The sequence below is a fragment of the Brachyhypopomus gauderio genome, chromosome 12, assembly GCF_052324685.1.
Source record: "Brachyhypopomus gauderio isolate BG-103 chromosome 12, BGAUD_0.2, whole genome shotgun sequence".
Lineage (NCBI taxonomy): Eukaryota > Metazoa > Chordata > Actinopteri > Gymnotiformes > Hypopomidae > Brachyhypopomus > Brachyhypopomus gauderio.
Genome location: NC_135222.1, coordinates 9,897,376 through 10,014,297, shown reverse-complemented (window position 1 = coordinate 10,014,297; position 116,922 = coordinate 9,897,376). Strand labels below are relative to the sequence as shown.

General features: G+C 41.4%; 8 protein-coding genes and 1 long non-coding RNA gene across 14 annotated transcripts in view; 7 read left to right on the top strand and 2 right to left on the bottom strand.

The window, feature by feature from the left end:
- The first annotated feature begins 14,303 nt into the window (after positions 1–14,303).
- Positions 14,304–26,447, top strand: alpk3b (alpha-kinase 3b). 3 transcript variants are annotated; one of them, XM_077023056.1, is made up of 14 exons: positions 14,304–14,650; positions 15,688–15,809; positions 15,917–16,034; positions 16,130–17,426; positions 18,357–20,235; positions 20,400–20,544; positions 20,757–20,884; positions 20,973–21,011; positions 21,130–21,404; positions 21,546–21,634; positions 21,855–22,072; positions 22,150–22,198; positions 22,367–22,591; positions 24,215–26,447. In XM_077023056.1, exons 1-14 carry the CDS (start codon positions 14,523–14,525, stop codon positions 24,216–24,218), a joined length of 4,716 nt encoding a protein of 1,571 aa, XP_076879171.1. In that variant the 5' UTR covers positions 14,304–14,522; the 3' UTR covers positions 24,219–26,447. The 3 variants fall into 3 exon arrangements, with proteins under 3 accessions (XP_076879171.1, XP_076879170.1, XP_076879172.1); XM_077023055.1 differs by lacking the exon at positions 24,215–26,447 and having other exon boundaries at positions 22,367–23,194; XM_077023057.1 differs by lacking the exons at positions 22,150–22,198; positions 22,367–22,591; positions 24,215–26,447 and having other exon boundaries at positions 21,887–22,066.
- Positions 26,448–31,145: 4,698 nt separating this feature from the next.
- Positions 31,146–32,472, top strand: nmbb (neuromedin Bb). The gene is made up of 3 exons (XM_077024181.1): positions 31,146–31,371; positions 31,640–31,824; positions 32,189–32,472. Exons 1-3 carry the CDS (start codon positions 31,206–31,208, stop codon positions 32,243–32,245), a joined length of 408 nt encoding a protein of 135 aa, XP_076880296.1. The 5' UTR covers positions 31,146–31,205; the 3' UTR covers positions 32,246–32,472.
- A 1,729-nt stretch (positions 32,473–34,201) lies between these two features.
- Positions 34,202–38,722, top strand: tspan3b (tetraspanin 3b). Its single transcript, XM_077024102.1, has 7 exons — positions 34,202–34,375; positions 35,045–35,236; positions 35,652–35,726; positions 35,998–36,099; positions 36,996–37,148; positions 37,258–37,341; positions 37,463–38,722. Exons 1-7 carry the CDS (start codon positions 34,313–34,315, stop codon positions 37,553–37,555), a joined length of 762 nt encoding a protein of 253 aa, XP_076880217.1. The 5' UTR covers positions 34,202–34,312; the 3' UTR covers positions 37,556–38,722.
- A 4,456-nt stretch (positions 38,723–43,178) lies between these two features.
- Positions 43,179–55,309, bottom strand: pstpip1b (proline-serine-threonine phosphatase interacting protein 1b). Of its 2 annotated transcripts, XM_077023053.1 has the most exons (15): positions 55,064–55,309; positions 53,149–53,249; positions 52,185–52,259; positions 51,977–52,011; positions 51,471–51,577; positions 48,552–48,614; positions 47,719–47,826; positions 46,801–46,846; positions 45,879–45,958; positions 45,553–45,651; positions 45,320–45,416; positions 45,152–45,221; positions 44,750–44,814; positions 44,162–44,268; positions 43,179–43,939 (listed from the first exon to the last, which is right to left on the bottom strand). In XM_077023053.1, the coding sequence occupies exons 1-15, from the start codon at positions 55,094–55,096 to the stop codon at positions 43,808–43,810; spliced, it is 1,218 nt and encodes a 405-aa protein (XP_076879168.1). In that variant the 5' UTR covers positions 55,097–55,309; the 3' UTR covers positions 43,179–43,807. The 2 variants fall into 2 exon arrangements, with proteins under 2 accessions (XP_076879168.1, XP_076879169.1); XM_077023054.1 differs by lacking the exon at positions 44,162–44,268.
- A 17,062-nt stretch (positions 55,310–72,371) lies between these two features.
- Positions 72,372–75,334, top strand: LOC143528385 (serum amyloid A-5 protein-like). 2 transcript variants are annotated; one of them, XM_077024101.1, is made up of 3 exons: positions 72,372–72,523; positions 74,407–74,545; positions 74,990–75,334. In XM_077024101.1, the coding sequence occupies exons 1-3, from the start codon at positions 72,490–72,492 to the stop codon at positions 75,126–75,128; spliced, it is 312 nt and encodes a 103-aa protein (XP_076880216.1). In that variant the 5' UTR covers positions 72,372–72,489; the 3' UTR covers positions 75,129–75,334. The 2 variants fall into 2 exon arrangements, with proteins under 2 accessions (XP_076880216.1, XP_076880215.1); XM_077024100.1 differs by lacking the exon at positions 72,372–72,523 and adding an exon at positions 74,066–74,302.
- Positions 75,335–76,674: 1,340 nt separating this feature from the next.
- Positions 76,675–84,428, top strand: LOC143527767 (uncharacterized). The gene is made up of 3 exons (XR_013134258.1): positions 76,675–76,763; positions 76,869–77,004; positions 78,554–84,428. It is a non-coding gene; the product is annotated as an uncharacterized LOC143527767 (long non-coding RNA).
- A 3,634-nt stretch (positions 84,429–88,062) lies between these two features.
- On the top strand, positions 88,063–89,711 carry LOC143527766 (serum amyloid A protein-like). The gene is made up of 3 exons (XM_077023051.1): positions 88,063–88,491; positions 88,596–88,734; positions 89,028–89,711. The coding sequence occupies exons 1-3, from the start codon at positions 88,404–88,406 to the stop codon at positions 89,164–89,166; spliced, it is 366 nt and encodes a 121-aa protein (XP_076879166.1). The 5' UTR covers positions 88,063–88,403; the 3' UTR covers positions 89,167–89,711.
- Positions 89,712–91,070: 1,359 nt separating this feature from the next.
- fth1a (ferritin, heavy polypeptide 1a) lies at positions 91,071–93,941 on the bottom strand. Its single transcript, XM_077023050.1, has 5 exons — positions 93,671–93,941; positions 92,217–92,319; positions 91,972–92,118; positions 91,588–91,713; positions 91,071–91,486 (listed from the first exon to the last, which is right to left on the bottom strand). Exons 2-5 carry the CDS (start codon positions 92,316–92,318, stop codon positions 91,328–91,330), a joined length of 534 nt encoding a protein of 177 aa, XP_076879165.1. The 5' UTR covers position 92,319; positions 93,671–93,941; the 3' UTR covers positions 91,071–91,327.
- A 5,264-nt stretch (positions 93,942–99,205) lies between these two features.
- The window catches only part of sh3gl3a (SH3-domain GRB2-like 3a), a 30,248-nt gene continuing 12,531 nt past the window's right edge, over positions 99,206–116,922 (top strand). For both annotated transcript variants that reach the window (XM_077023048.1, XM_077023047.1), the window contains exon 1: positions 99,206–99,824. In XM_077023048.1, the coding sequence (XP_076879163.1) occupies positions 99,780–99,824 (45 nt within the window). In that variant the 5' untranslated portion in view covers positions 99,206–99,779. The remainder of the gene's footprint in view (positions 99,825–116,922) is intronic.

The following is a 116,922-nucleotide window of genomic DNA, read 5'->3' as shown; positions in this document are numbered from 1 at the left end:
CAATGTATTTCGTTAACCTCGTGTTAGCTTTCTATTTGCTCTGTCTTGTACTAAAACTCATCCTTCCACTTGTATCGTAACTCACCTTTATGTCTTCATTATCACATAACACTTCTGTCCAGTTCTCTGTCCATCTTGTCATCTGGTCTTCTGTCCTGTCAACATTCCAGAACAGTGCTTTGTCCTCTGATCATCCTCCAATCTGTTGCCCTCCCTGCCCCTGCCCCTGCCCTTGCCCCTGCCCCTGTCCCTTGCCCTTGCCCCTGCCCCTGTCCCTTGCCCTTGCCCCTGCCCCTGTCCCTTGCCCCTGTCCCTGCCCCTGCCCCTGCCCCTGCCCCTGCCCTTTCTCTGCACCTGCTTTTGCCCTCATCTCAGCTCCTGCTCATCCCCTTGCAGCTCCCGAGATATTTAGTACCTTCCATATATTCATATTATTTTTGTTTGTTTTCTGTCTTGTTCCTATGGCAACATTCCCGGTGTGGATTTGTTTTAGTCATTGTTTCTCCCCTCATTCTCAGACCATAGTGTCAGGTGGGCTCTGGGACTCCCAATATGTTATCCAGAATAGAGAGTTGGACAGATACTGCATATACTACAACAAGATTGTGATTTAATAGTAAAAAGAGTGCAGTTTACATACCATATACAAGTACTATAATAAGCAGCTGTAAAAGCGTATAATATTTACAAAAGTGTGCTGTACACATACGTAGAGTTCTTGAGCTGTAAACAATTTGTTATTTGTGTGCAATACTGTGGTATTACTGTGGTATACAAAATGCACTACCTTGCATTGTGAACAGCTACACTATAATATAGTGAACAAATACACTATAATACCAAAAGTATTATTATCTCGCTCCTGAATCTTCCAGTTTTCCACAAATATTACACAATTTCCTCGCTCCTAATATTCCACAGTCAACTGTCAACTGGATTATAAGGAAATGCAAGTGTTGGGAATGACAGCAACTCAGTGGTAGGACACGTAAACTGATGGAGCGAGGTCAGCGGATGCAGAGTCAACCACTACAGACATCCAAATTAGCTCAATAACAGTGCACAGAGAGCTTCATGGAATGGGTTTTCATGGTCGAGCAGCTGTATTCAAGCCATACATCACTAAGTGCAATGCAAAGCGTCGGATGCAGTGGTGTAAAGCACGCCACCACTGGACTCTAGAGCAGTGGAAGCACATTCTCTGGAGTGATGAGTTGCGCTTCTCCATCTGGAAATCTGATGGACGAGTCTGGGTTTGGGGGTTGCCAGAAAAACGGTACTTGACTGACTGTATTGTGCTAAGTGTAAAGTTTGGTGGAGGGGGGATTATGGTGTGGGGTTGTTTTTCAGGAGCTGGGCTTGGCCCTTTAGTTCCATTGAAAGGAACTCTGAATGCTTCAGCATACCAAGACATTTTGGACAATTCCATGCTCCCAATTTTGTGGGAACAGTTTGAAGCTGGCCCCCTTCCTCTTCCAACATGACAACAAGTAAGGTCCATAAAGACATGGAAGGCAGAGTCTGGGTGTGAATGAACTTGACTGTCCTGCATAGAGTCCGACGTCAACCCGATAGAACACCTTTGGTATGAATTAGAACGGAGACTGAGAGTCAGGCCTTCTCATTCAACATCAGTATAAGACCTCACAAATGCGGTTCTGGAAGAATTGTCAGAAATCCCCATGAACACACTCCTAAACCTCCTAAACAGTTGAAGCTGTTCTAGCTGCAAAGGGTGAACCAACGTCATATTGAACCCTATGGATTAGGAATGGGATGTCACTTAATATGTGAGTCAAGGAAGGTGAGCAAATACTATATTGCAAATATAGTAGGTGAGCAAATGCTATATTGTGTTATGAGTGTACAATATATAGTGCATTAACACTGGAGTGTAAAATATACTTGTTTAATACACAAGGTGCCTTCCTCAGCTACCTTAATAGGTAGCTGGAGCCTTAGGCCAGGAGCAGATGTCATCAGGTGGTGTCTAACCTTCTCTGGGTGTTTCAGCCCTAACCACAACACCCTCCAGTTGGTGGGCCTGCAGCGAGTGGCCAGCTCACTGCCCATCTACTCCTGGCTTCCAGCTTTCCTCCTCTCTCTTGCTCCAGATCCAGCATGAGGCACGTTCCGCCTCCTCCCCCATCCTGCGAGCTGCTTGCTTTTTGCTGTTCTCATCCATTCCCAAGGCAGAAAGAAAACTCCATGCAGACCTTGCTGGAAAGCCTCTGCACCCTATCTCCACAGGGAAGACCCATGCCTGCCAGCCTCTATCTCGGCAGTCTTGAGCCAGCTGTTGGTACTTTGCAGTCTTCCTTTCGTGGGCCTCCTCGCAGCCCTCCTCCCATGGTACTGTCAATTCAACCAGGATTATCTTCTGGTCCTTGGGTGACCACAGCACTATGTCAGGGCGGAGAGATGTTTGCACCACTTCCGGAAACTGCAGCCTCCTCCCATGATCCACCCTCATCTCCCAGGAACTTGCGGCGTGGAGAATGCTAGTTCTTTTCCTTTTGGTGGTTTGTACAGGTCTAGCTCCTTCCTTAACGAAGGTTATGGCTCTCTGAGGCGTTGAGTTGGCTGGTCTTTTCTTGACCCTCTCCCGCTCTATTGTGTCTGCCAATGAGAGGAGTACTTTGTCGTGGCGCCATCTATACCGCCCCTGGGTTAAAGATGTTTTGCACCCGGACAGTATATGGGCCAAGGTCCCCCTCTTGTCGCACAGCTTACAAAGTGGATCCTCTCTTAGACCCCACATGTGCAGATGTACTGGGGAGGGGAGGGTGTCATAAACAGACCGTAATAGGAACGAGATGCGATAAGGTTCCAGGTGCCACAGATCCCTCCATGTGACTTTGCACCTGGGCAAGTCCCATTTTTGTCCTGGCTCCCTGGGAACCTTGCTGCACTGCTCTGGCTACTCGCTTCTCCTCCTCTCTGCTCCTTACTTCTGCTTGCACCATGCCTCTCCTGGTTTCTGTGTTTGCACCTCCCCAGGTTTGGAACTGTGCAGAGCCAAGGCCTTGTCGGCGGATGCCCTGGTTGCTAACTATATCCTGCAGCTTCAAAGAGCTGACCGCCTGTTCCACAGCTGCGCTGGCAGCCCACTTGCGTCCAGACCTGGTTGTCATACCAGCATGTCTGATGAGGTCGTCATTGGAGTCCCTCAGACTTAGGACAACTCTGCATTTTGCCACCTTGTACTCCTCGACTACTGAAGACAGGGGGAGTTGCAGTTGACCTGACCTGATGTAGAGGCCCACAGATGAGAAGCTTGGTGGAATGCCCAGCCACCTCCGCAAATGCTTGTTGATTTTTCTCTCGATGGTCTCGATGGTAGTCATGGGGAACTCGTAGACTGTGAATAGCCAGAGGAGCCTGGGCAAGAGGCCGTGTTGATACAGCCATGTTTTAAACTTGCCCGGGAGTAAAGACTTATCGATCTTCTTCAGCCACTCCTCGGTCTGCTTCACTGCCTCAGCAACATTGGCACCATCCGTCAGTGATGCGTTAAACCTCTTTCCCAAGCATTTTACTGGGTTGCCCTCGATGGATGGAATGACCTCACCCTGGATTTGAAGATTGAACCTGCTGGAGACTGCCCTTCTTGATAATCATACTCCTGGACTTCCTGGCCTTGAACAGCATCCCTGCCCAGGACGCAACGCTGCCCAATGTATCCAGCACCCATCTTGCTTGGACATGCGTCACAGTGGTTACTGTGATATCATCCATAAACGCTCGCAGCACTGGCTGCATGATGCCAGTCTCCAATCTAGGGCCCTGGGTTATGCCCTCTGCGGCAGATAATAGAATGTTCATGCCCATGATGAACAGGATGGGGGAGATGGTGATAGAGATAGAGTGTATGCAGTTGCTATGAGATACAAATATCAGAAGTTCAAGATGGATCTGTGATCATGTAGGGCAGGGATGTCAAAGTCAAATACACCGAGGGCCAAAAAACCAAATTTGCTACAAGCCGAGGGCCGGACTGGTTCAATGTTTATTAAAACATATTGAAATGATTGCACATAGCCTATTGAACCAAGACCTAACACAGTGTATATTATTTAATGCTTAAATGAATAAAGCAATATTTTCTTATGGATCTGTCAGTAATTTCAAGTGAAAACATTTTTCAGATAAAAACAAATTTCCTTCAAAGAAAACATGTCCTGTACATTAAATGAATAAAGTAATAAAGGTTTGAAAAGTGCTGGAATTTAGGCTAAAGTACTTGAAAATGCTTGAAATTGTAACTACTTCGTTTCACAACCAATATCTGTCTGACTGAACAGTTCTCTTGTATTACCTTAACAAATACGAGCCTCTTGTAATTCCAGGATGAAACATGAGAGAACGTGAAGACGTCAAGATTGGGCGTTTTGAAAATAAACAACCATTAAATAATGTGAATAAAAAAGCGAATTTTTTCGAATCATTTCAACTATATGTATAAATATTTAACTTAATTAAGTTTAACTGGTGCGCGCAGTTACAAAATTCGAGAGGTGCACGACCTTGCGAATCTACAGCGCGCGACGCCCTCGCGCACGGGCGGAGTCACTGCGATTACGTCATTTTCGCCGCGCAGACCCTCGCTGCTTGTGCGCGCTGCAGTGACTGCGCGGGCTACCGTTGCATTGTGGGGAATGTAGTGTTTGTGCGTGCAAAACACCATCGGGCGGCTGTGGCCTGCGAGCCGGTTCTAATAGTAATTAAATATCATCCAGGGGGCCATAGATAATCAATTCATCACATGTGTCAAAGTCAAGGCCCGCGGGCCAGATCCGGCCCGCGGGCCTTGACTTTGACACATGTGATGTAGGGCAGTGGTTCCCAACCTTTTTTCCTTGGAGCCCCCCCTACTCAAGTCCAAAAAAAGCCAGGCCCCCCAGCCTAACCCCAGCCTATATAAACATGTCAAAAGAATAAAGGGATTAGAAATTAACATTTATTTATAACAATAAAGAATAAAGGGCAACAAGTGTACCATTTACAACAGGTGTACAATGAAAAAAAAAACATTTGAACTTCAAAACTGTCATTACAGGGTTGCCAACTCTCACGCATTGAGCATGAGACACACGCATTTGACCGTCTTCACACGCCATTCATCCGATTTCTCATGCTGAGAAAAATCTAGTTTATTTACCTCTGATCCACATCTATGATTCAATGAGTTACTAGTTCGCTCTGGCGCCAACCACTGGCGATCGATCGATCGCGATATAACACTTAATTCGTGTCCATTTTTGAACAATTTACGTTTGCTATCCCCCCGTCAACAACTTACGTTCGTTACGTACAAAATTTCCCCACTTCAAATCTGTTCATTTATAAACTAATGGGCACCTTGGGCTTGCATACCTTTGACCAGGGATGCGATGTTTGGTTTGATGGTTGTGACAGCCAGTCTAAAGTCCTGGTGAACATCGAGTATGTTTTTTACCAGAGCGCTGAAAGCTGACTCCGACAGGTACGTAGTGCTAAATGGGAGAATAACTTTTCCTATTGCGTGGGTCCAACACCCATCCTTCTTTGGATAAATACTCATCGATGTCAGCGAAGCGGCTTTGAATCTCGTCTCGCAGAAGGCTCATATGGCGCGTAAACTCGTTTACGATGTCGTTTTAATTTGCTCGGCTTCATGCTGTCATTAGCTAGCTTCTCACCACAAATGACACATTCTGGTTTAGTTTTGTCCTGTCCCTCCATAAGGCCATCAAGGTATTGCCTTGTTTTTTTTTATGAGGAGGAGGACTCATATACACATTTACGTTTCTCAGCCATATTTAGTGCTGCTGGCAGAAAGTGCGTGTCTGCGTGATGCGGTGCGGACCCCAGGTTGGGAACCAAGGATGTAGGGGATAGAAACACAGATGTGTATTATAATCTTCTGTGTTCCTGTGGTGTTGGTCCAGAGGTTCATGCATGGTCCGTGTGGTATATATCTGTACCAAATTTTCAAAGCAGTGATGGTTGAGTTCAGGGCAATTAGCTAAAAATCATTTAGGCTTTGCAATAGATTTCTTTGGCTGTTGTACAGGGCTGGCTGTCTTGAAAGATTTGGGGACAACAGCTTGCATCAAAGATGTATTGAAGATAGGCTATTGGTAAATTCATCTGCTAGCTGGGCCGCACATTCTTTAGTATTATTCCACACTGCCCTTGCTCATAGTTACGTGCATGGTGCGCACGTTGTGTTTTCTGTCTTCATCCATAGGTGGACTCGTTGTTGCTGCTGATCGCCCTCTGGCCGTGGACAATCACCTTTGGCGTGTTCCACCAATCTGGTGACGGGAAGGCTTCATCAGCTAACCAACGGGATGCTGTGGAGGGCGGGCGTTCTGGCTTAAATGATGGCTGCAAGGATGGAAGAGGGAGACACCTGAATGCTGTTTGACAGAGTTGTTGTGTAGCTAATGTTGTGTGGTTGATGTGTGGCAGAGTTGTGGCCGAGTTGTGTGTTATGCAGAAAACCAGTCTAGTTTTATGTGAATGTTTCATGTGGTATGTGTAGGTGGTTATCAGGTCTCCTGAATATCCCAGTGTGTATTGTGCTCACTGTTCATGTGTGAGGCTATGGTGGGGTAGGTTAACTCTTTTCTCTTGTTTGTAGTATTGTTTTGTTGTATAGGTGTTCGGAAAGAAGGCGGGTGTCACTTTTGTATGTTAGGTTAGGGGTTTGTTAGGTAGGGAAGAGTTTATATTTCTTTCATTGCTTTGATGCCGCCTGTGACCCACCATAGTCAGGTATGTGTATGTGGCATATGTACAGTAAATGGGCATTGCCATCTAGCCCGTTGTGAGACGTTACAACTTTTGTCTAGACTTTTGTCTATGTGCATCTGTTTTGTGTGTTGGCTCTCTGGACCAGTAAAGATCCTAGTCGCTATCTGCTTGACTCCGTGCCGTGTATCTTAGTCCACCCTACACCCAACAACAGTCCTGTGCATCTGTAGAGGGGGACGTAACACTCAGTCACTCATTCAATCACACTCAGATCACTCAAGCCCCATCTTAGAGTTCTCAAGCCAGTACTGCATCCAAAACATCCCAAATCCCAGACAAGTCAAGAACAATTTACTTTGCGAAGCATTTTGAGTGAAGACGTGAATTAAGAACTGACCATACTATGCCCTCATCACAGTTCCATCACCAGAACAAATGGTAAAAGCAAACAGACCTCATATATTTTAGTAAGGCAACAACCAAATAGATCTTTGCCACAAAAGGATAAGACTATTTGAAGGTGATAGCTTGCAGTCCAGGTGATAGCTTGCAGTCCAGATCATTCATCTGAGCTTTTGAACTTGTGGTCAAATAGAAAACCACCAGTAACAGGGACCATCTACAATTTCTGGAATGGTCCACCAGAGGGCAAGCTAGAGCCCTTGTTAGGAGCTGTCAACACAGCTCAAGATAGAGGTTACCAGAAGGTGAAGAGCTTGTTGCAGGAGCACTTTAGGAATGAATGCGATTATGTAGAAAAGACCCTTGCCTAAGAGAAAGATGGAAACATTTTGTATGTGTTCCACAAGGCATACATTAGGCCAGAGTCTGATTTGTCAATATTGTCACATTCATAGGAAGTTACATTTCAATTCTCACAAGTATTTGGGAACATTCAAGATTGTGAGAAAGAAAAAGGTAATATCTAATCAAAAAAAGACCATTATACCAGAGTATGTTTTGGCTGTCTAGTGAAGTGACACATGAGCAGTGACCGCAAACACATTTGATGTGTGAGATATGTAACGCGTCAGGCCGGGATGATAATCCGCAACTCTAAAACTGAGACCATGGTACTCAGTCGGACAAGGGTGAAGTGCCTTCTCCAGGTCTGGAGTAAGTCCTTGCCTTGAGTGGAGGAGTTCAAGTATCTCGGAATTAGTTTCCTCCGCAGGATGTCCTGGCTGTCCCTTAGAGATAGGGTGAGGTGGTCGATCATCCAGGAGAGATTATGAGTAGAGCCAAATGCTCCTCCCTGTAGAGAGGAGCCAGTTGAGGTGGTTCGGGCATCAGGTCCGGATGCCCCTTGGGCACCTCCCTAGTGAGGTGTTCCAGGCATGTCCAACTGGGAGGAGACCCCGGGGAAGACCCAGGACACACTGGAGAGATTATATCTCTCAGCTGTCCCTGGAATGCTTTGGTATCGCCCCAGAAGAGCTGGCTCTTTTGCATTGAATGATTGATGACCGAATTGAATATGCAAGACATGACTAACATCAAATTTCATGCTATGAGTCAAGAAAAATGTCTTGTCTTATCTTGTTTCAGGACTATAGATATCCAGTCTGAGCAGTAATGATTTTACTCTTTTACAGGGATGGAAATGCCAGTAACAGTAATGCCAGTAACAGCAAACATTTCAAGAAAGGAATAGTCTTATCTTAACAAAGTTGATATTCCAACCATTTATGTAGAAGTTGAATTATTAATAGGAACCAACTGAATACTGTGGTCACCACCAACAGAATCTACACTGTAAATCTAGAAGAAATGCTGCATGATCAATATATTTGTATTTCAGTGAGAGAAAGTCAGAGAACAAGGTTGAAATGTCAGAGAATGAAGGTTGGGGAAAACTGCCAATGACTCTGTCATGCTAAAAGGTGGATACTATGCCTTAAACCTGCCATTCAAGAAAGAGAATGTAACTGCCAAACAACAGGCCATTGGCTCCTTAAGCCTCAAAAGAACATTCCAAAACATAGAGAAGGAATACAGTTTGGAATACATGGAATGTGTGTGCTTCAGGAATGTTTCAGGAGCTATGTATACAAGGTGATGGTTGGTATAAAGTAATTCCTCCGATTATATCTGAAAAGTGGGCAGGAATGCTATCAGATCTTAAAACTGACTTTAAGGTTACATGCTGTATTAAACCACTTGCTTTGGAACCTTGGTACATGCTCAGCTGTACTGCTTATGGGCATGGATATGGCACTGAACAATATTTCCCAACATGATGGAGGCTAAAAATGTGGCACTGATGGTGGAAAAGGCAAGAATGTGACCTTTAAAGCAAATTACAATTCCCAGAATGGAGCTCAGTGCTGATGTGCTAACTGTAAAAAAATTATAAAATAGCTGAGCTGAAGTTAAAGCTGGAGAAATCAATTTTCTGGACTGATGGCTAAACATTATGGAACATTGCTAAAGAATGTCCACAATTCCACATTTGTAGTTCAGGACAAAGCCAGAAGAAAGTCCCACTAATGAAGAGTAGTGTTGCTTCTGAACTTCCGACTGTTGCTTCCTTCGGTGAAAAGAAGTAATTAAAACAGAATTTAGGCATACTGGTGTATATGTATGCACTTAAAGTTGGAAATATAGACAGTGGAGCTGTGGTAACTTTTTACAACAGTTGTGAGTAAAGTTATTTTAATATATGTGTGACACGGGGTACATGACACAAAGGTGGACAAGTGCAGATGGCAGTATAAGTTTTTATTATACAACTCAGTAAGGACTGACGATACCGGAATGGTGTGTAGAGGGTCTGCAAATCTTACTCATAACAGGCACCTTGCTCTCTAATCCCGAGCAGATCTACACGTAAGTACCTAAAGGGAAATCCAAAGAGAAGAGATGATAAACTAGCAAAGTCAAACCAGAAAGACATAAACGGGGAATATAATGCTCAGTATGGTTCATCACGAAAAGCTTAGGCAATGCTCCGCAACGTAGACGAAATGCAACAAAATCCCTAAATAGCTATCTAATGAGCTGCAGGTCGACTGGTACTCTGGGGAGTGAGAGCGGTGTCTGGATGGCTGGGCATGCTGGGTGTTGTAGTCTCCTGGGTTGTGAGGCGTGACAGTATGAGGGTTGAAGTGGAAGTGAAATTTGGAATGTACTGGCTGAAGTGGTTGTGATGGGTACAGGGCTTTTCATTTATTTACGTTTGCCACAACACATACCACATGCCACATCACTAGACAATGTGACAGTATAGATGATGCTGAACAGTCTTTTGTCAGAAACTAAAATTCTCAGAAGACCTGGCCAAGTTTTCAATATCTAGTAGTGTGAAAAGGGTAAGCACTATTTACAAATGAGATGTGTTTATGTATGAGGGAATTGCTTGGGTTGAAGGGTGACTGGAACAAATTGGTTACGCCTGACATAGTCACATATCTCGTCATTTTGCCCATTTATCTCCATTGCCTTTTCTACTTTATATTTATGACATCAGGTGTTAATCAACTTGATGAAGATTGCTTCCACACTGTTCTGTATGAAGATCAGTCAATTCTTAACAGTGGACTCATCATCACTGTGTTTGATGATGCATTTGACCTAGAGCCACTAACACCTAATCACGTTCTTCGGTCAAAGACAATTCTGATTCTTCCCCTTTGGAATCTTGCAAAGATCTGATTTTTGCCAGGTTTAGGTAGAAGCAAGCCCAACAGAACCTATTGTGGATAAGTTGGGTATGTGAGTGTCTGGCTACAAGGAATGACAATCCTTCCCCCTTCTGCATATCTCTCAAGTGCTTCACTGTCTCTATACCAAATTGGGTTACATAATGTGCAGAAGGCATCCACTTCCATGACTTGAGGCCTACACCAGGCAGGTTATTAATATCTTTTATTTTGCAGTTGGGTCTGTACTGAACTGTAGTTTTGAACATTTCCATAAGGGTCAACTAGTTGGCTTTCACAGAAACCTATTATCCATTAACCAGAAGAAAACACAAGAGTGCTCAGAGAACGACAGTAGTTCCCTCACTTGGCCGGAACTAAGAGGGTTCCCTCAAATAAAGATTAAATAAATTCATCAGTCCCTACCTAAATAATGACTTCTCTCACTACATTACAGACCCTAACCCTAGTGGTTTTCCACCAGAGACCTTATAGAAACAAACGTATGGGAATTATTCAGCCTTCTGTGTGGGCATGTGTGTGTAAAGTCATAATTATTTATATAGTGCTTTTTACAACACATTTTGTCACAAAGCAGTTTTACCAACACACAAGTCCAGATGTCTAATGAGCAAGCCAGTGGGGATTAGGAAGAAATCTTGGGAGGACCAAAACTCAATAGGGAACCCATCCTCCATTTAATTTCCATTTAACTTAATTTAATTTACACATAAAAAAATATTTTATATTTGCAATAAAACTGTCTTGCATTTTGTTGCATTTTTAGCACTGACCCTTGTTTCTGGCAGTTTATGCTCTAACCTAGTCCAAACAACTAAGGATACCTTTCTGAGTAGCCAACTAAAGCCCTTTTTTCAGTTCTCATTGTTTCTGAATTTTTTATATGTGGACAAACACAAGGCAGATAGATAAACAGGCAGATAAACACAAGCCACTGCCTAAATAGCCAAACAGAACTTTAATACTGCAGCTCATTTAACATCTAGCTACTGTTTATCCAAAAATGTGACATGTCCAGTCATTTTGTAATTCAGGCAAAACTGGATTTGTATTGTTTTAATTGTTTATTAAATGTACCAGCCTTTCCATACATACAGAACATATGCACGTGAAAAGGTGTCAAAATACTTTCTGGCTATCAAAGTTCTTTGATCTATCTTAAGTTGATCAGAATTCTTTGATCTTAAGTTGCACATTGCAGTTTTGTTACATGAACCCACTTTAAGGGATGTGTGTGTGTGTGTGTGTGTGTGTGTGTGTGTGTGTGTGTGTGTGTGTGTGTGTGTGTGTGTGTCCATGTCTAAATGCCCTCGTCTAATCCTCCCGTCTTCTGTTCTACCCCGAGCTTATAAGGGGTATGAGGTCATTGCCCAGGCAGGCGTATTTCATCAGAACACTCAGAGGCAAACATGAGACAGCTCTGTGCTGAATTAGAGTGACTCTTTGGCATGATATGCGGTCATCCTTGCCCAGGAAATTGCAATACCCAGAGAACAGGACTAGTATGTTCCATGCTCTTCATAACTTTATATGTGTTTATTACAAAATAATGTGATTTGAGTGCAAAATTTTGTTCTTTGTTATGATATAGAATGAAAAAGCCCTTTAATTTTTTTACTGCACTGTACTTATTATATATTCATATGTGGACCTTCTGGCAAAGGGTCATTATTCTAATGAAGTTTGAATTCAAAAGTAATAATAATACCTTTTTTGGATTTATTGATTTTTAAAATCAACTTTAAAATACATTTATTATATTAGTTCAACAGATATACTGTAGGTCATTCTAAAAATAGATCCTACTGACAGTAAATAAATGACCTCAAATATCTTTAGTACTGAAATTTTAGCTACTTTAGCCAAAACCAGATAATGTTTTTAATTAATGGATTTAAATTTTAATGAACAGATAAGTGGTTATGAATTGTGGTCGGTAGATCTTTGACTGATTGACAAGCAGGGTGTGAGAGGTTTGGTGGTTGAAACACGTTTTCACACCTGGAGAGCCCAGGTTCAGGATTGGGCATGGGTGTTGTCATAAGCTTGACAGTCACACTTATCAGAACTCTTAACAAAAATGGCCCATCCAAATAAAGTCTTACCAAGGTGATGTAATTGCTTGTATGCTTCACAGTGTATGCATGGTGTCTGTCTTCATTCTGCTCAATTTTTTATTGTAGTGGTTGACATTATTGACCCTAACATTAAATGAAGTGATGGGACTGGGACTGTTCTTGTGTCCCAGAAGCAGGTCATGCAGGTATGATACTGCCCTAAATATAGAAGCCAGTCTGATAATAAAAAAGACCTGTAGTGCAATCTGGCTCTGGGAACAGCAAATAATAAAAATGAAAATAATATATCTTGCATAATATATCTTACTTTTTATACTTTTTACTTTTTAGCTACATTTTGACTACAGTCTGGAAGACCTGGCCACGTTTTCAATATCTAGTAGTGTGAAAAGGGTAAGCACTATTTACAAATGAGATGTGTTTATGTATGAGGGAATTCCTTGGGTTGAAGGGTGACTGGAACAAATTGGTTACGCCTGACAAACTGGACTCTTAATCTTTCACATATGGTGCTGTAGTTGAATGAGGGATACTGATATTTCCAGACCGGAAGTGAAGCCTAGTTTTACAAATATGCCCACCAGCAATGAGCACCACCTGCTGTTGAAAATGTACAACATTGTTCAATTTGGTCCCTGCATGTGAGTCCACTTCCTCAAATGAGATTTCCATACAAAACTCTTATATTCAGACCAGTAATCTACACGATTAATGCTGAAAGCATATAAAAGGGTGGTGTGCCACCATCCTCTGTTTTATGACCACTGCCATTTTCCTAATATTATGCTACCACAGATATTAATCAGCATAATATCATTCTCCTTGCCGTGTTTTTAATAAAACATCCAACTAGATGATAGACAATTACATCTTAAAAAGACTTAATAAGACTATAAATTATGTAACAGAATTCAAGGGCTAGATTATTAGTTATTAGAATATGTCTTGCATTTAGATCACAGTTTTAGGTCATTTAGGCAAAGGTTTACTCTGACAACTCTGACAAACAAATGCATGATGTTACTATGTGTCAGCATAGCCTACACTCCTGTTTTATCTAAAAGTGATTAAGCAATAGAAATAGTTAAAAAAAATAGTTTAAAAGCAGATAAAACACAACATTTTGTGAATGAACATTCATAAATGAAACATGTTTACAGTTTAACTGAACAGATTGCAGTATTGTTATTCTAAGCACTTTTTTTTCTTTTTTCATTACTGTAGAAGATCAAAGATTGTCAGTGTCATGTCATTCTGTGTCACATTAGGTCATAGTGCATGTTGGTGGCACAGTGCTTTATACAGTACTTGGTCTATGTGCAGTAGTGCAATCTTTATACAATCAGTAATGCTATGTCTATTAAAATCATTTCAGTGTTGTCTCATTACTCTTGTGGTTCATGCAGCCAAACACTTGAAAAAACATCATGTGGTCAGGTGCCTTAATTTACAGGAGTGCCTTCACCCTGACACTTGTGGTCATATGAGGGAGGTTTCCATATTAAGCATTTAATGTGTTGGACAAAGTGCAATTAGTCTGAACTAAGGATTTAAAAACCTGATAAAACTGTCAGACTCTTTATATCTAGACGTAACTAATGTAGTGTTAGCAGTTCACCAAAAGGCAGTCCTGCTTTCTGCTTTTAATTGCTTAAGAAAATAATGCAGATAAACTTTAGATGAGAAGGATTCAGCCCATAAAAACGGTGTGCAGTTTCTAAAACCGTTATGGGAAATGCGATGTGCCCATGAGCTTATTTGTGGCTGTGCTATTATTAGTCTGTATGAACCACACGCTGCAGGCTGATTGGAAACAGCAGAGTATTTTGCCCTGCCACACTGGCCTGAACGCTCACCCAGCACAGAGGGGGAAGCCAGAGTTCCATTAGACACACTAGCCCTGCAGTAGCGCTAACACCCAGACCCAAACATGCTGGGATCACTGGGATTCTGCTGTCGGGTGAAGTGATGGAAGACTAAGGAAGCATCTGAGCAGTGGGACTGGTGTGAAGCACTTTTGTTTCAGCTGTTGCGTTTAAAGATGAACTCCCGAAGGCTGCTGAGTCGCTCCTTCTCAGAAGATGGAAGATCTGACAACCATAGGACCTCTGATAGGTCCCCAGGTGAAGGGAACGACAGCCTCAGGGACACTGTCCGACCAGAGAGCAGGTAGACCTGCTCTGGCAAACTATGTGATCTGAATACAGAGATGTTAAATATATATTTTCATGCCTGAATATGCTAATTACATTCCACTAGTTTGTTTATGTATTCATTGTCATGGTTTACTTGAAATTAAACATTTATTGTTTTTTCTGTTAGCTTTTTAAAAATATATATTTTGTACCCCAAAACATGATATGCCTTTGTTGTTGACAATTATGTAACCCTGTAATTATGCCATAAAAATGATGAACAATGCTTTTATTTCCAGGCCTATATAGAGATCATGTGACTAATCAAACAATGCTACTTCTACTACTACTCCACTTCCACTCTAATCTCCTACCAACTCTACAAGCATTGTCACATCAGACATAACCAGGCCAGATCCCATCAGAGATGGGCAGTGCCATTTCTGACATCACTACTCACGGCAGAATTGGTTCATGAATTCCCTTCATGACATCCCTTCATCAAAGACAAAAGAATGTTAGGGGATGAGATAAGTTTGGGATTCATGAAAGATTGAGGTTTTGAACCATTGCTGTTCTGAACTTGTGTGGCAGGCAGACATAGTCCTGAAGGTCTTCATCAATTAGTTTTCACATACAGACACTTCAAACTGCTTTATATAGTGCTGTTTCAAGTGCAAAATAGCACTAAATAATTCTGTTCCATGTTCCGTTCCAGGTGTATATTTGTTCAGCTCACATGCTGAGAGGCACATAATAATTTATGTAACGTTAAAGATTTCACTGCAGTTAATATTTCTGACATGGAGTGCTGTATTGCATTTGTCCACAATGCAAATGTTTTGATTATATTTGTTGCATTGAAAAAAGTATAATGTTTACATCCCATATTCCTAACCTACTCCCATCTATTCCTGTTAAACCTGTGTTAGCATAAATGAAGCATCAACTTAGGGTTGCGTGTGTGTTTGAATGTGCATATGTGTATGTGGCTATGGATGTATGTGTGATACCACAGTAGTAAATGTAGCTATACAAATAACTATTACATATCTGTATTTGTATCTTCAGGAACACTCTTTACAGTGTTTTGGCCCAGTTAACAGAGCTGACACAACCAATGTTTGAGACCACCTTAAAATCCAGAGCTGTGTCTGAAACCACCAATGTCAAGTTCAGCTGTGTGATCTCAGGTACTAACATCAACAAAATCTATGGATGTTAATGTGTGACTGAAAGTTTATGTTGTGTTCAGTTCCTACCTTCATAAGTTTTTTTGTGTTCACCTGCTCTTGTGTAGGGTATCCTGCTCCTGAGGTAACATGGTACAAAGATGATGTGCAACTAGACAAATATTGCAGCCTCCCTAAATATGAAATAATTAATGAAGACAAGACCCATTCACTTCGCATATACAAGTACGTTCTATTCTTACATTCTGTTTTATGTTTTGATTCTTAAGCATAAATGTAATGGTCTATATTAGTGATCAGTGATGGTCTTCTTGCCTTAGCTGTTCGTTGGAGGATGCTGCTATCTATCAGGTGTCAGCACGAAACAGTCAAGGAATTGTGTCTTGTTCAGGAGTACTGGAGGTTGGCACCATGAATGAGTACATGATTCACCAGAACTATTTTGCAAAACTCAAGCAGAAAGCAAAGAGTCTTCAACGCGGGCAAGAGGGCACCAGACGTCCTGACAAAGAAAACGTTCCAGAGGTCATGGAGACTGTGAAGGCTAGTAGCCCTGAGAGAGTGGTGAGGAAGCGCAGGTCACCCACAGATGCCAACGCCCCCCATCCTGCCTTCCCACCACAGCCAGAAGAGCTGCGAGATCATATGGAAACAAAAGAAACTACAAACGAGCTCCACACACCTCCGCAACCTTCAACAACTTCTGTTAGTGCAGTCACCCATGATGAAACATTCTCAAAAGGTGTAAAATGCAACAATGGGCAAGCAATTGTAGATCATAATATGATAAATGTGGCAAAATTAACTTCTAACAGAATGCCAGACAAGGAGCTTTTTGTCAACAACAAGAAGATCAAGATCTCAGCAGAGGGAGGAGAGAGGGGCAGCGAAGACAAACAGGTTGAAAGAGAGCTTGGAAGAAAGAAAGAGACTCAAAGAGGAAAAGACAGAAATCTTCCAAAGGCAACTATGTCACTGTTACCTTCTGAAGAGCAAATGGAGATTGATAGCAAAGTCAATCAGGCTAAAGCTATATCAGAGCTGAGGGGTACAATAAAAGAAGTCAAACCAGAACTAAGAAAATATGGATTTTCAGAGAAGAGGACAGAAATGGGCCCACCAAACAGAAGCAAGTCTACAACAAAGCCTCCTGCACCTCAGAAACAACCTATGGTGAAGATTTCCACAGTAACAAAAACCGAAACAACCACAAGGCCTATATGGCTTAAAAAACCTACCAGGGTAAAGAAGGAGAATACAGTTTCTGCTGTACCTTCTCATGCTCCTTCACACCTACCTGATGTTACACCACAAAGCAGGACAGTAAACCAGCCTCTGACAAACAAAGATCAGATAGATATAGAAGGAACGGGACCTTCTAGACCAGGTGATCCACTATCAAGTGAACCTGCAAGAGGTGACACAAGGCAGGCCAGCAGCAGAACACCCGTTGTTAGCAGGGAGTATATAGAAGCACCAGGGGGACTGAACTCTGGGCTTACTAAGGAACAGGCATTATTTGAGAATGTGATGATACAGCCTCAGACTGAAGGTAGGATTACCCTTGTCAAGGACACAAGTGGGAGGAATGTGTCTATACCATACACCACAAGCACGGTGAGTATTTCCATTCGGCCTTGCTGTGAGCTTATACCAGTCTGGCATTCCTGGTGTCAGTAAAATTCCATTTTCTAGGTATTAATAGTCATAAGCCTGTTATTGGATGTGATATATTTTTATCAGAAATAAACAGTGAATATAGCCATAACACATACAGTGTCCTTGAGAATGGCGTCACTCTGCCCTCAACATTGTGAAGAACCAGAGAATCATTATAACTGTTGTTATATGTGACAGCATGCTAAAGTTGTGCTGATGTTTAAGAAATGTCTTCACCAAAGCTGCAGTCCCATCTGAATTCCTTAAGCCTTTAAATATTCGCTCTGTATGGCCATGTTATGAGTTTTCCCAAGAGGAAAAATTATTAAGTGCAGACATGGAAAGTAATACACAAGCAGGTGGCTTTCCAAGCTAACAAAGTTAAATTTAATCTGTGATGTCACACATTTTGCAATATTTGATTTTAAATGTGTAACTATAGCGATAGAGAGGGATAGTGCTAAGGGTGGGCAATCTTGGTCCTGAGATGTGAAGTGACCATGAAAGATACAGAGTAAGTCCCAGTATTCTTAGGTATGTATCCATATGCTCAACATTTTAGAAAATCACTTGTTGAGCCTTCTTACCAAGTTTTAGATGAATATGATCTGAACTGTGAACTAAGTATACATCCAAAGACCAATTTCCTAACACTGCATGTGCAGTGTTAGTGACAGCCCCAAATAAAATGTGCTAGGGTTATGGTTAGAGCTATTTCAAGCCTTGATTAACTGGATCAGGGGTGTTAGTTTAGTGTTATAAATCAACTCTACAGAGTAGAGTACAAAATCACCAGACTCAGAGTAGTGTAAAAAACCCACTCACAGAGTGTTGAACTGTGTTCAAAGAATGATTGTTGACACATTTTTGGTGTCATAATGTTTTCAGGCTGCAACAGATCACATGCCTGTTCACATGGAAACAGCTCCTTGTGACAACTCCCCACCCTACCACAGGGAGACCAGCAGAGAGTTGAAACCTCAGCTATCTAATGAGGTCACAGACGATAATACTGGGAAACCTTCCGCCTATAAGCACATCAAAAACAATAAACACAGGCAGAACGTGGTGCAGCTGCCTATCGGATCTGAGAAGGGCAGCACACACCCAGGCACAGACCATCGTCAGAAAGTCCAGGAACTCTCCATGCAGGTTGATAAAATCCCCCCAGGACAGAGTTCACACACACAGCAAGGCCAAGCTATATCAGTTATGGATACTTCTGAACCTGACGCAAAAAAGAAGGATCAGAAACTTGGAAGCCGAAAGACTGAAGAACGAAACAAACAAATCCTAAACAAATCCACATTGCCAGCGGCAGACGCGTTAACAAAGTCTCAGCAGCATGAGGCTGATGTCTGTGTGACTCAAATTGCCAATAATGAAGCTATAATTGTTAATACAAGAAAGGAAACAGAAGATACATTTAAAATCAAAGAACACCTGGTACCAAATGTTTTTGATGCCTGTCAGGTCACTGTTGCAGAGTCACAACTGCATAATACCTCAAATGTGTTAAACCCAGGAACTCTGCAGTTACAAACCCCAGAATCATCTCCGCACTCCAGTCAGTCGGAACAGCCTACGGACATCCAAGAGTGCAAGAAAACATCAGCGCCCCCCATTCCTGCAGTAGACAAGAACGAAAGAGCAGCACCTGGCAACCGCTCTTGGGAATATGAGGAGAAGTTGTTAGTGGAAAATGACTTTGAAAAAACTGGCAACGAAGCTTGTTTCCCTCCCGTGTCCCCAGCACCTGCTGGCAAACCCCCCAAACCAGGAGCCTTGGCTTCCTCCAAACTCCTCTCCGCATGCTTAGAAACACTCATCCCTATGATTTATGTGACCGATATGGACAGTGCTCAGGAGAATGATAGTGCAGATGCAACAACACATACAAGTCCTGACTTTAAAAATAGAAATAAAAGTGCTGAATCTAGTGTTGCAAATGGCTCCTTCACTACCAACGAAGAAACCAACAGTATATTCAATCAAACAGGAGAAATTGGTAAACAGACAGATACAGTGATCACAGATAGCGCTCCTCTGACTGCAAAAACCCTGCCAGTCATGGTCAGTGCACCATTGAACTTAAACCTCTCTGAAGCTAATGGAGCCTATGAAGGGGACGAAAAAAGAACGAAAGACTCTTTTACCGCACCAAGTTCTCAAAGTGCCGACACAGCTGGTTCTGGGCCAGTAACAGATAACAATACACCAAGCTTTGCTGACGGCAGCACAACGACAAAACTAACAGGCACAGCTGAAACCACAAATATCACATCATTAGTGATGCAAAATTTTACTCGACTGAATTTGGGCAGTGAATGTCCCGCCAGTTCACAGGAATCAAACCATGTGACTCCACCTGCACCAGACGCTGCCTGTTTAACTCACTACCTAAAGGAAGCTGCCCTGGAACTGGAAGACGAGAGTGACACAGCACCAAAGTCAGGAGAACACGTGGGGACGGAGGAAACCGTGGCCGCCCCTCAGAAGAACACCTCCACTCAGGCTAAAGGAGGAGAAAGCAATGAGCAAGTGGCAGGAGATACAGAGGTAAAGAAGGAGGCACCGCAAAGGGGCACGCTTTCTCCACAGCAGGGCCTTAGCACTCTGCAAGCCCAATCACCAACAGAGAGGATTTCCTCTGAGCTTATCCATCAGGATCAGGAACCTGTAAAAGGCTCAGAGCAGAGGCCTGAGAACCTAAATGCAAGTGACTGGGCTGAATCAGCAGCAACAGACAAACAAAACCAGCTGAAAGGTAAAGTCACGCAAAGTCAAACAGTAAGTATTTTTAGCACAGCCGTTCAGGATGGACATTTGCGGGCCTGTGGTTCATTGGTTCTGCTTGTGTGACTGTAAGTGTGCGTCACGTCTAGACCGGCCTCTTGCATGAATTGCAACGTGTCTCTCACTTTCCTGCAGCTCCACAGGTAATCAGTAAGATCCGACAAGAGACGTGCGATGCCTCTAGAAACATGAAACTCTGGTGCCAGTTTTTCAATGTGCTGAGTGATTCCACTCTCACATGGTATAAGGATGATGTGGAAATTGCAGAAATGAAGAGAAGGTATGCCATGACATAAACATGGTGTTTGAGCGACCTCTTGTGGTATGAGAATATTAAAACACATAACGTGAAATATCTGTGATATGGTGTGCAGTGTAATAATTCCCAGGCAGATATTGTTACAGGAAGGAGCTAATATAGTGCAGGAGTACTAGTACTAGTATTGTGGGGTTATTATTGTTTTGTAACTTGGCCTATATTTTCTGTTTTAGTGCAGGTGATGAGAGTCAGGTGTCCTTGGCTGTTGTGCAGATGTCTGAAAGAGACTGTGGGCTTTATAGGTGTACCATCACTAATGAATATGGCACAGATTTCACAGATTACCTTCTCGCCACTGAGAGTAATTCACTGAACTTAATAGTTTTTTGTCTTTCACACTTCAGATTTGGATAGCTTTTCTTATTCTTCCTTTTCTGTTTCATCCTCAGGTATTTCTAGTCTGGTCCTGCGAAAAACTTCTGCTGAAGGTACAAGGATCAAAGAATCAAAGCACCTTAAGCGTTTTTCCTTCTTTTCTGAGTCAGTGCTCATCACGCAATACTCTCCTACCTGTCTCTGCCCCACCCCTGTGCCTGTCTTCCACAGTGGGGGAGGAGGTTGAGATGACTGCTCTGCTCTTTGGTAAAGGTCTGCCCGACACAGGTTACTGGAGCAATACGTTCTTCGGCCGCATATTGAGAGAGGAGACACAGCTTGGGATGGGTTGTGAACACAAAACCAGCCGGTCTAAGGTGATCTATGGGCTGGATCCAGTGTTCGATTCAGGAAGTTCATGTCTCATAAAGGTTCGGAGCCCTATAGCATACAGAGGACGAGAGGACATCAGTCTGGCAGAAAGAAATATCCAAATGACAAAGCAGGTGAGGTGGGCATGAGTATGTCAGCTGATCCCTTATATCTGATGGATGTTGATCATGTTATGAATGTTCAACATATGTTCCCATATGTTCCCATAGGAATGTTCCACATAAAATAATTGTGTCTGCCTTTCAATTTTACAGGCCTGTAAGATTCAAAACCTCTCAAGAGAGTACTGCAAGGTCTTTTCTGCCCAGACAAGACTTATAGAGAATTTTGGCCCTGAACTTGAGTGAGTAGATTTATATTTGTAAATTCTAACTATAAATCAGACTACATAAGAGGAAGCAAAACAGCATGCAAAATTGATATAAGATCTAGCTGTTCACTCTCAGCACAGATACAAAACATATCCATCTACTCTTAAGATGACAATAACCAATGACAATAGATATGGAACTATTAGCCTTAATATGTGTTTTTACATGTCTGTGTCTGTGTGAATTTGTCAGGGTTTTGCCTCTGTATTTTATTTACCGGCCAGCAAGCAGCGTCCCTTATGCCACAGCAGAGGTGGAGCTTAATGGTGTCTATCTTCGCTACTGTGGCCTGGATCAGGTGGGGTCACTGGTAATAAGGGAAAGGTCAGAGGTAGCACAGAAATGTTCCTGCTTCCAGCACTGGATTTATCAGCACTCCAATGGCAACCTGCTGATCACCAGGCTCGAGGGTAAAATGAAAGGATGTTTTTATTCTTTCATAAAATCCACTTTTCATAAAATAACTTTTTCATGTTTTTCATTAAAGGTATTGATACTATAATGACAAACATTGGAGTATCAGTAAAATGTGAAGGGTGAGCATGCTTTACAATACTTTACAATACTGTACAATACTTTTCAATACTTTAGTAAGCTTTATAATGCCTGAGTCCCACTATTCATAATCAAAATTAGGATTCACAATACTATGCATGCAAAGAGTCTACAAATCTGTAATCATGATTATTTATTTATTTTTGTAGGTATCAGGGCTTCCCCTGCAAGCCTAATTCTTTGGTTTTTGAAAGCTTCCAATCTCAACATCAGTGTAATTATTTCTGTGGCCTCCTGGGCCTCAGGCCTCTCAAAGTCACACAAAAACTCCGGGCCACGTTCCAATACAAGGGTTCCCACAGCCCCCAGGTTCCCCGCCGGACAGACAGTGCCCAGAGCCCCCAGACCCAGCGCAAGACCTTTCACACGCAAAGGTGACTCCCGACTCTCAGTTATTTACAATGAAAGTAAACCATTTCCAGTCCCATTCAGAATATATATTATCAGAATGCATAATGTAAGGTGCTTTGAAAAAAAAAAGATTCAACTCTCTTAGAAATCATCAGATTAAATAGAATTCCTGCGGAAGCTCTATATTTTACACAGATGAAATATAAAATGATAGATATCACCATCACAAGGACATACTTGGTTTAGATTTGGTCTCTATGTATAAAGCATTAATACTATCCAAGTATTATAATATAATATATAATAATAATAATATAATATAATATAATACTATACTCATTAGTGAACAGTGAGTGGTCAGTTATGAGGACATGGACCTATTATACTGACACTGCCTAGAAAACACAACACCTGAGCAGGAAGGGGAGTTGTGGGGGAATCCACAGAGAGGCCAGCAATCACTTTGAAGGAGTTGTTGTGGCTGGAATAAAGGTCAACAGTCACCAGTCAAAAGCTCTAAATTCAACTGAACTGTATGGAAGGGTGGCATTAAAGAAGAGACACCTTTTAGAAACAAAAAAAAAAACATGTTAGAAAATATCTAGAGTTTGCCAGAGAACACTAGAGTGACCGAGCTAAATAATCTGTGAGGTTTTATGATGAGATGGATGGATGGATGGATGGATGGATGGATGGATGGATGGATGGATGGATAGATGGATGGTTGGTGCTAAAACCTGAAGAATGGTAGAAGCTTCATTTTTCAGCAGTACAATGATCCATGCATAAGGCCAAAGAAAAAAACTGGGGGTTGAACAACAAAGGTAAATTCTCTACTGGTCAAGTCAAAGTCTACAAGTTGACTCTCAATCCAATTGTGTGGCACTCAATCTGTGGCACTATTTGAAAATTAAGTTCACAAGCATATTCCTAACACAATGAACAATGAATGTTTATATCTATGTTTATTTGCACTTCTAGGTATCAGTTTTAATTATTGTTGTTTAAGTATGTGCCTATGTTTATTTGCAATACTAGGTAATGACATTGATTCCTATAGTTTAGTAGTAGTCTAGGTCAAGGGTTTCTTGGGTTCTGACCTACGGTATTCTGATCTACAGTACTATCTAGGAGGCATTATGTGAACAGATGGAGAAGAACTTTGTAAGTCACTCTGGATGCGTCTCCTAAATGCCCAAAATGTAAATGTAAACAATCTGGAGCAAATCTTTGATGAAGAATTGGAGATAACCACTCCTAAACAGTATTCAAAGCTGGTAGAAACATACCCCAACACATCTAAAGTTGTTCAACAAAATATTTTGCTAAGTACTACTCTTAGGGAATTCAATCTTATAAGCAGCTTATTTTCAGTTTTTAATATTTTAAAAGATCCGCTGACAAATAATAATAATTTACTTCAAGAGCATGTTGGTTTGCAATAAAAATACTGGCTGTAACAATTTGTGTGTCATTTGTAATCCAGATGAATCTGATTAATCAGATGATTTTTAAAGGGGTTGATTACTTGCAAGGCACTGCAACTTATTTTACAATGATTGATTTGATAGGCTTTAATTCTGAATGTACTTTTTTTTAAACAATGTTGGTTCTTGATGGATTTTGTGCACTTTTCTTTCTCGAAGATAACAGTTCTGAGTCTGAGAAGGGAATCTAAGACTATCCCTCCAAGAAGGATATCTTCAGATCCTTAAGAGGTCTTGATCCTTGCTTATGGACAGCTGGCCATTTCTTTTTCAAAAGCTGGTGTTTAGTGGTCCATGAGTCATTTTTGTGTGTCTAGAGGAACCATCTCAAGATCCATAGAACAGGCACTAGAACAGAGAATAAGTTACAGTGCATCCTGTTATGTGGCCTTTTGTCCTTGCAAGTAAACTAATCCTGCAGCATGAATCTCTTGTACACTAATTACACTTAAAGCTTTATGTGGTCAAGACCCTTTATTTTAGTGATGAGAGTGTGATGAGAGTAATTAGTTCCAAAGTTTCATGCTTGCGAATACCAAGCACTTAAATTTCTAATTAACCTTCGTCCTTAAAGGGGAGGTTCACCCTTAAAGTGGTGATGCACTGTTCAGCCGTCCAGTGGTTACTGCATGGGAGAAATGGCAGGACAGGAACAAATGGCACTAACTGCCCATATGCTGTTTCATGACACAATTGAATGATGGTCTAACACCCCTCTTCACACTGATCCAGGATCAGGTATAAAACTATGGCTATCATAGCTATTAATGACTACCATGGGGTTTTAAAGGGAAATGAGGGTTTTAAAGTGGAATTTTGAAGATCCACAGAACTCAAATTTGGGTGGATCTGTGAGCTCATCAGAGTTGCACATATGTTTCCACAGCTTGCAGTTTCATGCAGTTGCTTTCATATATTGAGCTTGTTCATATCAACTTACAGCTGAGTGTAAAATTTCTACATATCAAAGCAAATGACTTATTAAAAGATAAAGTTTAGCCTCTTGACCCTGACTATCAGGGCCACACCTGAGTCTGTTTCCCCTTAGTAATGCTGCGACATTACTAAGCATCCCATGAGTAGTACAAATAAGTTGTATACAGAGGTGTCAATTCCATCAGAAAGTAAAAGTCCTCACCAGTATTTTGCTCAGGCTTCCTGGATTGTGTTGATTTCACTAATTTTACCTGGACTGCACCAATTAGAAAATCTAGCAAGCTTGAGCAAAATCCTGGTGAGGACTTTTACTTTCTGAACCTGGAATTGACACCTCTGGTCGTATACAGGAATAGTACACAAGAATGGTACACAAGAGTAGTACACAGGATTCAGAGCTGAGGAGTCCAAACCTTATCTGTTTTGAACATGTCTCAGTTATATGTCTTAAAAGAAGCAGGTCACAGAAAGCTGGAGGACTATACACACTAACCCTTCACCAAGAGCAAGGGATTGATTTGTGTATTAGCCAGGCTCAGCACCATTACTGTAAATAATAAAGCAGGTTGTGTTTAAAGCTGAAACGAAATAGTTGTGAATTATTGCATAGAAACGCTGGTGTTAATGTGACAAATTAACAACAGTCACCTTACATTGAAAGAGAGCAGATGCTGACAAATGATTTGCAATAGAATGGTCTTGAAGGTATCACGATGGAGGAACCCAACACAAGTCTCAAAAAGAATATAAAGAAGAATATGTGTTCCTTCAAATCTGTCATATGAAATGATGTTTCTGGATGCAGACAAGCTGACATGAATGGGGGATGTGTGGACCTGCGGTGTGTATTTTAGACTCTGATGCTTCTTCTTGTTGTGTAATTTAAAGACATGCACTATGAAACATCTTCTATGAATAAATTATGCTCATGTTAAGCACAAGTTAGTTTAATTCACGTACCCTAAATGTGAAGCATTTCATAAATACGTATGCAAAAACGGTACAAATAAAAACAGTACTAATAAAAAGTACAGATTGTATTAGTTTGAAAAAACAAAAAATGACTAATTCAATATGATGAATGGTCAATGGCAGATAGTGGCTTGTTCAGAGCTTTAAAGTGGTACTTCATATGTCTGTGAGCAATGATACATGTATATAGAGAACATTTTACAGATACTTTATAATAAAAAAAAACTAAACCAGCTGCTAATTCTTAGTCATGTTTGAAAAACATTTTTTCCCCATTCCAGATTCCTAATTCAAAACTTTATTGAAATGTGTTTTCCGGTGCTGTGCCACCACATCCCAGTTCCATTTACACTGTATCTAACACATTCAGCAAATGTTGTTTTTTGATTGAATGTTTCTCACAGAAAACCTGTACACTACAGTGTGGCTGTGTCATGCCTGAGCCAGTAAGAACGTGTTTGTGATTATTTTTCTTATTGAATCGACTATGGTCCAGGCTGATGGTGCTGACAGTAGTCTCTATGTTGCAACATTTGAATAAAATGCTCAGTACAACACATACATATATGTTGCAGTGAGAAAACAATGTATGACAATGAACTCACTAATTTCTATCTGAGTGAGTCCAGGAGTGTCAGTACGTTTGTCTTTGTTAGTGTAGACTGAGATTGGTCATCATGTCGTCAAAAACATCATGACTGGTCTGCTGTGGGCAAATTGCAGTGAATAGATTATATTGAAGAATATTTGGAGAACTAAAAAAAAATGAAATATTCCTGAACCCAGACAAGCCTTGCCTTGAATGTGCAGCGAACATCATACATTAACATACTTTCACATATCCAACAGAACTGCTTTAATAAAACCAAATTTTTTTTTTTTTGTAACATCAGTGAAATGAATTCATATGAATTCAAGTCTGAACTTTGCAAATGTCCCGCTCAAGAGCTCTTAATTAGCATTTCCATGTGAATTATTGCTAAATCACATCTTGATAAAGTAAATGAAGAGAATAATGAGAAGATTTAGCTGCTTAAGGCTGGTTAGTTAATAGGACACACATCTGAACAGAGAACTGAGAGAGAAGAACAGTGCGATTTGAAACATTAGTGCTTAAAACATTTGAGTCATCGGAACAGAACTGCAAGACACAATGTTTATAAAGAAGGAAAAAAAATCTACATTTCCAGTTCATTCAAATGTCAGCGATGCACAAATAACAAACAACCCCCCCAACAAAAAAGGATCAAAAAAATTAAGGAGGACTCAAGGATATACAGGTCAAACGTCACTGTTTGTATAGTGGTGATCATAATGACTCTAAGAATGTGATTTGGCCTTAAACATGCAGAATGCATGGGAGGCTGTGGATTCTCCCTAAATGCCACTGTACTGTTGGCATTTCAGCAACTTTTATCTCCTCGCCACAAAAAGTCAGAGGCAGCCAGTGTGTCTGTGGTGTCAATGCCGAACTGTCACCAGCACAATAATCTGGCAAGCAGACCACATGTATGCCACAGGAAGCAGTGACATTCTGATAGCAGTCTTGCAGCCTTCACAAGAGCAAAGGCTAAATAATGAGATAAAATACCTCTGGGCTAATTGTATTCTATTTGAAAGGCAAATGTTCTCTGTTTAACAATTGTTTAACACTTTAATGCTCTGGGTTTAACTATTTACTGTGTCTTGTTCTCTTCAGAACCAGGACTTGTAAGCCCTTCATGTATTTTTGCAGGAGAACAGTGAGCTTCATATTTGCTCCTGTGCCTCTTCTTTGTAATGTTTATCTGCATTTTAGCTGCTTTTAGCACCCGTTTTCTTAAGGGTGGAGCTTTGTGCAAATAAATTTTACAGCACTCTATGCAAAATGACCCCTTACCACTGCATTTGAACTACTGAAGTTCTGAAACATCAGTACTGAAATGCAATGAAAACATTTATTAAGCCATTACTAAACTCTCAGCGTCTGTCCACCAGCAGACCTTCCTAAGACTCAGTGAATGACACAACGAGGGCAAAAGATCTGATGATGTTTGTTTTCATGGTGAGTCACTATGGATCTAGTGCAGTGAATGTCTCTATTGATGTGACTGAAGCCATGAACCGATATCAGCAATGAGGTTCACTCCTTTTTCTCCAGAGGACCAGGTGCTAATCCAGTTGGTTGGCCTTCTTCACCAGCTAAATATCAAATGTGTTTATCTGTGATTCTGACAGACCTAAATTCCTCAATGGTACATATTTGCTAAAGAATTAAACTGTCCTTTGTCTCAGGTGAAATGAGAGATGTGAGGTTATGTCATTTCAGTACTCTAAACAAAATATGTTCAGTGTACTGACTGGTCTCTGCAATTTGACATTTCATGATGATAAATTTCTGTGTATAAATAGGGAGACGTTACCCATCGCATTATGCAGATGATTACCTCCTGATATTCCATAGGAATATCCAGGTGGGCTCTTTAATTGTGGTTTATTTAACTCAATATTATATTCTTATAAAAGCTTTTTTTCTGTCTTTTTAAGCATGTCATTGTAATGAAGGGACAGCTATCACTATTTTCTTCTGAGTGTTTTCCTTAAAGTTGCTGTCAGTTTAATTCCATGTGATTAAAGCTCTATTTATTATTAGTATAGTTATGCAATGGAATAAGCATTTATCAATGTTATATTCTCTCTCACAATGTAAACTCAGTGCAGCGTCACTGGTGAGTGACCACAGGCAAGATGAGGGTGGTTTAGTCATATGTTTGAGCCGCCTTATTCTGAACAAGAGCCTGTTCCACTGGAAAAGACACCACTGTAAAACCTGTAATTGACAAAAAGCATATCCAAATGTTATATGTTTTCACTCAGTTGTAAAGAAACTGAATTATATGCAGGAAAGTGGCCATTTCGTGTGAGAGGCTTCACAGTGTTTTTTAATAAAAAATAAAGCAAACTATAGGATATTGATGATTTAATGTGTATCTCCAAGCAGAATATTTAAATCCCCATGTGCATGATCCCCTGGGCTAATAGTCTGCCAGAATGCAGGCGGAAGGAGCACTACAGTGTCTCAGACTGGGCCTTTGGCAGACCCGGTATTACACTCATCAATGTTAGTCCCATCCAACTCATATTCAACAGAAAAAAATGTAAACCTCTTAACAGAAAAGACTATAATCACCTTTCTCTGCCAGTCTATTGAGCATTACTCTCAAACACTGAAGATAATAGTTAAAAGACGATCATTAAAATGAGCAGACGGTGTTTCAGGAAGCAGAAAATCTAATGAAGGAACAGTTGTCTTCTGCTGGACAGATTTTAAATGTAGCAGTAACTAGATCAAATCCAACCCTCATCCAACGCTCATCCCAGGCAGAACTCTCCAATCTCAAAGGGTCCCCAGTGAACCCTACAATGGTGTTTGTATACCTGCATGTCTCCTCACCACAGCGTTCTGTGTTAAGGTGCTCTTCCGTCTTGGGTATTCTGTGCTCTATACAACTTTGACATCGATCTTCGCTGTGTAACTGACCTACTTTTTAATGTCACTGTTCTTTAAAAGCATATATCAGTGTTTATTTTTGGGGGGGGGGGGGGATTCACACAAATGTCATTACTGTTATCAGAGCATGTTGAATAGCCTTGTTTTGTATGCTGTGACAGAAATCGCCATAAACGTTTGTGGCACTGATTAGTGCCTCTCAATTTCAGGTAAGTGCAAACAGGTGTGAAGGGAAACAGAGATGAGTGGGGCAGCAGACATGACTCATACAGCATTTTAGTTTAACATGTGCATGTTACTTCATAGTTTGTGTTAGTTTATCACCATCTCCAGGAAATTTGAAAGCCTGATTTATGATAAGAATGATTGTCAATAAGGCAATGTTTATTCACCATGGTGAGTCCAGGGGTAATGTAGCAATTTAGGATTTGTTTGGATTAGTCCTTTTGTCTAAAATCAAATGTTGCTGTTATCCTGATATCTAGACCACACATTCAGTCAGTGATGTTAGGTCTCAGATGACAATTAAAAAGCAAAACTACCAGATACTCAAGACACAAAAGGAGTTTTTATGTTAAGACTGGTTGTTATTCCAGTCTTAAGTAAGAGGTCATGTTGCATACAGACTAACACATTTTAAATTAATGACATGCTCTAGGTGTTATACACTGTGAGGCTGCATGGACAGATGCATTAAAATCCAAGTTTGTTCAAATTTAAGACATTTTTTGAAATCGACAGAAACATTTTTTTTATATTAACACTCTTACTCAACATTTCAAAGTTTACTGACCTTTTTTGGTGACGAGAAAGGGTTTGTGGGTTGAGAAAAGGTTGAAGCAGCATTTCTAACACAATGTTTGTGTGCTTTAGCAAATTCTTCAAACCAAATGAAATAACCATGCTCCTCCCACTCGCAAGCACATCATGTTTCCAAATCTGGTGCTAACAATCACGTCTGAGTGTCTGAGCACTAATTAGAGACGGTTTATCACATTTTCAGCTTGACTGACTGATGAATCATGGATGACCAGTGTTCTCACTCATTAGACACTGCTTAAATGTTGAAATGGCAGGGGTGACGGTCAGGACAGCGTGGGGTCTTCTAGTTCTTGGCCGATGTTAGCACTTAGTTCTTTTAAGGGTGTGAAAAGGTCTAGCTGTCTTCACCTTCACTAGGGTTATTCACAGAGGAGCAGAGAGACAGACCACAAGAAGAATGTACGAATACTCGCACTTGATTTAAATATTTTACTCCATTACAATTAATGGGGATCTGTTTTTTTTTTGGTTGTTTTCTATTTGTTTAAAGGTAATGAAACTTTCATAAATTTATTCATATTTGTGTAACAAGTTACACATGGTAAATTCTCGCATCATGTTTCGTCATTAGGCAGAACGTGGGAGATTGCGACGTGGGGTGCTGTCCATGGTTCTGATTTGTGTACGACCATGAAACCATCTGGCTGTTGTTTTACTGAAATCATCGTGGGGAGATGGGGTGGGGGCGGGGGTTGCCCGAGATGGGTCAATATGCGCGCGAAATGACTGACCATTCTGCGCAAGAATGGAACGCAGCCCAACCCACTGCCACTGGGATATAAAGAGGTTGCGCGTTTGAAACGTTAACATTTGAGAACCGATATCGTCCATATTCTATTGTACCTAAAGGAAATTATTATTATTATTATTATTATTATTATTATTATTATTATTATTATTATTATTATTTTGAATTTGAATAGTTTAGAAATGTCGAGTTTTACTTTACACAGCTTTACACAGTTTGGATTCTTCGCCTATCTTGTGTTTTTTTCCTATATTTCAATCACATCTTCAGTCAGCCTCGATTTGACTGAACTGAGGAACAAAGTAGCGAAGATCAAAGTCAATCCGAGGGGAAACCTATGGGCCACAGGTGAGCTTCGAATTCAACACAAAATGTGCGTCTCAAACTCTAATACCAATCCTGTTGTGACTCATGAAAATGCCATAGCCTGTTCTAATGGTAAAGATCACATTAGAATAGTAAAATTAGCATTACATATTTTTACATAGTTTATTTATGCACCGAACGGACAAAAGTTTCGAGAGTTCGCCGTCGACCCTGGTACAGGATATAGATTTTTCGGTGTACCCCGCGTGCACCTTCTGCACGCGCTACCGAAAAGTCTTCTGTCTTTCAGGTCACTTCATGGGGAAGAAGAGCGTGGTGGACAGCGCGTTCTCGCCCCCCCACGATGATAATATGAGTGCCTTCGAAGTCGCCCTGAATCCACAAAAGGTAGAACCTGATGATCTTTATCAAGAGGTCCTAAAAATAGCGCTACAGGCGCGTCTTGACTCAGAGGAAAGCCGCGCTAAAAATCCGGTAAGGACTAACAAATGCTTTTTACACAAATTATTATATTTACACATAACAACGTTCTTACATGCCTTGTATGTGTTTTCTAATTGTGAAATGTATAACCTTCTGATTGTTGCGAAAAATGTTTCCCTTGTGAATGTGTAAATAACATTAAGATTATCCCATGTGAATCTGTAATGTAAACAATAAAGTAAGGTTTCTTGAGAACAAGAAGACAAATTTTGAGAAGATGGTTCTTCCATGATTTACTGGCATATCTGCAGTCGTTTGCCTTTGACACTGGAATAGTAAATGTAGGCAATATATTTGCTGCACGACTTCCATTGCTTAAGTTCAAATTTGTTATTAACCGGAAATGATATTTTAGGAGACTACATTATTGATGAAGATTTTAGAGAGCTACATCCAAGGCGTCAGAAAGTGATGGTGATCACACTTGGGCCTCTCAGAGACAAACCACTCTCTCCTGACATCTTCAGATATCCTCAGTTACATGCACAGATGTCCCTTGATTGTAATTTGTTTGTTAAGTCCAATTAGAAGTCTTCAAATTATATGAACGAAATTGGTTGTTATTGTAAATTTGATTTTCTGATAATGTGCAGCATTTTATTGTTTCTATGTAGCAGTTTGTATTTAATAAACACAAATATTAGCAAAATGTAAATGTGTGTGTGCAAGGTTGTAAATGCTGAAGCTGATTAGACTTTCTAACTGATATATATATATATATATATATATATATATATATATATATATATATATATATATATATATGCATGCACAAAAAACCACCTCTCTGTCTCTCTCTCTCTCTCTCTCTCTCTCTCACACACACACACACACACACACACACACACACACACACACACACTTTCTCTCACACACAGACACTTTTTGTCTACTTATCACCAAAATGAAAAGATCATTGGGTTATACATCCCAACATTCCAACTGCAACTCTTGTGCATTCTCAGACCCATAATAATGTGTTTGTGTGTGGGCACTAACTAGACAGTTAGCCAGTGGTGTTTCAAGAGCTTTTTTTTCCACATAGCAGAACATGTTACATTATATATTAGTCCACAGCTTGTACACACAGCATGAAACAAAGATATAAAAAAACAACACCAATTATTAAGTAAACAACACAAGAGCCAGAGAGTAATCACACCACCAGAAAAGAAATATGTGGGTGAACTGTATGGTACACAATTCATTTCGTTATGTTTCAAGCATTAATACTCACTCACTGTTGTCTTTTTTAAGCCTCTTAACATTTTTTTGTCAGTCATGATAAAATCAGGTGGTATTATTAAAGACTATGATGCTGCCTCTCACTTTTGAATGAATGAATCACACCAGTATAAGAAATTTGGTAATGGAACGTATTACAATTTAACATAACAGACAGATTAACCTGCCTAATGCAATGTAAATTTAAACCTTTTACATTTAGTCTTGTTGTTGGCACTATCTGCTTTATAGATCAGATCTGTAAAGACTCACAAGCACAGATCTGGTAAAACAGCTCCTGCTAGGTGTATCGCTGCATGTGTTTTCCTTCCCTGGCCCAGTCACACTAGAACATTTATCCCCTCTGACAGCTATAACACTTCATCCCTCTGACATACAGCTGTGATACTTCACCTTGGAAGATTTACTGACCAGGGGTGGGTTTCCCGAAACGTACGAGGTTAAGAAGTAGCGCTACGAACGTTTCGGGAAACCCACCCCAGAAAGCATTTGGTGTCATAACATTTTCATATCATCTAAAATAATACATGTAAATTAGCCTAAATTAGGACTGTTATAATCCATAATATTGATTCTGAAGTTCTTGAACATTATGGTGATTTATAAAAGACAACTGCAGAAATCAGTCAATGCTAACATCAGGCATTACAGTAAAATGCATAGGCCTACAATTGTTTAGGAGTATAGTGATGTATAAGGTAAAAGAGGGGAAATGCCTGTCATTGTCATGCACGGATGTAAATATTCATTTTGGTCGTTCAGTGAGTAGCGTTGTTGTTGGTTTTGCAGCAGCTTCAAAATTAGAGCAAGTATATTGTTGCAGATGAGAAACTCCTGGAACAGAGTGTCCACATTAGCTGTTCTCCTGCTATACATGATTTAATTTTTTGCTATATGTTTTCCGTGATTTCAACGTAATCTCAATGATATTTAATAATAATATAAGGTGTGTGTGGCCATTAAAACTATTCGCTCCGTTCTTAAACGGAAGTCAGTAAATTCCAAATGTCCAAAGTTTTGTCTCCATCTATTGTCAGTAAAAAGAAAATGCACTTCACAAAAACTGAGGTCACCGAGTCACGTGACTGGCGCTGTCCAGTAGGAACCTCTGTTGATGATTTGAGCTGGGCCGTGAGAAAATAGATAGGACAATGGTATATTAGGTATGCTGCAGTGATATTTAAATATTTCTCAATTCCTTTTCTGAATAAAACACCCGGTTTCGGCAGTGACAATGGGCCAATGTGGAGTTATTTCTTCAAAAACGGTTTTGGTATTTCTCAATCTAATATTTTGGGTAAGTCAGTGTCGGTCTCGGAGAAACAGGGTGCCGTGCCTATTACTGCGACTCCTGGTGCACTGCAGCCAGTGGAGCCAGCTGTATGTTCGATTAAATAAATCCGTAACGGAGGTAAAAAATGATCTTAATCGCTCCTCCATGTGTTCATTTGTACTGTTAAATGCGGTATTGACAATTTGGAATATCCATCAAAACCAGAGATGCATATTTAGCCATCAGGTAGTAGGAGCCTGAGTGTTGGTATTTACTGCGGCACGCGTCTGGCAACGTTGATCTGATGCATGGAGGTCATTAGATATGTAGCTGTTTTGGCTATGCAGAGAGAGAGAGAGAGAGAGAGTGTGTGTGTGTGTGTGTGTGTGAGAGAGAGAGAGAGAGAGAGAGAGAGAGAGAGAGAGAGAGAGAGAGAGAGAGAGAGAGAGAGAGAGTGAGTCTTCGGTGTTAGGAGCTATTGTGTGGGGGACTGAGATAAATACCAGTACAGGGTTGTGATGCTGAGGTAAAGCAAAGCCTCTCATTCACCTGTTGCATTGAGTGTTATAAACTAGACGTGTGGTTAGGCTTTCTTAATATAGATGCAACACAACAGATACGGTAAACATTACTTCATAATCACACAAATTCATGCCACGTTTATGTTAACACTGTTTGTTACTGTCTCCCAAGGCTGCTGCGGGGATACTGTGCTACATTGGAGCATATGTTTTCATTACATATGATGACTATGATCATTTCTTTGAGGACATCTACACACTCGTCCCTGCAGTGGTCATCATCGGCGCTGGCACACTCCTCTTCCTCATTGGATTCGTTGGTTGCTGTGCAACTGTAAGAGAGAGCCGCTGTGGCCTGGCAACTGTAAGTTGAACACATGTCATTAAATACCACCCCACCCTCCCATGACACCAAAGATTAGAAAACTTTTGATAAACACAACAGAGGACACTAAAAAGTGTAAAGACCTTGTTACTAGATGCTAAGTACTGGGTACTGGTTATTGGGAGGCTGATGGGTTGTGCATGGCAACAGATGGGCTAAAATGTGCACTTGTAAGGTGAGGAAAGAATGCATGTGCAGTGTAGGTGTTTCTAGTGAAATGACAGAAACCTGAAAATAAATTATTATTATTATTATTAAAAGATTATTTGAGACTCACATAACTGAAAATGTTTCTTTTTAAGTAGAATTCAGAAGCTGAGGCTAACACATTACAGGACTTGAGGCATGACATCACTCTGACATCATCATCGTGCCGTGTTTGCTTGTGTTGCAGTTCTCAGCGGTGCTCCTGCTGGTGTTTGCTACAGAGGTGGTGGTGATGGTGCTGGGTTACCTGTACAGAGCCAAGGTCAGTTTCACCCACTTGGATCAGCCACTGTTTGGTTAAGGAAAATGAATTTTCATTGTCTCTATTTGCTCCAGTTTTAAAAATGACAGAGTACTGTATCACAGAACTAGTTACATTGATTAGTCAGAATGTTTGCAGTCTCAATTGCAGTGTTGATTCACAATTGTAAAACCCTTTTTAAATTCATGTGTGTGTCAGATGCAGTGTCTGATTACTTATGAAGCAGCTTTGTGTTGTAATTCTGAATTTTCTTTGATTTGTTCCTAACAAGGTGGAAGCTGAGGTTAATCATTCCATTCAGAAGGTGTATTATGAGTATAATGGAACAAACACAGATGCTCCAAGCAGAGCTATAGACTATGTGCAGAGACAGGTGAGACCATCTCTCTCTCTCTCTCTCTCTCTCTCTCTCTCTCTCTCTCTCCCTCCCTCTCTCCTTCCCTCCCTCACTTTATATATAGTGACTCTGTAATGGTATAGTCCTTTGGCATAACAGTAGGTGTTGTGCCAGGAATATCAGCATTGTTGGAGTTTTTGCACATTCCAGCGTTGCTGAGCTGAGAGCAACACAAAAATAATGGTCAAAAACCAACCACTAATGGAGAGCTAGAGGATAGATAACACCAGCCATGGCAACACATCTCTAAGTGGCAGGATGTTTGTGGACGGGGCAGTGCTCTGAGCTGAGCAGTGACCCAGGCACGTGTAGAGGTCGCCGGTGTGCACTGCCAGCCAGTGCTGGCCTGTCATCAGTGGTCAGAGTCAGCGATAGAGGTGGCTGTGACATTGGACACCATCACGTACAGTCTGGGCTTTCAATACAGGTGTAACTCCTAAAGCAGGTATCACCAAATGGCGGACCGCGGTCCGGATCCGGACCCGAACGCCGTCCTGTCCGGACCCAATCACATTCCTGATTAACTGGATACGGACCCAAATGCCAAAAAAAATTTAACGGGAGACTATATTTTAAACCGGAGAATTTATTTTCAGACGAGTGTTACGTTCACCACCCATTTGAGTGTTACGTTCGCCCCCCCCCCCCCCCCCCCCCCCCCCCCCTCAACAACTTTCGTTCGCCACCGCGGACCCGGACCTAATGTCTGAGCTATCTGCCAAATATGGACCGCGGAAAGATTTAATTGATTACCCCTGTCCTAAAGCAAAAAGGGACTGTTGGTTCCTACTAAAGGATCATGTGAGTGTGTGTTAATGCACATGGAGGTGTGAGTGCTTCCTCAATTCTGGCATATTTTGTTCTGCATTCAGCTGCACTGCTGTGGGATCCATAACTACTCCGACTGGATGAACACGCCTTGGTTTACTGAGTCCAGAAATAACTGCGTCCCAGTCAGCTGTTGCAAGCCTACCATCACTAACTGCACTGGGACACTGACACGGCCTGGGGACCTGTACCCAGAGGTACACAAATCTATAACTATAGGTAATCATTTGATGGACACCTTGGAGGCTTGCAGTTACAAGCCTCTTCATAAAGCCCTGGAGTGTAGAACACTGTTTGTCATTGCAGGGCTGTGAAGTTCTGGTGGTGAAAAAGCTGAAGGACATAATGCTATACGTCATTCTAGCTGCTTTAACCTTCGCTGCCATACAGGTGAAACCATTACATAATAATCTATTATACAGAGAGAAATGCATTTAATACGTGTTTCATATCTCATATAAGCCAGCTGAAGTGTGCCTGTCTTCCCTGTCTCCCTGACCTCGTGGAGTAGATGCTGGGGCTGCTGTGTGCCTGTGTAGTCCTGTGCCGTAGGGGTCACGACCCCACCTATGAGCTCCTGATCAACACTGGAATCGATGCTTGAATAGCTCCATGAGGATCATCCAGACCTTCCAGTCCAAACCTGTTAATGAGAAGTCTGCTCCATCTCTGGCATTGGTACAATTATTGGTCAAATTATGGTTGAAATATGTGGAAGGTCTGATGGTGAGCATGGTGGTTCACAAGGTGAAAGTAATATTTATTTAATCTAAATAATAAGCCTCATACCTGTGCTTCTTCACCTGGGCTTGAGGGTTATTTATTTTAAATGCATTGCTACTATTTATTTAATATGCTGGTTATTTGATCAGAATTTTACCTTGGGTCCATATGCAAAGTGTTACATGCCATTTGTCTTATTTGATGTACTATTGTTGCTTTCTTGTGTAAATAGTGAATTAATTCTAGTCTAGATGACAGCACAGTTTTTACGTTTTTTTTTTTATACTACCCTCATAATATTGATTAATTATTTGCAAATGTATAGGCTGACAGACAGGTATGATGATTGATGCACTAGGTTTGTTGTTTTGTTACTGTTTCTCCAGGGACAACTTTCACTGTCCAGTGTGTTCCCTGTTGTAAATAACCCATCTCTGATGTGCCAAATTCAGGGTAGCTAAGAGAGACCAGGAGACCTTACTTGAACTTGATTAATAGCTTGTTTTATGTATTTGATCATGTTTAATACTTGAGCATCGGTATTTTCTGTATAAAAAAAAAGAGGGGGGGGTGCAAACGAATGTTTATGAGTGAAAACTTTGTTTCTGCATTGTATATATAGTGAGTATGTGATACAACTTGTTTCAGTATTATACATATAGTGAATATGATACAACACAACTTTGTTTCAGTATTATACCCCTATTGTATTATTTTAGACTTACATTCATGATGAACTGCTATGACAGTACTTGAGAATTTGTTTGCTACAAAATGTGTGCTGAAAGATACCTGGTGGCTGTAAATGATTTCAGTGTCATTTTATCCAAAAGTTTAACATGTACAATATTAGAGTCAAGAATTTGATGTTTGCCTTCATCACAATTCAGTTTCAGCAATATAAAGTTTTGCAGACTACACTAAATAACATGGCTCTGAATGAAAGTGTTCTAGTTGTTTGCATACTTGTTTATTCAGGCTAGAAAATGTATAACATGCCTAATGTTCTTACTATATTAGTAAGATCTGAACGTGACAATTAGAAGCAAAAAAATTATAGTATAGACCAATTTTGTTCCAAGTGTGGTTTTTTAGATCCTAACCTCTTCTTAAAAGCTAATAACTATTCTTAAACTCTCAACATGAGGTGCTTTTTGTAACGATACAGAGTCGGAGAGACGCGTGCAGATCAAAGGGTCTTTAATCGGAACACAGAAATGTAGAGAAGGGCTGAAGACAGAGAACTCCGGGAGCAGGCAAGAGTAAATGGCAGGTGTAATCAGGTAACCAAATCCGTGGGAGCAGGCTAGGGACGAAAAACCAGGACAGAAGCAGAGGTTGGAACCAGAATTGTAGCCGTGGAAACGCTTGGTAAGCACACATAGTAATGAGGCAATACTTCGCAACAAACAGAAAGATAAATGGGCTTAAATAACAGACATGCAGGTGAAATCAATAATCCGGTGATGATGATCTTATTATGGCTTTTCTGGCTGGGGAGAGTGAGGAATTCTGGGTATTAGAGTCCGGTTGGTTGTGTGATGTGACACTTTTATCAGTGTAAGGCTTTAATCAAGTTTGATTTGGAAAAATTATGGTTTTAAAGGTATCTCATTGTGGGTTTTCTGCAGCCTGCAAAAAAGACCAATAGATGCACGCAAATATGCAGGCACATACACAGTGAATTATAAAACTACTCTTACCTTTATTTGTTATATTAACAGCATTATATAGGTGCTTTTTAATGAAAGGCCATAAATCATAAATTAACAGGCCACTGTTTGTTCTCCTTTGGAACCACCTGATTGTTTTCAGCAGAATATTCTGTGGTGTAACCAGTAGTAAGGGGTATAAAGGTGTGTGTGTGTGTGAGTGAGGGAGGGAGGAGTGTATGACACCATCATTAACACACCAAGAAAAAGTATGTCATTAATTGTAGAAGCATGGCTGTATCGTGTCTGCTTTATTGCAAAAGCATGTTGATCCCCTCAGGCCAGTAGGATATATTAGTACCCAGCTGGCCTCCCCAGTTGGGTATGAAGTGCAGCAGGAAATGTCAGGGCTGGATCCAGGGTCGGTCCCCCTGCTGCCAGCGGGAGAATCCCACGAACCAGCTCCCGACAACTCAGGTACAATCAGCAGTGAGGACCTGCAGCTGTCTCATTCCCCATAAGGTAGGCAGTTGCAATGTCTCACTGCTGAATTGTTTGTAGCTGTACGCTATGCTCACACAGTCTGTCCTTCTCCCTGCACTGTGTTGCGATTGTCTGGTGTCTCGTCACCATGTCCTCTCTTTGCTTATTTGAGTGTTTTCACTCCTGCTCTGCTCCCTGGCCTATCTCAAGTTTTGTTTCGCTGTGTTTTTCTCTGTTGGGTTGTTGGTTATTTTGGGAAGGGATTTTTTGTTACTTGCCGCTACTGTTGGAGAGCCAACTACTTCCCTGGGTGTCCTTTGTTAGTTTGTTTGAGTTTATTTATTTTCTCCCTTCTTGCGTTGAGTATTCCGCGTCTCTTGAGTTTACCCTAGTTTGTTCCCTGTGTGTTTATATGGTGGTGTTTTATTTTATACGCTTTTCCCACAATCGTTCTGCCGGAGGTTTCAGTTCTTGTTTTTTTGCATTAGACTGGCTCTTCGATTCACCTGTTGCATAAAGCCCATCGCGCTGGGGAGTACGGGTTAGCCCTGACAGTAAGTCTCCCCAAGAATAATTTCCTACACATGGCTAAACTGTCACATGGGAAGGATTATGTGTGTCCACGATATGTGCAATAACCAGCATGGCCAGAAGGTAACAAATGACACAGGGCAGTACCAACCAGACACTGTGTCGAGCCTGGGAGCCCCGAGTCAGGAGTTAGAGATGGAAGGAGATGGAGATCAAGACCCTTAAGGGCTCCAACGCTCCCAAGAAACACAGACTCTTGGTGGTTCTTGATTGAAGTGACCCCAGAGAATGTCTTCTCAGCCGTAATCCCGCCTAAAGTCATCAACAACAGAGGATTCCTACCAGTGGGTCACTCCCCCATCCCCGTTACTGCCAAACGGAAAAGTGACAGACTAGAGACATGTGCTAACTTCATTTAACATAGAATCTAATGATGAGAAACATTGTAATGGCTGCACTAGAGCGCATAGTGCTTCCCTAAACTGAACACGTAGAGGTATGTATGAATTCCAGCCAGAAGACTTGATTGATCTAGTACCTAGTGAAATGTCAGGGTTACACAGCTTGTGCTGTATCTCTAACCACACATTGACACAGTGGGGCGGGAAAAGCCCTGTGTGGTGTGTCATTGGTTCAGCAGCCACTGGTCATTTGATTTCCTGACCAATGACACTGCCAGAGACTTAAATTCCAGCTGTAGTGAATATGGATTAAACATTTATGCTTTTTATGGGTTCATGCTTAATGTTTCCACATACATTAAATCAGACCAACATGCTACCTACTGACAGGACAGTGACATGACCGAATGTGATGTGAATGGCCCAAGGTTCCAGGAATATAGTCTTAAAACTTCCTGTTATGTCCGCCCAGGCAGAGATCATATGTGAAACAAGGTAGGCCAGCAGCAGATAGACCATGTGAAGTAAATATTTGGGAGGATGGGGAATTGCATGTACATGGAACAACAATGATTTTGTGTGATAGGTGGATTACAGCCCTGTCTGCATCTATAATGTTGGTTTACAGTACCACTGCATAATATGGGATTCCTGAGCAATCCACATGTCAAGCTAAATGCCACGACGTGTGTGATTTCATTGGAAACCATAACGGGCCCAGCAAAATGAAACTGAAACTCATACAAATTATAAAGATGTGCTAACTAATATGCTTGCTACATTACAATGAGTGACTGCGGTCATTAAAAACAACCTTAGCTTATCCCAAGAACATTAGTGATAGGATACAATGTATTGTTGTTTTAGTTATGTATATTGTTAAAGTCAAAAAGTTGTGTGTGTAATGAAATGTGCCATATTTTGTCAATTGTGATTTTCACCCCAAACAAAATTTGTCCTCCGCATTTACTCATCTGTGCAGTTAGAACACACACACTAGTGATTACTAGGGGGCTGTGGTGCACACATGCCCAGAGTGGTGGGCAGCCCTAGCCCGGGGAGCAGTTGGGGTTAGGTGCCTTGCTCAAAGGTACCTTAGTCATGGCCTCAGGCCTGGGAATCGAACCCACGACCCTCTGGTTACAAGACCAGTTCCCTACCACCAGACCATGACTGCCCACTGTGTGTGTGTGTGTGTGTGTGTGTGTGTGTGTGTGTGTGTGTGTGTGTGTGTGTGTGTGTGTGTGTGTGTGTGTGTGTGTGTGTGTGTGTGTGTGTGTGTGTGTGTGTGTGTGTGTGTGTGTGTGTGTGCGTGCGTGCGTGCGTGCGTGCGTGCGTGCGTGCGTGCGTGCGTGCGTGCGTGCGTGTGTGTGTGTGTGAGAGAGGGAGGGGTATACGGTTGTGTGTATAAGTGAGGGAGGGGTATAAGGTTGTGTGTGTATGTGTGTGAGGGAGCGAAATAAAGTTATGTACCCAAGTGACCTTGGGGCTCCTCTCCTCTCAGACTCTGCAAATGAAACCTAGTCCTTGTGCATAAGAAAGCCTATATATAGAAAGACTATATATAGTATATATCAATACCTATATTTCCGCTGTTCAGTGCTGTGTATTCAGCGAGCTCGTCCCGAGAGAGCCAGTCTGCCTGAGCCCTGAATGACATCAAAGAGAATTTCTTTTGTTGCATCCTGAGCATGTTCTTATTTCTGAACGTTATCTCATAGGTTTATAGCTGAGCTTTATTTTTGGTACATCGTTTGTTTATTTTGTTCTAATGGACATTAAAAACGTAACTCCTCCACCCTCGCCTCATGCTGCATCCATGTCGTCACAGGTAGAATTCTCCTACAAAACAGTCAGTTCTAGAATATTTACAAAGAAATGTTCTTTAAGAAAAAAAATAGATTGTACGATAAAATGACAACATAATAGATCAAATTGTTTAACGTGGCTCCATGTAACGTATTAACCAGACAGAGAAGGATCCAAATGTAGAATATCGCACCTTTTTTTGAAGTACACATATATTCCAGAGGCGTAGATCGCCCATCATCAACAACTACACAGAACGCAGTAGCGTAGCTGGGAGTGTGGGGCCGGTCCAGGGTCACGCCGGGGAAGCAGAGTCTGGGAGGTACACGAGGGCTAGGCAGGAATCGAGATCGGGGGGGGAGCAGAGGTCAGGGCACGGGCAGACAGCACGGTAGTTAGAACGCACGGTATCCAGCATGGAAACGGCAATACTTCGCAATCAGGAATTTAGAAGCTGACTAAGATGTAGCCAAGAAAAGGGGTGTGGTCATTGAGACAGGTGTAACTAATCAGTTCGAGAGAGGGACTGAGTGCTGTTCCTAACACTCCATTAAAGCTTATATGTAGTAATAAAATATATACATGCTTTTTGTCATCAAACCCATTTAAAATATACCTGAGAAAAACCTAAGTATTACAGGATATTTTTATTCATATGCATTAGCAACATTGCAATAATTTGTCTTTAGATAATTTTTCAAATGTACAAATTCACAAGCATTTAACAAGCACACTTTATAAATTTAGACTTCAATTAATTAAAATGAACTAAAATACACAGTAATGCATTCATAAAATTATGCTATTTTGATGTTTCTAGTTTGTTAGTGCATTTACAGCATAGATTTCAAAATATTTTAAATAGAATTAACCACTTTTTCCACTAGGACAACAAAATGATTAGACCAAACAAATTACATTAGACTTAGTAACGTAACACAAGTCTCCCTTTCCCCATAGCACAATGCTCAAACAGCTGTAGCTAGGGCAGGGATTGGATGATGGCAGTAGCAAAGGCAGGGATTGGACAATGGCGGTAGCTAGGGCAGGGATTGGTGGTAGCTAAGGCTGGAACCGAACAATTGTGTAATGCATCTCACAAACGTATTCCACAGATATTACACTGTTGTCCAGTCATATGAAGCACTAGTTACTTGACTGGCTTGCGGTTATTTAGAAGTGTTGTTCGGCCTGTGGGGAGGTGAGTGTTGGTCAGATTGAGATGATGTGGCGCAGGGTCCTGCAGGGTCATCTTGGTCAGAGTTTAATTAAGTATGTTCCAGGCACAAGGCCAATGAGGTCACCCTTTCGAGCTGTCCACCAGCCATCCTCTCCCTGCTCACTTATCATCAAAATGTCCCCACAAGTGATCGAAAGCTCATCTGAATCCTGGACACACAGAGACTAGTGATTAGTAAAAAACAGTATAAGCCAGTACAATATCTATTTTTAAATAATCTTACACTACTAGCATCTTCCAGTTTAATATCTTGCATGACAAATGCCACATACCAAAGTTATTACCCCTCATTGTAAAATTGCCTTTACTATGTGTACAAGTTACACTGCTGACATAGTAAATGCAAGTGACTTTGAGTGTGATATGTTCACCTGCGCTTCGTAATCATATAAAACTTTATACTTTTCGTCCTCAGTCTCTCCACGTTCCTGAGTAGTGACAAACGCTCCACTTAAACGCTCTTGAGCTACTGTGACCTCTGGGAGAGAGCAGACACAGGCAACTGCTTTAGGCAACTGCTGAGCACTGCGTGCTTCAAGCAGTAATCGGCTCACCGCTCATGAGAAAGAGGATGTTGAGGCCCTTGCAGGTAAATGTGGCCATTAGCTGAGCAGAAATCAAGTAAATATGTGTAGGCCACCAACACGCCATATCATCAGCCTAGCAAAGTGGTGCAGGCTGGAGCCTGAGGGACACTTGTCTGAGGAGACCTTTGCAACAAATAAGCTTAGTTCTTCACTACTCTCTTACTCTACCTGAGAGCCAGGTATCAAAATATCCTCAGGACCATATTTCATTTGAAAACATTCATTCTAATAATTTAATAGTATTTTTGAAATATAGAGAAAATTGTTTGAGTTTCTTGGTTTACATGTATAGCATTATTTCCCAAATATGTTGTGTGAGTACTGTGCTAATATGAAAATGTAAGTTATTTAGGAATAAAGAAAGACACTGACGGTGAGTTGGAGCCACTGAGAAAGTCAGGTTGTGAACGACAGATGTTTCCAACTGCAGGGAAGACCTGCAGGGAGATGGCACACAATTCTCCAGCTCAGTCCACCCGATATGCTGCCTACAGTACTGCAGTACACTTACAACAACCAATATCCTGGTTTGTTTCCCTATCTAGGAACCTTGCACAGCATACCTGCATATACCAGCGACACATCCATTTAAATTAATCACTGTCATTTAGACAGGAGTACAAATTTGAGTTCACAATGACTGTATGATGCGTCAGTGATGGCCCTCGTAATGGTCTTCAGACCCCCATTCTATGTGCTAATATCATCTACAACAACTGTACGACAGGTCATAAGCCAAACTCACTGGTATACATAGAGCATATCGCTGCTCACCTGTGTGCGTCTTTGCCATCTACACAGCCATTTGTGTCTGTGTTGTAGTAATTCTGAAACTCTACAGAGTCTAAAGGAATATGCAGAGCCAGTGAGCTATTCTGAATATATTTTAATGAAAAACATGAATGCTAAATAAGATGGTGATGACAAAGGGAAATTATTTACTTGGTGGGCTGGAGCTTGTCTTTCGCATTTGGATGAAGCAGTTGTTATCTGTTGTGATGTCACACTGTTCTAGAACCTTCCTTGCTTCCTCATAGCACTACAAACGAAAAACCCAGCAGTAGTTTCAGGCGATGTCAGAGGCAGTATCAGAACAGAAAGACCATATTCAGCTCTGCATTTAGCTGCACAAGAGAAAAAAACTGAAGAAGAGCAGTGAGGAAGAGCAGTCTGACCTCATCATCCTTTACACACTGCATGGACAGATGATTACAGTGATCCCATAACACACAGCGCAGCATTCTAATACGGTCCGACTCCTGCTGCTGGAACACCTAGAACACATGTAGAACATGCAAACACATCTGACACAGAGTGGAGTGCTTCTGCAGGAGAACCATTTGTGGCTGCATGAGAGATGCGTTCTGGCAGTGGTCTTTTTTTATATCATGATGCAATGTTTCTTTTGCAACTGGTTTACATGCATCCTCTCTCTTACTTCAGCTAGACTAGTTGGTGTGCATGTGTGTATGTGTGCATGCATTTGTGTGTGTGTGTATACCTCACATGTACTCCTGTATGTGCTTTCCCAGTCTTGATGAGTTTTATCCAGCTGCTCGACATTCCACTTTAACTGTTTTTCTGTTGCAGAAGGCAGGGATACCATAGGCTTTAGTTCCATTTCCCGAACACATCCCTTCCATGTCTGTGTTATAGTAGTAATACACCCCTGTCTGTAGCTATGCCAGTCCTACACATCTGTCTGTAGCTATGCCAGTCCTACACACCTGTCTGTGGGTACATGACTCCTACACACCTGTCTGTGTGTACGTGACTCCTACACACCTGTCTGTGGGTACGTGAGTCCTACACATCTGTCTGTGGGTACGTGAGTCCTACACATCTGTCTGTAGCTATGCCAGTCCTACACACCTGTCTGTGGGTACGCGACTCCTACACACCTGTCTGTGGGTACGCGAGTCCTACACACCTGTCTGTGGGTACGCGAGTCCTACACACCTGTCTGTGGGTACGCGAGTCCTACACACCTGTCTGTGGGTACGCGAATCCTACACACCTGTCTGTGGGTACGCGAGTCCTACACACCTGTCTGTGGGTACGCGACTCCTACACACCTGTCTGTGGGTACATGATTCCTACACACCTGTCTGTGTGTACGCGACTCCTACACACCTGTCTGTGGGTACGCGAGTCCTACACACCTGTCTGTGGGTACGTGAGTCCTACACACCTGTCTGTGGGTACGTGAGTCCTACACACCTGTCTGTGGGTATGTGAGTCCTACACACCTGTCTGTGGGTACGCGAGTCCTACACACCTGTCTGTGGGTACGTGAGTCCTACACACCTGTCTGTGGGTACGTGAGTCCTACACACCTGTCTGTGGGTACGTGAATCCTACACACCTGTCTGTGGGTACGTGAATCCTACACACCTGTCTGTGGGTATGTGAGTCCTACATACCTGCAAGTCGGGCTGCCTGCCTGCACAGCCGAGCCCTGTTCAGAACCTAAACAAAACAAGAGTGCATGCATTCAAGAGAAATAACCATGCAACAACTGTATTGTTTTATGTGATTGTGTACCATTTAGAGTTTGGGCAGATGATTTGAGTTTGAGAGGATGGAGTGTCCTCATGAGTGTGAAGGTGGGCAATTCAGGAAGAACAAGGTGAATCGTTTGTTGTTTAGTTTCAGGAAGTTTGATATTGCAGAAACAAAGGGTTAGGGTTAGGGTTAGATAAAGATAATTTGTATTGGTTTGTATTGATTATCCTGTTATACATGATTTGTCTGGATATTGTGTGATATGTTGGGTTGTTGGGCTGAGATGTTGTTTGCTAACTGTGCCAATCACTGTTTGATATGCTAATATTATGTAGTGTATTGTTTATATTGATTATTATTTGTCTCATGCTTTCATGCATCAGTGTTTACTGATCTCATCATACTTCACAGGTCACATGAGTTTACTACATCCTTTCATCAGAAAAGTGACTCATTCTTTAACCATATAAATAGACTCAATAGACTTAATGCCTCAAAAGTCTGAGAAGGTCTCCTTTGGTACTGCAGGCTACTCAAAGTGGTTATGAGCTGCTTTCTGTTCCCCCTGCAACCACACATATGTAGAGATCCTCTAAAAACACTAAATACACAGGTGTGGATGGTTAAGATAGGTACCCCAGAATGAGTTCAGAATTATTCTCACTGTGCTCTTAACAAAGTTCCTTCAGCAGAACCTCAGAAGAAACTTCAAGAAGTTGCCCAGTTTGTTTCAAGGTATCCATTGGGTTATTGTCGCTACAGACCGATTGTTAAACCTGAATGGAATAAATGTTAGAAGTAACAGACAGACAGCTAGAGACAGACAGGTGTTGTACCTTCTCCGTTTGCCTGTGGGTGGTGGTGGTCACAGGGTTGCTCCTTTTCTCCACACACTGTTCAGATTCGTCCGCCTCTTTACATCTCTGCTCATAACACCTCTTAGACTGTCACAAGAGTCAACGATAAAGTCAGTGTGTGTGTGTGCATGCATGTGTGTGTGTGTGTGCATGCATATGCGTATGTGTGTGTGTGCTTGTGTGTTTGTGTGTGTGTGTGTGTGTGTGTGCGTGCGTGCGTGTGTGAATGAGTATGTGTGTTTGCGTGTGTGTGAGTGTGCATGCAAATACCTATATTCAACACGTAGAACTTTCATTCATTTGTCATTTTAAATTTAGCGGGACTGAGGCATACATTTCTGATGTACCCTTTTTCAGCACAGGAAGTCATTTTGTTCTTTCTGTATTTAATATTTTTCTTTTTACATTTTTTATTATTCTTTATTTTCTCTCTCTTTCTCTCTCTCTCTCTTTCTCTCTCTCTCTCTCTCTCTCTCTCTCTCTCTCTCTCTCTCTCTCCCTGTCTCTCTCCCTGTCTCTCTCTCTCTCTCTCTCTCTCTCTCCCTGTCTCTCTCTCTGTCTCTCACACCCTTACACTGTAAACACTTTTGCTCGGCTTGCGTTCTCACACTTGCTGTGTGGGTACAGACTCTCTTAGCCTCTGTGTTCACCCTGCTTCTTCGTCTCTCTTCCTCTTTCACTCTGAGAAGTGTTTTGGTGGTTAATGGGATCTGACTATTATTCTGACACATTGCAATAGTAGCAGACATTTAAAAATACTACACCTTTCCCAGACAAATGGGTCAGAGAGATTGTTGTTTAACAAGTCTTACCTCCATAGTCCTTTTGTATAGGGCCTCTATGGGCTTCTGAACCTTCTCAATGATCTCCTCCAGCTGTCATGGGTCGGGACACAGGCTGGTTAACTCACCTCTTAAGAAAAGTTCTTCTTTTCTATATTATATTAATCACTTTATTAGGTACACCTGTCCAACTGCTCATTAACGCAAATGTCGAATCAGCCAATCACATGGCAGCAACTCAATGCATTTAGGCATGTAGACATGGCCAAGACGAACTGCTGCAGTTCAAAGCGAGCATCAGAATGGGGAAGAACGGTGATTTAAGTGACTTTCAACATGGCATGGTTGTTGGTGCCAGACGGGCTGCAGAAACTGCTGATCTACTGGGATCTCCATGCACAACCATCTGTAGGGTTTACAAAGAATGGTCCGAAAAAGAGAAAATATCCAGTGAGCGGCAGTTCTGTGGGTGCAAATACCTTGTTGATGCCAGAGGTCTGAGGAAAATGGCCAGACTGGTTTGAGCTGATAGAACAGCAACAGTAACTCAAATAACCAGTCGTTACAACCAAGGCAAGCAGAAGAGCATCTCTCAACGCACAACTCATGGAACCTTGAGGCAGATGGGCTACAGCAGCAGCAGACCACACCAGGTGCCACTCCTGTCAGCTAAGAACTGGAAACTGAGGCTACAATTCCTACAGGCTCACCAAAATTGGACAACAGAAGATTGGAAAAACGTTGCCTGGTCTGATGAGCAACATTTGGATGGTAGGGTCAGAATTTGGCATCAACAACATGAAAGCATGGATCAATCCTGCCTTGTATCAACGGTTCAGGCTTGTGGTGCAGTAGTGTGGGGGATATTTTTTGGCACACTTTGGGCCCATTACTACCAATTGAGCACCATGTCAATGCTACAGCCTACCTGAGTATTGTTGCTGACCATGTCCATCCCTTAGTGACCACAGTGTATCTGTCATCTGATGGCTACTTCCAGCAGAATAACGCATGTCATAAAGCGCAAATCATCTCAAACTTCTTGAACATGACAACACTGTACTCGAATAGCCTCCACAGTCACCAGATCTCAATCCATTAGAGCACATTTGGGATGTGGTGGAACGGGAGATTCACATCATGGATCTGCAGCTGTCAAATCTATTGAAACTGGGTGATGCTATCATGTCAATATGAACCAGCCTCTCTGAGGAATGTTTCCAGTACCTTGAATCTATGCCATGAAGGATTAAGGCAGTTCTGAAGGCAATTTTACATTCTTACCCTGCTCATTTAATATCTGTTGCCTGGCTTGCACCATGACCGTCTTGCACTATGTTGTCTTGCACTATGTTGTCTTGCACTATGTTGTCTTGCACTATGTTGTCCTGCACTATGTTGTCCTGCACTATGTTGTCCTGCACTATGTTGTCCTGCACTATGTTGTCTTGCACTATGTTGTCTTGCACTATGTTGTCCTGCACTATGTTGTCCTGCACTATGTTGTCCTGCACTATGTTGTCCTGCACTATGTTGTATGTAACTACTGCTGTGATTTTGTGATTTTGTGATTTTGTAGTATGCAATTGCACTGAGGCCTAGCCTAAAAGTGTTTCGTTGTGCTGTACAACCCAGTTTCAGCATAATGACAATAAAGTTGAATTGAATTGAATTGAAAAGGGGGTCCATCCCGGTACTATCAAGGAGTACCCAATTGGCCGGTGAGTGTATATACCCCAAGATATATAATTCAGTATATATTATCACGTGGTTGCTCCAGATCTGTGTGCTGCACACCCACACTGTAAGTCTCCCATCCCACCACACTAAGACATTTACATTACATTTACATTACTGGCATTTAGCAGACACTCAACCAGTGTGACTTACAAAAGTGAGTCTGACTGCAGACCAAACAATATTTTTCCTATCTTCTACCGTCATATTTTGGTGAGCCCTTGCAAACTGTAGTCTCAGTTGCCAGTCTCAGTAGCTGACAGGAATGTTACCCAGTGTGGTCTTCTGCTGCTGTACCATATCGGCTTCATGGTTCATGTTGTGCGTTCAGATATGCTCTTCTGCATACCTCAGTTGTAGTTAGTGGTTATTTGAGTTACTTTTGCCTTTCTATTACATCAAACCAGCCTGGCCGTGTGTGAAAATCCCAGTAGATCAGCAGTTTCTGACATACTCAGATCAGAAATACTCCAGCACCAACAACCATCACTAAAATCACCTTCCTTCCATATTTTGGTTTGAACTTCAGTAGGTTATCTTAACCATGTCTATAAGCATAAATGCATTGAGTTGGCTGATTGACTTATTAGATATCTGTATTAACAAGCAGTTGGACAAGTGTACCTAATAAAGTGTCTGGTAAAATGAAAGTTATGTATTTACAAAAGCCAGTATGAGAATGAGAATCTGGACCCACTGGTGGTCCTTTAAACTGCAGGTCCATTGTAGGGCAATAATGCAGAATTAAAATGGCCAGGAATTGCATTTGTCCTCCTGTAGTGTGTATGTTTGTATTACACAGAATGTCATATGACATCTTTTCGCTTTTCATTTGTCACTAAATGTGCACAATGATATATCATAGGGAGTTTTTCCTCGCCACTGTCGCCTTTGGCTTGCTCATTAGGGTTCTGGACCCATAGTATTGTTAACCTTGTAAATCCTGTAAAGCTGCTTTGCGACAACTTGAGTTGTTAAAAGCGCTATACAAATAAACTTTGACTTGACTTGATATATAAGTATTTTTCAGTATGGTTTGTGAGTATAGCACACCCATGAGCTCATTTCCTGTATCATGTATATGCAATACACAAACACATAGTATCAAGAAGGGTTTCCTTCCTCTGGTACTTCCGTGGTGGATCTTACAGTGCTTACCAAAGACCCCAAGCAAACTGCACAGAGGACTGCTGTCTGAACCAGACACCATACCTTTTTTCTTTGTTCTTTCTGATGTTCTCGGAATGCTTCTATTTTCTGAACTTCCTCTTTAATCATCCCAGATAGCAGGATGTGCTGAGTGCCCGTGTTCTCGATTTCTGGAACGTAAAGAAACAACTTAAAGGCTGCATTGTACTACAGCATCTGTGTTCTTCCAGCATTGTGCGCAGACGTTTGCGTAGTTGTTAACATGTGCACTAGGGGGCAGCATTCCATTTTGTTTATCGTGCTATCTCTGGTTCAAGTCAAGTATTTGTCTGGATCTTGTGATCCACCACCAATAATACTGGATAGCCAATCAGCATACGCTTGATACGAAGCTCTGCACATACATAGTTGAGGTTTTGGAGGTGTGTGCATTTGTCCTCTGCAAGCTATGCAAAACCCATAATCCCATGTGTGTGTTCCTTCAAAGGAGTTTAAATCAGCCTTGATTTGCCTAAGCTCCCAATCCCAAGGAGTAAAAACAGCAATCAAAATGACGTCGTCACACGTACCTGCTTTAAGCTGATCAAATGATGCCCTTAATGTGCTGTACAAAGTAATGTAACAGAATTATAACAGAATTACATTACATTTAACATTAGTTTAATTTTAAATTCATTTTTGAATATAGGCGGAAGAATGCAAACTAATAGTGGTGTATTTATATCAACAGGTCCCGGTCAGGTAAATACACAGGGGTGGGATAAAATCCTAACAGACCTGATCTCTGTGTGACCTCCTGATCTACGTGCTATTGCCACCAGCTCCTTTCCAAACTTCTCCTCTGCTACTGCTCTGTACACATGAAAATTGGGAAATAATTAGTCACACACACACACACACACACATGGACACCAAGTTGGGCTGAATGGTAACCTTGAGTAAGCACACTACATCATATCGTGCTATCAAGCAGTCACAGGAACTATCTGGCTTCTTACTGATGCTATTTTTAAACACCCTTGTGGTTTTTGCTTTGTAAGGTGAAATTTATTGTAAATTTTTGTTTCAGTTTCGCACAAAGTCACACTGCCCTGGCCCTGACTCCTGTTCTTGTCGTTGCAGATAAAATAAATGTTTATGCATGCATTTCTGTTCTGGTGTTTTCATCCTGATGGTTTAACCTGTTGTTTAACATGTTGGTCCCTGTGTCAGGCTGTTTAATGGGAGCAGAATGCTGTATGTTGATCTCTACTGTGGCTGCTCCGCCGTGTCTCCCCCACCCCAATTAGTCATTCTGCATGCTAGCTGACTTCTGTATTTTTTTTGTCCTTTTTGCTTCCTTAAATATCATTTTGTGACAGTCACCACAATGCCACCTTCCTCCTCCCATAGCCACATGTACTGTGCTTTTGATGACAAATCAACATGTGTAAATTACTAACATTTCCTACTGAGTGATGGATACTTGATTCACCATTTATTACATTTTGTCCATTCCATGTGTTTTAATATGTGATGCATTATAATTTGTGACCCTGTGCTCCTTACATACACATCTTTAATGAAAATATCCAATGGAGAAACAATGCAGGTGTTTTAACCTCTCAGTGTAGGTGGGAATACCACTACGGTGGAAACTGACATGATGTCCCTTGCGTTTTGTACTGGATGTGTAAGTGCAGTACTTGTTATGCAACTTTGTAGTGGTTTGTACTGGCTTGTACTGGTTGAGTAAGTATACCTCATTCTGAGCAACTCCTCCACATCCTTGCACATTCGTCTGCCTTCATTCAGCCTCTGGAGAATGGCCTCATAACCCGAGCGATCGGAAAAGTCTGAACCCTGAGACACAGCAGACACAATTTTTCACCACTACTTAAAAAGCACAGCACTCATTACTAGAATGGCCAAGCATTCTGTTTTAAATCAGACAGTCTGGTTTTAAGTTGGAAATTCTGGTTTTAGGCCAGATGTCTGGTTTTTCAGCTGGAGTGCAATGGTAGTTGCTTTTCATTCATCAGTGTTATTTTAACGGGTCACTGGAACACGTCATGTATTTATATGATGACAGATCTCCTTGAACATGTTGGTGTGATTGTAATATTAGTCACAAACAGTATATGATTAGTACATATCAAATAAACACAACATTTCCTTTCAAAAAGTAAGAAACATGAATTTCATGTCTTCCGCACACTGGCTGATTTATATGACACAAGTTTGTTTCAAGTTGTTCAGAGTACAACATTCATTTATATTATACTTACTGGTATTTCTATATCTAATTGGTCAGGCTTCATTATTAATTTTGTGTGTTTTAGTATTCATATTCACGTCCCCCTATAACGTAGTGTATTCTCATTTTAGAGGTTATTAATGTGTATTTTAACCTATACACAGCACAGCACTGATATTGCGAGTTAATAGCCATATTTTTGCTTGTTTCATCAAGAATGTCAGTACTGTGCTGGGATTAAATGAGTCAGAACTTCTATTCATAATAGCAGCACAAACGGCCCAGAAAACATGGACTGTGCTTTCTTAGAATGAACATTGCATGTTCATTCATTATTGGTGGCTATTTAGCCACTCCAAGGTTCTGCTGTCAAACTAAACTTGATTGAGTGATTTAGTGTTCATTTTATATGTCAAACAGCTTTACTATTACCTTTGCAGCTTCCTTTGACTGAGAAGTTCACCAGTTTACAGTTAAGCTATGAATTGATCTTAGTGGTTGTACTAAAATATTTTTTGTGTCTACATAGTCCTTTTAACTGTTCACATACACTTGAATACACTAAAACAAACCGTAAATGAACCTTCATATAAAATAAGCACACATTAATTATCTCAAACAGAATCCAAATGTACAGACTTGTAAAGTCAATTTTACAATACTGTATAGATATCACAAATCGGAATTGTGTATTTGGCTCTTTTGCTCATATAAATGTGATTTTTTACATATTGAATATGTGTATGTATAAATATATTTGTAAAAAAAAGATGTCTGAACTGTTCACGGAGTTCACAGCTGTACTCATGATTGAACTGCAGAGGATCGAGTAGAACTATGAATTATTATTGTAATAATTGTGTAAACTTAGTTTTACTGTAAAATTCCACAATATATTTTCCCTCGGGACTGTTAGTCCATTAGCACTTTAGGACAAGCTATATTTTCAGCCCATACCGTTTTAAAAGCTTAATACCATTTTATAGCACACTATAGTGTGACATCGGCTTGCAGTGTATTGCAACCATCTGTAACCTATCTCACAGAAAATGCTTTGCTACTTTTCATTCAGTAGGACATCTCAAGACACTGTCAGTTTCCCGTTTTTCTAATGACATTTATCTCGGTATTTGAAGGCTTCGATCGCGTCTTTGGACGGTGTAAAGTTCTGCGCAAAGCTATCGGCCAGGTTGGGCTTTCATTAAAGGTGTGACTTATAAATGGAAACAATTCTATTGATGTTTAACATGATAACACCAGGATGTCAGTAAAGCTTTCTAACAACGCAGTTTAAATGACAACCTTTCACCTTATCCTAAATTACCCGGCATAACGAACATCATATTCTCTCTAACCATTTAGTATAAATGAAATATTTAACATTTCTGTGCTACGTACTAGTATTGTTATCGGTGCTTACCCAAAACGCATCGCAGAACTGTAGAGCCGCCATTCTGACCGGTATCTGTCTTTTCTTTTGCCTTTTGAGAAGAGAAGGCGCTACAGATGACAGTTGCACAGTCGCTAGAGATCCACAAATCAAAGGGGAAAGGTTCGGGCATGTGCACGTGCTCAGTCGTGAAGCTAATGGAGCCCTCTTCTTTAATGAGGAAGAAACTCAAAGACATGTCACGGTTTGAAAGTCGCCTATTCCGTTTAGAGCATCTAGAAGAGGAAGAACTGTTTAGTAACGCCTTCTAAATTACAACTGCAAGCAGTGGTCGATCTTTCTTAAAATTAAACTCTAAACAATGTAATGTCAACAATAACAACTGCCTATTGAAAAACAATTTAGATCAATAGGTGAAGAAATCTGGGTGCAGAAGGTGCTCTAAATAATAATTAGTCAGTGCAAAATCTATAGGCATATAGCTTAAAATGAGGGCTTATTTTGTGTTGTTGGCTAATGGTCAAATAACTTGTTTTGTGATGATCAAATGGTCCTGCTGATGACTGCATGCGTCAGTGGTCTGGAAGGTTCACCCAAACCCAAAGGTGTTGGCAATTCGTCAAGCGTGACTGTTAATAAAGCAGATACTGCCCTGATTGTTGTAATATATTATTTGCCAACAGAGGGATTACTTCCTTATACTGGAAGATTTATACAGTCTGACAGTCTGCACACGTGGAGTTCTTCATCTCCAGAAGGGGGCTGATGTACGGCTATTATAAGATAGGGCGATCTGGGTGGTGTTCAAATCTAATCACGCTTTTTAAAATAATTCTACCCCCGTGCAACAAAACCGTTTAACTATATCCATCTATATGTTCATCCTGATCCATTGTGATGGTTCTTGTTTGTGTGTGCGCATGCACATGTTTGTGTGCGCACAAGTAGACCGGTGTGTGGTGCTCTTGTATGGTTATTTACTTATTTCTATTTGTGAAATATAATTTACGAAATTAGGACATAAATAAACTACTACGTCTCTCTCTCTCTCTCTCTCTCTCTCTCTCTCTGTGTGTGTGTGTGTGTGTGTGTGTGTGTGTGTGTGTGTGTGGCACTGTATAGGCTACAGTTTTTACCACGCAAACACGCTGGAGATCACTCAGGCTTTTGTGTGAAATGAGCCGTTCTGAAGAAATTTCTTTCAGAACTGTTCACAACTGCAGTAGGAATTCAATGTAGCCTACTGAAAGCTATGTCCAGATAAATTACATAATATTGTTACATACGTTGCGCAATGCCTGAGACGCTGTTTTGCGCTAGATTTATTCTAAGGTTTTCGTATAAACCGATTAAACAGATTAAACCGATTATTAACTGAAAAAACATAGTCAACCGTGGCTGTGACGGTCAAACACCACTACATCGCCACATCACTAAATAACTTTTGCAAAACCAGTTAATTGTAACGAAAATATTTTTTGAGTCGAGAGGTGGTATAGAATTGACAGAACACGATTGCGCAATAATTCCTAAATTATGTGTAACTTGAAATTAAAGTTTGTTGTATGAGCCGTTGACTTGCATTGGAAAGGAGTGCGTTAAAAACCGGTACTGCAGCCACTAGAGGGGATTGACACTTTGTGATTTCACTTTCACCGACTTTCATACAGTTCACTTGTGCACACAGTCCGTGTGTACGTCCCACCGCCTACACAAACTACAAAAAACATGCAGAGTGAAAGGTTATATTCTGTGACTGAGAACATAGTACCCTAAAAAATACATTTGACTCTTTTTTGTCATTATTATTGTGACATAAAAATGTAGAAGACATGCAAGTTCACTGATCATTTTGCAAAATAGATTATCAAACTGGCTGTAGGCTATTTGTAGTATTAACATCAAGTCTACTGCTTCTTAGTACAACTATTAATGAATAGACTGTCAATATCTCCAGTGTTTTACTCTTTTACCTGAGACCCTTACTACAGTATTAGCCTACATACCTTACTAATGTATTACTGGAGACCCTTATTGCTTTATTACCAGATATTCGTACTTCTCTATTACATGAGGGGAACTCTGAATGTGAGGTCAGATCTCAGTTTCAGTTGATCAAGGTGAACATGTTTAATCAACTAAAATCTAATGACTCCCTGGTTTCTCTTTTTCTGCCTTTTTCATTTCTATATAGTCTACTAAATTCATTTCTATATAGTCTACTAAATTCAGAAGCATACACAAGATTCCCTCATTTTGAATCCCAAAACAGGAGGTGGATTGCTGATGCTGTAGGGTTAGACCTTTTCAGGAATTTTATTAGGACACATGGCATCACAGAGTCATCAAATACCAGGACATTTTAGATCAATAGCAGGCTTACAGATTGGCTCATGGTTAAATCTTCTAGCCAGACAATGAGCCAAAGGGATTCATAGAATCACACTTGTGTAGTGGGATTTCCTGGGGTTAACCCTAACACTAACTGTAACCTTAACTGTAATCCTATCATTATTACCAAAGTGGCTAATCAAAACATTGCAACCATCTAACCCAAAATCCAAAGTGGCCAGATAACACTAGTTCACGTCGCTCTGGTGAGTGCCAAACCTTTATTACTTTAGTAATTCTATTCTATTATTACCAGAGGCTAATCTAATCATAGAAGTCATCTAGCCCTCAGATTAGCTTTTTGTCTGTGTGTCAACTGTAGGGAACCACTGAATTACCAAATATATAATAACTCTATACCTAACTAGCACTGTGTGCCAACCCTAGGCCAATGTAGACTGCATACTTTTAGCTGTTAGCCCACCCTAGAGGAATTTAGGTGTCACGTATGGCTACGCCCCCCTCTCCCCGCTGTCACTCCAATGTCTCTGTTATCGTGGTTCTGTCATTCCTTGCCCGTTTATCCCGCCCCGCTCGTTTGTCTTCGTGATTCCTTGTTTGTTACCACGCCCCGTGTTATCACCGTCATCTGTCCCTCGTTAAATGTCATTGTATTTAAGTCCCAGTATTCCCCTAGTCTAGTTATCCGTGGTTTTGTTTGTGCTTTGTGCTTTCTGCTTTGGCTTCGTGCGTTGTATTCCCGTTGTGAGTATTTCTCGTCTGCTGCCCTGTATTACCTGTTTGTTCTGCCGTTCTGAGTTTACCCGTGTTTTGTTTCCCGGTGTTCAGTATGACGCTCTATGTTTCATGTTCGGACTCCCTAGACGATCTGACCCATGCATTCCTCCTCGACCCTGAATTTGGTATTCCCTTTATTAAATCTCGCTCTCCTCAGCGTTTGTGTCCGTCTCCTCGCTCCGTTGCTTATGCAACGTTACATAACCACGGATCTTACAAGGACACAGCGAGGGAGCGAGACTCCGGTGAGTTTGGTCGCTGTAACGAGTTGTTGGCTGCTTCAGTGCGGTTTAACTCTCATGTGTTACAGCGCGAACGAGCCGGAGACAGGAATACCCCTGGCGCTGTGGGAACAAGGAAGTCTCGTCGCAGACCGAAGAAAGCGCAGTCTCTCACTACTGGCTTTCGCGGCGAGACTCCTATTGAGCGCTGTGAGTCTGCCCTGCTTGACGAACACCACAGGGGTGAGCAACCTGTGGTGCAAGCAGCGGGCAGACGGAGGGAATGCACAGACGAGCTTTGGCTTAACCCTCGGTCGGCTCTCAATGGCTGCTGCGAGCTCCCGACGCCTCAGAGGAGGCGGAGCCATCGCAGAGAGAGCCACCGAGGGGCGTGTGTGTCTGTGTGTTCTTCCAGGCTCAACCCGGACCCCGTGGAAGAAGACCTCCCTCCGCTGATCCCGGAAGCCGCTCCCCGAAGGCCCCCCAAGAATTTTTTGGGGGGACGCAGTAGCCACTCGCCTCAGGAGTGGCCGGCTCGGAACCCGGAGGACGTCAGTATGGCGGACACGCCCCCCGATGACGTCAGTATGGCGGACACGCCGCCCGAGGACGTCAGTATGGCGGACACGCCGCCCGAGGACGTCAGTATGGCGGACACACCGCCCGAGGACGTCAGTATGGCGGACACGCCCCCCGATGACATCAGTATGGCGGACACGCCCCCCGATGACGTCAGTATGGCGGACACGCCGCCCGAGGACGTCAGTATGGCGGACACACCGCCCGAGGACGTCAGTATGGCGGACACGCCGCCCGAGGACGTCAGTATGGCGGACACGCCCCCCGATGACATCAGTATGGCGGACACGCCCCCCCGATGACGTCAGTGCGGCGACTCCGCCCCCCGAGGACGTCAGTGCGGCGACTCCGCCCCCCGAGGACGTCATGTCACGTCTGCGGCCTGTTCCCGTGATCCCGAGGAGGTCGTCCACGCCAGTTCCCGTTCCCGCAGCCCGTCGGCAGTCCACGCCGGTTCCTGTCCCCGCGACCCAGGAGGGGTCGTCCACGCCGGTTCCTGTCCCCGCGACCCAGGAGGGGTCGTCCACGCCGGTTCCTGTCCCCGCGACCCAGGAGAGGTCGTCCACGCCGGTGCCCGTTCCCGCTGCCCGCCGCCCGCCCGCGCCTGTTCCCGCTGCCCGCCCGCGCCTGTTCCCGCTGCCCGTCAGCGGACCCCGCCTGTCACCACAGAGACTGTGCTGCCCACGTGTGGGCTTGGACTCAGTGTGTTGTCTGCTCCGCCCCGTGTTCCTGCCTCTATGCCTGTGCCCCCCTTGCTCCCGTGTTCCGTCCCTGGCTTTGTTTTGGTTCCTGTCCCCGTGGTTGTGTCTGTTCGTGTCCATGTTCCTGTTCCTGTGTCTGTTTCCGGTGGTGTCGTCTCTGTCCCGGTCCCCATGTCTGTTCCCCAAGTCATCACTCACCTTGTTCCTGTCCCTATCTCGGTTGTAGTGTTGTCATGATACTAAGAATTACAACTTCGATACGATACTTTAAAAAGTATTGAAATTCGATACGATTTTCGATACCAAAGTCAGATACTGTGCTCATTTCCGTTTTAAAGGCTTTTTATTTGTTTTTTATAAACAAACAAATGAATATTGTATTTTGTTTCACAAATGTCAAATAAATTAAAGGTGTAGTCCCTACCACATTAAAACAGAAAAATAAATAATTGTACATTAATATAAATTAACATAAATAATAGTAGTGCACTCTGGAATTCACATTTAGAAGTTAAAAAAGGCTAGTGCAAAAAGTGTATTTTAAGTATACTTTAAACAACTTTAACTCTTTAAGTAACTAAAACTTCAGTATTAGAGTTCAGTATTCATAGATGATTGATCCATTGTAGTACGATCACTCTTTTTTTTCTCCCTGTATGCTGTCGCACTTACGGCTCTTAAACCAAGAATATGACATTTGCTAGGATACCATAATCGGACACATAATTTTGTATGCTATAATACTAGAAATGGGAATAATCACCAACCTCTTGGAATGTTTTGTACAAATATGCGTGCCTTCAGGTGTTTGGCCAGATTCGTTGTGTTAAGCTAGGTTTAAACTTTCGCAAGTGACCGTAGCGCGTGAGTCCGCACACCTTGTCCGCGTGCTTGAAAATGCTTGAAACAAATATGTGTCTGACTGAACCGTTCTCTTGTGTTACGTTAACAAATACGAGCCTCTTGTAATTCCAGGACGAAACATGAGAGAACGTGAAGACGTTAAAATTGGGCGTTTTGAAAATAAACAATCATTAAATAATGTGATAAAAAAGCGAATTATTTCGAGTATATGTATAAATATTTAACTAAAGTTTAACGTGCTGGGAAATATTGAAATGGACCTTGAAAGTGACGTACAAGTGCTTTAATTCCACCTTGTTGGTGTATGAACCCTACAAACATGACTGTTCATTACGCTGCGGCGCGCGCTAAGTTACAAAATTCTAGAGGTGCACGACCTCGCGAATTGACAGCGCGCGAGGCTACCGCGATTACATCATTTTCGCCGCGCGGACCCTCGCGCTGCTCGCGGCACGTCAAGTATAAACCAGGCTTTAGCGCCCTTCGTTGAAATGTTCCGAAAGCACCGCCTGCAAACTGGCTTGTTCATGTCCTTCAGTTTTCCATCTGTATCTGCTTCGAATACAAAGTATTTCCACACAGCACTTCTGCTGCTTTACTTGTTTAATTAAGACGAGCTGCGAACACACTGCGTTTGTTTTAGCTGCCATTTCAGCATTACCAACTGTTCTGTGCATTACGACACCTTGGGTGGGTCAAACGAAAGCGCATTTTATGTAAAAAGAATCGATTGGCTCCTTTGGTTGGTACAGCTTTAAAGCACCGTTTGCAGACCGGTTTTGATGTGTCCACGGGGTTGCCATGACTGTCTGAAATGTATGCAAATAATTCCATATTTCGCTTAGTGCGTGTAGTTTTTCAACAAGCTGAGGACAGTCCGCAATATTGCTTGTATTATCAGCCATCGTACACCGATTCTTTTTATTCTGCAGAGAGGAGGCAAGCGCTGCACTGCTGTACGCGCACACTGCCCCCGTGTGGCACTCTTTGGAAATACTGCTCTTAAATAAAAAAAAAAACGCACTTCGTCCTATAGCACCGATACTAAGCAAACGGGGTATAGTACCGTTTTTAGTGACGAAGTATCGCGATACTACTCTAGTATCGGTATACCGTGCAACACTACTCTGTTGTCCATAACGTCTTCGCCTCTGTGTTTGCCTCTGCCCTGTACCCTGGCCCCACTCCCGTGTCTGTCCCCGGTCCTGTCCTGTCCAGCCCTGCTCCTGCCCCTTGCCCTGTCCGATCTCCCTGTGCCCCGTGTACCGCCATGCCCCAGCCCAGCTCCTGGCCGGTCTCTGGTTCCCCTGTCTCTGCCCTGCCTCTGTCTCCTTGTCCTGCTTTGTCCTGTCCGGGTCTGTTTTCCTGTCCTGTCTACCCTTGCGTGCCCCGGAGTGGCACGCTTTGAGGGGGGGTACTGTCACGTATGGCTACGCCCCCCTCTCCCCGCTGTCACTCCAATGTCTCTGTTATCGTGGTTCTGTCATTCCTTGCCCGTTTATCCCGCCCCGCTCGTTTGTCTTCGTGATTCCTTGTTTGTTACCACGCCCCGTGTTATCACCGTCATCTGTCCCTCGTTAAATGTCATTGTATTTAAGTCCCAGTATTCCCCTAGTCTAGTTATCCATGGTTTTGTTTGTGCTTTGTGCTTTCTGCTTTGGCTTCGTGCGTTGTATTCCCGTTGTGAGTATTTCTCGTCTGCTTCCCTGTATTACCTGTTTGTTCCGCCGTTCTGAGTTTACCCGTGTTTTGTTTCCCGGTGTTCAGTATGACGCTCTATGTTTCATGTTCGGACTCCCTAGACCAGGCGTACTCAACTAAATTTGTCCGCGGTCCAATTTTGGCAGATACCTGTGACCTGAGGTCCGGTGCGGCGGAGGTGGCGAACGTAAGTTGTTGAGCGGGGGGCGGGGAACGTAAGTTGTTGAGCGGGGTGGCGAACGTAAGTTGTTGAGCGGGGGTGGCGAACGTAACACTCGTGACGGAGTGTTTTTTCAATAGCCCTGAAATAAATGCTACGGTTTTGTTTTAGTCCGTATCCAGTTAATCAGGAATGAGATTGGGTCCGGACAGGACTGCGTTCGGGTCCGGATCCGGACCGCGGTCCGCCAGTTGAGTACCCCTGCCCTAGACGATCTGACCCATGCATTCCTCCTCGACCCTGAATTTGGTATTCCCTTTATTAAATCTCGCTGTCCTCAGCGTTTGTGTCCGTCTCCTCGCTCCGTTGCTTATGCAACGTTACATTAGGCTATTTTGTTAATTATTTTGTTAATCTTCATTATGTTGTATATAGGCTATTTATGTTGGGCATTCCATGTTGTTTAACCCGTTTTCCTGTAGAGTGTGTTCACTTGTTTTTTTCTAGTTTGCTTGTTTGTTGTTATCATATTTTGTTCTGTGTTGGTTCTCTGACTCTGCACATGACTTTGATTATGGATTTGACCCTAATAAATCTAGTTCTTCTCAGCGTTGCATCACTCTGTGTAATCATTCTGTGTTACACACTGTTAAACGTAATGATCATTTAGGACCTTGGTTAGAGCGGTTTCTGTGCTCTGAAACGTTGCATTTAATTAATTACAACATTAGTAATCTTGTAGTTTAAGCAGACCACCTTCTCAATTATCATTCATAAGAATGGAGATCATTATGTAATTGTTGAGATTATGGTCTAATTAATTCTACAGACTGGATAAATTCTTTGTGGCTGAGCAATATTAACAATTTCATTAGACCGGTTAACGGGTTGCTCGCAGCGCCAGTAGGCAACCACCAGAGGGAGGGTACGAGCTAACAAACAATTATGTAATCGTTAGTCTGATTCCCCTTACATCATTTTTGCAGCTTCACAAAACTCGGTCTTTATGAAGTCTTGGTGTTTGACAGACGCACACGGGCTTTGCTGGTAACTGGTTCCCCCATTTCCTGGTTCCCCTTGAGTCTTTCTTCCCTGTTCTGAGGGCTGCATGCCTTGTGTCTGTTTTAAGTTGTTCTTTCAAAGGGAAGTTCCCCTCAGTCCTTGAGTGTCTGTCTTCCTGTCACCTACCTCCACATCTGCGGTGGTAGCATGGTGTCTGTCAAAGCCTCTGTTTTTTAGTGCAGATCCAGGATTGAGTCCCAGACCTTGTCATGAGGGTTTATCCCTTTTAGTTACACTTTTTGTTTTCTGTGGATGTGACAGGGATGTTGGCCCATCTGGTTGGGTGAGTCACCTGCCCCCTCACATCTCCAACAAGCACTCCCAGCTTTCAGTTTTCTCCCCAATTTTTCCCTTACTCCCTCATAGTGGTGGTTTAATTTGCACTCTCCCACTTCTAATGTCCCAGGTTCAAGTCCCCATTCAACTGAACCAATTTGGCTGTGAATTTCCTCACAATTTTCTTTGCTCCACGTTTTTATCCTAAAATAAGGACACAAGAGAAAACACCAGAGAACCAACCAGAACTAACCAGAAACACAAGAGGGAAAACCATAAACGGATAGACTAGAGAGACCAGAAACGGGAGAACGAAAGAAACCAGAAACAGACGAGACCAAAGGAGAAACACCAGAAAGAGACACGGGTGAAGTGCGCAAAACCGAAGAAAACACAGAAGAACCAGGTGGACGGAGGGAAAAAACCAGAAAGAGACTAAGGATGACAAACAGGCCGAAAAGAGGGGGGAGGAGTAACTGGGCGATGACATCCGGGAGGAGGAACCACAGGAGGACGAGAAAAAATGAAAAACCCAGGTATGACCAGGCGGAAAGACGGAAAGACAGACAGGGACCGAAACAGACACCATGACACGCGCAAAGACAACACCGGGAAGCGAAGAGGGCAAAAACAAAGAAAAAGACAAAGCAGAAACAGGAGACATACGTCCTGTGGTGGAGGATCCGGTACCACCGGAGAAGCCGTGGCATCGCTTGAAAGCAGCGGGCCCGTGGATGTTGGGACTGAAGCATCAGGTGCAGTTAACGACCCATTCTGGGTCGTGAGACTTGAGGAAGACCCCTTGTGGGTCTTGGAAACTAGGGATGAAGCGGGACATAAAGGCGGACCCGGGTACACAGGGGGCACTGCGTGAACGTCCCACGGCGGAGGATCCGGTACCACCGGAAAAGCAGCGGTGAAGCTTGAGAGTGGCGGGCCCGGTGTATCAGACAGTGTTCACCAAGATGGGCAGACACAGCACTTATTTGGGAGCTCGCCGCAAAAGACAGTCGGAACGAGAAGTGACCATACTTTATCTCAAGAGCGACGAGACTCCCTTGTCCCCGCAGTGCCAGGGGATTTCTTGCCTCTGGTTTGTTCGTGCTGTAACACCAGAGACGTAAACTGCATGAAAGCAGCCAACGTCTTGTTACAGCGTCGGAACTTACCAGAGACTCGCTCCCTCGCTGTATCCTTGTTAGACGGATCATTCTGTAATGCCACGAGCGGCGTGGAGTAAATAGGCGGACACAGACACTGAGGAGAGCGAGATTTATCGAAGGGCATACCGAAATCAGGGTCGAAAAAACTGGCTTAGGTCAAATTCCAAAAATGAGTCAGATGTATGAACATATCTACCACGTCGTGGCATGACGGATAGACAGGTCAATACAGGTTAACACAGGGAAACAAACACAAAAGGAATAACAACCCAATGTTAACCATAAAGCATAGAGACAATACTAACTGGAAATACTAACAGGGGAAAAATCAAACTCCCAATACCAAGCACACAAAAAGATTGGTAACTTAAAGATAGGCATTAAATACACTCAGAGAACACGTGAGAACATTAACAAGAGGGATGGGTTACAGAGGACTAGGAAGGACTAAGACACACATGGATAACAAAAATAAACATTGATGGCGAATGACAGGAGGAGCAGGGGCCAGATGAGACAATTTCAGGTGCTGGAAACATGATGCAAGTATTTCCATGAACGTTGAAACTATGATGTTGCACAGAGGGGCCCTGGAGGCAGATTGGCTGCCGCGGTGATCAGGTGGATAATTGTGGGTAATTGTTTTGGGATTCACAGTCATTGGCATAAAACGAATTTTGCTGGTACAAGCATCTGATATGACATGAATAAATATTTCCACCTTACATATTTTTCTTATAAAATTGTCTCAAATATGTGTATCTGATTTCTGAATATTTTTCTGTGCAGTAATGGGGCAGAATTGGCACTGAGAATCACCTGCCAATTTCTTTATTTCTTTGCCAATGTGAAAAAAGGGCATAAAGATTTTGATGAAGTGAAGCAGGCTTCTCAACCTATGCCACAGACTTAATGTGACGGTGGGTGCAGCGCGCAGGACGAGACACAGAATCCCTTGATGGCAGCAAACGTCACGTTTAATGAAGACGTGTATTGCGCAATAGCGCACGATAAACACTTGACACATTCAGCACAACGTGCAGACATAGACAACGACGAGCACAGGACACTGCGCGAGCGCACATTAAATAGACAAACCACATTAGCCCCACGTGATCACGAGACGATTCACAGGTGAGACTTATTAATCACACGACATAACCCGAACCACGCATATCCACTGACGCAGACAAAGCACGTAGACAACGTTGACACACGCCCAAAAGAGAGGGGCCGGGGTCCTCAACGTGACACTTAAGCTCTTTGTCATATGTAGTTCAGTAGAAACAGGGCCACCGTGTCATGAAATGAGCCTGTACTTCGTATCTTCCTTATTGACATATATTACTGAGTACTGACCGCTAAACTGACTATAACAATAGGTCCTACTGGCTACTGAAAACTCATGTACGTGCAGTCCCACTCAGAATAACAGTAGAATCGACCACTCCGTCAATTTTCTGTAAGTGGTTGTAAATGAATCTCTGTGTGTGTGTGTGTGTGTGTGTGTGTGTGTGTGTGTGTGTGTGTGTGTGTGTGTGTGGAGGGGGGGGGGGGGCTATTAGGAAGTCTGAGCAGGACAGTGAATAAAACTTTGGAAAAACAACATCTCAGCCATATTCAGCTTTCATATTTACATTCAGCAGTGAAGAGTAATAAATAGCAACAGCTATCATATTCAGGCCAGGGGGGGGCAGTAGTTAGTTTGGGTGTAATTAATCTGGCTGGTTTGAGTAATTGTATGACTAATGTGTGATGACACTATAGGTTATGAGTACTTTTTGGCCATTGTTTTCATTTCAAAAGTTCAAATAAAAAAGGAAAGACAAAAATTTGACTTTAAAATCCAATGATATCAGAAAAACAAGGAAGTTTTTTTTTGTTTTTTCACAAATAACATGAAAAATGCAAACATTATTGGGAAAACAGAAAATGCTGCAATAAAACAAGACAGGATGGCTTGTTCTCTGACTCTGGACAGTGCACATGACTTTGATTATAGATTTGACCCTAATGAATCTTGTTCTTCTCAGCATTACGTCTGCCTCGTGGTAATCACTCTGTTTTACACATGGATAAGCATAATGATCATGATCTCGAAGTTGAAGAGGACCACCTTCTCGGTGATCAATCCTAAGAATGTAGATCATTATATAATTGTTGAGCTGAACAGGGTGTAATTTATTCTATCTTCAGACTGGGTAAATTCTTTGTGGCTAAGCAATATTAACAATGTTATTCAACAGTTGCTCGCAGTGCCCATAGGCGACCGCCAGAGGGAGGTAACGAGCTAACAAACAATTACATAATCGGGGATGTAACGAGTGTGTCTGTCTTCCTGTCACCTACCTCCACGGCTGTGATGGCACCATGGTGTCTGTCAAAGCCTCTGTTTTTTGAGCAGATCCAGGTTTGAGTCCCAGTCATGAGGGTTTTCCCTTTTAGTTACACCTTTTGTTTTCTGTGGACGTGACAGGGAGGTTGGCCCATCTGGTTGGGTGAGTCACCTGCCCCCTCACATTTCCAACAAGCATCCCCATCTTTCAGTTTTATCCCTAATGTTTCCCTTACTCCCTCATAGTGGTGGTTTAATTTGCACTCTCCCACTTCTAATGTCCCAGGTTCAAGTCCCCATTCAACTGAACCAATTTGGCTGTGAATTTCCCCACAATTTTCTTTGCTCCACGTTTTCATCCCCCCTCATCATCTTTTGAATCCTGCTAGGAGGGTTTCCTCCTAGTGAGGAAATACCCAGGGCTGTGGCACACTGGGGTTTGCAACCCATGTTTGCCTCAGCAATCCTGCAGCCCCATTACAGATTTCTGAGTATGTTTGTAGAATTATTAGCATGATGTCTATGATGTTTAAGAGTGAAATCACTTTTTAAGTGATTCCTGGTGCAGTAGCAGGTCTGTGGGTGACTGTTCACGGGTCAGTATTAATGTGTCATTGGTTCACAACCAGTGAAGCTGTTGTTACTGCTGTTGTTACATAATGTGAGTACCCTACACACTGTGAACTGTACTACTGGTTTGCAAATGATTGGTAAAAATGACAATTCCTTGCCACTTCTGAAAACACATGCTTGTTTCTCTGGTTGCAGTTTTCATTTCCAGCCCTCAAATTCCATGCGCCATTATTAAATAAATGTTGCTACCTTTATATACTGTGTATATATATATGTGTGTGTGTGTGTTCCATTTTCTGAGATTTTGAGAGTATGGGTGAAGTAAACAGTAAAAAAATGTAGCAATTATTTATTATAATATCCTGCTGAAGCACAGTTCCCTGTACTCACTTAAACTGCAGTCTATATAGCTCATATGATTACTCCTGACATTCATCCAGCAGTGGGCTGGGCATGGACTTCCCAAAATGTAGAAAGCAATCCAGAGATTATAACTGTGTATGTGTGGGGATTTTTACCCCCACTACCCATCATCTGGACTCCCCATAGTGTGATTGCGAAACCACAGACATGACAGCTGTTTACTTACAAGGTAGTGGCCTTAAATGATTAGACATTCAGAGTATCTATAAGACTAACAAATAAATGTTTGAATTCAGAGAAGTTATCTTTAATGATTGTGGGGTTGAACTTTCTATAAAAAATGTGGCATGTACTCTTTGATATGGTGAGTCAGTTCAAGCAATCCCAGCACTGACCACCAGAGGTCTCAGTCCCCACTGACTATCAGCAGTCCCAGGTGAGCAAATACTTTTGGTATTATAGTGTATTTCAGATAAATTATTGTTATGTTAAATTAAATGTTATGGTATAGTTGATGAAATGATTGCACAGTTTTCTGCTTGCAAAATTATTTAAAATGTCTGATAATCATTGTATTAATGTATTAATGACATTAAGTATATTTTAAGCCTGACTGAAGCAAGATGTCAGCACAGTTATCTATGGTCTCCACATCCATGGCAAATTTCTCCTGACTGTACTGTAAAGAAATAGAAAATTATTTTAGAGTCACAAAATTAAGACAGTGTTCACAGTCAAAATAAAGGATGTTAGAACTAAGTATTTTCCCTTCCTCCATTTTTTTCGTGCAATATAAATTACATTTACATCACCTGAGACGTGAAGTGCACTTCTCACACTTGCTAGGTATTGCTCTGTGTCTAATCTTATATTTTGTTGTCTTCTTTCTAGGTATCAGCACTGGCAACTGTTTATGGCAGTGCTTGAGCTCGAGTAGTTTGGACGTAAACCTGTTTAGATAGAGATGCATATTCTGACTAAACACTTAGCACTTTTGTAAGTTGCTCTGGATAAGAGTGTCTGCTAAATGCTGTAAATGTAATGTAATGTAAGTGAAAGTAGGAAGGCATAATATAGCTGTCTCCATATGTAGACCTAACAATTACATGATAACCAATACAGACAGCAAAACACACTTACCAGACAGCAAAACACAATCCAGACAGCAAAACACACACTTAGTCAAAATGTATTTATCCATCAATTAATCTGTACATCACTGAGGTTCATTAGTTGAAACTTATTCTTCTGTCTTCATTTTACTCATTAAGTGTATACCAAATAGAGAATGCTAACTTGCATCCCAGCTTTGTTCTAGTTAGTCATACTAAATACCTACTAGCCTGTCTCCCTCTAAGATGCAAATATCAGCAGTCCTGCTAGGTAATGACACATGCTTCCTCCAAAGGAACCTGTTTACACATCCTCACTGGACAACTGAATTGATGTATAATTGATTTATTTATTGTAAACAAATTGTTAGCCATCCCTAATTGTGTATCCTATAAATCATATGTGAACCAATTAGGCAAAAATATTTTAAAATTAGTAGTTTGTAACGTCAAGAAGGTAGGAAAGGAATTTCATTGACTGCCCAATATGCATGCAAAGGGTTTGATACTTTCATTAGCAAACTTCATGCTAAGACCACAAAGCATGAAAAAGAATGCTTGTATGCTTGTTGGAAGAGTTCACTCAAAAACGAAAGAAGGAGGTCACTGTTATAGGGACCAATCTAGCATTTGTGAAGGACCAAACCAGCACTTGAGATTATTAACAAACAAACATTTAAGCCGAAACCGAGCGGAACTTCAGCAGCGCACCGGTAAGGCAGAGCAACGGCTCTGCGTTTCTAACAGCAACAAAGTAGCAGCGACCGGAGAGTTGTTAGCAAGCGCTAACACAACAAAACAATAAAAACAATAATATAACGGTGCTGATACATACAACTGACAACAGACAGAATTATATGAATTATAATTCTGTATATTATATAATATGTGGAATAATCTTCCTGCCTTTATTCGGGACTCAGACACAGTCCCAATGTTTAAGACTCGACTAAACACATATCTGTTTAGTTTGACCTTTGAACAATCTGTTACATATTTACCACATCACATATCTTTCTTCTCCGAGGTTCACCTGGGGAGTAACACTGCAGTCGGAGCCTACAATACCAGTATCATCACTCCGACACGGAATGAAAACCTGGCGTTCATCACAAGACATTTACATTGACAATATCAACACCCAGAACTTTCATTCTAGTTACCTTATACTTAGCCTGATTGTGTGATTTGTTTGTGACTTGTGTATTCATCTGTATAATTTGTTTTTGTGTAATTTGTGTGTTAATGGGCCGCCCAATGGAGGATGGGTTCCCTTTTGAGTCTTGGTCCTCCCAAGGTTTCTTCCTATTCCCCACCATCTAGGGAGTTTTTCCTTGCCACTGTCGCCTCTGGCTTGCTCATTAGGGATTTGGACCCATAGTATTGTTAACCTTGTAAATCCTGTAAAGCGCTTTGTGACAACATGTGTTATGAAAAGCGCTATACAAATATATTTGATTTGATTTGATTTGATGTATATACTTGAGCAACGAGGTGCCAGATATTTTACTCCCAAAAATGATGGGTTCCATTCACCTGGATAATACGGACTCTGCTGCTAAGGTTAGGGTGCAGACAGTGGAGTCACTTGTGAACCCATGAATTGGATAGCACTGTCACTGTCACTACACACTAAATAAATTATTCCCCTGACAAAGCATCTTCGTGATTAACCTAATGTCCATGTTATTGTTGTTACTATGCATCCAGTTTACTTTAATTTTAAAAAGTGCAAGGCTAATAAAAGCACCATGAAACAAGTACCCACTTATACCTTAGATTGGATAAAATTAGTATAAAAAATAATAGCTAATAAATAGCCAATAAAGAGATCTAGCAATGAAAGGGTAGTTTGACTAATTTCTAGGAAAAGTGGTTACTAAATGTAAATAAATGCTTATTAAGTTTTCAAATATTATTTACTCCTTTTCTAGCTAGTAAAAACTTGAAAAAGTAAGCGTACAACCAACCAAGTTAACTAGTTAACTACTTAGCTTACCTATGTAACTAGCTAACCTACTTTGTTTGCTTGCTAGCTAGCTTATCTAACAGTTAAGCTAACGTTAGCTATCTCCAGTAGGAATATTAACGACTGCTAAAAACATTGATTATATTCGCAACGACTCGTCATAACGTGAAAAGTAATGTTAATTATGTTTACATTTGATTTAACATTGGAGACATTCAAATCAACTTACCTCGAGAAGAGATGTAGTGTGATGGCTCGTGCTAGTTAAGAATATGAGCGATTTAATGGTGTAATTAATCTATTATTAGTTATTAAAGGTACTAGTAGACTTGTAATAAGAATGCAGAATATAACGAAATCATTAGCTAACCCGAATTAATGTTGAGTTTTTAATGTCACAGTGGGGAGGCAGGCCCGCCAGAGGGCGCGTGTATCCACACACACACACACACACACACACACACACACACACACACACACACACAGAGGCGGCCTTTGCATAGAGGCGTGGCTAGGCAACTGCCTTGGGCCCCTCCCACTGCAGCCCACTGTAGGGGCCCCCTGACTAGCTCAATTATTTCTCGCATATTAATGTTGATGGGCCCCCTAGCTAAATTCGCCTTGAGCCCCCAAATTGCTAAGTCCGCCACTGCACACACACACACACACACACACACACACACACACACACACACACACACACACACACACACACACACACACACACACACACACACACACACACACACACACACACACACACACACACACACACACACACACACACACACAAAGGGGCAGTCATGGCCTGGTGGTTAGGGAACTGGACTTGTGACCGGAGGGTCGTGGGTTCGATTCCCAGACAGGCCATGACTGAGGTGTCCTTGAGCAAGGCACCTAACCCCAACTGCTCCCCGGGCGCCGGGCTAGGGCTGCCCAATGCTCTGGGCACGTGTGATCCACAGCCCCCTAGTAATCACTAGTGTGTGTGTGTGTTCTGACTGCACAGATGGGTTAAAAGCGGAGGACAAATTTCGATTGGGGTGTAAAAAATCACAATTGACAAAATATGGCACATTTCATTTCATTTCACACACGGCACATGACTCCGAGCACCAAACTACTCCCCAGGTCCCAATCACCGCAGTATGGACACCTGTAGCCTGTTATGTTTGCCACCTTTTTAAACTCACAGGTCGTGCAGTCCAGTGCTGCACATTGTATGGAGAATGTTCTTCAGGCCACTGGATGTGTTCCCTTTCTGTCGACTTACTGCCGTCGGGTAAGCACTGGGTCTTGTACGAGATCACTGTTTTTGCTACTTCGCAGCCTATCCTGCTTCTGTTCTTCCTTTTGTTAAATAATAAATAATAAAGAGCATGATCTGCAGCCTTCGACTCCTGCCAACTCACTTCCCCCATTACAGTTAAGGGAAAAAAACTCTAAAAATTAGACAACTTTTATGTTCTAGCTAATTCCTATCCAAACCACCTTACATTCCTGGTTTTATGTGAATGTCCATTCATAGTATAATGGAACATAAATAAAGAATCATGTTTTGAGATGCAAATAACTATTTAAACTTTAAAATGGATCTTGAAGTTGGAAAGGTTCCATATTTAATCATATCTTTAACAAGAGAACCCATGAAGAACTCCCCCCCCCCCACCTTTTTGCAAACTTTGTGTAATTCACTACAATTTTTCGTCTGTCTTTCTCTCTCCCTCTCTCTGTCTCTCTCTCTCTCATTCTCTTTCTCTCTCTCATATCTAAAGAGAGAAAGAGATGTATGTAGAAATACAGGAATTCTAAAGGGTTCATGAACTTTCTGGTGCCATTGCACCTCATAAATACATTTGTATAGCAATGTACACAACCATATTACTGGAATTGTAAATGTAAAAGTGTAAATGGAATTGTCCACTTATCTGATTGAGCATGTTTTACATAACTACTACTGTACCATACTTGTATTTAATATTCAGCTTTTGGGCATTAAACTACAATAAGCTAAGTATTAGTACGTCCACATTTTCTGAACATTTCCCAATTAAGTGCCCTAATCTAGTTAAATATTTTGCAATTTGTCAAAATAGTTTCCATTTTGTAGCTGATGTAGGGCCTCCTGACTTTTTTTGTGCACAAATGTCCTACTTTCTTGTTGTTTTCTAATAAAAAGGCTGATAATAATTGGTCATATATGATATAATCAGACAATCACATGGTAACAACAGAATGCATGGTCAAGACATTCCTCTGAAGTTCAAACTGGGTATCAGAATTGGGAAGAAAGGTGATTTCTTATCTCATACAGTATCTCATCTTTAAAAAAAGAAGCTCAATTTTCATGTACACTGCAATCACAATAAAAATTTCTTATCTTATTTAAGTGACTTTGAACTTGGCATGTAAGTTCTTAGTGCTATATGGATGTTTCGGAAACCCCTGATCTACTGGGATTTCCACATAAATTGACAAATCTGCAGCAACAGCATGACGCTATCATGGCATTTGTGTATACATATACTACTATTAACACTACTATATATAAGAAGTGCTTTAAGTGAATGTCTTTGAGCTCATGCATTCATTATTCATTTATTCATTATGCATTAATTAAAAGCTTGTAGATATATTATTCCTATACAGACATGTTTACAGGACTGGCTGCTGCTTGCCTGTATTTTGGCATTTCATGCACCACAGTTCCCATCAGTGGTTGCTTAACCTGGGATTTTCTTCACATTCCGTTAAAAAAAATACATGCCCAACCCACGTCTGTTTTATGGGTCTATATAAACCACAACAAAAAGTTAGGAACGTGTCTTCAGAAAGATCTGACAGACAGAGAGAATTAAAGTCTTAACTGTAGTGCAGGCTTAGTACTGAGGACCTTGTAACTGACCTGTACAGGAGGGTCAGTCTAGAGCTTCAACAGATCGTGTACGGCTTTCCTAGTACAAGTCAGCAGACATGAAGCTGGTTCTAGCTGCACTCGTGCTGGTAATGGTGGTGGGAGCTCATGCCCAATGGTACCGTTTTCCTGGTCAAGCATATCGAGGTATCTTACTGTACCTGCTAAGTTCATTATTGCTAATTTTGCATGAAATTTATTTGAAATGTTCATGCTGATATTCAAATTCTGTTTAATATGTACTATTTCAGGTGCTGGAGACATGAGACGTGCCTACAGAGACATGAGGGAGGCCAACTGGATAGGCACAGACAAGTATTTCCATGCACGTGGAAACTATGAAGCTGCACAGAGGGGCCCTGGAGGCAGATGGGCTGCCGCGGTGATCAGGTGGGTAATTGTGGGTAATTGTTTTGGGATCCACAGGCATTGGCATAAAACAAATTTAGCTGAGGATCACGTGCAAGATATCTGATATGACATGGGTAAATCATGATTGTAGAACTTTTTATTGTTTTGTAAATTTTTACATTAAAATTTCACCACCAGAGGCCTCAGTCCCCACTGACTATCAGCAGTCCCAGGATTAGTCACTAGAGGTCTCTATCACCTGAATACTGATTCGTCACCATGTTTACCAGAGACATCATATACATGCAAGCATCTGATATGACATTGATTAATACGTAAAACTTGCATGTCATGATTCTTAAGCTTTTTTCGGGTTCGTAAATTTTTACAATAATATTTCATACTGTTCATCCAACTTCTATTTTTGTTTCACATCCACATGTTTGATGTATGTGTATCTGAATGTTTTTTTTTTCTGTGCAGCGATGGGAGAGAATTAGTACAGAGAATCACCCGTCGTGGCAACCAGGATGAAGCAGCTGACCAGGAGGCCAATCGCTGGGGGCGTAATGGTAGAAACCCTAATGTCTATAGACCCCGAGGACTCCCCAGCAAATACTAGACTCAAAGTATGATTAAGGCAACAACGAACCCTGCTGATTCAAACCTATGAAATGATCTGTTACATAATGCTTGATTTCAAAACTGTTATAGCTTCATGCCTCTGCTTATGGATCTATGTTGACTGCAGAGTGTTTGTGGCTTGGATACAATAAGTTTCCTTTTGCCTAAAAACTAAATAATAAAATGTTCTGGCTTTCATTCATATTCAGCTCCCACCTATTGCATTTCTTTATTTACTTTATTTACTAATGTGAAAGAAATTGACAAAGATTTTAATATAGAGAAGTGAAGCAGGCTTCTCAACTCAACCCATGCCATGGACCTAAGCTCTTTGTCATATGTAGTTCAGTAGAAACAGGGCCACCATGTCATAAAAATGTGCCAATGTGTCAATATACTGTGTGTATGTATATATATATATATATATATGTATATGTGTATATATATATATATATATATATATATATATATATATATATATATATATATATATATATATATATATATATATATATATATATATATATATATAGGCCATGGTCGAGACGAAATGGTTTAGAGGCAAAATAAACAGAATACATAATTATATTATATTATTATATTATAGTAAAAGGTAAACTTTGAATTTTGACATTTACATATTCTTTGTGTTACTTGTGTGTCGTGTCTGATTGCCTGCAAGTAATATTAAGTATTATTACATGTCTGTACGCACCACAATGGTTCAAAGTCGAATGAATGCACTCTCTACTTTAATTGAAAATGGCATTGTTGACAGTCTGGAGTTTGATGATGTAATCGATGATTGTGCCAGCCAGAAAGCACACAGAATGCCAATTCTATAGACTACTAACTGAGCAGTACTGACTATGGCTATAGACAGTTAATGAGTATGACTCAACTTGTCAGCAACAATAATAGTAATTATTTGCTGATTGTGTCTGTCTGTGAGAAATTTACATTTACTGTATTGTGTAAATTTGTTTAGTGTTCTGCAGTTCCGAACTCCTGAATGGAACTGAACTCAACAGTTGTTGGCTTGTTGTTTTTTACTTTAGACTGAAAAGTGCAGGTGCAAAAGGACAGGACGACAAGGGGGGCGCAGAATTTATTTTTGGCCTTGGGCACATTGCAGCCTAAAGTTGGCCCTGCTGCTGATGTTCATCCAGCAGTAGGCTGGGCATGGACTTTCCAAAATGTGCAAAGCAATCCAGAGATTATAACCGGGTATGGGTGGGGCTTTTTACCCCCTCTACCCGACATCTGGACTCCCCATAGTGTGATTGCAAAACCACAAAAAAAACAGACATGACAGATGTTTACTTACAAGGTAGTGGCATAAGCTGTAGGGTTGCACTTTCTATAAAAATGTGGCGTGTACTTTTTGATATGAGTCAATTTCAGCAATCCCAGCACTGACCACCAGAGGTCTCATTCCCCACTGACTATCAGCAGTCCCAGGATTAGTCACTAGAGGTCTCTATCGCCTGAATACTGATTTGTCACCATGTTTACCAGACATTCTATATGAGGAGACTGGCAAAACAACATTACGGGAAAGCTTCAACATGGCGGCTGTATTACTGCATGTCCCGCCTACAGTAAAAAATAAATAAAAAGAACCAACCGCCTGGTCGGTAAAGGACTAACTGCAAAAAAGCTAGTTCTTCTTATCCTTAAACTTCTAAAAGGTAGTTAGTTAGGTGATTCTCTGAATCTTTAATATGTACTATTTCAGGTGCTGGAGACATGAGACGTGCCTACAGAGACATGAGGGCCAACTGGATAGGCGCAGACCAGTATTTCCATGCACGTGGAAACTATGAAGCTGCACAGAGGGGCCCTGGAGGCAGATGTGCTGCCACGGTGATCAGGTGGGTAATTGTGGGTAAATGTTTTGGGATCCACAGGCATTGGCATAAAACAAATTTAGCTGAGGATCACGTGCAAGATATCTGATGTGACATGGATAAATCATGATTGTAGAACTTTTTGTTGTTTTGTAAATTTTTACATTAAAATTTCACCACCAGAGGTCTCAGTCCCCACTGACTATCACCAGTCCCAGGATTAGTCACTAGAGGTCTCTGTCACCTGAATACTGATTTGTCACATGTTTACCAGAGACATTATATCTAAGGAGACTTCAATTAATCAAGCCTTCAATTAATATTCTACATGTGAAGGTGTGGAGCTCGGGGGCCCCAGTCATTGAGACTTCTGGTAATCTGAGATGTTGGTGCTGTCATCCAGCTGTGTCATGGAATCACTCTAGTTGTGACAATGACTTGACTGGAAAGCACTGTCTCAGTGAGCCCTCATGACTGTGATCACCTCTGAACCCCTCCCTTTAGTTATGCTGCTGTGCCAGAGCCACATGCTAATCACTGCCACGTGAGCTATGTATGTTTAATTCACAGGTGTCAAACTCAAGGCACGCAGGCTAAAAGTGGCCTGCCGCATCATTTTATGTGGCCCGCGAGAGCTTAAAAAGCCTAATTAAAAAATAAGTAAAATAAGTGCAGTACCAAAAACTACATTTCCCACACTTATGTTACCCGCAAAGTGAAGGCATCTCGAAACACTGCAGTGTTTCCACATCAATCCAATTTTCCCAATAAGTGTAATTGAGAAATATAAATAATGATCCCAAAATGTTCAGGAAGAGAAAAATCGGTGCAGATTTAAGGGTTTCAAGAAAGATGGGAAAGCGAATGCATGTTTGTGCTTCAAGGAGAAAAACCAGTATGTGTTATGAAGCGGTGGCGGTTGTCAAAAAGTACAATCATCGTCAGCATTTTCAGACAAAACATGGAGCCAAAAGTATGCCAAATTTAGGCATCAAGAAAAAACAACAAATTGCCAAAGAATTACAAAGAAAACTGATCGCAATAGAATGTGTTCACAACCACAAACAATGCAGCAGGAAAAGCTTTGCTTACTTTGTTGTAACGGAATAAATCACGCATGCTTCAAAGTCTTTTTCAGAGGTAGTGTTTTTGAAGCACAATTGCTATTTTCACAGTTAGCCTATTTTATTTTTTAAGTTTTGAACAAAGTATATGCAATATCTTTGTTGTTTTTCTTTATTCACTAGTTTCATTGTTGATTGATGGAGTAATGTGGGTTTCATAACCTAACACATTTAAAGGAGTTATGTTATAATAACAGAACAACAAGCAAACATATTTTTACATCTATGCAAATATATATGTAATACATGTAACTTGAATAAGTAATGAATCCAAAGTTATTTAATATTAAGAAGTAGTTACATTTATAAGTTACATATGGCCCTCTGTGGGCAACGATTATGCTGATGTGGCCCGTGTTGAAAATGAGTTTGACACCCCTGGTTTAAATCAGTAGTTAAATTGATATTCAACCTGTATTTTATATCTTTTTTGCATGCTTCTACCTAAGACGATTCTATACAATCACCTAGGAGATGGTCTGGGTTGCCAGTGGATGTGCTGATGCCGGGGTTGGATGTGTCATTGCCACAAGAGGACGTGCTGATGCAAACTCCTACCTGAGGCTCACCATCTGCATTGAAGGGACTGTGACTACTTGGCCTGGAATTAGAACTATAACTATAACTATAGAACAGGGGTCAGCAACCTTTGAGACATGGAGTGCCAACTTCAACATTTCTAGTCAATGAGTGTGCCACTACACTGTAAAAAAGAAAAAGTTGAGAAAACTCAAAATTTCAAGGCAACTTACTGCACTCAATTTTTGAGTTTTGATCCCAACTCAAACTCTTAAGTTTTTAAGAAATTCACTCACAGTTGAACCAACTTATTATATTGTGGTGTAGGAGAAAGAAGCTGCAGACACGTCCATTCTTATCAAGAACAGGGGTTTTATTCTCACCTCGCAAGAAAATTGACACAATTAGATTAAACTAGAGATCTTCAATAACTTGGCCTTGAACATGGGGAGGTCATGAAGACGGCAACATTACACATACATGGAGGGGTAATTCGGATAATGCACATGTACATAAAAAAATGGATCGGGTGACTTAACCAATAACACACAATTAATAATCATTAAAACACTATACAGACATAAACACCACATAATACACATAACAGGGCCAGAGCCGCAAGGGCTCATGGGTAATGACGTCACCCTCTGGTACCCCCCCATTGGCCCGACGCTACAATATCTTTTTCAGATAATGTATCTTTCACATGTACATAAATTTCTAAATTCAATACTAAGAATAGCTAACTGAAGTTGGGTCATATAAGACAAATGACAAAACGGTTAAATTAACACGTTTATTATACCTTTCTGCAACAAAGGTAGTATTTCAACCAAAATACTCACATTTTCATACATACAGACGTTTGGAACAAGAAATAATAAGTTGGCTCAACTGTGAGTGAATTTCTTAAAAACTTAAGAGTTTGAGTTGGGATCAAAACTAAAAAATTGAGTGCAGTAAGTTGCCTTGAAATTTTGAGTTTTTTCAACTTTTTCGTTTTTACAGTGTAGCGTAGGTCGCTGCTTGCCGCAGGTGAAATCCATTTCAAGATGTCCGGAGTGTTGCGGAACATTTCCGCCGATCCGCGGTACGCGCATGGGAGGAGAGACACCCCCACGCGTCCCTGGAGCTGCCACCCATGGCTGTGGGTAGCAGTATTGAGGAGGAAGACAGCGCTCAGCTCCTGGTCCTCTCCGAGGAGGAGGAGACCAGTGAGCCCCTAGTGGTGAGCGTAGGCGCCCTTGCCCTCACTCCTCCTGAGCACGAGGTCGGGAGTGAGAGACCCGGAGAGGAAGAGAGTCCCCCCCCTCCGTGTTTTCTGATGGTGAGAGTGAGGGCGAAGCTAGTTGCCCTTCCCCCACGTCAGAGGCTCCCCAGACGTCGGATGAGGAGCAAGAGACCAGCCCCACTCCAACGGTCTGCTCCGACGCCAACGAGCGCCCCGAGAAGGCAGAGGATGACGTCAGCCCTCCCCCATCCGTACACTCCAAGTCTACGGTGTACTACGGAGAGGGGGAGAACGTTAGTCCCCCTCTGTCCCTGTACTCCGAGACGACGGTGTGTTACGGGGGGAGGGACAGCGCCAGTCCACCTCTGTCTGTTCGCTCGACCCTTTCTGGGTTCAACAGCGGGAGCGGGGGAGAGGACAGCGTCTCGGTGGGCTCGGCGGACACCGTGCTGAAGGAGAAGGGGTGTCCGCCCGGCATGGAGGTCTCGCGTTCCCCGTCAGTGAGGAGCAGCATGAGCTGGTCGTGCTACCCCGCTTCGGAGGAACCCATGTCCCTGGAGTGTTTTGGAGGAGGAGGAGCCGATGGAGACGTCGAGGGCTGACGCGTCGGTGATCCCGGTACCGCCAAAGGGACACGGCGCGGTCAGTGGGCCAAGACGCTGTGGAAGCCCGCACATTGGAAGCCCGTACATTTCATACGAGGTTACGAAGTACTTAGCGCTAAGAACGTTTTGGGAAACTCAGTTCAGTTAAATGTGTTCAGTTCAGTAGGTATATGTGGCTTTTAGCCCGGTGCAGCTTATAAAACATTTTCCTTTTTTTTTACTTTGTAGGTGCGGGTAATATTATGAATGAATTAAATAATTTTACATATTGTACATAAATAAATAGTAAAAAAAGACACTTTTCTAGGAAAAATAATATTATACTACACATTACATCTACAGTAGTTTCTTTGCCCCGACTTAAGTTTGTGTGACCGTATCAGTGATGTAAGTTACTGAAAATATGTGCTCAAGTGCAATTAATTATTTCAAAAACAGTCACTCAATGATCGAGGGAATGCTGAAAGCAACTTTCCTATTTCGTATATTTGGATTGTAAGATATGCCAGAAGTAGCACGTCTGTTTTTACTTTTACATGTTGTACATTTTGCACATTGTTAAAAAACTGCAAATTTCATACACAAATCTGATCTCCTGTGTGCTTAAGATGTACTTGATATGAAAAGTATAACATTTACAGATTTTGATTGCAATTGAATGCTTTTCGTAAATATACATTATCATAGTCTGACCCCCTAAAATAGCTTTGGCCACCCTCTGGCCACCCCAAGGATAAAAGTCTAGCTCTGCCACTGCTGGCGAATAAAGAGGTTCAATTCAATTCAATTAATGGTGACAAAATGGGGGTTCTCCTTCTGGGCCCAAAGGTTGCAAGACAGAAAAAAGATCTAATGCTAAATCTCGCAGACTACCCCATTACACCTGGCTCAGTAGCCAAAAATCTCACCGACATACTCGACTCTGACCTAGCGTTTGGTAATTTATGTGCCCCTTTAGATAAAGGTACCAATCCAGGGGTTCATGGGCTAAAGGTTTTATGGTAAACTGGGGCGCTGGTGTTGTCGTCCTGTCAGTGCACATGGTCACTCAAGTTTGTTGACGGCGTAGTGGATGGATGCCAATGTCTCAGAATGCTTCCAAATCTGTGTTGCCTTCTGGTTCTGCCTTTTTAGCTAGGCTGCTGTTAAAAGGGAACACATCATAGGGAAAACAGAAAATACTACAATAAAACAAGACAGGAAAAAGGTTTGTATTTTTTCTGAAATCGGACAATTTCAATCATGCGGCCTTTGTCAAAGCAAATCAAAGCTCCTACTTACTGTTAGCAAGCTAGCTAGCAACATGGCTTTGGAACCAAACTCTAAAATAGGTTTTAGACATGAAGATAAGCGGAACATTTAATTCAACACATTCAAGATAAGCGTCCTTAGCAAAGGGCTTTCTGGACTGGCTGAAATGTTTTTCAGTGTCAAAATAGCTATAAAGGAAATGGCCATGCTTTCAATTCCCATCAATCAGGTTTTTTTTTTTTTTTTTTTTACATATCAAAAGCAAATCTGTTTTGTATCATCTCTCACTTCCCTATTCTGTGTTTTATAAAGGTTCCATGTTCCCTTATGAATGTGAAATCAAATCTCAGCTTTTACTGGACTCGAGAAGTTATCTGAATTCATTATTACATAAATGTGCCTAAAGGTAATTTATGTCTGCCCAGTGCTGGAACATCAGTCATAAAAACCAACATGTAGCCTACTTCTGTCTTCCCTCATTTGACTAAACAAGAGCCAGTACACCTATAGATTCACATCATTCATATTCATGTTCACACACTGGATGACTATCGGTCTCCTGCTACCCCTTGCAGCTGAAACCATCGGCACTTAATAATATCGTGCTGCTCCCTCATAAGACATATAAGTTCTGCCCCACTCTACATATCCTATACGTATTACAGTACTGAGTTCAGTTTGAACACTTTGATTTCTGATTTGAGGGGGTTTGGAGTTTTTCTGAGCTGTGGTCTTAAACTTTTGATCAGCTGACATTTCAATTGTTTTCTATGAATTGCCTGCTCAAATTATTATTATTATTATTATTATTATTATTATTAATAATAATAATAATAATAATAATTTAGTGAATAAGCGCCTTTCAAAACACGCAAGTAAATAGCACAATAAAAGCAAACAAAAAGCAAAATAAATGAAATTTAATTTAAGTTAAATAGAAGATAGACAGGAGCAATAAAAGAAAATAGAAAAATACAAATAAAACAATTTAGGCTCAGCCATAAGCCAACTGAAAAAGATGGGTTTTTAGATGTGCTTTGAATACAGTGATATATGGGCAAGCACGTAACTCAAGCGGCAAACAGGTCCATAACTTTGACCCAGCTACACTAAAGGCCCCATCACCAACAGTGCACATATCTTTGACCCAGCTACACTAAAGGCAAAAGGCAAATTCTTGCAATTATTTAACTTGTCTTAACATTTGGATCAGGAGTGTATTTGAAACAATATTTCTCCACTTTCAAAGACTTAGGAGTCTAGATTGATATGACTTGAGTTGCCCAGATGAGTGGAAACACTAAGGATCACTTAGGTTCTCTGATCACGTCCACGTGTTTGGAATTCCAATCTCCTTCATTTCCCTCTTAAAACACCTTCCTTTCATATTCATATTCACAGCAAAATGCAGTTGCACATTTTTATGGTTACATAAAGTTTAGCTACTGAAGCCCTGAACCTGTTTTTTGGTCATTCATTCCAGATCAGGAGACAGTATTATACACATTAATGTGCTCCTGTTCCTCTTCCGGCACTCAGTTCATCCTCTTAATATGATTTAAAACAGGGAAAAGGCTGTGACATATTTTGCAAGTGGCCTTCCAGGACTGTTCAACTCTTCAGACAGTTATCAAGCTCTTCATGTACTGACCTGGGTGTGCATGGATAACGTGTGTAGTGAAACACTAAAACTAAACTGTGTACACCCACATCTAGACAGACAGTCACTAATCTGTACAGATTCTGGATATTTCATTTATTTGTTAATTTTAAGTTTGACCCCAGGCCTTTAGCAGTAGGTGTACTTGACATTTTCAACATTTTAACATTTTTAAACACTTTTGATATTCCCTTATGTGGCTTTGTTGAGGAATAAAAATGACAATAATGATGTTGGAGCATGAGAGCATTGTTAAAGTTTGGATAAACATTGCACAAAAACTCAATGTATTCACTGTTTAAAGAAATATGCATGATAGCATATTTATGGTTACATTGGACAGTTGCATGATCTAGACTAACACAGCAAATGACTTACTATACATTACTATAGCAATTGCTTATTGTGTCCTTGCAGTGAGCTTCCAAGAGATGCTGATTTATTATGCAGTCTTAATTAAGCAAAAAAACATTAAAGCAAAATTACTGTTCTATTCTATTCTATTGTCTGTTCATATTTCTCCATCATGCAATCCTTCATAGACCATTTGCCTGGGGAAATTCCTACTTCTCCTTTTTGAGGAGGAACACATGGCACACATTCTAACATTGCAAAAGGATTTAGGAGCAAAATTGTAAAAACACAAAAAACAGGACAGACACAAAATAACACATACAGTTTTGTATTTTAACCATTGGACCCACTTTGTATTGTCTACAATACTTTTGTATTTACAGAAAATTTGTGTGGCACTATAATGTAACATCCAATAATATATTAAATGAAATGAACCTTTATTGTCATTACACATTGTACTTGTACATTGTGCAACAAAATTGGTTTACAGCCCCCCTCCCCATCTTGGTGCAAATAGAAAATAGAAAAATTTTAAATATAAACAAAGTAAATAACAGATTAAGAGCTACTATTTACTATACAGGCATAAGTATAAATTAACGAAGCTCTCCTCTTTACAGACTAAACTTTCTCTTCACTAAGTGAAGAAATTAACATTTGCAGCATCAGTTATTGCACATTATATTATATTATAGCAGCATAGGTTATTGCACTTGTCCCTTTAGGTAGACAAAACATCTGCCTACCGGTGAACTGTGTAGTCTTTGTTTAACAGGGCCGTTATAAAAACTGTCCCTCAAACGGTTTGTCCTTGTTTTGAGGTGTCGGTAACATCTGCCCAAGGGCAGCAGTTCAAACATCCTATGTCCTGGGTGTGTACTGTCCTTGGTGATTGTGTAAGCCCTCCTGAGACAGCGAGTTCTGTAGAGGTCTTCCAGGGAGGGGAGGGAGTGTACAATAACCTTCTGCACCTTGATGATGACCCTCTGTATGGCCTTTTTGTGTGCTATAGTACAACTGGTGAACCACACAGAGATGCAGTACGTCATAACGCTCTCAACGGAGCAGCGGTAGAAGACAGTCAACAGCTTCTTTTCCAGGTTCAGCTTTTAAAGGGTCCTTAGGAAATAGAGACGCTGCTGGGCCTTCTTCACTAGCGCTGAGGTGTTAGAACCCCATTGGAGATCTGCATCCATATACACCCCCAGGAACTTGAAGCTAGACACGCTCTCCACACACTGTCCATCAATGTGAATTGGCTGCAAGTTGGGCTTCCTCCTTCTGAAATCTACAATCAGTTCTTTAGTCTTGGAGGTGTTGATGACCAAGTTGTTCTCTGAGCACCACTCCACTAGCCTTTAAACCTCCTCCCTGTGTGCCGTTTCATTGCCATCAGAGATCAGTCTGACCAGAGTGGTGTCATCAACAAACTTGATTGTGACGTTGTCTGAGTAGCTGCTGACACAGTCATAGGTATACAGAGTGTAGAGGTGTGGGCTCAGCACACAGCCCTGTGTTAATGCTGAGAGCTGTGGAGAGATGTGAGCCAACTCTTACTCTCTGCACATGGTCTGAGAGGAAGCTTCTTCCAACTGCAGATGGTGTAAGGTAGACCAATGTCCATTCATTTGACAATCAGTCTGTCTGGATGTTTGGTGTTGAAAGCAGAGCTAAAATCAACGAAGAGCAGCCTGGTATAGTGCCCCTGCAGTTCCAGGTGGGAGATGGTGGCATGGAGCGCTGTTGCTATGGAATCTTCTGTTGATCTGTTTGCTCTGTATGCAAACTGAAGTGGGTCGAGGGTAACTGGGAGGCAAGACCTGATTTGATGTCTCACCATTTTCTCAAAACACTTCTTGACAACTAGTGTTAGGGCGACTGGTCTGAAATCATTTAGGCCACCGATGCTGGCCTGTAGTAGGCTAAAATCAGGTTTGTCGTACAGACAGGCACCTGTTATGTATGATTCATATGAGTTTTGCCTGGTGTGACACCTTAGACATACAAGCCTAGGCAAGCCTCTGAATTTGACCTCCTGAATCATGTGACCTGGGCGCAACAATATTCAACATGTCATAGTGCCAGTTAGATCTGAGGGCTAAAGTGATGTCGGGCCAGGCTCAAACCAGGTTTCTCTTACACATAGGAACCTGTTATGTATGATGCATATGTTATTTGCCTGGCCTGGCACCTTAAAGGTATACAGGAAGCCTCTGAAATCAACCTGAACAATTTCATCTGTGCGCACCACTGCATGTGTCATGTTTCCAGTTAGATTTGAGGGCTAAAGTGGTGTCGGGCCAGGACAAAATCAGGTTTCACTCATACATAGGAACCTGTTATGTATGGAGCATTGGAGTTTTGCCTGGCCCAAGACCTTAGAGGCATACAGCAGGCCTCAGAAAATGCCCATCTGAATCATTGGACCTGTATCTACCACAGCATGTGCCATGTTTCCAGATAGATCTGAGAGCTAAAATGATGTCAGGCCAGGACAAAATAAGGTTTCACTCATACATAGAAACCTGTTATGTATGGAGCATTTGAGTTTTGCCTGGCCCAAGACTGTAGAGGAATACAGCAGGCCTCTGAAATTGCCCCTCTGAACCATTTCACCTGTGCGCACCACTGCATTTGTCATGTTTCCAGTTGGATTTGAGGGCTATGATGTTGGCCAGGCCAAAATCGGGTTTCTCTTACAGATAGGAACCAGTTATGGTTTCTCTTACGTATCTGTATATGTTTCTCTTACAGATAGGAACCAGTTATGTATGCTCTGTGTGGAGTTTGCATGTTCTCCTTGTGCCTGTGTGGGTTTTCTCCGGGTACTCCGGTTTCCTTCCACAGTCCACAAACATGCATGTTAGGTTGATTGATCACTTTAGATTGCCCATAGGTGTGTGTGTGTTGGCCATGTGGTGGACTGGCGACCTGCCCATGGTGTACCCTGCCTTCGCCTGGAGATGCTGGGATTGGATCCAGCCCCCCGTGACCCCAACTAGCGGGATTAAGTGGTACAGATAATGGATGGATGGATAGATATGGATTATAGTACAATATAAACCTTTATAAATTGTAACAACGTAACCAGGAAATGACAAAATGGGATCCAGTTGCAGCAGTGAGTAGGTTTTTTAAACAGACACAGGCTCGATAAGTCCCACAATGGTAGCTGTACAGCAGGATAGCGACAGTCCAAGGTCAAACAAGCTAGACAGAGCCTGTGATAATCCAAAGAGTCAGGCTGAGAATAAGATCTAGGAGGAAAGCAGATGTTAGAACACAAGTAGGCAAATTTAACAGGGAAACGCTCGGTATGCCACATAGGGAACAACACTTCACAATGGTAAAGAGGGTGAATGTGGTATAAGAAGGATATTGAAAGGTCGTGGAAATTGGGGACAGAATAATTAGTATTCTGGGCACTGGGTGTGTCTGTCACAGGTGGTAGAGTCTCTTGGAGGTGCTGTGGCCTCAGAAGGTTGTGGGCTTTGTGTGGAGTATGTGACGTAAATAGAAATGACAAAAATACACATTAATCATTAAAAACATTAAAACCTAAATTTAACATTAAAGCCTAATTTTGTGTAGATCTCCTTCATGCCACCAAAACATTGAAGGTGTCTTGTGGTATCAGTCATAAAAATTTTAGCAGCAGATCTATTAAGTCCTGTAAGTCCATTAAGGTAGGTTCTCTATAGATCACAGTTGTTTTTCCAGAACATTCCACAGAAGCTTGATTGGATTGACAACTGTTGGAATGATGTTGCCATGAAGGACTGCACTTGGCCTGTAACATTGTGTAGTCGCCGCCACCTCGTGGTGTTTTCCTGTGTTCCTGTTTTCAGTACATTTTACAGACTTTTGCACGATGATGTATCCTGTATATATATTTGCCGGCCACTTTATTGGGTACAACTGTTAACACAAATATCTAATCAGACAATCACATAGTAGCAACTAAATGCATGTAGCCATGTAAACATGGGCAATACATTCCTCTGAAGTGTATCAGAACTGGGAAGAAAGGTAACTTTGAACGTGGCATGTTAGTGCTATATGCGTGTTTCAGAAACTGCTGATCTAATGGGATTTCCGCATAAATCAACAAATGTATAACAACTGCATGATGCTATCATGGACCAAATTGTTTTCAGTACCTTGTTAATTATTTGCCACAAAGAATTAAGACAAAAGAGGGTCTAACCCGGTACTAGCAAGATGTATGTAATAAAGAGGCTGGTGGCTCTATGCATGTGTGTATTATACATATATACAGTATGGACTATATATAAGAAGTGCTTTAAGGGAATGTCTTGGAGCTCATGCATTCATTATTCATTCATTCATTCATTCATTCATTATGCATTCACTACAAGCTTGTAAATGTATTATTCCTATACACACGTGTAGAGGACTGGCTGCTGCTACCTGTACTTTGGTATTTCATGCACCACAGTTCCCATCAGTGGTTGCTTAATTTAGGATTTCCTTCACATTCCATTTAAAAAAATACATGCCCAACCCACTTCTGTTTTATGGGTCTATATAAACCACAACAAAAAGTTAGGAATGTGTCTTCAGAAATATCTGACAGACAGAGAGAATTAAAGTTTTATCTCTAGTGCAGGCTTAGTACTGAGGACCTTGTAAGTGACCTGTGCAAGTCAGCAGACATGAAGCTGGTTCTAGCTGCACTCGTGCTGGTAATGGTGGTGGGGGCTGATGCCCAATGGTACCGTTTTCCTCTCGAAGTGGCTCAAGGTATCTTACTGTACCTTCTAAGTTAATTATTGCTAATTTTGCATTACATTTATTTGAAATGTTCATGCTGATATTCTAATTCTGTTTAATATGTACTATTTCAGGTGCTGAAGACATGAAACGTGCCTACAAAGACATGAAGGAGGCCAACTGGATAGGCGCAGACCAGTATTTCCATGCACGTGGAAACTATGATGCTGCACAGAGGGGCCCTGGAGGCAGATTGGCTGCCAAGGTGATCAGGTGGGTAATTGTGGGTAATTATTTTGGGATTTGCAGGCATTGGCATGAAACAAATTTAGCTGAAGATCACGTGCAAGCATCTGATATGACATGAATAAATATTTCAACCTTGCATATCATGATTCTCAAGCTTTTTGCTGGTTTGTAAATTTTTACATTAAAATTTCCTACAGTTCATCAAAACTTTCCTTTTATTTTTGTTTCACATCCACATATTTGATGCACTAAAAATCATAAATCTGTTGTCTCAAATATGTGTATCTGATGTCTGAATGTTTTTTTTTTCTGAGCAGTGATGCGAGAGAATTGGCACAGAGAATCACCCGCCATGGCAACGAGGATGAAGCAGCTGACCAGGCAGCCAATCGCTGGGGGCATAATGGCGGAGACCCTAATGTCTATAGACCCCGAGGACTCCCCAGCAAATACTAGACTCAAAGTATGATTAAGGCAACAACGAACCCTGCTGACTCAAACCTATGAAATTATCTGTTACATAATGCTTGATTTCAAAACTGTTATAGCTTCATGCCTCTGCTTTATGCTTCTGCTATGTTGACTACAGAGTGTTTGTGGCTTGGATACAATAAAGCAAGTTTTCTTTTGGCTAAAAACGAAATAAAACTAAATTAATTCATATTCAGCTTTTCTTTATTTATTTCTTTACCAATGTGAAAATGGGGCATAAAGATTTTAATGAAGCAGAGAAGTGAAGCAGACTTCTCAACCTATGCCATGGACTTAAGGTCTTTGTCATATGTGGTTCAGTAGAAACAGGGCCACCGTGTCATAAAATGAGCATTTTATCTCTGGGATCAAATGTACCTGTACTTTGTATCTTCCTTATTACTGCATTACTGCAAGGGCCTGCCACTGAGCTGAGTACTGACTCCTAAACTAGCTACTGAAACCTCATGTTAATGTAGTTCCACTCAGAACAGTACACTAAATCGATCAGTCCGTCAATTTCCTGTAAATGGTTGTAACTGAATCCGTGTGTGGGTGTGTGTGTGTGTGTGGGGGGGGGGGGGGGGGGGGGGGGGCACTACCGGAAAGTCAGAGCGGGACAGTGAATAAAACTTTGGAAAACTGACACCTCAGCCATTATTACAGCTTTCGTATACATTCAACAGTGAACAGCAGTAAATAACAACAGCTATCATATTCAGGCAGATGGGGGCAGTAGTTAGTTTGGGTGTTGTTAACCTGGCTGATTTTGCTGAGCAATTGTATGACTGATGTGTGATGACAGTGTATGCCATCATCTGTGGACGTGCTTCATGTCAGGTCCAACCTGTCTCATACTTAGAATGCGTCATAGTAGTGACATGGCAATGGGTATGTCTGAGAAAAATCTACAGACAAGGTCATCCATACACACTTTGACTAAACCCCATGATCACGCATCAGATGGCCATAGAGAAGACTACTCACATAATATGGATAGCAAATTTAAATTTGGTTTTGATGAGCGAAATGTAAATGAAATGTTACTCTGGAACCTATAGGGTATGTGGGTATCATGCGGCCTTTGTCAAAGCAAATCAAAGCTCCTACTTACTGTTAGCAAGCTAGCTAGCAACATGGCTTTGGAACCAAACTCTAAAATAGATTTAGACATGAAGATAAGCTGAACATTTAATTCAACACATTCAAGATAAGCGTCCTTAGCAAAGGGCTTTCTGGACTGGCTGAAATGTTTTTCATTGTCAAAATAGCTATAAAGGAAATGGCCATGCTTTCAATTCCCATCAGTTTTTTTTTTTTTTTTTTACATAACAGGTGTTAATCAAAAACAGAAATCTTTCACTTCCCTATTCTGTGTATTTAAAAGGTTCCATTTTATCTTTGTAGTGTAAAATCAAATCTCAGCTTTTACTGGACAGGTTATCTGCACTATTACATAAAATGTGCCTAAAGGTCATTTACATTTGCCCAGTGCTGGAACTTCAGGCATAAAAACCAACATGTAGCCTACTTCTGTCTTCCCTCATTTGACTAAACAAGAGCCAGTACACCTATACAATCACATTGCTCCATCCAAAACAACTAGTGTAAACATTACCTTCACACCTGGAGCTAAGCCGATTTGCTTGTCAGTATGTGTCTTCATTCTGATCTAAAAGGGTTGAACAACACTTTCAACCCAAAGCATTCAGGTTTCCTTCATTGGCAACTTTACTGTACTAGTAATTTTGAGGGTAATGAAACCATTTACTCCCATCATCGTAAGCTCTTGCATAGCTGTTTGAGACAATGTAACTGGGGGAGAAAACTTAATTGAGAATTACATTTAAAGTCCAGAAAGTCCTGACTAGCACAGAGAGACATCACACTTGTTCAGAACCCAGAGGTTACCATTTTATTTGGTTAAAATACAATAGCAGTAGTACCATGCAGTGCCTACACACAAGCGTCAATCACAGGGCGAAGAGCAAAGGCATAATCAGAATTAGTTATTTTGAGCGCAATCTAAAAGAATCAAGCCCTTAATAGGGACCACTGAGGAACACCAGACACCCTGAGGAAACATGTAGGATGGAATATAGAGATTGATTGGGATAAGGAGGACCAACAGCTGATGGGAGGAGCTTTAGCTGCTCTCACTGCCCAGTGTGTGCTTGTCGAACAGGTACTCGGCCATGCCATTCTGGGGTGCGCCCATACGCCGCAGGTTGGTCACCCAGTCAGCCAGCTCTTTGATTGACTTCACCTGCTCATCCAGGTAGTGCGTCTCAATGAAGTCACACATCTGTAAAGAAAAGGAAGATGAGTCCCAGCCTTTGCTTATAGTGGCTTGCAACAGTACTCCGTTTCTATAAAGACTATAAATACACATAAAAGCCAGCTTACGTGAGGATCGTTGTGGTCGGCAGCAACCTTGTGCATGTCCAACAGAGATTGGTTGACACTCTTCTCCAGCTGCAGGGCACAGTCCAGAGCTTCCACCCCACTGCCCCACTCATCACGCTCAGGTTTCTGCCTCAAACAAGAGTTACAAATAAACTCAGGATCCCTTAACCAATCTGGAATCACTATAAACAGCAGTACTTGTTAGACCAGCACTACAGGCACTGTAATTGTATCTTCCTCTCTGCCTTTGTACTTCCTTCTCGCTTTCATTTGCTCATTCAAGTTCAGCATTATTGGCACTTAGCGATAAGAACTCCACCCAAGCCAACTCATGGTATCTCCATGCAAGTTCAGTCCACTCCCTCCCTAAGTCCCCACCCCCACCTTGATGTCTTGCAGGAAGATCCTCCCTCCCCTCTGGTTCTGAAGTTTCATCAGTTTCTCAGCATGCTCTCGTTCCTCGTGTGACTGCTTGCGGAAAAACTTCGCAAAGTTGTGGAGGGCCTGATCATCCCTGTCAAAGTAGAATGACTGCAACAGACAGAAGCAATTAACGGCCTCACCAGGAGTCGCAGCTTTACATCATTATCTCTCCCCTCACCATGACGTGCCTCCTATGTAACTCTTACCATGGACAGGTAGACATAAGAGGCATACATCTCCAGGTTGATCTGCCGGTTGATGGCAGCCTCACAGTCCTGATGGAAGTTCTGTCTCACCTGAGAAGCCATACTGTAATAGACAAATAAAGCTAATGTAAAACATGTTCTGCTGCTGTTAGGACAGATGGCTACATGGTGACTGCTTGGTCAAAAGTCAATAATGGGACAAGCCTTTGATCGTAGCAATTATAGAATGGACACGACTGCGTGGTCAACTTTGCCTGAATCATTCAGAGCTCGGACACAAGAGAATGACGGCAGCGATGGTAGTGACTCAACTTTATAGAGAGAGAGATTGAATTTCCGGCTATATAAACCTAAGATTTATTACGAATAATTAGCTTTGAACCATTTTCTCCATTTATATTTAAATTACTAGATAGTATATAAAAGACTGTTCCTAATTGCTGATACTCGCACCCTCCCACGTCCGAATCAGCTCAAAATGTCTAACTATGAGTCTATTACGTACGGGTAATGCGCATCAGGACACACACACACACACACACACGTATCTTCTCCCCTTATCGCACAAAAGGGCGCAGCCAACTACACAGCCCTATGGCCTGGTCCGTTTAGATATGCTCTCTACTAGATATGCGTGGCGCACTCAACATTTCAAACGACTTTTTGTGTGTAGTTGGCAACACGGACGTAGTTTTGGGGGGGGACTTTTTCAAAAGCCGGTTTTGGTCCCCCCCAGTTTTTACAGTTAAAACCAAATATTTAAGTAGTGACAAAGTCATGTCCCCCCCACTTTTTAACGGTAAAAAAACCAATATCCAAATAGCGACAAATCTAGCACTAGGATCATGCAGCACCCCCCCCCCCCCCGCTTAACAGTTCGCCACCCCAGGTTGTGTCCCCCCCACTTGTGAAATCAAAACTACGTCCATGGTTGGCAAACATTCATAGTCGAGACTCAAAACTGAACGCAGCTAGACGGACGGACAGGCTCGCTCTTAAAGGCCCGTAAACCCATGTTAATAACACAGACCCAACACTTACATACTTTAAATCAAATATATTTTAGCCATGTACCAGTGAGGTAGATACACATAAAAAGTAAATAAATATAAATATTAAGTCTAAATATACTTAATCCTACATTGAAGACGTTTATAGATTTAAAAAATCTTCAATTTAACGGTAACACTGCTGTGAAAACTGCTTTTCAGACGAACGGGCTCGATAATTGTGAAGAACCCGTCGAGTCTATCCAGCACAGACCGGCGCTCTTTGTTTTCAACGCGCCTGGTTTAGCCTGCCAGCCCCCATCCACCTGGCCAAGGGCGCGCAGCTAGGCCTACGAACACGACACGTATCGCAGGCCACCACTGCGCATAAACTCCATATCCAACCAGTTGGCGTGGCCCTCCCAGTACGAGGTGTCGTGAGCGGGTGGACGGGATCACACTCACCTTGGTTGATCTGGAAGCGAGGATTAGCTAGTTCGTCCGCTAGTGATCAAGTCAACTTCGCTCGACGGCTTTACGATATTTCTAGGGAAAAAACTGCGTTGCAAGGTAAATTCTAAATGACCAGCAAAATTTGATGTGATGAAATATAGAAATTTAGATGTGATTTTAAGAAAGCGAATTAATTGCGTCGAAGAGACAGAAGCTGGGTTGCCGTTCAAGCACTGTTGAAGCAGGTAACCCTCACTCTGTCCGTAAGGTTGTGTCGTTATGTTAGCTGGAGTGATGCGGCGGTCTTTGTAGGCGTGACGCAGTGCACCGAGGGAGGCGGGACTGCGGCGCTCCGCCAATCACACCGACGGCTCATTCTCATGTCACGTACTGTACAATAAAACGGAGATGCGGGAATTTATTTACGAAGCGTTACTTATGCTTGCGAGGTTTTGGTGCCGGTGTTGTACTGACTCCCCTCTTTTGCACACGCTTAAAGACGCTACAGATAATATTCGCAATTTCCGTTGTTTCTATACGTAAATAAGGAATAATCTTTAATGATCCATCACAGCAAACGATGTAGCATTATCTATATACAAACCAAGACACACTGCCTCAAGATGGTTAAATATTTGAAATAAAAAAACATACCTGCTATACCGAAGTCAATCTTTGACCACGTGACTTCGCAGTATTACTTTGTTCCATTAATGACAACCTTACATCTTAAATGTATCTTAATGACAACCTTGCATCTTCAGGGTTGCCAACTCTCACGCATTGAGCATGAGACACACTCATTTGACCGTCTTCACACGCTCTCACGCCACACTTCCGATATCTCACGCCGAAAAAAAATCTAGTTTATTTACCTCTGATCCACATCTATGATTCAATGAGTTATTAGTTCGCTCTGGCGCCAACCACCGGCGATCGATAGATCGCGATATAATACTTAATTTGTGTCCATTTTATCGATAGATCGCGAAATAGCACTTAATTTGTGTCCATTTTATGTTCGCCACCTCCTCCAGGTTCCTCACTCCAAGCGATCTTCAAAAGTTGGCAACCCTGCATCTTATACATCATAATGACAACCTTACATCTTATATATCTTAATGACAACCAAACTTGTTTCCTTTTTAATAAGATATTTGCCAAATATTATGTCTAATTATCTAGTTAGGACAAAACTAGCGTGCTCATTGAACAAAGTTATAATAATTTATAACAATATAATTTATAACAATTCTTTGACTTATCTGGATGTGTAGGCTATTCCATATGAAGCACATGTCTCTACGTTCAACAACGTCATTTTAATAAGGGGAGCATAATTTTGGTGATGCCAACACAATGCCTCCTGAAATTATACTCTCGAATATCATCTGTAGCATCTTTATGCGTATGCAAATGAGAGGAGTCAGATTCTGCCGACTGCACAACACCTGTTACTTGGAATCAAATATTCCCTCCGGTAAGTCCAATTAGATTCAAAGGACTAATAACCTGAAGAAAGAAAGAAAGCATCCCCCAGCAGTCAGGAAGCATGTATAAGTAGACTGTTTAAAATTATGTATCTAAACATGGTTGTGAAAAAATGGGTATGAGAATCATAGATGAAATAACTATTTGAATGTCTGGGCCTATGCAACTTTTTCAACATGTAGAGCGAATGTGTTGTCAAATTTGTTAGGTAGTCATGTAGCGTTACGTCTTATCAAACGTGAAACATTTTATGCACAGATTTTTATTTTGAACTTTATAAATAAACTAGGCCTATTAAAAAAATAATTTAAATGTTGGTCTTTATGTCACTGGTTGTTATATCAAGATCCTTCAGCATTAAAAAAATTAATTGCCAAGCCCTGTTGCTTTAATTTTTCATATTGTGTTGACACGTAAAGGCTGGGTACTTGGCATCTGGAACGTCTAGACCGTATAACAGCAAGTCTATGTAAAATACATAGAGCTAATTAGAGGTCTGAAGGAAATAACTATTTAGGTGACACTACATCCAGGATGTATAATATTGCCTGTGACACAGTGATGCATAGGCTCAACTCTTAATTACATTACAGAGATGTTTATGCTTTTATTTGCCCCTAATTGCATGTATTCCTGATATAAGAATCGGCTGTCTCTTTGTATTAAGGTGTATTTGTTTATGATGCGGGTGTGTGACTTTGATAGAGAGAAAGAACCAATATAAAGTGTGTTGAGTTCATGCAGAACAACTTCTGGACATCTCAGGACCTTGTGTCATGATATCATGCTTGAGAATCACAGGATCTCTCGTGTCAGAATTACAATACCACAACGTCTGACCAGTAAATTACTAAGAATGACAAAGCTACATGTCATGGGATTAGTATGCGCGTGGGCCACACACGTGTTGGTCAGTCTAAAACTACTGAGAAGTATAATTGCTACATGTATCTCCACTGTGACAACCAAAGTTGTTTTGGTAGTGAAGAAACAAACAGCATTCCAACTTTTCATAAAACTTGTGTCAGCAAAGAATGTATACTGTTGTGTAATATTGTTATTCAGAATGACTCAGACTTGGCAAGATTTCACCCAACATTCAAGTGGCTAAATAATTCATGCTCTTCAGAAAATGGAATGATGCATTCATGTTGAGAAATGTATATTTGCATAGACAGCATTTAGCTGGATGTTTTTGACCAGAACAATTTCCAAAACAATGTTGCTGTCTTCATGGAAAAAATCTTTATGGTAGTACATTAGGCCAGAGTTTAAGGATAACATTAAACTACAATCCTGTCAAGGAGAAAATATATGAAGAACACATACAAGGTTTGTTTTAAGTATTCATATATGTTTAAGAGAGTGTGGTATTGGTAAAGAATCATGTCCTTTGAAATGTGAGATGCAGTGGAGGGTGAGATAAGTTTCAGGCAGAAGGTGGCAAGTTGAGTTGACTTTTGACAAGCTTCAGGCATTTAAATCTGATGCAGATGGCTACAGGAGTCCAGTGGAGCGAACACAGCAGTGACATGATGTCTGTGAACTTGGGAAGATTGAATATGAGTTGTGTAGCTGTGTGCTGCATCAGCTGCAACTATCTAGTGACATGTGCAGGGAGTCCTGACGAAAGTGAGCTACAGTGGTTTAGGTTGAGATGACGTGACTGACTGAACAAGCAACTTGAGTGACTTCACTAGAAAGAAACTGCCAAAATCCTCCTGAGGTTATACAAGAGAAACAATGTTAGACACGAGAATGTCCGGTTCACATTTGTAATGTGTTTGAGATATGTTTGAGAGAAATAGGTTGACATTTTGGTTACATGAACGAGACGGACTTACTGCTCCATGTACATTGCTTAGAGCCGACTCTTTAAATTTTAACTGCGTATATTGTTTTATGGTCACAATCATACACAGAGCTGTATATTTTAGTACAGAAACTCACCTGAACAAATCATGTTATCTTTATTTGTAGGCTTTCTTTCTTTAAAGGCTTTCTTTTAAAAATCTGTAATTGGAAAGTGGACTAGGTCTGCTTAAATTGAAGGTGGTGGATCTAAGAATAGAAGTTGACATTACAGTACCATGTCCTAACAGCTTGACAAATCATATTGTCCACATTCATGCCTATGAATCTGTTTATCTCATAATTTCTTTCAACAAATACTACCATTAGGAGTACATTTGGAGAAATGGTGGGATATGGTGGAATTTACATGTAGATATTTTTGTAGGTGTAGATATCTTTTGAATGCACAAATTGTCATTAGTCATTCCTGTATATCTTGCATAATAGCTGTTAAGAGGGAGGGCATAGATGGCCTGGTACGTTTTATAGTACTGAACAGCCGATTGCCTCCATGCAGGTGATGCCAGTTGGTGCTTCTTCCTGTTTACACTAGCAGTCGTTTAACAAGATTCAGTCCAACAGAGAACTGCTCTTATCTGTGTTTGTCTGTGAAAATACAGTACGCCAAAAGCCTCCAAACACCACAGCTTTTAAAAATGGTAATCTGAAAATTACAGACAAGCCCAGGTCTCCACCTTTGGAAGCAACCCTTTCATTATTTTGGCAGCTTTAACATAAACATAGCCATGTGAATGTACATAATGTGTCCTGCAGACTCAATTCCTTATCAAAGCTCTTCCTCTTACACTACACTGAGAGGAAATCACATCTCATACCTGTGCTTAAAAACACTAAACAAAATACTTAGCCAAAAATGTTACTACTTCCTTGTGGGGTGTGCCATGCATTTCAGCCTAGTCTTCATTAAATCCTCAGAAAATGCAAATAATTAATTTCCCACAACAAGAGTGATTGCAGCAGTGCTCTTTAGGAGAAATTCTATGAAGAGTGCTTTTTATTTGTGGAACAATATTTATTTAGTCATAAACAAATATTTTTTATCTTTATCTTTATGGTAGACTTTACCAAGTCTACCATATGTCAAAATGATACTAGCTAAAATTAGGCTATTTTTGTATTTTAACACATTTTTCATATGCCTCATTATCGCAACAGTTTATTTTATTTATTAATTTTTGTTAAGCTGGTTTCCCTGTCTTTTTATTGAAAAGATGCTACTATTTATTGATGTAGACACTGTTCATGGTAGAGGACACAATCAAAGATGCTGTGTGTGAATTGCAATGCCGGTTTTCAAGAATAATTGTTTGATTGAATGTGACAACATACTTGTACTGGGTAATTGGCTGAAAGCATCAATAGAGTTGAGAAAGAATGTCCATTACTAGGTGTAGGTGTCTTGGGAAGTCAACAAAAAGAAATCCTTGGAGCTGTCAAGTACTGGTTTAGGGAAGACCCACTCTAGGCCTGTGTTGTAATCTGAGATGTTGATGCTGTAATCCAGCAATGTGATGTGTTCGCTCTAGTTTATGATGATGACTTGGGTGGAAAGCAATGGCTCAGTGAGCTCACATGGTCACCTCTAGGCCCCTCCCTTTAGTTATGCTGCTATAGATAATCCTGCCGGAGCCACATGCTAATTACTGGGGCGTGTGCTATATCAATGCTTAATTCGATGTTTACGTATTTAACCTGCAATTTGTATCCTGGTTACATGTTTCTACAAAGCTGTATAAAGCACCTAGAAAATGCTATGGCTTGCTAGTGGACACACCAGAGACCCATGGGTTTCCTTTTGAGTCTTGGCCCTCCCAAGGTTTCTTCCTAATCCCTGCCTAGGGAGTTTTTCATTGCCACTGTCACCTCTGGCTTAGGTATTCGGGATTTGGACCCATGAGTTTGTAAAACTTATGCTTTAAAAAGCCCAATATAAATAAAAAGTACTTTGACTTTGTTGGTATCCACTCATTTCTGGACATATCATGTTTGTGTAGCCTACTGAACCAGACTAAGGGACCATTTTAAAGGTTCAGATGTTTAGGAAGCCTTTGCAGGTGGTTTGTGTTAACTATTCTAATAATAGCATTACCACACATACTCAGCCCACACAAGTGCTCCATTCACTGCGGATTACGCTCACTGGGGGGCAGCAAATAGTTATATTGCAAACGTGATCGTGACTAGCCCCTTTCGCAATAGTAACAGGGTCATCAGCACTGGATTATTGAGAAATTACTTCAAACCGAAGCAGTTATCCGCTTTAAGGATAATTTAACAAGATGCGGGTTAACTTATTTGCAATTTCGAGAGGCTGTCTTAAAAAAGAAGCGCGGTAATGGGTCTAAATGTGGAATCGGTTTCTTAGACACACTCGATTAACAGATTCGGCCGCAATTTTGCATCATTGCCAACTCGACTCGCCAGCAGCCAGCAAATAAGACGACTCTTCAGTTTAAATGGATTCATTGGCGGGGTTCTCCGGGGCGCCTGACGGACGTGTGCGGGTTTCCGGCCAGTCTCCCGCACATCCCCGCAGCTCCTCCAGCGCCAAATGCATCTGTCAGCGGACGCTTACACACTCAGTAAAATAGGAGAACATCTACTGTGATTTTTTTCGGAGATCAGTAAAGGATTAATTCACATTTGTAGATTGTTTTGATTTTGTTTTCATCCCTCCCCCGCCCCCTTTCTTTTCTTTTCTTTTTTTTTTTTTTTTTTAGCTTTCTTCTTTTGTGTTTTCTTACCTTTTCCAAGGATGTCGGTGGCGGGGTTGAAGAAGCAGTTTCATAAAGCGAGTCAGGTAAGGAGACGCCCCAGTTCCGCGGGTCGCTCTCGCTATAGTTTCACCCAGTGCTTTATGTGCTGCCTTTCATTTAGTCATCTCCTTTATAAGTGAGACGGGTTTTCCGTTAATAAATCGCACTTATTTACGTGTGTAAGTATCTCTTTGTGGACGGCCCGCCGTGGCTAGCGCTAGCCGGCCAGCCCGTGTTGTTGCGCTGTGGTTCAGTTGTCAAAAGGTCGCAGCTGAGACGTTACCACCTAAAAGATGCTCCAACCGTTACCTTTTAAACTCGGTTCAAAATCAGCTCTCCCCGTTGCAATACTTATAACTTATTTAGTTTTCCATTACAACACCATGTTCTGTTCAACATGCCGGGACCGCTAGTACTCTTCCGTGGTATTAGCTGGTATTTGCTAGTAACCAGTACTGCTAGTTACCGCTAGCTTACATAGTCAAAAGGGACCAGTTTGAAAATTCATTTTTTTCTTGCTTGCCCACCACCAGTAGATCTATTTTACTAAGGTTTACAATGCGCTTTGTCCCTTCTGACAGTTGAAGTTGGAATCCTCTATTCCCTAATATCAACGAAATTAAAATCACAAAGATGGTTGTGAAGACTATATCAACCACCTACACAGAGAATGAATGCACTGTAGACTAAAAGAAGAGATTAGGCCTACTAGTCACGATTCCCCTCACTATCAGATTGTGATCCTCTCACACAAAAAAATATATTTGTGGTGAATTATTCAATTCAGGCGTTGTTAACTAGTTATACACACAGTTTTGTCATTTTACAAGTCGAACCCACAGAGCAAAATGTTTAATTGGGATTCAGGGTCTAAGGACCAACATCTGTGGTCAGGTTCTCCTCAAGCAACATCCAGGCATTTTGGAAAGGACTCATGTCAGTCAGCACCTCTTTACCTGTTACAAGTGGTTTCTGCAATAACTCCAAAGACAGCTGCATTTCATGTTGGTCTTCAGAGCAGGTTTTCTTACAATCTTCAGTAACTGATAGGTTGTATGTAGTCAGAAGTAGTTTTATGTAAAATATATATTATTGCATCTAAGGCTCTTCTAACGCATTTACTGTCAGTTGCACTGGCAAATGACAGTAAATGCTTTAGAAGAGCCTTAGATGCAATAATATATACAATGTCCAATGTTTTAATAATGACTAAATTGATTTCTATCTTTTTATACACCGTTACTGGCCACCACCTGCTGCCTCTGCTTGTTGTTGCCATTTGACTGGTTTTATGGATTTTAATCCAAAAATGTTTATAAAAATAAAATAAAAGTCGCAAATGAGTTTTCCTGTTATTGGGTTTCAGTTGAAAGGGGTGCTTTGTTTGTGAACCTTGTAGGACCGAAAGGCTGAAAAACTCAGACTAAACTTGTTAAAGACACAGCTGACAGGTCTTTGTCTAAGAAAAAAAGAAGCCTAGAAATAACCTAGCCTAGATATTTCACACCATTCAGTCTTTTAGTTAAATCAAATAATTTACAAGGTTTTTGTAGACCCAGTTATCATATTCAGGTACTATTATTCATACTAGATTACTCATATAGGAAATGCACAAGTGTCCTTAATGGACCATTTTATTCTTATGAAGCCACTCTCTGTGTTTTAAAGTCACTTTTAAAGCAATCTTCTTTTTTTTACTTTTAAAGACAGCTTTTTGGATTTATGTTCAAATAGTAATGATAGGTTGAATGCAGTCTCCTTTTTTTTCTTCAGATGAATAGTGTATTTCGTGTTTCTGGAGCTCTGTAATGTAACGTATGGGAATTAATACCCAAACAACCCAAACAACATGGGCTTAAAAACACAAACAAGATGAGGCGTGTGTTTATGTTGCTGTCTGACATAAGCAGTCAGAGTACTGTGTGTATTGTTGTTGGAGACAGCCAGCCCTTCCAGGTCTCTGACATATGCGGCATATATCACTTCAGCCTTGTTTACTAATGGAATATGAGCAGAACGATTTCCCATTTCATGCCAAGTGTCTCATACCAGAATACGTCAGTGCTCTTGTTGCATAGGAATTTGGGAGGATAAGAAGAAGATAGTAACTTTGAATGCCGTGCAGCTGGGAGAGGCCGGCCTGCGTTTGGTATAAAATTATGTTTGAGTGTAAGCATGAAATAATTACTCATTACAAATGTGAACAAGTGCTAAAATTATGGGTTCATAGTTTCTGGTACATTAGATTTGATTTTGGCATTAGCTGATGACTGCAAGTGGATTTATTTTCATTGGTTGTGACAGGAGTTCCATAAATTAGTCCATAAAAATGATGCAGACATGCTTTTTCAGTCTACTTTGTTTTTGTGTTTCTTATGTTAGCGTTCATTTGTTAGCTTAAGCAGGCTTGAAGATGTTTCTGCATTTAAAGTTTATGATTTTTATGATTTCTGTTCCAGTTGACTGGGAAAAAAAACCATCTCTTGTGTACTATATGATGCCGTGCTGCAAAACCTATATAGTGCTATGTGTGTGATTTATGTACTGCCTAGCCATGGGTTCCAGTTATTGGGCTCTTTTTATTTGATGCCGTTCCCTAAGCAGCCCCAGAGGCTTTGAGCTGCTTGGAGCCAAGGAACGCTGTGTCCAGAGCCTTTTCCACTGCTGCTCATCTTAGCTTTGCCTCTCCAGACATCTGAGAAGCACTGATTTATGTGAGGTCCACTGCTCTTCCTCAAAGCAGCGACACGAGCCAGGGGCCATGACAGTCGTCCGCCTCTCCAGCGTGGCTCCTGCCTTATTCGATATTGAATGCAGCCGATCACTCCGAAGTGAAAAGTCCTCCTTGGCGGGAACCATCTCCCTGGACGCTCCATGCCTCTTTATTACCATTCCACTTTGCATGTGCTGCTCTAATGGCGTACCCGCTCCTCTGGGTGAAACCAGCCAGTGCTTAGTTTATCTGACTGAGTAAACGGAGAGGATGAAAACGAAGGCCAGGGCCTCTATTCCTCACTCAGAGTGGCTTTTCGGCAGCTGAGCAGACAGGTCACTTGTGGATGTACTGTATATTACAGGGCTGTTTTTAAAGTACATTACATTGTCATATGCTAAGGTAAATTCAGCTACAGCAGTAGGCCTGTATCTTGTGCTTTTAACCACTGTTCACCTCAACTGTGTGATGGAGACGGCGGGGGCACCAGACACATCCACTCATTGTAGCCTCACAGGTACTGGAATGCTGGCAGTGTTTCATACCTCCTGGAGACATTTAATACAGCAGAGGGGAACAGGGTGGGGCTCTCTCATCCCTTTCCATCCCATGGAAAAACAAGTCGAGGCAAGACAGGATGTCCTCGATCATAGCATCTCTCTCTCTCTCTCTCTCTCTCTCTCTCTCTCTCTCTCTCACAGGAAGCTGTGTGCAGGCAGGGCTAAAATCCCAGGCAAACACAGGGCTCAACGCTGCCCCAATCACAGACACACACTGTGTTTGTTCAACACTTCCACTATTTAAAATGCGTGTCAATATTTTGGTATCAGTTTCAGTTGAGTGGATAAGAAATGCTTCATGCTTGGTGGCCGGGAGACGTAAACCCACACATACACTATAGCTTTGAGTGGCTGCATTTAAACTGCCTGTCTTGTGTTTTAGCCATTTTAGCTGTTAAATATCACCTGTTAATCTGTAGTGCTTGGGCACATAGTGGCACCTGCTGCTTAGACTTTCTAACTTCTGATGAAATCCACAGCAGGTAATGATATGGCATCCGACCTACCCACTTCTACCACACATGCTACACACCTCTCAGTCTTACTGACACCAACTCAGCCCTACTTGGGTCTCGGCCACTGTGGTTATGTCTACACACTACCAAACCCCCTTTCCTTTCTTTACTTTGCATGAAGACTTGTTCATCCCCATGTCTGTCATATCCAGTGTGGGGCATGATGGTGAGGTTTGTCACCCAACCTCAGGCTGGCCATGATGGTATGTTTGAATTCCCAAGGGTTCTATACACATGACACTTGTTCCATTCTTCAGCGCTACTTCTTTGTTACTTCTTTACCTCCTGACAGAAAGCTGTCATGTGTTTATTTGATACCATCTGTAAACCTGTGGCCCAATTAGTTCCATTTTTAGAATGTCCTCATTGACGCCTTTGCAGATAACCAGCACGATGTGGCTGCCTGCTTCTGTGCAGAGAGACGTAGGGCATCTTGAGAGGCGACCAGTCATTCACTCACTTTCAGAACCAACAACCCAACTTAAGTAATGACTCAGATATGTCTGGTGGTAATGGACATCGATAACTACTGTCAGCCATTCCTGGATATATGACCCTTCCAAGCCCTTCCTGTTATTCTCCTGAAAGTTAGAAATTAGTGCTTTGTTCAGAGGCAGGAGATATGTTATAATTTGTTCCCCCAAGGCCTTTAAGGAACTCTTTGTAAAGTGCAGCCTGGACATGGCTTGATTCATGGAGGGGTTTGGACCAGAACCTTGGCTCTTCATCATACTAGTGCAGAGGGAACAGAACTGCTGCCTAGAGACTGGAAGATAGCTGAGCCAAATTAGTTGCCTCTCCCGAGGATGTTTCCAAAGAAGGTGCTCGATTCCTCCTTCCAAAAAAAATAAATAAATTGAACAGTGAACAGTATCTTCTTATGAGATATAAAAAGTCTGTTCTGTTCAAAATCGGCTTTAAAACAACTCAGGGTTTTTTTTTTTTTTTTTTTCTTTTTTAGAAACATTTGTTGACACATGAATATTGATAGCAACTTGAACTCAACATCAGTCAGAAACAGATTAAGTGTGTTACCATAATATTGATTAATGTTAAACAAGGCATTGGTGGAATCCATTGGAACAGGTTGGTTCCAGCTCTGCAAAACAGGAGTTTGGCTGCAGGATACATGTTCCTCTTTCATTTCAAATGCTCCTGGTCCACATAAGAGTAAGTATAAAAAATTTGGCAAACAAAGAAGGTGACTAGCACTTTGTTCTCACTTTACGGGAAAAGCACTGCTGTTTGTTCTTTCGCCATGAAGCTACGCTGTTTTCATTCTTCAGAAAGGAAAAGGGCTAGTGTGCCTGCTCTATGAACAAAAAGTCTTCATGATCATCCGTCTATAGCATTCCCACCCCTGTGTCCTTGTCGCAGGAAATTACATTGTGAGAGAAAGAATATGTAGTCTGTTTATTGTCTTTCTTTGTGCTCACTCCCCCACGGAGCCAGTGATGCTTCCTGTATATTTATCAGCCCTGCACCTTGATATGAATGCAACCATTTATTACACAATAGATGTCTATGAATTTAAAGACAGATGGGCTGATTTTAACTCCTCCATACTCACTCCTCCTCCTCATCTCAATGGTTTTTCTTTCCGTCTAATCGGATGTCCACTTTGCCCTAAACTGATTAGTGGGAGGTCATGATAACCCAAACTCTGGCAGTGCCGACCGAACCGCTGCTTACGTGGCATGCTGACGTCAAGCCACTTCGCCACTGTTACGGTGGAGAATGACTGTGAACCCAGCTGGAGACTGTTTCCTGAGCCCCACCTCCCCAGGGCAGGCTGCGCGCAGCACAGCTGCGTTCACTGATGCTAACGACCAGCTTACCACTCACATAACACTGGCTTGCCAACTGGCTTGGATGTCAAGGCTTGGCATACTGGCCTGTTGTAGCAAACATGAGGTTTAAATACATGAGTTGAAACAAAAACACTGTAAATGTTGGAGCACTTATATGTCACTTGGTAGTGTATTTTAAAGGAATGGTTTTGGTTTAATTTTGAAATATTATGCTGTGTCAAATTACATGAAATATTAGTTATTACATTAAATTGGAATTTCTCTACAGTTGTATTGAGAAGAATGTCAGAGTAATTTCAGACTCAAGAAATATTACCATATTTGGTGAATTTCCTAATTTCTGATAGGCCAATGGCTAATTTTACCCTGACCTAGTTGGCTGCTTTCACGTGCTGTCATAGGGAGTCTCAGAAAGTGATTTTGTAAGAGAAGAGACCCAGATTTCTGTGAACCACTTGCCTTACCCAGGCAACCCAAGAGATTGTATTTGGTACCATAAAACATGGGCTAATATGGGCTATTGGAGACATTATACACATTTATTAGCATATTTCATTGTATTGAATATTTTGTTTATCTCTTTCCATAGAAATGTGGCTATAAGAACAAAGTTGTCCCAAAAACAAGAAAGAGGGTGGTAAATTTGAGATTTTGGGCTTGTCAAAAAACTACCTGGCCAGTCAAAAACTAGTAATGTTGTGTTTGGTTACTCCTTGGAAGGTTGTATATACCAGATGTTTTTACACTTTTTTTTTTTACGTTTGGGTGCTTGTCTAGAGACCCATTAGATACTCCTTTGGCTTTTTTGTTACATGAAAAATGAGTAAAGTTCTACCTGCTTCTTTCAGTTTCATTTAAATCAAGAGCTGAGCCACTTCACATTTTCACAACAGGATTCATAGGAAGTTCACCAAAGATTGTGGTACAGGTCACATCTTGTAAACTTGTGTATTAGCTGCAATCATGACTTACCCACTTGTATGTATACAAAGTACAGTTTACAAGTGGGCCAAATGTTATGTCCTAGTTTCTGACAGCATTCAAATGTAGCATACATGTTAGATCCAGAACAAAAAGAAGCAGATTTTTAAATGTGTGTAATTAAGGACAGGACACACACAATTTAGGTACCCTTTAACAGTCTGCATATTTAATACATTTTCAGAATCTAATCATTTCTAAAATGTGTGTCTGTATTAGCATTTGTCCTATTAGAGGTCAAATCAGAGACTGTTGCTTGATTTATTTCTACTGCATAATATCCTACTGTTTTATTCTATGTTCAGGCAGGAGCAAGTTTAATTCTGCACATTCAAATTTATACTAACCATGAACTGGAAAAATACTGACACGCAGAAGCCTGTCCTCTACACCTGTGTGTATAAGAATTAATACATCTACAAGCTTGAATAATAAATGCACGAGCTCAAAGACATTAGTTTAAGGCACTGTTTCTATACACACACTCACCTGACACATTATTAGGTAGGCTACATCTTGCTAGTTCTGGGATGGAAACCCTTTTGCCTTCCGAACTATTTCTGGCATTGATTCAACAAGGTGCTAGAAACAATCCTCAGAGATTTTGGTCCATATTGACACGATACCATCACTCATTTGCCACAGATCTGTCTGATGCTGATCTATGATGCGGTTCTCTAGTTTCACTACATCCGCTGATTCACTGATTTTCTTCAATCTTCTGTTGTCCTGTTTTGGTGACGGCATGCAAATTGTTACCTTATTTGTTTTTAGCACCCAATCTAGTCTTCTGCTGCTGTAGCCCATCTGTTTCAAAGTTTCAATGTGCTTTCAAAGGTCCTCTTCAGCATACATAACAAGTGGTTCAGTTACTGTTGCCTTTCTATCAGATTAAACTAGTCTGGCCATTCTGACATGTGGCATCAACAAAGTATTTGGCCCAACGGCTGCTCATTGGCTATTTTGTCTTTTTTGGATCACTCTGTAATCCCTTCAAATGGTTGTGCTTGGAGATGCAACTACAAACAAAAACAAAGATGACAAACACAGCTAAGATATGAACTAAACACTTGGAGCAAGATGCTAACGGGGGACATAGACAACGGGGAGCGTAACCAAACTAATCTAGACACAGTCTCCAACACGATGAGGGAAACACTAAAGGCACCAGACTCAATAGGGATACTGGACATAGATTAGGGGAAACACGACGGGGAGGGAACTAGAACTGAGACAGGGATACGTATAACATCATTACGAAACACAAAAACCGCAGGATGCAGGATTAGCAATATAAGAGCAAGGAACATAGCAACTTACAATAACCATCCATGGGACTAGGGAAACATGGGGATTATAAACACAGGGTGCATCTCAATTCAGGGGCTGCAGCCCACGAAGTGCGCATTTGTAGGCCGGTTACGTCACTGCGCCGCGCCGAAGGCTGTACCAATTCGTGGGCTCCTTCTTATGACGTGGGCTCCTTCTTATGCGGTCGACGAATGTAGCCTTCAAAAACCCCGAAAACGAAGGATGCATCTGAGTATCCTTCGCGTCCCACGATATCCCAGGATTCATTGCTCTATGAACAATAAACAGGCGACATGGCGGAGTCTAGTGTACGGGCCGAAGAATTCGTTTTTAAATGTAGGTGTTTTTTAAATATGGAAAATTATACTGCAATGAGATGCTAAATAACATGCCAATTATTAAAATATCATATAAAAAAATGCGGTTTCTGGCTCCATTTTGTCGGACAGCTCGCTAACACGTATGTAACGTATGTAACACGTATGTAACGGGGCAGAGCGTGGTCACGCAAACATATATACTGTACGTCTTGTGAAAACTAGATTGTCTCATTTAACAGCCGTGAGATGCAGCCTACCCGGCCTTCAAAGTGTGTGGCCTCTGTGGGCTGCGGTCTACGTGGTCTACGTAGGCTGCAGCCCCTGAATTGAGATACACCCAACGACTAAACGGGGAATTAAACAAGACACCGCTGATCAAGATAATCTGCAAGGCAGGGACATGAGGTACAGGGGCATGATTGACAGAAGGGAAACCAAGGAAACCAAAAAACAAGGCGCGACTAGGGCAGACGACACAAGACAGGGGCGGAGGGCAGATCTATATGTGACAGATTGGCTAATTAGATATTTGTGTTAACATGCACAAGGTGAAGTTCTTAGTGATATAGTCATCAAAGAGATACAAACACATTAATCAAAATATTAAGGACAAAGGTAATGACCACTTTTCTTTGGAATTTGTACATACAATTTATACAGTTGTACAGTTATATACAATTTGGACTGTCCACAGATTTACATTGGTGCATTTGGCAGATGGTCTTACCAGAGGAACTTGCATATTTATCAGTGTAGCAATACTTGCACTGCCTGGCAATGACTAACACTACTCTGCCCGCTCTATCAGGGGAGTTATGGATGTGGAGGCCATGCATGAAAGAATAAAAAAAAAACAGTGAAATATCAATATTTTTGCATAGCCTATAGAAAGGTAAAAGTACTTATGTTAGAACCATAGGTGCTATTTCCTCTATTATAGCCCAATGAATCTTATTGCACAGCACCAGTAAAATATTTTTCGGCATTTGACCAGCCTGAAAAATGACAGAATAGTAATCAGATCTTAGTTTCTCATCTCACAGACACAAGTCACATATTTATTGGATTTTAGTGAAAATGCTAGTTTTTGTTTGCAGTGTATCCATGAATACAGAGTTGAGAATATTCTGTGACTCAGATAAATCCCATCTATACTGGCCCAGATTAACTAGGAAGAGAGTGTCTGAGTGTTTGCCAGCAGTCTGTTACTGTACACTTGTACAATGCACCTGCATTGTGTATTATGTCTTCTATTGTATTTATTGTCTGTTATTCTCATTTTATTGCATTTTCTGAATCATCCTTGTAAAAAAGTGCTAATTCCACCAAAACAAACCACTCAAACATGTAAATAGACCTGGTCAGTTAAATCACAGGCATATGAAGTCTAGAATGACTAGATTGGTGTGATTTGACACTACCTCAACTAAGTTCTCTGTGACGATTGAGGGAGTGCAAATAAAGAAGGAAGTAATCACACCAGTCTCGGAGGATTGTGCACCAATGCAAAACCTGTGACATAATCCGCAGGTAACCAGCAGTCAACTTGTACAAAGACACAACATATACAGTGAGTTCCCGCTTAACGACGGGGTTAGAGACTGAAAAGTCCATCGTAAAGCCGTTTTCGTCATTAAGCGTGACCCTAGATTTAGATACGCTTAGCTCGTAAATACAGTATAGAAAAAAACAATGTTCAATGTTCTCGTGCGTGCGTACAACGTGAGAAAGAGTGATCGCGTTGCTGAGATGGCTGCGGTGGAGGCTGCGCTGCCTCAGCTTATCGTACACAACACTCCACTGTGCTGCCACTGCTCCTCTGTGCACCATGCGAAATTCAAAAAAAGTCGGTCGTAACTCCGGCCCGTCATTAAGCGGGGACTCACTGTTTAGACAGACAAATGACCCTCAGGTGTCGGGTTCCCAAATGGACTACACCCACCTGAGGGACGGACACAACAAAAACAACAATGGGACAACATGGAATACTGCCAGTGCTGAGAGGGGCAGCCGGCAGGGGGCCTTCATAGTGTGACATTCTCTTTTTAGCCAGTTCTGGAATATTTAATGAGGACACTATGGCTATAGTGGGAATAAAGAATAGTTCTGCATCCTATGTTCTGTGTTGGATGCTTTCTGCCTGTGGGTTCATGCTGTCCTTGCCTTGATTACTGGGAGCAGTGTTTAGTGGGCTCAGACAAAGGCCATATTAGTCTAGTTTCCTGACTATAGCTGCTTCATTGTCATCACTGCAGCATGTCACTGTGTTACTTCAGTATTCAGCTCTGCAGCATTCAGGAACACTGTGTATGCTGTTTCCTCTATTCTAGTCCAGTGAAACCTAGCAGTGTCATACTGAAGGCCTAAGACTACCTCAGGTCACTGGTGCATAGTGAGGATGAATGCACCCTGGGGTCAGGTCGTAGGGTCAGGAATTGAGCTGTACTGCGTTTTAACGGTGGTGGAAATTTCAGCAGCACTCTTCACCTTAGCTTATCTGCTACATCTACAAATGGCTGTGCAAGCTTTGTACTCCGTGTCCATTTGTGTATATGTATATGTGTGTGTGTGTGTGTGTGTGTGTGTGTGTGTGTGTGTGTGTGTGTGTGTGTGTGTGTGTGTTTGTACATGTGTGCATGCATGTGCACATGGGTGATGTAAGAACAGAGATTGATCTGAGCAAACGAGTAGGAGAGTTGTGGGTTGGAGAGTGTGGGTTTGAGAGCCTCTCAGTGCTCTACAGAAACACACCTTCCAGCAGGCGTTGGGCCAGAGCCAGTTTTGCACCCAAACACAGAATCATCAAACCTTTCAGGTTTTTTTGGAAAGAGATGCATGCAGCAAAGTTCACTATGATAGCAGCCTAAAGGAAATACGGTGGCTTGGTTGGATCATTTTAACATTTAGATGAAGCTTAAGAAAAGCTTCCATCGTTCAGCTGTGGGGGTGCGGGGTCAGCTCTGGTTTTACTTTGAGTTAAGAGTCCTGGAGAGGCTACAGCATGAATCTTTATTCATTTATATATTCATTGTATTATGTTGTGTACATGAATTATTTTACTATATTAGTGTATTTTGGTTATGGATATTCCTGCTTAAAGAATCTTTCCTTGGAATGTATTATGGAAGTCATATTGAGCACAACAATGCCATTATTAGCTGGAGTGGCCTGACACATCTTAAGTAACCCTACAGACCATACAGAGGTAAAGAGCAAAAGGACTTAAACAATTATATTAACGGTGCGTGGACTCTGTGTTTTTGTCCTGAAGAAAGTCATTTAGTCTTATATCCATACTAGAATGGAAAATAAAATAAATAACAGATGAGGCATAAGACCAATCGATTACCCTGTAAAAATATTCATAGTTGGATACTTAATTGTAATCAGTAGGCAGCAAACAGCAACAAAATATGTGTAGGTAATTCATTCCATTGCTAGGCACACCTAGAACCTGTGACGCTCGGTGCTGCGTGAAGGACGAGGCACAGAATCCTCGGTTGCACGTATGAACGTTACGTTTATTAACATATAGAGCACGATCAGCACACGTATAAACACATTCACGTGTATGACTAGACAAAGACGAGCACGGGACACTGCGCGAACGCACATTAAATAGACGAACCACATGACCCCCAAGTGTTGACGAGACGAGCCACAGGTGAAACTAATGAACGCTTGGACACAACCGCACCCACGGAGATCCACAGACGCAGACGACTTGACATAGACATTGTAAACACACGCCCAAAAGGGAGGAGTCAGGGGCTGTAATGTGACAGAACCTTTGAAAATGGTCTATGAGTACATTATATTTGGAGAGCACAAATATACCAAAACATGGACAATTTACTAATTTGAGAATAAATAAAAAAGTAAGAGGCTGAAGAAAGTAAAATATGTGCACTCATTATGATTTTGTGACCTCTAGTGCCTCGTGGCTACATTAATCTAATTCATGTGCACAATTTCATACATCAAGGCCTCTCCAGGGTGTCATACAGAGTTGATCTCATTTCTTTTGATCTTGGCTCTCATGTAACGGTTGCATGTATCGATACTTACAGAGTGGAAATGGCCCTAATCTCTTTTTTTTTTTCTTCAGTTTTTATAGTGTGCAGGCATGAAAATCTGTCACCTTTCGGCGAAATTCGCCGTTTTGAAGTTGAAAAGGGTGACCTACGTGAATCGTGTAGATCCGATGAGTTTTTTGTTTGGGGGGGGGGGGTTCGGGAGATTATATGTATTAATTATCATATTGACTTAATAAGCAAACAGAGCACTTCCGAAATCGGCAATTTCAATGACAGTGGCCAGCAGTTTCCGCCCAGAACCTTCATAGAGGCCAAATAGCGTTTCAATCATACGAACGTTCTTCATTCATGTTATTCATTTACTGCTAAGCCACGACTTACTAATGTCGCCTTTCACACGCGGCAACAAAGTTTATTTTTTCACAGCAAAGCAAGCAGATCCCAGGGATGTTCGCGAACTGACTGCCCAAGGAAGGTAAACCTGGCTTTATATAAAGTAATACTTAATTATCTTGTTTGCACGCGTTAATTATCTCGTTCGCACGCGTTAGTACAGGGGTGCCCACAGTTTTCAGCTTGCGAGCTACTTATAAGATGACCAAGTCAGAAAGATCTACCGGGGTGGCGGGCGAACGTAATTTGTTGAGTGGATTGCAGATTGGCTACCGTGAATGTCAATCAAAATAAAACCGTCAGTGCAGATGTGCGATTCATCTACTACTATTTTATGTGACGCGATCTACGCACATTCCTTCGCGATCGACGTAATGAGCACCCCTGCGTTAGTAAGTCGTTCGCACGCGTTAGTAAGTCGTGGCCACGCGTTATTATATTTTTTACATGATGTCACCTTACGGGCTCCGTAATATTTGGCATCACCTGTCGCTGTACACCAGCAGCCACCCCCCCCACCCCCCGTCGCCGTATTCCCATGACGTCACATGTCAACGCCCCGTCGCCGTATCCCCATGACGTCACATGCCCCGCCCCCCGGTCTTCTCACCTTTTTAACCCTTGACCAATTTTCATGCCTGCGTGTGAACATAAAATCTTATCTTTTCACATCTGATTTGGACCACTATTGTTTGTGATTCTAGCTTGGATATTTATTAGTGTCTTTGCCATGTGACACATGTAAGACTACTGTTTCTTAACATGGTGAAAACCCCAGTGTCTCTCCATGGTTTGGCAGATTGTGATGCGGGGAGAGAGGCGGCTGAAGGCACTGGTTGCATATTGTGTTCTTTATTGTCCATAATAAGGAAGAGAGGCGTGGTCCTCGTTCAATGCGCAGCACTGGACTGCACGACCTGTGGGCTCAGAAAGGGTGCACACTAATGAAAAACAGGTGTCAGTAGTCAGGTGATTGGGACCGGGGTAGCGGCTTGGTGCTAGGGGGGCGTGTGCAGTGCATGAGTGTGAGTGGGTGCACGCACCCTCCGGTGGCCTCCCAGCGACCCATGGGAAATCAGATTTTTTCTTCAAAACAGCAAATGCCTTATGCAAAATTGCACCAATAATAATAATAAGTGTATTTTTGTAAGTGCAACATGAAAGGGAAACATACATTGAATATATCATTTTACATTAAATTAATAATGACATTAAATGAATTCTGCCCAATTTCTGGTCATTTTATGTGCTGTTTCCAAAGACTTCACTGCTATGCTAAACTTTTCTGTGGCATCATGTATGTGGCATGGCTGTGAATTTGGTATTAACTATTAACAAAGCAATGCAATGTTTTGAGAATAAGTGTGACAAGGCAAGTCTTCAACGGGCACTATACTGTATGTCAAAGGGCAAATCCGGACAATGTCTGGACCTGAAAAAATTGTGATGAGAATGGTAATGAGCCAAAGCCTGCAGTAGGTGTCATAAACATAATTTTGATGTTTCATTAACGTATTGGAAAAACGGCAAAAATATAATTTTATGTATTTATGTTTATGTGCACGTTTGGGTCTTTTTGCATATGATCACAGAAGGAATCTGCTCACACTGAGCAAACTGTGAATAGTCGAGGTTAAAAAAACGGAACCAAGAATCGACGCTTTATCAGTCAATGAAACAACTCATTTCTGTTCTGGTATTATGTGAACTGTCTGGTTAGTTGGCAGCAGTTCAGAGTGACGTCAATGCAGAACAACACACTCATCTTGTGTAGATGCTAATTGGACACATCAGCGCATTAGTAAGGTTATTCTTAGCCTCTGTTTTTACAGTGCAGCAATTAAAGGATCCACTACTCTCATTTGAGTTTAGTAAGATGTCTATTACCAACAAAGCCAGAGTTCATCAGCTAGCCAACTTTCAGAGCTGTTTTTCTCCACACAAACGTTTGCCTTTCTCTCTTGCGTGTGACACTTCTCTAAAATAAATTGGATGTTTATATCATTATATAATTTTAAAATTGACAAGACCAGTGGCTTGCTCTTAGTGGTGCACTAGAATGAATTCATTCAGTTTTTCTAAATAGCTCTGAAGTCTATATGTAAAGTATATGACTTTGGTCTGAGCAAAAACAAAACTGTGGATGTGGTCTTCCATGCCCATTTTCATCCCTATGATTTGGCTTTATTGAAACAAGCTTCTTTCTTTCATAATTCGTTTTAGTTTTAGTGGGCTTAAGAATATTGGATGGGCTCTGCTTTAATTGTCTGGTTTATGGCAAGGGACCATAATATCACACAGAATCAACATGTCAAAATCAATAGCTAGCTAAATGTGAGAGGTGAACTATAGTTTTAGGCAGTTGTATATGTTTGAGCCAGCATTGGAGGATATTTCTGAAACAAAACTGATTTTAACAAAATGACTTGATGTGAATGACTTCAGTGGTGAACAAGCTAATATTAGCTAGGAACCAGCTAGCAAGCTGCTGAGTGGATACATCTAGGCCCAAGCAACTGAATAACTTGGCTTCTATGTCTTGATAGGGTTGTCACCCAGTTTTCCCAGGACTGTCCTTATTTTTAGTCATCAATCCTAGAAAAGAAAATCCTGGTTTTCACTAGGTTCACGTGAGATTTAACTGACTTTATTGATTACCTATAAAATAGATATTTTCCTGACAAAGGGACTGACATAGAAATATCTAAAATTGTACTACATTTTTCTTTGAATGGGACACAGGCAGGAAAAGCTATGTCATCATACTATTTAGTTGGCTAGCTATAGATAGCTAGCTATGCCAACTTGGGGTCTGTTAGTAGCTAATATCACCTACCTAGCTCTTTGCTTTCAATCTCGATTTCAACACAAAGTAAAGTGGTTATCTCACTATGAAAGTGTAAGATTATCTGTCTTTAACTGACAAAAGTGGATAAAATCACATAGCATGAAGAGTTAGCTCCTTACAGGCAGCAGTCAGAACAAGTTGGGACTACTTCTCTTTTCAGTGAGAAACCTTGAAGTGAAGCCTTTTGATTATTGTCTAAGATTTGAGAAACTGTCCAGAGTGAAATGTGCAAACTAACAACTTGTCTGGGATCCTGGTAAATACAAGTGTCAACCATGCCACTTACTCTGTTGTCATTGTTTTGTTTTTCACACTATCTGCAGAACTTTGAAGATTCAGTTATGCAGGACAATGTTAATATTGCCTTAAAATGCAAATTATGAGGCATAAATAATCAGTCATGACTGTTATGTCTTTTGGAATTTGGCCCATTTTATGACTTTTGAGTTTGGTATTCACAGTTTTCAGTAGTCAGTTGAATGTTCCAAACTCTCCTCATTCACCAGTTGCGAACCATGACCATTAAACCTGGGCCCGCTACCCCCCCCCCCCCCCCCCCCCCCGAAATTTTTTTCCTCTCCTAATAAACTGCATTAAAGAATAAAGAAAAAACCTATATAACGCAAAATAAGTTTCCAAACAAAATAAGGTTCACAGCTCCGTGGTTCTCGGAAGCGGAATATGTAAACGAGGACGTCAAAGGACTGAATCGAAACTAGCTAGCAGCGGTACACTAACGACAGCTAGCGTCGCCACAGCGGGCATTTTCTAAATTTTTGCTCTAGCATTTCTATTTGTTGGTTTCAGGAAGGCATTATAATGTATATGGCACTAGGGATTGTGTTGTGTAGGGGTTAAGTTTATAATTGTAATGTCCCAGATGTCACATGAAGACACAGTTGCAAGGAAGCCGAGGGTTTATTACTTAAATACACAGTGCCTTAAATGGGAGACAAGGAATTAGACAAACTACCCACACCAAGAGCAGACACGTTTAAGCTGATGACGGGGCATGATAAAACACAGACTTACTAAGCACTCCAACCTACATTACATCAGAAAAGGGAATAGACTACATATATTTTATTAAAATTACACAGGACTATAACACATAAGGACTATTTAATTACAAGACCATAAGAGTAACATTAGAATACAGATCTGGGCTGATACAAAATGTAGATACTCGGAAGACGCTGAATTACTAAACACGAAACAGTACTACTGACAAAAACATGAGCACGAACCAGATGCGAGGGTATTTAACAAAAATGTCTAAACATACCAACTAAAAAGACACTAAATGAAACACAAAACAGTAATACTGATATGAACACGAGCATGAGCCAGGTCCAAGAGACCAAGAAGACAAGGGCATTTAACATACTCAAATATATACAAAAATAACAGAACTCGGGAATACAATGAAGTTCACAAACACACGATGACCAACAAGGACAATGAAGAATTACGGGGTATAAGTAACCAGTCTAATAAGGAATAAAACAAGACACAGGTGACCATGATGGCTGGGAACGAGGAGGTTGAACAGGGGCGTGAAAATAATAGTAAACAAAAACGCACATGGAAAGGAAAAAACAAGAAAGAAGGGAATCGACAGGGAGGTGATTGACAGCAGGGTGGGGCTACACG

Coding starts and splice junctions, on each gene's coding strand:
- alpk3b (XM_077023056.1), top strand. CDS start 14,523: ATGAACTCCCGAAGGCTGCTGAGTCGCTCCTTCTCAGAAGATGGAAGA. Junction 16,035..16,129: donor CATTCACTTCGCATATACAA/GTACGTTCTATT, acceptor TTCTTGCCTTAG/CTGTTCGTTGGAGGATGCTG. Junction 21,635..21,854: donor AATTTTGGCCCTGAACTTGA/GTGAGTAGATTT, acceptor TGAATTTGTCAG/GGTTTTGCCTCTGTATTTTA.
- nmbb (XM_077024181.1), top strand. CDS start 31,206: ATGTCGAGTTTTACTTTACACAGCTTTACACAGTTTGGATTCTTCGCC. Junction 31,372..31,639: donor GGGAAACCTATGGGCCACAG/GTGAGCTTCGAA, acceptor TCTGTCTTTCAG/GTCACTTCATGGGGAAGAAG. Junction 31,825..32,188: donor AAAGCCGCGCTAAAAATCCG/GTAAGGACTAAC, acceptor ATGATATTTTAG/GAGACTACATTATTGATGAA.
- tspan3b (XM_077024102.1), top strand. CDS start 34,313: ATGGGCCAATGTGGAGTTATTTCTTCAAAAACGGTTTTGGTATTTCTC. Junction 36,100..36,995: donor TAGACTATGTGCAGAGACAG/GTGAGACCATCT, acceptor TTCTGCATTCAG/CTGCACTGCTGTGGGATCCA. Junction 37,149..37,257: donor CTGGGGACCTGTACCCAGAG/GTACACAAATCT, acceptor TTGTCATTGCAG/GGCTGTGAAGTTCTGGTGGT.
- pstpip1b (XM_077023053.1), bottom strand. CDS start 55,096: ATGGCGGCTCTACAGTTCTGCGATGCGTTTTGG. Junction 45,652..45,878: donor CATACAGGAGTACATGTGAG/GTATACACACAC, acceptor CATGTGTTCTAG/GTGTTCCAGCAGCAGGAGTC. Junction 45,222..45,319: donor GACAAGCTCCAGCCCACCAA/GTAAATAATTTC, acceptor ATATTCCTTTAG/ACTCTGTAGAGTTTCAGAAT.
- LOC143528385 (XM_077024100.1), top strand. CDS start 74,215: ATGAAGCTGGTTCTAGCTGCACTCGTGCTGGTAATGGTGGTGGGAGCT. Junction 74,303..74,406: donor TCCTGGTCAAGCATATCGAG/GTATCTTACTGT, acceptor GTACTATTTCAG/GTGCTGGAGACATGAGACGT. Junction 74,546..74,989: donor TGGGCTGCCGCGGTGATCAG/GTGGGTAATTGT, acceptor TTTTCTGTGCAG/CGATGGGAGAGAATTAGTAC.
- LOC143527766 (XM_077023051.1), top strand. CDS start 88,404: ATGAAGCTGGTTCTAGCTGCACTCGTGCTGGTAATGGTGGTGGGGGCT. Junction 88,492..88,595: donor TCCTCTCGAAGTGGCTCAAG/GTATCTTACTGT, acceptor GTACTATTTCAG/GTGCTGAAGACATGAAACGT. Junction 88,735..89,027: donor TTGGCTGCCAAGGTGATCAG/GTGGGTAATTGT, acceptor TTTTCTGAGCAG/TGATGCGAGAGAATTGGCAC.
- fth1a (XM_077023050.1), bottom strand. CDS start 92,318: ATGGCTTCTCAGGTGAGACAGAACTTCCATCAGGACTGTGAGGCTGCC. Junction 92,119..92,216: donor CTTATGTCTACCTGTCCATG/GTAAGAGTTACA, acceptor TGTCTGTTGCAG/TCATTCTACTTTGACAGGGA. Junction 91,714..91,971: donor TCTTCCTGCAAGACATCAAG/GTGGGGGTGGGG, acceptor TGTTTGAGGCAG/AAACCTGAGCGTGATGAGTG.